The sequence below is a fragment of the Heterocephalus glaber genome, unplaced genomic scaffold, assembly GCF_053883595.1.
Source record: "Heterocephalus glaber isolate CG9 unplaced genomic scaffold, H.glaber_assembly_v1.0 deba00000546, whole genome shotgun sequence".
NCBI lineage: Eukaryota > Metazoa > Chordata > Mammalia > Rodentia > Bathyergidae > Heterocephalus > Heterocephalus glaber.
In genome coordinates this window covers 42,959,327-43,103,505 of record NW_028258147.1, presented here as the reverse complement: position 1 = coordinate 43,103,505, position 144,179 = coordinate 42,959,327, and the positions used below count along the sequence as shown (strand labels likewise).

The 144,179-nt window shown below is 40.1% G+C and overlaps 1 protein-coding gene and 2 long non-coding RNA genes across 5 annotated transcripts; 1 reads left to right on the top strand and 2 right to left on the bottom strand.

The window, feature by feature from the left end:
• Nucleotides 1-43,605: 43,605 nt before the first annotated feature.
• Nucleotides 43,606-46,507, bottom strand: Gas1 (growth arrest specific 1). Its single transcript, XM_013078734.3, has one exon. It carries the CDS (start codon nt 45,852-45,854, stop codon nt 44,850-44,852), a length of 1,005 nt encoding a protein of 334 aa, XP_012934188.2. The 5' UTR covers nt 45,855-46,507; the 3' UTR covers nt 43,606-44,849.
• A 243-nt stretch (nt 46,508-46,750) lies between these two features.
• LOC110345377 (uncharacterized) lies at nt 46,751-142,222 on the top strand. 3 transcript variants are annotated; one of them, XR_015448789.1, is made up of 9 exons: nt 46,751-47,769; nt 53,573-53,687; nt 101,983-102,236; nt 102,327-102,510; nt 105,829-105,961; nt 106,149-106,247; nt 126,268-126,429; nt 134,685-134,804; nt 142,081-142,222. It is a non-coding gene; the product is annotated as an uncharacterized LOC110345377 (long non-coding RNA). The 3 variants fall into 3 exon arrangements; XR_015448788.1 differs by having other exon boundaries at nt 105,829-106,247; XR_002388682.2 differs by lacking the exons at nt 101,983-102,236; nt 102,327-102,510; nt 105,829-105,961; ... (2 more) ...; nt 134,685-134,804; nt 142,081-142,222 and having other exon boundaries at nt 53,573-71,607.
• Nucleotides 126,425-130,127, bottom strand: LOC147829708 (uncharacterized). The gene is made up of 3 exons (XR_015448790.1): nt 130,024-130,127; nt 128,964-129,068; nt 126,425-127,166 (listed from the first exon to the last, which is right to left on the bottom strand). It is a non-coding gene; the product is annotated as an uncharacterized LOC147829708 (long non-coding RNA).
• Nucleotides 142,223-144,179: the final 1,957 nt, after the last annotated feature.

The window sequence follows — 144,179 nt, the reverse complement described above, 5'->3', positions numbered from 1 at the left end:
TAGTGAATCATTATTGTGTAGAAAATGGTTTGGGATGCACACAAGACCAGCCAACTAAAACCATGCCCAAGAAGAGCTTTTCTCAGGAATGATAAGAACTGCCATTCAAGGTCATTTCCCTGAAACTAGCGACTTTATATAGGACTCTGGAAACATGCTTGTGTGGTCTTGATCCATTCTGCATTGGTAGAACACTAAGCCTACGTGTTTTATAAAGGAAAGTACCTTATGTAGCACATAGTTTCAGAGGTACAAGCATAGCGTCTGCATGACTCTGGGGAGCGCTTCATGGCGATGGCATCATAGTGGGAGAAGCACAGGCGAGAGCAACCAGCACTGCATGTGGAAGAGGGACTCAGGGATGTTCCAGGTCACGCACAGAAACCATTCCTGCAGAAGCTAACTCGGTCTTAAGAGATCTGCTCTACACGAGCCAGCATTATCCCATTTGTGAGAAGGAGTTCCTTTCACTAGGCCAGGGGCGGTGAACCTATGGCACATACGTTGTTTGCTTTTAAGACAAAAGATGTTAATGTGGGAGTTGTTTTTTCTAAACTAAAGCCTCGATGTTCAGGTTTAATTGCAGTGTTGGCACTTTGAGATAAATAAGTGGGTTGGGGTGGCAGTCATTTCTAAAATGGGCACTCATTTCTAAAAGGTATGCCATCACTGTTCAAGGCCCTGGTTCCTAAAGTTTCCACCACTTCCAAACTATGGACCTTGGCTCCAAGCTTCCTGCACAAGAAACTTTGGGGGACACACTATATCCACAGCACAGCACATTGGAGGGATTTCTTTCTTTATTTTCAGTAGAGATGCAGGGCATTCTGTGACTTTGGAAAGGAACATGAGACATGGAATAACCACAATGATGAAGGCTTTATTATGTTGACTACCTTTTTCTTTGTGGTTTAATACTGTTAAATCTGTAAATACAGATACACTTAAGAGAATTTTGAATGAGGTAAAATAAAGTATTCTAAAAAGTAGCAAGCTTTCACTAAAAGTTTTGATGATTCTAATTTTTAAAAATGGCGCTCATGTCCCAGACATTGTGCAAAATGTGCAACTCGCTTTATTTCATTCAGTTCCCAAAACACTCTTATCAATCAGAGATTATCTCATTTTCTAGACTGGAAGCAAAGGCGCAAAGAGGTAAGAACAAAAGAAACTGTAAGAAGGTCACAGCTTTCTGTTTCTATGCTGGAGATGAAGTTAGTGCAGATGTCAATTATGCGACAATATCTGAACTCAGGCGGACACCACACATCAGCTTCCTTCCCTCTTAATGAGATGCGTTTTCACCATCCCTGAGAGCATTTCTTTGAGGCTGTAAATGTGGCTATGCTACAGGATTTCTCATCAGTAGTTTTCCTGTTCAAACAAAAATGTTTGTTTTCCGCTTTTGTTCATCATCACAAGATTTAGCTAAAAGGCTATAGATAGATGTGGCTCTCTAACATGATTCTGATGTGCTGGGATTTGGCTTACACTAGGAGCTGTACATAACCCACAAATGATCTCATCTTTTCCCTAAGGTATAACACATCTGGGTTTGGCCACATTACCCTGTGAGCACTGCCAGGTCAGTATATCCAGGCCCATAAAGGCTGAGAATGCTCTCCCATTGGCAATATAGGAGGAACTTCTTTGTCATTGATCAATGGGGTGTCTGTCACCCAATTGTTCCACTTGGTCTTTGGCCCTTAAGGTCATAAGACCTTTTGCCATCAACTATAGCAGTGATGGCGAGACCTTTAGAGACAAGTGCCCAGACTGCAACTCAAAACCCGTTTTTTATCACAAAGTGCCAACATGGCAATTAAGCCTGAATACTGAGGTTTTAGTTTAGAAAAAAGAACTCATACATTAACATCTTTTGTCTTAAAAGAAATACAATACATTTGCCATAGATTTGCCACCACTGAACTATAGTGTCAGAAGCCCAATTCAGGTTCCTGGCTAGGTCTCCTAGTAAATTTGGGCAAAGATTAAGATCAGATAGCAGCACCCAGAATTCTTAGTTAACTTCATCATTGCCTGGAAATGCATAAGTTAACAGCATCAGTTGATTCATAATTGGACAAGACAAACTGCTTTTGTTCATTACCTAGGGAGTAATGAGAGATCTAGCAGTACTGGTGGATTTTCTCCACCAATAATCCACACTGAGATATTCCTTGTCCTTTTCATTATCCCTCCAGCCATTTACTTGGGACTAGTGAGGCCTGTGAAGCCCATCCTGGTGAAGTATCTGTCCTTCAACACACTGAAAGTAGTAGGCGCTCCATGGGAAGTAACAGTGAGATTTGTATAGTAAATAGCAGATTTGGGCTATTATTTTCATGGCAGTCCACAGAGCATGTTGAACCCTTTGGCAGTAGAACCACCATCACCTCTTCTGCAAAAGACTTTCTGGATGCTGTGGCCTGATTGGATGTGCTTCACTGAAGAAGGCTGGGATTTGCCTTAGTTTTCTATTGCTGTGTAACAAATTACCACAAACCCAGCGGCTCTAAACAGCACCAATTTGGTATCCCACAACTATTAGATCAAAACTTCAGACACAGAGTGAGTGGGTTTTCCACTCAGGGTATGGCAAAAGCATGGTGAGAATCAATCCATGCTCTTAACTGGAGCTAAGAACGGGTGCCCTCTTCCAAGGTGCAATCCATGTCCTTGCAGTCAGAGAACTGAGTTCCTATTTCATTGCTATCTGTTGCTGGCAGCCATTCTCCTTCAGTCCTCGCCATGGGGCCCCTTCCATCTGCAAAGTTATAAGTAGGGAGTCTCTTATGCAGCCATCTATCACACTGTAAGTCTATCTCACCTTTCAAAGGATTGCCTGATTAGGTCAGTCTGACCAAGAGTAGTTTTCCTTTCTAATTGCCAACAATTGCGAAACCTAATCACAAGCCTGACATAGTCACAAGTCCTAGCACGGTAGGGTTGGTGTATGGTTTGAAAACATCTCTCAAGGTTCATATTCTGCCTGATGCCCAATATGGCAGTGTTGAGGTGGCAGAAACTAAGATGTGGTGCCTAGTGAAAGGTGATTTGGTGCCTAGTGAAAGGTAATTTGGTTATGAGAAGGATTACTGTCTTGGAAGAGATGAATGTAGTTCTGGAAGGAGTCCATGGGCCGGGGCTTTAGCTCAGTGGTTCTGCTACCTGCCTCAAAAGCTCAAGGACCTGAGTTCGATCCCCGGTACCAAAAGAAAAAAAAAAAAAAAAGGAGTCCAGTTAAACCTGCAAGAGTGAGTTGGTGCACAAAGAGAAGGCTGGGGCCTTGAGTCTCTTTGGCTTCTATCTCACAATGAAATCTGTGCTGAACATGTTGCAGCCTTTGTAACTTTCTGTTTGAGGCCGAACAGATGGGGCTTCCCAATTTGGGACTTTCAGCCTCTGAAATGTGAGCTAAATAGATCTTTCTTTATAAGGTTCCCAGACTCAGGTATCTTGTTACAGCAACAGAAAGTGGACCAAGACACAGGGATTCTGAAGATTCTATGCACCAAAGAGTTGGAAACTTGGGTATCTAATAATTCTGAAATGTTACGTTTTACTGAGCTACATTCATTCTACCTGCAGGCACAAGATGAAATCCCTGAGGACAAAGAACATTCCTAAGAATGAGGTCTTCTACTTGAATGAAGATTGGAATCCTCAGACAGGAAAAGGCAATTGAGAAAGTGGGATAGGAAGATGAAAGAATGCTTCTGCTTTTCTTCATTTTACTTTAGAACTTGTAGGTCTGAGAGTTCACTCCAGGATAATGTGCATTAGAAATGTGTGTGCCATTGGGCACAGTCTAGGAGCTGGACAGAAAGGGACCTGGGAATGGACCACTGGACAAAGATGAGTAACTCACTTCAAAAGCCAAACCAGAAAAAATATGTGTCCATTTTTGTTTCTCTTTTTCCCCATCCTTGCTTCAAGAGATCTTTTTGCATATTCTAGTTGCACAGCCAATTATAAGGGCCTCATATGGATCAAGGTGTTAAAGGATGAGCAGCTCTGCCAAGGGAACGTGGGTCCCAGAGAGAGAACCAGGATTTGTGCTGTGTGGACTGACCTCTTCTCACCAGCAATGTTGTCCCACATTTGACAGAGGAATTCTGGGTTCCATTTATTAAAGCAAGTGTATGGAACTTCCCAACATTGTCATACAAAAGAGTAAGAATTCACTGAAAAGACAAGGCACCTGACAGCTTGCGCTGAGAAGCTAGAACACACACATCTCATTGCCTAACCCTCTAGCCCAGTTCCCAGTCCCATTATCACGGTCCATTCCAAGGCACCAGATTTGGCATCTGTTTAGGGGCATTAAAGGGACCAATGGCATTACTCATGCCATTTTGGTTGCTGTGTTTCTAATGCTCTGACATCTTGGGCCTTGCTGACCTCGCAAGACTATTCCTCTCAGGACCAGCCTGTTCCCAGAGGCAGTAAATCACCCTGCACCAGCAAGCCAACCCATCCACAGCCCATTCTACCAGCCCAAATCCTCTGTGGAGCCACTATTCCCCACTGAGATCAACCCAGGGCCAGGTTCCAGACAACTAGAAATACCCTGAACAGCCCAGAGCCTGCTGAAACTACTCCACTTGGCCAGTCCTCAGTCTTCTTACCCTGCCTTGCCCATTGCTTTCTGTGGGAACCAGAAGATAAGCTCTTAGAGCTTGTGTTTTCCTTCACCTCAGGCTCCTGGGGCCTGGTGTGTACCATATAACCCTGCAAGGTGCAGGGGTCCCCTCCTATTGGAAATGGTGAGAAAGAATCTTTTCAGTGGAAATAATCATCCAATCTGTTCCCCTCCTCATGCCTGAATAATAACATAACCCACACTCTTAAATGCCAATTTCCAGATGGGTTGCAAGTTTCCTGGCCTAGATAATGCAGTGACTTCCTCTTGATAACAACATGGCAATTCCTTCTCATAAGAGAAACCCTAGATGGGAAGATTACTACAGCAGCATGTGCATGAACAGGGTAAATCCCAGGCACTTTCCCCACTGGCCATTTCTTTGGCCCAGAGAGTAAAGCAGCAAAAGTTGGCAATTTGGCCCAGGGATTTAGCTCAGTGGTTCTGCCACCTGCCTCACAAGTGCAAGGTCCCGAGTTCGATCCTTGGTACCCGCGCCCCCCCCCCCACCAAAACAGTTGGCAGTTCAGGGCCTACAATTGTGTACTTTGAATCCATCTGAAAGCAAGACAGTGACATTTTCCATTATAGAGCTCCCCCTAATATTAGAAGATATTGTGCAATGTACATTAAACTTGAGCTGCGAACTGTCACACCAGCCAGGAGTCAACTTCTTCTACTCTTTAAACCTTCCACTGGCTTTCTGTCAACCTCACTCAGCTTGGTCACTTGCCAGAACCATTTTTTTGATGATGTATAATCTAATGAAGGCCATCCTGCAGTGTGAATGTGCCTCTTCCAAACTTCAGATGCTGCCAATATGATTGTGTTAAGGGGAGTGGCAGCTAAGAAGAGAGAACCTCTTTCACAGTAGGAGAGGACGCCCTCACAAACAGGACTGGTGCAGGGTTTGTCCTCTTTTGCTTTCCTGCCCCATGTCAAGGTACCCTCTTGGAAGCAGAGTGGAGCCCTCACCAGATGTCAGAGTGTTGATCTTGAACTTCTCAGCTTCCAGAAATGTGAGAAACAGACCTGTGCTCTGTATGGATTACCTAGAATGGGTGCAGTATTCTGTTATAGACTCACCAATGAATGATGACAAGTCTTTAAGAATATTTTAAATGATTTGTTGATTTTTTAGTGGAATGAGATGAAAATTATCTAAAGAAAATATTTTATTTTATATATATTTTTATGAGTTATAAAATTCATAGCTAAAACAAAAATTTAATGTAAGCAGTATATAAAGAGACTTTCCCAAATAATATGATTCATGTCTTCAGGTGATTACAAATTAATTTTGTAAGGAAAACTTTATTTATTGATATATTAGTGGATGATTTATTATGTTGTTTGGTTTGCATAAAAATATATATTAAATTGAAGATTAAAATTGAATGATTTGTCATAATTTCACAATTGAAATAACATAGCTTTCTTTTATGACTTGATACTTGGACCTCATTAATTTAGCACTAAAAACTGTTCCTTTTGTTGAGGCAGGACATTTCTGTTGCATGGGCTGGTTCTGAATGCCTGGATTCAAGTGATTCTCCTGTCTCAGCCTCTCAAGTAGCTGGGACTACAGGTGCACACTATTGTGCATTTTATTTTCCAAAAATGATTTTTCTGTTTTACTTCTAAGAAATGAAAATGTTTCAGACCACTGTCTATAATCACTTTACCAATGAAGTGTTATGAGTGTAAAAAGTCTTTATTTAAATGTAAAGCTAAATTGTACAGGACCTTCTCTTCCCATGTTGTATTTTGAAGTCCCTGGTGTGCAATAGCAAATTTTTTATTAGATCAATAGTATTTACCAATCAGGCGATGATCATCTGGAGTAATTTTTCAGAATTATTTTTGCCTGTATGATCCTCACTAATCCATGGCGTTTTGGCTCCTTTGTTTCTGAAGATTCCCCCTCAAACCAACATTGTATTAGTCACTTTCTGGTTGCTGGGACAAAATACCCAACACTTTCAAGTTAAAGGAGGAGAGGTTTCAGAGTGCATGGTTGGTTGGCTCCAAGGCAGAAATGGCAAGGCAGTAGCACCTGTGGAGGAAAGCTGCTCAACCCACGGCAACCAAGAAGCAAAGAGAAAAAGGAAGACACGAAGAGAAGAATCCAACCTCCCAGTGACCACCTCTTTTGACAAGGTGCCACCCTCTAACAGCACATTCAGCTATGAACTCCTCATTGGACTAATCCACTGATGTATATAGCACTCCCATGATCCAGTCATCTTTCAAAAGCCCACCTCTGAACACAAGAGAATTTGGGGGGACATGTTAGATCTAAACTGTAACACACATGGTAAACTTCTGTATGACTAAAAACCACAGTAATTTAAAAACCAAGTAATTATTTTAAGCTTATTCATTGAGTTCCACAAATTGCCATGCATGCCCTCTTACTGATTTTTTAAAGGTAATAAAAGTAATAGGTCATTTATTGTCACAGAAGAACTTTAAATAGATTCCATTACACCTGCAATAACTTGATCTCTTCAATAACTTTGAATCCCTCTGATTTACTAGCATTTGAAAATACTGGTCAGTGAGGTAAAGTTTGAGTTACAATCATACTTTGGTGCTTGACTTCTTTCAAACTCATCGAATTTGGTTCTCAACACATTGTGACATGAAAATTTGTCCACGAACTCATCATTTGTTTGGTATTTGATGACCAAGCAATCGATGACCAAGCAAAAACTTGTCACTGTCGATCATCTGATGACTCTCTACCCTTTCCAAGCAAAACAATTTGTTTGTTACTTGTCATTATTGATACTCATCCTGCCTCCTCATACCAAGCAAAATGAATACCAAGGTACCACTGTCCTTCCAGCACCACTGAGCTTGTGCTCTAGCCCTCATCTGTTGCTGTAGCCACAAGTGCATGTGCTTCCCCAGACAAACTGCAGAGTCCCCAGCACACCCCATGGTGTGTGACACCACCTAGACCTTGCACATGTTGGAAATTACACCCTGCTCCATCAAACGTTACTGGGTTCTCCCTAGAGGTCATTTTTTCTACCTTCCCCTGCTCCACTTACATCTTAATCCAGGAAATCTGTGAAATTGAGCTCCATACCTCAAAATCTAAGGTCTTCATAAAGTATCAGAAAATTCCAAAAATTTGGATCAAAAGATTAACCATAAACACTCCTGCTTATCGTTTTCTCATAACTGGTGAGGTGCAACCAACACCTCAGGAGATGACAGAATTGATTGCAATCTATACTCAATGGCCACACAGTTCTGTATAAATGCCTTAAAGTACACTTCTAGTTTATACAAAACCTCACTTCATCCAAATGCTGCTATGACCAATTCGTCTCTCCATTGGTCCCTAAGCAAACTGAAGATTTTGTGCAGTCAAATTCCCTGGTGCAGCAAGTGAACTTTACTATTCCTTTCTTATAAGAACAAGTTTCTCAGGACATGCTTGTTGGATGCATAACTGGTGCATTGCACTGGCCAAGTGGCATATTTTCCAGTTGGTGTGGATCTGCTGTCACAAGCAGCTCTGGGGCCTTAACTTGCACTCATATATGTGGAAGATCAGCATTTTTCCCCTATAGTGAGGTTATCATCGAACTCTCAGGTAAGATTTCTTGCAGCACCAACTCTGTCCTGTTCTAGGACTTCAGTGGGTTTTACACTGTAACCCTACTTGGCAAGTATCTATCCTTGTGGTTGTGAAGGTGGTGTCCTGTGGCCTCACTGCCAGGTGGCAAAAGAGTACGAACCCTTTGGAGCTCCTTTCTGACTGGTATCAAAGTACAGGCAAACCTGAGACATGTCATCTTACAAAATTTCTCTGCTTTCTAAATTAGATCCCAGAGAAGCTGTTTTGAGGTCTTTGTAACCTGGTTTTAAGAGGAAGGGCACAAATCAACAAATGTCATGTGGATGCCAGCACGTAATCTTTCCCTCTGTATAACATACAGAGATGCCAAACGCTGCTCTGATGAAGTTTTTATTTCACCGTAAGTGTTGAAGGACCTGTGGGAGCCCATGATTAGAACATTAATGAGAAACAATGCAGGTATGCACACATGTGCCTGTGTGTGCCTGTGTGCTTGTGTATATGTGCACGTGCATGGGTAGGTTTCACCTGTTTCAGTAATGCCACCTGGAAGTCTATCCTAAATAGTAGTTTTGCCACAGCCAGAGATATAGGGAAATGGGAGAGAGGGTGCTGCTTAATAGTGGATACAATATTTTATTTTGGAGAGACAGAAATATTCTGGAGCTAGAGAGGAGTAATGGTTACATAATATTGTGAAAGTTCTACTACGGAATTATTCACTTTAAAATGGTTATTTTTACATTAGATGACATTTACAACAATATCTACTAATTTTGTTTTAGATAATGCATACCCAGGCCCCAACCCAGCAGAGCTAACCCTAACCGAGTGGGACTGAGATGGGCAGCAACTCTTATTTTATTGTTTCCCAAATAAGCATAAAGCTCAGTGAAAAGCAAATCATGAGAATGTCCCCACTCTGTCCTCCTAATTTCTGGTGCTAGTACGGAAGCTCTGGGTAAAATCACCAGTGTAGTGACAGCACTGCACACAGCTTTCGGACCATCAGCCCCCGGACTTGGTCACAGAAGTGAACTTTGGTGATGCCCCACAAGGAGCCTCATCACCTAGCAGGTGAAGTCTGTGGCAGAGCATCCAGGGAGGGTGGCAGTTAACCCATCTCAGCCTATGTTTGAGCATCATCTGGAGAACTGGCACTAGCACAGCCTATATCTTACCTTATTTCCTTTCAGTACAGGAACCCTTAGAAATCTGTGGACTGTTGCCAAGCTGTAAAACAGGGCAATGCTACTGTTCAAGATCAGGGATTGTTCTAACCACTATCTGAAGACCAGATACAATACAGGCTGAATACCCTTTACTTAGAATGTTTGGGACAAGTGTTTCAGATTTGGGAGTTTCTCTGATTTTAGAATATCTACCTAGACTTTACTGGTTAGCATCCCTGATCCCCAAATCTCAAATTTGCTGGTCCAAAACCTGAAACTTTCTGAGTGTTACATTGAATGGGGAAGATCAACCTATATTTTATCAAAGGCAGAGACAGCAGCTGACTCTCTGCTCTCCTTGGAATTTAACTAGATCCCATTTCTACCACTAGAAGAGGACCTGTGGAGTACCAGACGTTTTAGGAGATGAGGAGCCTTCAAAATTTCTGAAGCTGTTCAAAGATAACCTGTCTTACATACGTGTTGGTGAAACCACAGAAATATAAAAGGCTTCAAAACGTTAAAATGCTGCAGCTGAGTGCACAGAGAGCAGGTACACAGGGTAGCCCAAAGAAATCAGTGGGCAGCCTCATGCCTAGGCCTCTGTGTTCTCTGCAGAGTAATCCAGAGAGAGCTCGAAGTCTTTCCAAAAGTGCTTCGGACAGATCAATCCTTTCCTCCGTTATATGAGCCTTCAGAGTATTTCTGGTCCTGAGACTTCTCTAGGACGCTATGACTAATAATTTTAGGATGGTCAGTTCTCCAAAACGTCCCTTTTGTGGGAATAAAGTCTTTGCCAGAATTTAAACAGTGAGTGCATGCACATTAGGGTGTGGTTTTCCCCCTTTTGTTCTCAGGAATATGGGAATGAAGGCCGTCCAAACGGCCTGGTACCACCGCACTCCTCCTGTCAGCGGTGTAATCAGAGGGAGGTCTCGGGCTTCATCAGGGTGTGAAATGCCCTGTATCTCTCCTGGCTTCGTTTTTCTTCTCGCACAATGAATGCAAGTGCAGGAACATGAATGAGCCCTTTCCTGGGCCTGGCGCGCAGGCCTCTCCCTGCCAGTTCTCTGGAGCTGACCTCCAGGCCCCCAGGCAGAGACCCTCTCCTCTGCCGCCCAGAGCCTGGGCACAGTGTGACCTGGTCCCCTCTGTCCTAGATCCAGGGTCCCTTCCGCCCCGCCCCGGGCCGGGCCCGGTCCCCTTCACCCCAGGTCCCCTCCAGAGCAGTTAGCACAGGGCCTGCTCAGCGTGTGGCCCCAAGACGCCTACTTCTTTGCACCCTGGAAAGGGGGATTAATTTAAAGCGAGCAGACAAGAGTCTGTCTCTTTAAGACAAGCTCATAAATCGTGAAAGATCACCACTTCTTTTCAAAAGCCTCTCCACCGTCCGAGTCTCCCTTCTGGGTCAGTAAAGTCATTGAAGCTTTAAGGGCATGCCATGGCAGATTACACGATACAGCTGTCCCGGCACCGTGAAAATTAAGTTAGGCCCCGTGTCAGAGAAGGGCTTCCCTTCCTTCCCTGCCCTCCCCCAGCCTGTGCCGCCTTCCCGCCGGCCCCAAGCCCCTTCCCTCCCTTCTCCTCCCTCCCCTCCCGCCTCCTCTTCACCCCTCCCCCTTCCCTCCCGCCCCGCCCCTCCTCCCCTCCCCTCCCCTCCTCCCCTCGCCGGCGGGAAGTGCGCATCCCTGGGCAGCAGTTGGTCCACTGGCCGGCCCGGAGCGCCTGGCGCGCGGTAACCGGAGCTGATGGGCTCCCTTTCAGCAGGGCCGGACGCCTCCCTCTGTCCCTGTGCCCACGCACACGCACGCACTCGCGCGCCGGGGCCCCTCCCGAGCCCCTGCAGGGCCCGCGGACCCCTGTCCTGTCCCCAAGGGTGCGGGTGCGCGGGAGGGAACCCCAGCCCAGGCCGGCCGCGGAGCCCGGGGGGCTAGGCCCAGCTCTCCCCGGGGAGCGGGCTGCGGAAGGGGGGGCGCTCAGCGCCGCCCGGAGAGCAGAAAGCCAGCCGCACAGGACCTTTTGATGACCCTCTCGGCCCCCACACGCGAGAGTGGGGGATCGGGCTGGGCTTGGGCGTCGATTATAGGCCTCCCTGGTGAAATGGAGAAAGGCCGTCTAAATAAGGAAACCCGCACATGTGCATTTGCATATCGCTGCCTGGGGGGGGGGGGGGACCTTCCCACCTCTCGGGAGGGCGGGGCGGGAGGACCGGCCTTGCCCGGGCCTCAGGGACCCTCTGTGTCTGCCCCCTTTCTGGCTGCTTTCTCACCTTTCGTTAATAATTAAGGGTTTAAAATGAAGGTGACCTGACAGGGGACCCCTTATTTCCAGGGACTCTGTGGGTGCCCAGGGGAGCTGAGAAGCTCCCTGAAGCTCCAGTGCTACGTGGATTGCCTAATTAGATGTCCTGTCCGTCCCGCGCGCTGGCACCGGTCTCCTGGGAAATTAATTCGCGTCGGCCACGAACCGGAACCGGAGGCGCGTACAAGATCTGAGAGGGATGACGGGCGTGCTTGGAAGCGGTCCTGCTGTGCACACCTGCTTTTTCCGGAGCTACAAGGAGGGCGCATGCTACATTTTAGAAGTGCTTTGGGGCAGAGGAAGCCTTCCCCGAGGGACTAACTACCTCCTGAGTCTGAAGTGGACTTTCGGTCCAGAAAATATTCTACTTTCTTCAGATTGCAAAACCGAGTTTTCTGGCTCCCCGCTTGTATCTTGTCCTTTTTATCTGTGCTTTTTACCCAATTTCTAGTTACTGTCAGAGGACTACAGAAGCCAAATATAGTTGTCTCCTGGTACCGGTGGGGGAGTTGATGTAGAGCCTCCTACGAAGACAAGTCCCTTGGACGCTCAGGTCCCTTGTATAAAAAGCCCTACACTTGTAACCCCAACATTCTGGGAAGCCAAGTCAGAAGGAGTCAAAGTTCAAGCTCAGCGTAGGCAATTTAGCAACTTAGACCCTATTTCGAAATTTAAAAAATAAAATTTTTAAACTGGGGCTGTGACTCAGTGCTAAGGGCCTGGGCTCAATGCTTAGCACCCCAAAAAGAAAAACAAAAGGTATAGCCTCTGTCTATAACCTACACACATCCTCCTCCATATTTTAATCATCTCTAGATTGCTTATATCCCTAATACAATGTAATGTTATGTAAATAATTATCATCCCTAATAGAATGTAAATGTTATGTAAATAATTGTTGAATTATTTAGGGAATGATTAAAAAAGAAGCCTGTACAAGTTCAGCAGAGACACATTTTAGTTTCTCCAGTTGGATGAATCTGCAGATTACGGAGCCTGAGATGGGAGGGTGAATTGTGTCCTCTTTGCAATGATTCTAAAAAGGTTCCTCTCTGAGAACAAAAGCTTGAGATCTGGATTAAGGGCAGGTAGTATTTCAGCAGGGATTAGGGAGGTAAGGCAGGGAAGGGAAGGTGCCTGAGGAACAGGCGTTAGTAAGCCAGCTAACACTGAGGGCCACTGATAGGCAGTCCTGCAAGAAAGCTTGGGAATGGTGTAAAACACAGTGGCCCCAGGCAAGGGGCAGAGGAATTATGACCCATACTCTCACATTATTGGCTAGAGGGGTGGTTGGGTAAAACACCCACTGTCAGGCAGTGTGGATTCCAGCAGCTCCCCTGCAAACACCCAAGCACCCCACTGGTAGCCAAAAAGGAGAGCTTCCACAGGGAAGGGGATGAAGGGACGTGCTAGAGCCCTGGTCCAGTCAGCTTCAACCCCCTGGGCATCTTGACCCTCCAGTGACTTTTGCAGGGCTGGGGCTCATCCTGATCAGATCACTCCATGCTCTCGTCAGAGTGAAAATTTAGCGAGTCAAGGCTTGGTCTTGTGTTTGTAGAAACCCCTCTTCGTTTCAACTCTCACTTACTTGATTCATTCTTCTCTTCTCCCCATTTTGTTGCTCTCACTTAGCAAACACCAAGTTTCTATGTTCCTAAGGCACAATACTCTTCAAAATTACATGGCACATGCAAACTCTGTATATAAAACATTTAAAAATTGTAGCATAAATTAATTTAAGCTTGAGATGAATGGCATTGGATGATACCAAACGGTAAATGCCCCAAGTGATAAATAGCCTTTACTATTTGCAGTCCTCGTTCTTACAGATGATGCCTTGATCACATTTGGGGAATCATAGAGCAGGCTATGGAGCAGCCCATGTGCTGGTCACATGGGTACTGAGCCCAGGCTCCTCTGACCAGAATACACAGCCTTGTGTGTGTGGTACACAACTTCAAAAATGACTTTATGATATAACATGTCTGAGAACGTAGAGTACAATCTCTATTCTCTGGCTAATACCACTAAAAATAGATGGGAAATAACTACAGAGTAAGTGGTGCAAGAAACTTGATAATTTTTGAAGGTGACATTTATAAGGAAATAAAATCAAAAGCAGGTTCTATTACAAATGCTGTTTTAATGACAATGAAAGCAGAATAAATTTAGACAAAGATTTTTTAAAATTCAGACTTTCATTGTGTACAGTTGAAGTAACTTGTCATTTCCATTCATCCTTCATGTAAATATTTCAAACTTGTTAAACATCTATTATAATTTCAGTCTTATTTTTGTTACTGCTTACTAAAATGGCTTAGTTAGCTTCAATTTTTTTTCAATATCCAGTTTTCATTTTTATTTACTGATCTTATAGAGAAGGATAGGATTTCCTTACCAACAGTTACAGCAATACTGGCTTATAACAAACACTCTTATCCTAATTTTGTTCAAATGTAAGTACTGATACAGTTTGATGAAAGTCGTTATACAATATGCTGGGTATGTGGGAGGTAGGAGTATGGAAAGGGGTTGAGAAATTCTAATCCTATAGCTCTTAAGACTGCAAGAGTTGGACCCCATCTGGTCTAAATGGATTAAAAATCTTTTCTCGTTTCAAAGGTTTGATCTCAACAATGGCTTGATTTGATGAAATCAAAGTGGCAGCTTGGATTTGGAAACTATTTATAGTGGAACGTCCTGAAGTTCACATGTGGGGGAAGAACTGGCAGAGGTATAAATGTGGGGTGACCATGTATTTATATGTGTGTTTCACTGGAGGTCTGTTTGCAAAGAGATGAGGATGACAAAAAAAGTAAAGATGAGTATCAGATTACTTCTGTAACAGCAGGATGTTTTTTGTAATTCTTAGCTTGGAAGGTAAAAGAGGACATTGCTTTTAAGGAACAAGGTCTCCTGCAAGAGACATGTAACATGTTAGCTCCCCTTCCTTCTCCCTGCCCACTCCCAACACAAACCCCGACCCTTCCTCTAGATTGTATGCTATCATTAGGAACATGTGTTCTGAATAGATACAGGAAAGGAGACAAAAAGAAAAGTAAAAATTGGTACATTGATAGATGATAGATAAAATGGTAGAGAGTGAAGAACAATCCACACCTTCAGTCTTTTGAGGCCTAAATGCTTAAGAGTTGCAAACTATTTTCAGCAACACAGGAATTCATCCTTCCCAGCTGAGCTAGGGCCATTGCTAGTCTTGCTATAATTTCCTTCTCTGTTGTCTCCAGGGTGATCCAGAAGTTGGTGGGCAGTTGCCTCCCATCCCCACTCCTACACTTACACAGTCAACAAAAACTAGTCAATTCTGTCATTGCCATTAAGCAAAGTCCATGCAACATTTGGAGCTGAAAAAATGTTGGAAGAAACCTGCTTCAATGTTCTGCATAAATTCTGGGAGAATGACAGAGGCTAACAGTATGGTAGTGGGGTATGTGACACCTTATAAAACAAGCTGTGGCTCAAACTGGATAGGCCTCTCAGTGTTAGCAGATCAAGTGCAGATATCTCTGAGCACGATTCTTTTATGTGCATAAGGAATCCATAAGATATAATTAATCATCTGGATTTAAAAACTGTTTTAGGTTTAAGTTCACACTCAGTTCTGTACTATTGTAATTTTGAACATAAAGAGATCATCAGAAGATTTAAGTATCCTACAAAAGAACCAATTTAAACTCCACAGCACACTCTCACCTTAGCTGCACTTGTAAGCCATGTAGCTCTTCTTTCCATATTTGCTTCCTCCTGTAGCTACTTTATCATGAGATTATGGAAATGTGTCTATTACATAGCAAATAAATTTAGAATTCCCTGCATAAAGGTCAATAAAGTTACTGCCTTAGTTTTCTATTGCTAGTATCACAAATTACCTTAAATGTAGTAGCTTGAAACAATACTAAAATGTTGTCTGATGGCCCTTAAGGTCACAAATCCACAGTGATCTCATGGGGTTTAAAGCAAGCTTCCTTGTGATGAGTTCAGGGAGGATTCCTTTTCCTGCCTTCTTCAGGCATCCTTGGTTCAGTTTACCTCTATCTTCAAAGCCAGTGGTCACATTATCTAAGCCTTCTCCACAGCTCCTTTTTTGACTCTTCTGCCTCCCTTTTTCACTTAAAAAATCCTTGTGGTTACACTGGACCCATTTGACTAACCCAGGATAACCTCTTCATCTCAGTATTCTTAACCTACTCACACCTACAGAGTGCCTTTTGCCATGGAAGTCACAAGTTATGGGAAGTAGAATGTGGATGTCATTTTTTTGGAGTGAGTGGAGAGGATTATCTGTCTATTACAAGGGCATAAAATAAAATACACAATCCTCAAAAAAACACCACTGTATTGAGCAAGTTTTAGTATGATAAATTTGTACTTTACGTATTGCCTGAATTCATTCAGTCCTGCCATCTAACTTCTTTCAGATGAAGAAAAGTAGGGATGTCTAACTTTTAAGAGCACTTAATGAATATCTAAGAAGTTTCAAAATAATTCTATGGCTTTCAAGAGGGAAGGCACACTCTACAGTTACTTCCAACCTTCATGTATAAAGACAGCATGGACAATCTAGCTCCACTGGGTAATTCTGATTAAAGAGATAACTGGAATAAGGATGATGACAATCCCAGGATACCGGCTGGCTATCATAGATATTTGGCTTTGGTTCATCCAATTCCACTTCAAATGTGAAAAATCAGCTTTTGAAAGATCAACAGGTGGCAGGACTTCCAGCATGGTGGCGTGAGGAGCCCTCTAAATCCACTCCTCCATTAAAGCAATAGAAATACTGGCAAAAACATCCAATTAACGTTTTCAAAACTCTAGAAATTAACCAAAGCCTACAACAATCTAAACTCTGAAAAACTGCTGAAGGTTTTTAAGAACAGAAGGATTTGTGGCATTTTTAACTCACAGTGCTCACATTTCTCTCTCTCTAGCTCTCCAACATCCTGGAAAACCAGCACCATCACAGTCATGGGACGGCTGCCACAGAGTGAAGGCTCAGGTTGGAGTCCCACTCCTAGCAAGCCTTGGTGCTTTATCTGTCTTACAGCTCCTTGGAAAAGCTCCATTTGCCAAGCTATGTCATCGTTTGACCTGGATCTCACTCCACAGGAAAAAACCCTAGCCCCTGAGGATTTCTTATAAACAATGAGAGGTAAGTATTTAACACTGCAGCTGTCAGATTCACTGTACCACTTAGGGCAAACAAAAGACTTGCCAAAACCTAAAAGGAAGAACCTGAAAATAAGAACAGGGGCCTCTGAAACATTCTGAAATTTCTGAGGATTTACCAGACTAAATGCACAATGTGCAAACGTACAGAGTTTTGTACATGGCCAGCAAAGGCCTGAAAGGACCCCATACTGTCATCTCTGACTGACCTACAGGTCCTGAACTCACAGGAAGTGAAAGCAAAGACAGAGTTATACAATGTTGGAGCACTCAGTATGTATGCAGATGCATACTCAGATCACCTTGACTAAGTGGAAAAGACTCACTGGCCTAAGTCCTTAAGTCTCTAACCAATTGTTGAGTGATATGGAGCTCCACCTTTGACTAACTACTGTGCTAATAGACAAGCGATTCCTGTGACTGCATGTTTTAGGGAATACGGATTTCACAGGATTCATCAAAGAAAATAACTAAATCAGCAATCAGCAGCAACAACAACAGTAAAGCAAGTAAAACAGTGTATTGGGATAGGGGTTATCTTATTTCCAGAATTGTCATGTTATGTTATCTAAAATGTTCACATTTCAACAAAAAGTTATAAGATATACAAAGAAATAAGAAAGTATGGTTCCATACAAAGAGGAAGAGAACAGAAAATAGAATGTTTATTTTAAAAGATCCAGATATTTGACTTACAAAGACTTCACAGATATTATAAATATATCCAGAAGACTAAAGGAAACTGTGTCTAAAAAATTAAACAGTATATGAAAACGTCTTAATCACTTTCTTGTTGCCGGGACAAAATATCTGACAGCTGCTTTGAAAGAGGAGAGGCTTATTTTGGCTCACATTTTCAGTCCATGGTTGGCTGGCTCAAGGGCAGAAAGGCTCTAGGGGAAGAAAGCTACTCACATGATGGCATCGAGGAAGGGAGATATACACTTCCTAGTCACATTGCAGTGCCCTGCTTCTTTTGACCAGATCCCACCTCCCTACAATAAGTCAGCTATATTGCCCCCATCAATCACCTTCCAAAAGCCCCACCCATGGGTGCATAGGTTTTTGGGGGACATACTTGATTCAAACCATAACAATGCCTGACAAAATGGAGAATATCAATAAAGAAATATAAATTATTTTTGAAAGAACCAAATAAAAATTCTTATTTTGAAAAATACAGTAGCAGAAATGAAAATACACTACAGGGATTCAACAGAAACATAAACTGGAAGAAGATGGACAGAGACCTAAAAACAGATCAATTGAGATTATCCAGTCTAATGAGTCAGAAGAAAGAAGGATGAATAAACATAAACAGAGTTGTAGAAATCTCTAGCTCACCATGGAACACACTGATATATACATAGTGAGAGTACCAGAAGGAAAGGAGAGAAGAGAGAAAATAGATTATGTGAAGATATAATAGCCAAAGTATGTTAAACTCAAGGAAAAAGATTTTTGAAAAACCTCACATAACCAAGTAAGATTTATCTCCAGAATATAAGGTTTGATGCAATGTTAGAAAAACAATTATATAGATAGAATAAAGAACAGAGACTACTTTTCAAAAAGCATCTTACACAATCCATGACCCTTTTATGATAAAAACAAACTAGGAAAAGAAGAGAGCTCTCTCAACCCTACAGAGACCATCTATGAAAAATCCAGAGCTAAGTATTCTACTTTAAATTCTGAATGTTTTCCCCATAAGATCAGGAAAAAGACAAGAATGTCTGTGTTTGCCACTTCAAGTCAAGGTTATTTTAGAAGTTCTAAATGTTCTTGGCATTAGGCAAGAAAGGGAAATGAAAGTTATCTTGATTGGAAAGAAAGAAGTAAAACTATTTCTATTGACAACAGATATAGAGAAAATCTGAAGGAATTCATGCATACAGTATTAGAAGTAATGAACAAATCCAGTGACATTGGAAGATTCAAGATGAATGCAAAACATTCAGTTGTATTTCTCTTCACTGGTAATGAAAGTTTCAAAAATGAAATTAAGGAAATAATTCAAGAGCTGCAGGTATAGCTCAGTGGTAGAGCATTTGCCTAACTGGGCTTAGTCCTCTACACCAGAAAAATAAAGAAAGGAAGAAAAATAGAAAGCAAAGTGAGATCATTCAATTTAGAGTTGTAATTAAAAGTAACTAAAAGAGATTTAAATGAGTATAAGACATCTCATATTCATAGATCAGAAAAATGAAGAACTTAATTATGTTAAGATGTGTATACTCTCCAAACTGATGTACTGATTCAGTGTCATTCTTATCAAAATACCAATTGATATTTTTGTAGGAATTGATAAGCTGAATTTAAAATTCTATGGAAATACAAAGAATCCATAATAGCAAAAACAATCTTGAAAAGGAACAAAATTTCAGAATTTACTGCATAAAGTAATTAAGATTAGTGGAATGGAACTGAGAATTTATAAATAAATTTATAAATAAATAAATAAATAAATTTTTGCCTTTATGATTGGTGTTCTACAAGGTTTTCAGTACAATTAAATGGTGGAAATAATATTCTTTCAATAAAAGGTACTGAGAGAACTGGGTATCTTATGCCAAAAAGTGCGCGTCATACACCAGCACTAAACTAAAAACTACTCTATGTCATATACTGATGTACGCTAGCTAAAACTATAAAACTCTTAGGAGAAATGACCGAAATAAATTTTCATGAACTTGAATAAGATAATAGTTTCTTAGATTTAATATCAAAAGAATAAAAATAAGTAAATAAAATAAATAAAGTAGAGTTAAATTTAAAACTTTCGTGCTATAAACGATAGCATCAAGAAATTGAAAGACAACTCCAAGAATGGGAGAAAATGTTTGCAAATCTGGGTGAACGGGACTTGTGTCCAAATTATAAAAAGAACTTACATTAAAAAATGTAAAAACCTTCAAATATAATTTACGTGGGACAAAGAATTTCGATAAATATTTCTACAAAGGATAGATAGAAATGATCAATTCATACAAAAAATGATCAATTCATGCTCATTAGCCACTGGGGAAATTAACAGAATTACAATAAGATACTATTTTGTAGTCACTAGGATAGTTAAAATAAAAGACAAGTGATGTAGGGAACAGGGAAAAGGGACGTTACTAGAACCTCTGCAGTGAGTCCTAGTATCCTGCGAATCACGGCAGCACAAGGTGAATTAACTTATTATATAGGAACGGCAGAAAAAAATGAGACTTGGAGAAGAAGCTGAGCTTTGGGCCTGATCAGTGCTGCTCTGGGTGGCAAAAATGAAAACCCCCAAGCTTGCTGCACCTTTTATTTGCTATATCCGGAGAAACAAATGTAACAAATGACTTGCAGAGAGCTCATGTAATAAATGACTGGGCGGGGTGGTGGAAATCCAAGAACAATGAGGAACTGAGTAGATGAAGATTTTGTTCCTTCCAGGATGTCTTCAGCTCATGTAATCTTGTCCTGGAGAATCACAGCATCACCGAATCATTGAGGTCTCAGTTGTGACCAGAGGCCAAAATGGAATTATGCCTCGGAATTCCATAGCTGGGCTGTAGGCAGGAGAACTAGACTAACCAAAGGATTTTTCCCTAAAATTATGTAGCATTGCTCTCGACAAAGTGATAGGATGCAGAGTAAATGCAACCACCCTAGATCAGTGATAAGAATGTTATCAGTTTTTCCCACGCTGCCTTGGGAAACAATTTTGTAATTCCCCAAAATGTTAGCATAAAGTGCCAATTTGAATCAACGCTTCCACTCAACTTTTCATGCAAGAGATGAAAATATATGTTCATGGAAAACCTTGTACACAAATGTTCATACCAACATTTTCCATAATAGCTAAAATGTGGAAAAAACACAAATGTCCATCAAATGATGAATGGATAAATAAAATGGTAGGTGTCTACGTGAAATTTTTGGCAATAAACAGGAATGAAATATCAACACATGCTATGAATTGGATGAACCGTGAAAACATGCTAAGTGAAAGAAGCCAGGAACAAAAGACCAGGTATAGCATGATTCTATTCATATACCATGTGCATAACAGGCAAATCTATAGAAACTGTATTTCCTTACGACTAGATAAGAAGAGATTATTGGGAGAAATAGGGAATGACTGCTAATGGGAGCTGAGTTTCTTTTGGGGATGATAAAATATTCTAAATACGATAATGACAATGGTCGCATATGTATGTGTCTACTAAAATCACGGAATTGTGCACTTCAAATGGATTAGTTAATTGTATGTGAATTCTATTCAATAAAGCTGTTTATAATACATACCTATTGTATTAAAATTGTATTTATTAGAAAAATATGTATAATGGAGAAGATAATCAGCTCAAACAAGATTCTCAGCTTGAGTCTCAGCTCAACTACCAGTGTAACCCGAGACCTTGGGTCAATCACGAGCCCTCTCTCAGCCTTTTTTTAAATCTACATAATGAAGTACAGTGACACACACTAAGAGCTTCACGGAGCTCTGAGCATCCGCTGAGTTAATTAGTAGTCAGTGCTCAGATGGATAAAGCTGGCCATGAGGAGACATGATGTCACCTAGGCTGTCGAATGTTAAGGTTAAGAACGCGGACTTTAGGGCCTGGAAGACTCTGTCCAAGTCCAGCACAGCACTGACCAGCCGTGTGACCCCGAACAAGTGGCTTCATCTTTCTCTGTGCGGTGTCTTCTGTAAAGTGGGATCATAGTGTTGCTGCCTTCATAGGGCATTATGAGGATGAAATAGCTGAATAAAATATATAAAGAACATTTTCAGTGAACTATTAGTTTGGAGTGAATTATTTGAGAGTGCATTCCCCTAATTCTGAATAGTATAAAAAGAAAAGAAAAAAGAGAAAGTAGAGGGAGGATAAAAGGAAGAAAGAAAAAAGGAAGAGGATGGAAGAGAAGAATAAGGAGGGGAAGAAAGGGAAAAGAAAGGAAAGAAAGAGAAAGGCACGGAAAAGAAGTATTTCCCAGCTAGAATGCAGAAATGACAGATTCGGGAAGGACTGAGCCAGAATGCTATTGTGCAAAGCTGCTGGCCCTGGAAATTATTTGACAAATGACATCAGGCCGATTATGAGGATGAGGAGAGGTCTCTGCAGTGCACATCCCATGTGATAACCAGCTAGAGACAGCTTGGGGAAAGAAGGGGAGGAATATGTTTCTTTGTACATATCCTGGCTTATTCCATTTTACAACATTGTCAGGAATGATGGCAAGACGTAGAGGAAAGAACTGGTTTAGTTCTATAGTATTATCTCAAACTTCTCATGTGACTTGACAAATGTGATGTCTGGCAGAATCTTGAGCTTATGAAGGGTCCATTCAATCCTTGGAAACCACTTTTTGAGCACCCAGGTGAGTGCCTGAGGAATGAGATGGTTTGGAATTGTGAGGCACTAAGGTAATGTCCAAAATAGAGGCTTTTGGCTCTCTTCCTAGGGGAATGAACTAACCAAAATTGATTTAATATTTTTCTATGTTGTTTGAAATATGAGCATAATACAATGAGTGCATATTTTACTCTCCCCTGGGAACTTTACATTTTCACATTGAACAGGTTCTTTGAGAATTCCATTTGGTTTTTCACATTTCAAGATCTGAGCCTAAATGTTTAGAAAGTTGGACTAAACAAAACAGCTTTTATTGTGGGGGATCCAGACTGACAAATGGAGCCATAGCAGGTGCTTGGGAGTAACGTGCAGTGCAATTGACAGGGGGCAGCGGGGAAAGAATGGAGATGGAAGGGTCTCCAAGAGTGGTCTCAGTCTCACCTCCTGGAGACTCCAAGGGTAAAACCTAGCAATCTGCATCTTAATGTTTCCCTCACTGTTATTACATCATTCCTCATTCAGATGCAAGTTTGATAACTACTGTTTTGGTGAAGGAAAAACAGGCCTCCCCTGACACGTGACCATATTTTTTTGTGAAAATAGTGTTTGGAAAACACTATTCCAATTGGATGTGTGGGTTAGCTAAAAGAACCAATGCAGGAAGTCCCAAGAATCTGGATTTAAAGGGCTAGAATGAGGCACTGGCTATAGGAATCGATAGAAGTGAAAAAAGTAACACCCATTGGAAAGAACTACAGGACTTTGGAGAAAGGAGATGTGAAAGATTAAGGAGTCTGAACCTCCCCTCTTTGCCTCCTAGGGCAGTCACAATGCCAGCATCAGTTGTAATCATCCATTATCCATCATTGTGCAGCTGGGAAGTGGTGTCCTGGGGAAGGGGCTCACTCAGAGGTTTCTGCTTTGTTTCAAATTCCAGGTGAGGGGTTTGTATAAGCTGTGGTGACTGGGCAGAAAGAAAGGACTCAGTCAGAGCAGCAAGGACCAGTCCTGTAGTCCAGGGGTCAGCTTAAACAGATCTAGTAGGTGGGATATATAGGGAGACCCCAGGGCAAATTGTACTAAACCCTGACTACACATGAGCCACAGTAAAATAATCAGCTTCTCAAAATGTGGTTGGAGCATGGTGTGTGTGTGTGTGTGTGTGTGTGTGTGTGTGTGTGTGTACCCATGACTGAGACCACATGATGTACACGTGAATCTGCTGAAAGATAAATGATCTTTATTCTTCTGTTCTCAAACGCATATGTGATTTTGCTTTTACTAGAGTAAAATACTATCCATAAAAGTTCACCTTATAGTTTCAATTAATGCTTTACTTTCTGTTTCTTTATTTTATTCTATTTTTGTGATGCTGGAGACTAAACAAGCCAAAGCTCTCACACTGAGATAAATTCTCTCACTCTCTCACATTTATTTATTTACTTATTCACTTATTTATTTATTTTACTTTGAGATAAGGACTTGCTAAATTACTAAATTTCTCAGACTGGGTTTGAATGTATGATCTTCCTGCCTCAGCCTCTCAGAATGCTGGGATTACAGGCATGTGCCATCCTGCTAACTTGCACTTTATTTTTGAAGTCCTTTTAGATTTATAGAAAAATGGAAAAATTATAGCAAGAGTCCCCAGACATCCCATCTATTATAACATCGTACATCTGTCCGGACACACTGAGATTAACTGAAGTCTTTAGTTTGCTCACATCCCCTTAGTTGTTTTTATGTGTGCTCCAAGACCTTGTCCAGGGTGTATCACCCACTTATTGATCACATTCCCTTTGGCTCCTCATGGCTCTGATACTTTCCCAACGTTCCTTGTTTTTGAGGAGGGTTAGTCAAGTTTTTTGATGTTTCCCTTACTTTTTTAGTACAGGGAATTGCACCTGGGGCCTTCCCATTGGGACCTCCCTAGCCCTTTTTTATTTTGACGCAGGGCCTGGGCTCAAACTTGTGATCCTCTTACATCAGCCATCGGGAGTGTTGGGGTGACAGGCATGCACCACCAGGCCTGGCTCTTGAGGGTGTTTAATATGGCCAAAGCGGTCATAGTAGTGAACACTGAGCATTTCATACATGGTGCCCCCTGCCACTCTCAGTGCTTTCTGACTCTATGGCACCACTGAGGCCTTGACACAAGTTGAAACTGGGGCTCCTTCTTATTTCCTGGGACACATTTAACCCTAGAACACAGAAGCGGAGTTGGTTTAGGAGGTTTCACACAGAAATGCGTATTTTGAAATCCCCAGGTAATTTTCTGTATTTTTTTCGTACCACAACGCCCTTGCCTTCCACTTACGCCTATCAGTAACACTACCACCCAGAAGGGCCATTTGACTTTTTCAGAAATGGATTTGTACCTTGGAAAGTTGATAGACTATTGATTGCTGCTCTTGCTGCATTAGAAAGATGAAAACACAGTGGTGTAAGGCAGAGTTGCAAACACAACTAGAATTTTCACCTGCCTAGGGTTTCCCACATGAATTGTAAGCTCAGTGAAGGCAGGGACTCACCTCTAAACAGGTCATGGAAAACACAAGCTGTGACAGTATTGCTGGGAAACCCATCTGGGTGTCATGTCCACGGAGGCGAAGGGAGAAAGCAGCTGTCTTCAGAATGAAGCTGCGCTTCCCCTCCCTCCGTCCAGCTTCGCATGGAGCAGTCATAGTTAAGCCAAATGTCTGACCATTTTTTCATCAGTCAGCAGATAATAATTCAAAGACCCAGGCCAAAGCATCCTCTCTGAAAAGATCTTATGAAATCATTTCTCTTTGCAAATCCATAAAAATCTCCAGGGACTCCTTATCAATAGGGAGGCTTAAAGGGAGAGCAGAAGTCTTTGGATTATGATGTGCACGTTTTAATGAAATTCCTCTCCTGCTGAGATGTTCCCCGCAGATTTTCCATATTTCAGCCTGGGAAAGGTTTGATGCTTTCCTGCCAGTGCCAAGAGTTAATTGAAAACATTTCAGGATAAATTCGGCTCAGGGGCTAATGCTTCCAGCCCATCATTATTCTTAACAACAATAGAGGAGTAATACAATTATTAACAGGCACGTTGTATCCTCCTAAAGTGGCTGTGGGTTTAGGAACCGTGTCTTCATCATTCTTTCTAAAGCTCCACACAAAATCCTGAAATATGAGGCTGGGAACTTAGAAGAAAAACAAGTCTTTGCTGCTAAATTATATAGCTTGTCTCTTCCTGTTTGTAGTGGATGCGTGGTGGTAGATGATTACTGTTTGCCCTCTAAAGTTCTATTTTCAAGTCTAGCATTGGGTTTTGAGAAATACACTTATGTATATAAGAAGAAAATGTATGCAAATACTGGTAAAACAATTTATTATAATAGTGTTAGGTTTTAACAGTGCTCATTGAGGAAATTATTTCAGCATCATCTTAAATGTAAAATACAACTTATTTTGCCCTGTGATTTGAGTGTCCCCTAAACTTTATTGAATAGTATGGCAAGTTATATTTAGCAGTTGTTATGAAGAGGCATTCTAATTTTTTGCTTTGCTTTTCAATATGGATTGGAATGTTAATTCTTTTATTAGCACCTTTCCATCTTGTTTGAAAACCTGTGATCAAATCTTCCCTTGAAATTTAATCTCTCTGGGGTCCCTGAAGAAAGGTTAGGATCCCTGAGAAAATCAGAAACACATCTCTGCCCTGGGTGTGGCTTGCTAAAGGGAACAATTGACATCGTTCAGCCTTGGGGTCTTTCCTTCTCTAGCACAAACTCACAGACAGAATGGCCCTAAGGAGACAGATTAAGTCACATAGGGCAGTAGCAGTACTGTTTTTCCAGCACAATACTATAGCTCGAAATCTCAAACCTAACATTCAGGTCAATAATCTCTTTTTGTTCTCTAAAAATGCTATGGAGTTTTGTACACATACATATAAGTTTGTGGTGCATTTTCCAGTATCACTACATCCCCTTTTCTACAGAGAAAGATGAAAACACAGTGGTGTAAGGCGGAGCTGCAAACACAGCTAGAATTCTCACCTGCCTGTGGTTTCCCACATGAATTGGAAGCTCAGTGAAGGCAGGGACTCCATCAACCACTGCTTTTTTTCTCCAATACCCAGAAAAGTAGAGAACATTTATTGAATAAATAAGTAAATCTGTTGAGTCTTCTTGGCTGTAGCCTTTATTTGGGAATATAACCCATTTAGAAGTAATTTTCATCTTCATTAAACTATAATGGTGTGGGTTTTGTGGAGTTCTTCTAATAAGATCATTTTAACTTAAGATATTTAATAACAGTTTTTTAAATATTCCCTCAGATGTTAGCTAGCGAGGTACTGCTTCCATAATGGGATTCTAGCACTCTCCACAGAATTATGATTTGAGCCTGTCCTCCAAAGCTCATGTGCTAGAACCTTAATTCCCAGTGTAGTACTATTGAGCAGTGGGATCTTTAAGAGCTGATTAGATGATGAGAGCTCTGCCCTTATGAATGGATTGATGCTGTTATCTCAGAAGTAGGTTAGTTGTTGCAGGGACAGGCTGCTGTTAAAAGGGTGAGTTTGGCCCTCTCTTGCGTCCTGTCCTCTCCCCTCTCCTCCCCTCGCTTCCTCTTTCTCTCCTCCTTCTCCTCTTGTCTCCCTGGTTCTCCTCTCTTTCTTCTTCCTCCCCTCCCCTCACCCCTTCTCTTTCTCTCTCTCTTACCTTTCATCTTCCACCTTCCATCTTCCATCATGGAGTGATGCAACCCAGTGGTACTCATTGAATTAGTCTGCTTGATCTTAGACCTCTCAGCCTCCACAGTTGTAAGAAATGAATGTGTTGTCTTTATAAATTACCCAGTCTGTAATATTCTACAATAGCAGCATGAAACATACTAAGACCTACATTAAGTAGACTTTGTATGACATCTCATAATTCCTTTCGACCATGTCAGAGCTTCTCAAAGTATGATCAGTAGACATTTTAGTCCTCAAAGATTCTGGTTCAGTAGTTATTACCATGGAGCTCAGAACTTTGCATTTGGGACACGCTCTCCAGATAATTTTTATATACATTCATACATGGAAAATACTGGATTTAAGTTTTGGTTCCTGTTAAGATAAATATAGTCTTAGAAAGAGCTGTTATCACACAGTATGATAGCATTATGTGATGCGATACCTACTTTAGAGGGAATAAACTTTCTTTTTTTTATTAAATTCTTTTATTGGTACATTGTAGGTATACAACACAATTGCATTTCTCATTGGGAGTTGTACCTTTACATAATGCATCTTGGTTCTTATTTTTTCCCCAGGGAATAAACTTTCATTACAGCAAAGCCTAACAAAAGAATACACCTACAGTACTGCATTCTCAGTGAAGGAAACTAAGCATTTAACCACAACTGTTATTCCTCTAAATCCAAATTCTTTTCAACCCTTCTGCATTGGTTTGCTAAGGCTGCTCTACCAAAGGACCATGAACTTAATGGCTTAAACAACAGAACTTGTCTCATATTTCTGAAAACAGGAAGTCAAGATGGAGGTGTTGCAGGCTGGTGTTTGGGAGGCTTTGAGGTGCATTGCTGTAGGCCCTTCCCCCAGCTTGGTGTTCCTGGACTTGTGGAAGCATTAGCTGGTCTCTGCCTTCCTCTTCACAATGTGTTTCCACGGTGTTCACGTGTCTGTGTGCGAGCACCCCCTGTTTTCAAAGTAGAGACGTCAATTATAATGGCTCTCTCCAGTATAACTTCACTTTAATTTGACTGATCACATCTTTAACGACCCAAAGGAGTTTGCATTCTCAAGTACTGGGGGTTTGGGCTTCAACTCATATCCAGGGCAACAGGCACAAGCGACACTTCAGAAGCTAAAGTACAGAGTGAGAGGCATGGGGCCATGGAGCTGATGGATGAGGAATTGGGGAGGCCAGTGAGGCAAGGACTAAAGCGAAGGAACTACAGAGAGAGCCAGGGAAATTGCTGCTATCAAGGTATGCCATTGTAGAAGAAGTGTTTGGGCTTCCTTTTTGTTTCCCAGCCCAGGCCTTTTAAAACACCTGGAGCTTCCAAAGTGGCAAGCGTCTTTCTGTACACTAATGATCGGCTGGTGGCTGGAAGCTATAGGTAGCTTCAGGATGGGGGATACTCACAGAAGAGACTGAGATGAGGGCCAGGGAGTTAGCTCAGCGGCACCATGCCTGCCTTGTAAGCACAAGGTCCTAAGCTCCATCACCAGTACCAAAAAAAAAAAAAAAGACTGAGATGAGATTAGAGGGTTACAATTTCCAACCTCAGCCTCCTAGCCTTCAGGGAAGGGAAAGGGGCTGAAAGTGGAGTTAATCACCAAGGACTACAATGTAACCAAATGTCCCTACAAATGCAGCTTCCTTGCAACCCAAAAGGTCAGTGTTTGGAGAATTGCCAGACAGGCCCGGTCTCTTCTCTGTGCCTTGCTTTCTGCATCTCTTCATCTGTGGCCTATATAACATCTATCTTTTATAATCAACGGCTGGCTATGTGTGTGTCTCCTGGAGGTCAGTAAATTAAGTGAACCCAAGACTGTGCTCATGGGAAGCCCAGTGTGCTTGTACTCAGAGGCAGAGTAAGACAACCTGGGGCTGAAGTTGTCCCAAGGAAGCAGTAGTCGCGTGGGACTGAGCCCTCAGCCCAGGGCTTCCCAAGCTGCCTCTGGGCAGGCAGACAGACAGACAGTATCAGAGCTGCACTGAATTAGAGGGCATCCAGCTGCTGGTCACGACCGAGGGACAGTTTGCCTGGCACCTGAGGAGTTCCAGAAGTGTTGTGTGTTTTGAGAGTAGGGGAGAAACGGGTTGTTATCATGACATCTCAACATTTGAATGTCCAGGAGCTTACGGATGGGTGACAGCAGTGGTTGAGGGATGGGTTTTGAGATTTTGAGGCTATACCTGCTTGGCCAGCCTGCCTGCACCTTCACGTACCTCACATCCGTGTGGGGTGGCTGGGACATGGCTGACAGGACTGTGGAGGTGACTGAAGATCAGCTCCCCCTTCACACCGTGACTGCTTTCCCTGCTGATCAGCGATGGCAGTGATGAAGATGATCTCCTTAACATGACAGCGTTTAGCACAGGTACTGGCACATGTGGGATGCTCAATAAACACTGGCTGAATAAATAGCTTGAAAGGGCTAAGGTCTCGCTTAAATCCAAGCAGAATTGTTTCCTGGTGACATCACAAGCGAATTAAAGTCAGATTGCAGGCCTGCAGTGCATCTAGTTGATGAAAAAAACCTATTCCAAAAGATTTGGCTTAGCTCTGTGTTTTTTGTAATTTCCAATGGAAAATGAACGTTTAAAGTGAGATTTAGCAAGGGAGACAAAATGTCGGAGTAACACATAAAGAATTCTTACGCTTACTGCTAATGAAATCTGCTTCTGGCCACCCCTTCCCAGCAGACATTTTTAGATGAAAAGTAGAAGAGTTCTGAGGACCCAATGTTACTTTCAAAGTGACTACCTCCAAGAATGGGGCAGTATAGTTTGTGGTTCAAGATATCACCATTTCACCTTTGTATCAGTCAGTCTTGAATTGCTGTAATGAAAAATCTAAGGTCTTTAAATTATAAATAGAAAAGGGCTATTTCAGTTGACAGTTCTGGAGGTTCTGTTCCCAGACTGGGTGGCCCATGGCTTGGGGCATTTGGCAAGGGCAGCACATCATGGTAGGAGTGTGCAGCAGAGCAGACTCCTTCTACCACAAGCTAGAACAAGAGAGTGAGAGGCGAATCCCCTTCAGGGCATGACCCCAACTACCTAGGGATCTCTCGCTCAGTGCCATCTGTTAAAGATTCTGCCACCTCCCATCAGGCATCAGGGGCCATGCCTTTAGCACATGAACTGTTGTAGGGACACTCACCCAACCAGAGATGAGTCACGTGTGCACCAGGATCTGCTTCTGAGGACCAGGGGCTCATGCTGCCAGGCTAAGCAAGCGATGGGCCCTGAGCTACCCTCAGCCTACTGCACACAGGACGGACTTCACAGTACAGATTCAGGAGGTCCACATTAGTGACTGCCACTTACTGACCATTTGCCAGTGTCTATACATTTCCTCCTTGCTTCCATGGAGTCCTGTGTCCTTTCTAAGAATCCACTGAACTCTTAGGGTCTTGATTTTTTTCTGCTCTCCTCCGAACTTTTGTAACCCAGTGAGGCAAAGCTCTTTCTTTGTCTAAAGCACTGTGTTCTCCATCACATACAAGGTCAGGAGAATGTATTTAGTAAGGTAAAGTGATGGATGGCAGACTTTTGTGAGAACCTCAGAGAACAGTGAAAGATGCACATGTCAGTCCATACAGCGGATAAAGTCAAGGGGAGCATTTATTCTCCATTCTGTGTCCATCCCCATCTCTGTTGCCTCAGGCTCTGCCTCCTGTCATGTTATCCTCTCTCCTGTCACCCTGTTTCTCACTCTTTTCTCCTCACCCTCCCAATTTCTGCATCACAAATTATGGTTCCCTTACCAAAAGTACTTGAATTACCATCTAGTGTTTCCCATTCAGCGTTTCCATTTTGGAGCCTCCCTCCCCCTCCTACCCAAGAACTCACCAAATCCCTTCCTCGAAAGACTATTCTTCCCTTAGAGGAACTTTGGTTCTAGTTGGTAAAATAAGGTTTTTTACTTTCTTTTTCTCTCAAATTCTCATAACAACTCTTTAAAGTAAATAAGATTTAATACCTCTATTTTTGCCTTCCTCCACAAAGAAAACAGCAACATGCATTGTTCATTCCAAGATGAGTTACAAAGAGAAGGTATCAAGAGCAAAACATGGCAAACAATTTCTATGCTACAGTTTGAAAGTGGTGAGGATGGTAGAAAGAATGCCTAGGAAAGGTTATTGTTTTCTTTAGTAGGAACAGACAGAAACTGGCTAACTTGAGACACTGGTAGAAAATAGTAGTTAAACATATAGTCTACCTTTTACAATAGACACTAAAAGACATAGATTAGAGTTTTTCAAACAATGGGGCAGGGAGGAGGTGCGAGAAAACATAACTGAAAGAAAACACGATCAATCTAAAAAAGGTGTAGGATTCAAACAAATAAAGAAGAGAGCATGGTAAATTTAAAAGACAAAGTAAAATAGTAAGATAAATTGAAAGAAACAGGGAGCCAATAAATGTAAATAGATTTAAATTATCATGAAGAGATAAAGGCTCCGTTGGATTGAAAGAATAAACTGATGAACCAACCAAATAAAACTCAGTATAACCAGCTATGCACTCTTTACAAAAAGGTAGGAGGATGGAAAATGAAGAGATTTAATTAAGAAACTGTATCATTCTTTCAAGCAGTGTTAAAGGAGGTGTGGGTATAATGAAACAACCTGCAAAATAGCGTGTATTGTGCATCTTGATTCTATTTAAATATAGACAAGATTGAAAGGTTATATGTAAATGAAAACAGATGATCTCTAGCTGTTATTATGGTTGCTTTTATTCAGTTTGATTAACTGCATCTTCTAAATTTTTAATGTGTGTGGATTACTCTGCAATGAGAAAAAGTATACTTAAAAACAGTATAAATTAACAAACTAGAACTAACTGTAGCAACATATTATACAAAATAAAAGGCAAAAATTAAGAGAGCAAACTCAGAGTTTAAATTATTAAGTCATTTTCTTCCATAAATATAAAGTGTCACATGCTTAAATGCATTCAAACACTTCAATATACAGTGATACCTTGGTTCATGAACTCAATTTTCCCCACAATTCTGGTCACAAACGTAACTGGATGAGAATCAAATCAAGTTTCCCCATAAGGTCAACATTGAACCTGACCATTGAATTTTGTTTGGTTCCATATATACACAAAGCTGATAGAAGTGAAAGGAGAAATTGAGCTAGTTGTAGTGGCCCGTAATCCCAGCTACTCAGGAAGCTGGGGACTAAGGGTTCCAAGATCAAGGCCTGCAGAGCCAAGTTAATGAGATCCCATCTAAAACAGTATCCAAAGAGCTGGTGTTGTAGAGTGCTCACCTAGTGTGCTCTGGATCTGGGCTCGGTTTCCAGCACAGGGATGGGTGGGATTGGGGGTAGGAGTGGGTGCTCCACAGTATGATAGGGAGGTGTTATATTACAAATGAAATATCGTGAGACTGCAAACAGTGACTCAATCAAAATGCTATAAAATGAGAAAACACCAGCAAGAAATTTAAAAATATAAATCTCGATAATTCTGAGGCTAAATAGGAAATTGAGAGCTGGGAGCATGGTGCTTAGTGGCAGAATACTTCCCAACACACTCAGCCCTGAGTTCATCAGTCCCCAGTACAGCAGAAGCCAAGACCAAAGACGAAACAATAAAAAGTACGCACTGTTTGGAAATGAATTGTAGGAAGAAAATAGCACATGAAAACCGGTGGAATAGGACCCAAAAGTTACACAAAGGAAAATGAGCAGCATTGAGAAACGAACTTTTGAGGACACAGGAAAAATACAAATAAATGAGCTAATCATTTAGGAAAAGAATAAGAAATCTAAAGTAAAAGAATAAAAACAAAATTAAAACTAAAAATTAGCAAGAAAAAGAAAAACAGCAAGAATTTAGTAGTCGAAGCTCAAAACTTGTTCTTTGCAAAAAACTTCATATATGCAAAACTTCAAAAGAAAGAAGGCACAGATCAAGTTAGGAGTGGACATGGAATCTACAAAACAGAAAGAGAATATTTTATGTAATGAAATTTTATATTTAAAAAATCTATATTAAAATCTTTATAAAAATATAAATCATCACCTATAGTTCCATAAGTAGAACTCCTCAAAAGAACAATTTTAAAAAGAGAAGCTGAAAATTTCTCAACTTGACAAAGGGCATACTAGAAGCCTATGCCAATCATCATAATAAAAATATGACAAGTATTAGCCCTGAAGCCAGCATATAAGAAGAACAGCCACCAACTAGCCTGCTATTTCACTGGAAATCCTAACCAGGACAATAAGTCATGCAAGTAATTGTGAGACGTAAATTTTATAAATGTTAGAAAGAAAAAAGTACATTGCAAGCGTTTTTCAGAGAGTGATGTGCCGATTCCTGAGTGGTTTCCTGGGCTCATCCAGGGCCTGGAGGCCAAGTTGACCCTGGGACTCCTTTCTGTGCACTGACATTCATTTGCAGTGATGTAGCAAAAGCACTGGAGGTTAAAACCACCTGTGATTTAGCACAAAGAAAGTTGATTGCACCAATCAACACTGTACTAATATTTTCTGCTATGTTCTTGCACACAAAAATGGGCAGTTCACCTAAGAATGGCTTTTAATGGAGAGGTTAAAATTGCATTTAATTGCAATTATTGAGAGAACATTTAAAAAATATTCTATATGATGAAATGGAAAGTATGCATATTTCTGCTGCATAAATAGATTTAGTGACTTTTTAAAAAATATGAAATACCATTTCTACTTGCAAGAATGACTTCAAGACAACTTTTTGTTTTACAGTATTGAGGATTAAGCCTGGGGCCTTCGTTAAGCCATTAGGTTGTCCAGATTGGGCTTGAATTTGTGATCTTCCTGCCGCAGCTTCCCAGAGTGCTGTAATTGCAAGGCATGCTCCACCACATCCAGGTGACAACCTTGCTTATTAAACTTGGAAATAGGCAAACATTTATCAACAACAACAACAACAAAAACACAATTAAAGGAAAATAACAGAATTTGTTGCCAATTATGAAAATTTGCTATTCATGCAAAATTAGAACTTTGGAAAACTACATCTTGAGCCCGACACCTTTTCAATAGAGGATATTATATCAGTGATGATATTAATAAATACAGTTTATTTAATGTTATAAAAGAAAATGTGTCAATATTTGGCTTCTCTTTATAACTTAGTGACAAATATTGTCCAAAAAAACCCCAAAGCATAGGTAGGCAGAGTGGCACACACTTGTAATCCCAGCAACTCAGGAGGCTGAGGCAAGAAGATCACAAATTTAAGGTCAGTTTGGGCAACTTAGTGAGGTAATTTCTTAAAATAAAAAAGTAAAACAAGTTGGGCATGTAACTCAATGGTAGAGTCCTTGCCCAGCATGTGCAAGTCCCTGGGTTCAATCCTCAGCAACACCAAAAAAAAAAAAAAAGACTGAAGCATGACACTACTAAATTATGCATAGGTAAAAGATCCATTAAAAGTGCATGACCAATGGATTTTAATGTAGCAGATTATGAAATCCTCGTTGATACAGTTTCAGATTCCACATTACAAATAACCTTTAAAAATCTACCATTTGTTGAGTGATACTATGTATCAAAAATGTCTAACATTATCTAAAAAGCTTATTAAACACTCCTTCTTTTTGTACCTGCCTGTCTAAGGTCAGATTTTGTGTGTGTGTTTGTAGGTATAAGACATACCGGAACAGATTCAGTGCAGGAGTATGTAAAGGCTCCAGCCCCTTTAGACAAAGCATTTTGCCAAAATTTAAAACAGTAATGGTCTTGTCACAACATTTTGTTTTGGAAAATGGTATTTTTAAAAATAAAATATATTATGTTAATATGTAATAGATTTATTACTGTTTTAAATTAAGGATTTAAAACAGTATTAAAATTTATAAATATTTTTAAATTAACCTGTTTTGATTTCTCATGTGCAGAATATGAATATACATTACCTTCTTCTGTACAGTGAAGATGTTATCCTGCATGGCAGTCTAACATGCCTTTGCTCTCTGTTCCTGGGAGACAGTCTCGCCTTGGGCTGAGCAGATAGGAGCCATGTGACTTAGAATGGGCTGGCCACAGCAAAAAGACCAACTGCATGATTTTTGGATCACAGGGAATCAGTTGACTTGGAGACTGAGATCGACCAGTTTGGTAATCAGGGATGTAATAATGCCTATAGAAAGAAGCCCTGAACTGAATAAAAACATAAGGCAAGGCCCCCCGCCCCCGCTGGCAATCATCTGTGTGCATTTTCCATGTCTTCTGAGTACATGGTAGATGGCAGTGGAATGGGGTGCTCTGTGAACTTTAGCCTTGGCTGTCTTTAGTTTGCGTCCTTTGCTTGTATTACACCATATCTATGAGAGCAACAGCTTTCACTGAGTGCTGTGAGTCCTTTTAGCAAATTATTGAAACTCAGGGTGGTTCCCCTATGAGTTCAGCAAGGTGTTTAGATACAAGATCAATGTACAAAAACCAGTAGTTTCCTACTGTGCACTCAATTCAAGCAACATAATAATAATAATCCCACAGAAACTATAAAATACCTAGGAATAAATCTAAGAAGAAATACAAGGACGTGAATGAGAAAAAAATATATAAATCTTTCAATAAGACCTGTTTATGGATCAATATAGTGTTTAAGTGAAAAGATAGAAATGTACTGTTAAGGCTGCCAATTGTCTCCATATTGATCTATAAATTACTTACAATCCCATTTAAAATTACATTAAAATCTTTTCAAAAAAACTTTGCAAGCTGATTCTGAACCTCTTTTGGAAGGCAAAAAAATTTTGCAGCATTATGTTAAGATATTTTAAAGCAGAAGAAAACGAAGAAATAATCCTACTAGATAGCAAGTCTTTGGTAAGTAAAATGGTAAAATATTTCAGGTCCTTTTCTGGCTTTTTAGTGCTGAATCCTATAAACTCTGAAAATGAAGGCTATAAACTACTCTTGTATCTCTCTGTCATGCCAGCAGAAGACATGGGAACAGAACCCAGGGAAAACCATTCATTATCTTGGAAGACTGTTTACAAAGTGGCTGCTGTAACCCTTCCCATTCCCAAATACACGCCCTTGCAATGCAGCCTTGCCTCTTCTCTCCCCAACCCCTCCCTCCAGTGGGCCTCGATTATATGACCAGCATTGGCCATGGGATCCTGGCAGACGTGATGCAGGCAGAAGCTAGAAAAGTGCTTGCACACTAGGCCTTCCCTGGTCATGCTGTTTTTGGCATCTAAGTGCCGTGATGAGCTTCTAGACACCAGGAATACTGGACCCAGTTCCCCTGTCAGCTAAGCTGGTGGCCAGGCATGCAGGAGGACACCATGAGGAAATCCTCTCCTGCCTTCCCCACCAGCTGATTGTAGCCAAATGACCCAGGAGAAGCCCGAAGAACAATTACCTAGTGGGACCCAGCTCAACGTGGTGATTCACAGATTTGTGATCAAATGCATGATTAAAAACATAAGCCACCTGGGCCGGGGATTTAGCTCAGTGGTTCCGGCACCTGCCTCGTAAGCGCAAGGTCCCAAGTTCGATCCCTGGTACCAAAAAAACCAAAAAAAAACCATAAGCCACCAATTTTGAGGTAGTCTATTATGTAGCAGAGCCCTAATGATAAAATCACTAATGTCCTGCCAGTAATCTTAATATTGGCAGATTTATGTTATAAACGATACTGGTTTCAATAGAGTGGAAAATGAGAAAAATCCATAGACTGAACAAGGGCTCCATTTGGCAATTTAAATGAAATATGAGTCTGTTTATTTCTAGAGCTTACTGGTGATTATTTTAAAAACGATGCACAATATAAAATGTTATGGTTAACTTAGTCATTATAGACGAGTTGTCCTTCCAGATTATAGTAGTACATTTTATTCTAGCATATGTGAAGAATCAGGGCATATTTTAACCCATGAAAAGTGCCAGAAATTTTTTGGCTTAACTTTTTTTCCGACTGCACTAAAGGGCTGGAGGTGTGGCTCAGTAGTAGAGTACTTGCCCAGCATATGTGAGACCCTGAGTTCAATCCCCTGACACTGCCAAAAAAAAACCAAAAACCGAAACAACTTCATTAGAATAAGACAACTATAATATACAATACTTTTTAATATATTGAAAAATAATAAGATTTCATTTTACTCATAGAACACATTTAAAAACTCAGAATAAAGGTTATTGTTTTTATGAAAGCTTATATTTTCTCATGTCTCTTCATAAATAATAAACATACTTTGAGAAATGAAAAATAAAATTTTTAATGAATGGATGTAGAGAGAGAAAAAGTGAGGTTATTCTTTAATAAAAGAGGAATGTTCTCAATACAGAAGACAAGGGCGTGTGGTCCAGAGAGCAGGATTTTGGCCCTGCTCCACACCCACTGCCCTTGGAAGGGTGATTTGGCTCACAGCTGAGTCCCCAGAGCACAGTGCTTGGCCCTGAGGACTCCAGAAAATCCACTGAATGAAGGGTGAATGAAAGGAGGAATAGAGTGAAAAGATTATCAACCTCTTGAGAGTCTTACTCTAACATTTTTGTGCTATGATTTATTTTCATACACCAGACACTTTTTCAAGTAGAACAATTTCAGTATTACTTTCTGGTTCAAAAATTATCTCTTGATCATGGGAATTTGAGGTCTACTGAGCATATGAGGGAAAGGGAGGGCCCATTCCTCGGAGAGACAGGTATTGAAGGGCAGAGATCGCAGTGCTGAATCTGTACTCTCTTGTTTCTTCTTTATGATTCCAAATATATTTTTATAAAGGTTTTAATAGTGAAAGTAAGATAATATTCATTGACGAAATTTGAAAGACATGCAAATCTGTAAGGAAGAGAATAATAATGACCCTCAGTGGCATTAACTGCTAAAAATAAGGTACATTTCCTGCCAGAGATCCAAGTCACACCTGCGTGATGTTTCAGTGACCAGCTGACCACACACAGGATGTGGCTCATGAGACTGCAGTGCCTTGTTACTTCGTAGCCACTCTCTTTTCCATGTGCTTACTCTGTTTACACAGTGATGAAACTGCCTGAGTGGATGGTCCTTAGAAGATATCCCCATTGCTAGGTAACACTCAACTGTAGATGGCTAGGTAATGAATGTCATTTGAGTTTGGCTCATTATTTCAAAAGTTTTTCAACTCTAAGCTTTCTATGTTTTAATACTTACTGTGATAAAAAAAAAAATCAGGATCTCAACCTCAACACAAACAGATCTAGATTATATATTCACCAAATTCCTCACCGGAAGATCATGGCCAAGTTATTTAAGCATCAGTTCTTCATTTGCCCATTTTGCAAATGAAAAACTAGGAGTGGTAGTTAAGTTGTAGTGGATAAATGGTGTGATGCATATTATGTGCTCAGCACCGGACATGGTATATAATAATCAATAACTTTGATCATCGTTGGCTATTTTTACTGTTATTTTAATATAATGGGACGATCGCGATAATTTTTATTTTCCTAGTGTTATTAGATCATAATAGTGACTACTATTAGTACTACAATGGATATTTTGTACTTACATTTCCTTAGAAATTCAGTCAATTCATAGTACTTAAGATTTGTTCAGAGTGTTAATCTCTTAAGCACGTTACTACTCAGGTGTCTGTGCCCAGAAACTGTTTTTTCCTTTGCTCCCCTGCTGAGCTCCGTTCCTCACCTGGGGCAGTCTTCTAGTGATGACTCCTTTGCTGTCCTTCTCTTGCTCTGTGAGGATGAGCCCCTCTGTCTATAGCCAACTGCTGCTTGAGTGTCAGACTCAGAGTTGGTGTCCTGCAGTGCACCATGACCCAGGTATTGTAACTGTCCTCAAACATCGCTCACCCTCCAAGCTTTCTTCTCTTAGGACCAATTCCCTAGCTTCTGACCCAGAAACCCAGTAGCAGTCCTACTGGCTTACCCGCCACTCCTGCACCCATGTCTGACCAATCCCAGGGTCTTGAATCTGCCTTCTTCCTCACCTGACTGGTAGGTCATCTTTCTCCACTGGGCATTGTGATGGCCTCCTAACTAGTGTTGCATCTCTGGTCTTCATTCCCTGAAACCTTCATACTCTGCACAAAAAGCTGACTTTCTGGATCTCTCAGCTGGGAGCCCTCAGAAGCTCCCTGTCCTCTACACTGTGAAGGGGAAAGTCTACACCCTAGCAGGACCTTCAAGGTTTCCACCATTCTGTGCCAGACCTTCTCTCAAGCCCTGTCCTTCATCATGCTTTGGTTGTAGTGTTCATGCAAGAAACACCACCACACTTTGCTTCTTCCTGTCGCCTGCCTTCGGCTGTTGTTCATGTCCTTCTCACCTTCCTCTTAGAAAACTCCTAAGCCTGACTTTAGACTTACCTTCAATGTCACCTTCTCTAAGTAGCTTTCTCAAACTAATGTTGGGCTAAGCCATCCTCTTCTGTGCTTGCTTTTGTGGGTTAATAGTGTCTGTGTGTTTGTGTCCCCTTCCTGGCTCAGCTTGTGTAGGAATAGGGCAGTATTTTGTCCCTGTGGGCACCACTGCACACAGTACCCCACAGTGCAAGACTGAGGAACCTCTTCATGCTCCCTACCACTGGTTCATGAGTACAGACATAAACTTTAGCCAACACAAGAGCTGACGTCAATGTTTGTTTAGAAAAATGCTCCAAGTAGGTGCATTATCTGATAGGTAAAAAGTGATATAGGTTAAAATTGAAAGTTGAAGGGAGACACTTTCATAAAAGAAACTTCTTCAAAAGAGGCCTCAAATCTGACTGAAATGTTCCTTATTTTAGAGCTCAGCAGTATCTGATCAGGGATAAGGTATACAATGTGGCATAATTGTGAGACGTTACCCCCTCTGGTATCTAAGAAACTTCAAATAACCTATATAATTTATAAGAGTGAAATATGCTTCTAAGGATACATACTGATATCCAAAAAACCCCAAGGGTATCTGTAAAGCCTGGGAAGAGATACTATCACTTTATTTTTTGGTACAAATTGAAGATATGCTGGGTGACATTGTGTGTATTCACCTGTCCGGGGGCATTAGAATACCTTCTGTTTGCTTAAGGAGAACATAGCTACATATTGAACACCATCAACTTTTTAAAATTGAACTCAATCTAACCAGCAAAATATTGTTTTGACAAATGCCACACCAAAAAATGTAGACTTGATTTTATTGGGGAACCTGTGCTTTTGAAATACTGGATGGAAACCCTTTCTCCCTCCCAGCAGCCCTTTGGGCTTCTGTTGCACACATATTACAGCGTTTAGAGGTAGCCCTCCAAAATATGAGCTGAAAGCTTTCTAGGAAAGCAAATCTTTCCCACATCCTTCCCTGCAGTTCCTCTTTAAGAGGTGTCAGCATGGCTGAAAGAATGAAGTGGCTGCACATTGTTTGGCCCTGCTATTATATGCTTAACATTTCCATAACAAAAGTGCCACTCGACTTCTCCCCGATTAATGCAGCTCGAGGGCTCTTGTCGTCCTTTAATAAAACATTGTTGAAATCATTTATTTAGAGCCCTGGTTACTAGTGGGAGAATGACCATCTTTGTGCCGAAATATAGTGTATACAGTCCACTATTTTGTAGTAGATCATTCTGTTATTTAAGAAATTGATTAAATGAATGCCTTAGAAGGTATTTATGCTAATAGCGCATTACTTCTGTCATTGCAATGGTCAGGGGTGAATACTTGCCACTGTCTTCCAGGGGCAATCTCTCAGAATACAGTAAAGTCCAACTTAACTCACAGGCAGCTGATCCAGCTCTCTCCTAAGTCCTCTGGCCACAAGTCATCCATAACGTGAGGTGAGTTCCCCAGCAACTTTGCTTTGAGTAGCTGGGAGAAACTAAGTCAAATGACAACATTTCTGAGGCTCCTTGTTGCAAGAGGTCAAAAAGTAAATTCTCCTTCTCTTTTTTCTGCTCTGAAAAGATAAATGTGAAGTTATACTAGAAAGTTTCCACAGTGAACTCAATAAGCTTGGAATGCAAAGCCAAAGTTTGAAGGTGCTGTAGAGAGATTTCCAATACTGCTTAATGTCTTAGGAAGTTCTGGAGGCTTAGGAAATTCTGGAGTTCTTCAAGGCCATGTAACATTTCTGGGATGGGGATGAGGGCACTGATATGGGGAAGGAAAGGAAGCACCCTGCTGCCGTGTGGTTTTCCTGGACTCTTGGGGTAGACACATGCTATTGGATCTCCCCTTCTCAGACCCCACTGGAGACCCGTGGTACCATCCAGTTGTGTCAGGGCCTTTTGGCCCCTAAAGTTACAGCAGTCAGGGCCTGGAGCTGCTTTCTTCCTTGTGGATGTGTGCAAGGTGCTGCCCAAGTTCAACGACCTCCTGTTGTTCAGTAGAATTTACTTCTTTACAGCCATTTTCACACTTTATTGTATGTGCATGGCCATGTACACTGCTATATATTGTTAAAAATAAACAGAGACCTTATGCTATGTCCATTGTGATCATATACAAAAGCGTTGCTGTGTGCTCGGGTGGGCAGTGAAGCCTGAACCTCCTTCTATTTACTGTATGGTCACTGTCAGTTCAATGAACTGCCCCCTTGTTCTCAACCATTGTCCCACACTCCCTTAAACATTTGTCACTGAAGTGCCTCCAAAGACAAATAAACTGTCACTGAGAACTCCAACCTGCTAACTGGGGAAATGGGAAGGCTGTGGGACCCATGACTTTACAGGAAATCCACAGGGGTCCTTCCCACTCTGGAAAACTTCTGGGGAGGGCACTTTTTGAGAGTTCTCAGGAGAAGCTGGATACCTTTTCATTTGTTAATGGTGCTTCCAGGCATCTCCATGAGACATCTGAGACTGCTAAATGTCCAGGATTCCAACCGGCTCCCCGGAGAGTGTGAGATATTACAGATGTCAACATCTGTAAAAATCCTTTCTATCTAGAAGCAGATGGCAACACACAAGCCCTCAACCAACAGTCCAGGGCCCTGACATTTCAACAACCTGTTTTGGAATCCACTAGATCTGTAGGGAGGCCAGGGACTTCTGGGCTCTGGTCCATAATTGTTTAAATTACACAAAATGGACTACAGATCAATGTTCACTTTCTTTAAGAAAGAAAGCATAAAGCCTCAAGTCCTCTCTCCCCAAGGCTAGCTGGCTGATTTATTCCAGGCAGATGCTTTTGACAGGACCCTGTAAAATCAAGTTGTGAGTTTATTGTAGCAGTTAATTATCAGGCCTTTTCTAGTGCTAATGCCTTTTACTTCTTACTGGGGAAAACTGGGCCTTTTACTGGGACAAAGACTTAACTTTTCATCAAGAATGTGTTAAAATAACATGAGATGGAGATGATTTAAATATATTTAAGGACAAATCAGGAGCACTGCTAACTCCTGCTATTTTTATTTTTTATTTTTATTTTTTGGTAAAGAAAGCTGATTTCACTTACATGTCTCTTGGAATACTCTTTGTTCACTTCCCAAAGAAACAAGACACTCAGCTTTAACAATATGTTTACTCAACCATTCGGGTGACTGCTCTCCTGGTAAGACAACTATCTTATACTTCGTGAATATCTATATGTGCATATAATCTCCATTTTATGTGGACCAAGAAGTGCCTGGAATCCCTCCCTAAAAGCCAGGAAAGAGTGAGAGGAAAAAGAAACCTTGCAAGCAAGCAGGGGGTGGGAATGGGTGGGAGGAAGCTGGAAGGGGCATAGCTTTGTTAATTACTTTAGGCAGCAGAGAAATCTGGTTATGTTTTCTCAGCACATGTTAATATCAAATAAAGAGACACCAGATCTTGCTAATCTGTCGACCCCTCAGACAAAGTTTATTTGTGGTGACTTTTAAACTCCTGACTTGCCTTCCAATCATGGCGTTTAAAATGAAAAGCTTTAAATAAACACCAGGAATAGAAGATAAATAAACTTTTTTTTCCCCCTTGCAAGTGCCTAGCTTGGCGAAGTTCAGGCTCAAATCCCCAGAGGACAGAGTGCTCTCTTTTGTGTTAATGTTTAAAAGATTTTCCAATGCTGGAGTTTATTCCTACTGCAAACATTTCTATTTACAAGGTCAAGTGTATCAGCACTCGACACAGCTTAAGAGTGTAATTATTTATCTAAGGGCGTTTGAGTGTAGATCAGTAGCTCTGGCAGAAGCCCAGCCTTCAGCCCACTGCTAAACAACTCTTCACAACAATATTACAAGTTCTGGTAATTATTCCTCTCCCCAGTATGTTTACTTTTGCTGTGGGGAATGTTTTGCAACAAAATTTTGTACTTTTTCATCAAAAGTGTGAAAATGACTTTGAAGTATTAAGTCTTGTAGGTTTTCTAGGATCTATTGGTAGCAGATGTTATTGGCATGTTTGATTATAGGAGAACGTCTAGTAGCCAGAGAGGACACTCCTGGGGTAGGGGCTCATGGGCGGGGGGGTGATGCTGGGGTTGTCTTCAAATTATGCTCGGAAGACACTTTGTGAATTCTCTGCACATTGAAAAAAATCAATGAAGGTCAGTCACATATCTTTTTAGCTGCCTCATTTACAGATGTCTAATTGTTCATTAAATTAAAAGCAGAAATCGCCCACGTTTGTCTTGTACTGCATTTTAATTTCCACTGGTGATTGGAGGATTCCCAGTGCCCCTGTACACCCCTCCTCACCTATTACTGGGGTGGAAAAAGTGGAACTCTGGAAAGCAACTACACGGTATCATTGTTTATAATCTCTTTACTGATGTACACATTTTAATAAAACAAATAACCAAAAAGTACACAGAGCCATAGTTATTTAAATCATAGGACTTTAAAAAATGAGGTCTATAAAAATACAATGTTTAAGGCAGTTTGAAAATGCATTTATACATTTCTACAGTGTCCATAAATTCTCTTGAAAATAAGAATGTTACTTCAAATCTATAAAATATACTGTACATTTTAAGGCTGTTCTCAATAGACCACACTTCCAAATGGATTCTGGATTTGGATCCCTGGTGACAAGCGGATTCTATACATTTCTGGGGGAAAAAGATTTAACATGGATGTGGATTTAAAACTTTTAATTTCTTCTTAAAAATAAATTATTTCTGAAGCATACAATTTATAAAAATTATATATACAAAGTACAGCAACTGGTAACAAACCCCAGTTTTAATACACTTTATATACGATGTACCAGGGTTCAGCACCCTGATAGGGGCAGAGGCAGTATGTTCTCCGCATATGTGAACATACAGTTTCTTGATGTAAAGAACAAAAATGACAGCAACACAAACATCATAGATGGCGGTGCAGAGCTTTTTAAATAAAAAGCTGCATTGTTCAATGCCATAGTAACTCTGCAGATCAGCATGTTTGGACTCTTAACCCTAAGAAATGTGCTACGATATCAGAATAGTAGCAATGAGATTAAGGCCAACGGCTCCAAGTTATCAGAATTAATTTAGGAGTCCCTCCTAAGGCAGTCACTGCCTGCCACCAAACGTCACTGAGAACTCTGCGTGTTGATACCAAGAGTGCACGAATAAATCGCTACGTGGGAATTTTCTCTTTGCTTACAATTGGTGCGTCCTCACTGGCCACAAGCACAATTTTTTCCCCTCACAAGAAAAACGCTAATCAACAGCCCTTTTGTGTCTAATTCCTCCTTCACATCCCACCCCAGCTTTAAACTCAGTCCCTCAGAAGTGTTAGGACCCGACGGCCAGCACTTTTCAGATTTGGGTCCCCCCCCCCCCGCCCCCACGCCGTTTCCTCCAGGGCGTCCAGAGCTCTACAGCTAGATTCCCACAGCCCCAGCCTGGTGCAGTTTCGGGAGCCTGCAGTGGGGGCAGAGAGGAGCTCCAAGGAGTCGTGCTCGGGAGAAGCGACAGGGAAGAGCCCCGGCGCGGCGAGGCCCAGGCATCCCTGCCCTCCGCTCGCGGTCCCAGGCCGCAGGTGCCCGGCGAGGGCGCGACTAGAACAGAGGCCGGAGCAGCAGCAGCAAGATGGAGCTGAGCGCGGTCCAGGCAAGCTGGGGAGCCGCGCGGTGGCCACAGCTGCCGCTCCTGCGCCCGGGCCCCGAGGGCAGGTCCCCGCGGCCTCCCGGACCCGCAGCGCCGCCGCCCGGGCGCGCGCCACTGTCGTCGTCGTCCGAAGGCTGCTCGGCGCCCGCGCCGCCGGAGCGCGGCTGCTCGTCGTCGTACTCCTCGTCGTAGTAGTCGTCCAGGCCGCCGTCCGAGCCGCTGCTGCCCGGGCCGGTGCCCAGCTCGGCGCCGAAGCACAGGCGGGCCATGTTCTCCTTGACCGACTCGCAGATGGGCCGCTCCAGGCCGTCGCACACGCAGTCGTTGAGCAGCGCCGCCTTGGGCATGGCCAGCATGTCCTCGATGACCGCGCGGCACTCCTCAGTGCAGCGCAGCCCGTTGAAGACCTTACCGCAGTGGCTCAGGTAGCGGCCCAGCGCCAGGCTGCAGCGGCTGTCGCGGTCGCAGCGCCGCCGGGCCTCGGTGCAGCCCATGACTCCGCCCGCGCCCGGGCCGCCCGCGTCGCCGCTCGTCCGGGGCAGGCACGGTTCAATGGCGCGCTTGGTGGACTTGCAGTTCTCGTCCTGCGCGCAGTCACAGTCCTCCAGCGCGGGCCCGCGGCGCGTGTGGTTGAGCTGAATGAGCGCCGAGATGCAGTGGCTCGGGCAGCGCCAGCGCGACGGGAAGGCGGCGGGTGCTCCCGGCGCGTCGCCCCCGCCGAGCTGCGCCAGCACCGAAGCGCACGCCTCGCCGTACTGGCTGTAGGCGTAGCTGCACTCCGGCTCCCCCTGGCACTGCAGCAGCGCCTGCCAGCAGATGAGGCGGCGGCCGTGCGCAAGCCCGGGGCCCCGCGGCGCCGAGCCCAACAGCGGCAGCAGCGCCATCAGGCACAGCCAGGCGCCCGGCACGGTCCCCCCGCGGGCCCCGCCGCCGCCGCCCAGCAGCGCGGGGACCATCGCGGGCAGCGGCGGCCGCCGGGCGCGGAGGGGAGAGGAGCGGAGGCTAGGGGAGCGGCGGACGCGGAGCCAGCGGAAAAGTTTGCCCGAGTCCTGCACCCTTCTTGCATGAGCGTCTTCATAAATCCATGCGTGCCGCCGGCCGCTGCCCCGCTGCTGGCAGAAGTGGGCTCCTGCTCGAGCGCGGCGGCGGCTTCCTGGAAAGGCACGGGCCCGCTCGGCCCCAGGCGGTGGCGGGAGGCGCTCACTGCCGCCCCGGGGGGCTGCGGGCCGCGGGGCGGCGGCGGGGCTGCAGGAGCGCGCGGCGCTGCGGGTGCATTCTGCTCGGCGCTGCAGATCCGCGGGGCGGCCGCGGCAGCTCCTTCCTCGGGGCTCAGCGCCGCGCCGCGGTCGCCGACTCTCGCATCGCGCCGCTTCCTGGCCCTCGTCCGTCGTCGCCGCCCTCCTTGCCCGGCCGCGTCCCCTCCCCCTCGCCTCTCCGAGCTGGCGAAGCTGCGTCCGGGGGGCGCGAACAAGAGCGCGGCGCCCGCGGCCGGCAGTCCTGGCTCCTCGGCGGCGGCTTCTCGGGCACCGGAGCCCGGGGAACGGATAAGCTGAGCCCGACTGCGGACTCGCTCGCGGCGAGGCTTTAAATACAAAAGCGGGCCGGGCGCCCCCTCATTATGCATGCATGGAAAAGCAAACAAACAAAAACTGCGCGACGCTGCAGCCCCGCGCCGGCCTGCGCTCCGAGCCGCCCGCTCCTTTCTCCGCTCTGGAGCCCTCGCCAGCCCCTCTCCGCTCCCGCGCCGCGATTGGCCCCGCTTGTTGTTGTTGAAACTTTTTTCCGAGCCGCGGGAGCGGTGGGGGAGGGCGCCGGCGGGCAGCGCGCACCCGGCGGGCGGGGGGGGGGGGCGGTGCTCCGCCTTCTTAAGGGCGCGCGGCCGGGCCGAGGCGCAGCTCGCGGACAGCTGTTCGCGTAAGACTCTGCTAACGGCCTTTGTGTTCCGTTCTTTTTCCTTTTTATTTTTCATTTTAAGTGGGGCAGCTGTATTCATTCTCTCCGATCGCCCCCATCCTTGCCTTCGGCGGGATTCAGAAGTCAGTTTATTTTACAGATTTTATCATTACTGCAGGCGCGCGCGCGGGTTGTGTGTGTGTGGGGGGGGTTCCATGTAATTTAATGTGGAACTTTTGAAACCTGCACACACGTGAACCGTAAGAGAAAGCAGCACGTACTTCAGCTGCAGAGATGCTGAGACATTTACACACGCACGTGCACACACACTCCTCCGCGTCCGGGTCCCGGCCAGACCATCGAAAGGTACGGCCCTTGCACCAGGGTCGTTTGGAAATTGACAGAAATCTCATCAACAGGATCAATTTCTTAGGCAGTAAAAAAAATAATAACAGCCTTAAACCCGAGAGCCCTGGTGAACAGTTCCATCAGGCCGCAGTCACAGCACGCGGAGAGACTCCCGTCGGGCGCGGTCCGCGCTCCGCCTGGCGCTCTGTGTGCGCTAAGTGTCCGAGCAGCCCCGCCGCCCCACGCCGGACTTCGCGAGCGACCTTAACGGTGGCGCAACGCAGCCTTCGGCCACCAGAGGCAACCGGCGTCAGCGGCTAGTCAAAAACTGGCGCTTTTTTCCTGCTTTCCGTGTAGAGACTATCAACTCCATCTGTCACAAAATCAAGGCTAAATCTCCCCAGAGGCGGAGGGAGCCGGGCTCCCGCGCGCTCAGAGCTGGGCTGGTTGCTCTCCCCCAAGGCCGAGGGGGTCTGGGAGGGCGGGAGTCAGAGCCGCAGCCACGGGGGTGTGTTGCTGCAGAAAGTGCCCCGTGCGTACGGAGGTGCCCAGCCTCGGGGCGCCAGGGCAGCGGGAACCCGGGCTCTGCGAGCTGCAGCGCAAAGCCGAACCTCGCAGAGCCAGGCTGAGGTAAGGAGACAGTCATGCCCTGACTAGAGTGGCATAAATCAAACAGTATAAATCTGTACTTAAGATTTAAGAGGAAGTCTGTGACTTCGTTGTACATCCGACCAACTAGCTCTGACTTGGGGGTGGAGGGAGGGGTGCTGTTTGCAGCTGTCATCTGGGTCTTCCTGGGAAAGCTTGACCTGCTGTGTCTCTGGGGCCCTTCGCCGGTAAGGTACAGGGCCAGAGTGGTGACTTCCCTGATGAAGGCCCTCTGGGCTTTAATGTCTCGGATGGTAGGCTCATGAGGAACTGAGGAAGAAGGGCAGCATCCACTCATTGTCGACTTCGTGTTTGTTGAGTTCCTTTAGACTAGTCGATTTCAAACATAGCCAGCGTAGAATCCTATGGAGCCCTTGCTAAAATCCCCGGAGGACGCGACGGGGTAAAAACAAGACCCGGAGCATCTGCATTTCTAACAAGTGTTCAGGAAGCACCCCTGGCTGCTCCTTTAGGCACCCCCTACTGCGCTGGTGAAAAGGGCATGTCTTTATTTATTTGTGAAACTTGCCCCACCTTGGCCCTGACCTTGCTCTCAGGTGGGATTTGAGGAAGGGCCAGGAGTGCTGCCTGCTCTGGGGTCCTCTGCGTCCCTCGGTGGCCTCCTTGATCTTTTGGCTGCAGAGCCTGCCCACAGATGGAGTTGGGTTATTCCTACCCATTCACCAGAGGCTGTACTTGTTTTTCTGTTTTACACAAACAAAAGCCAGAAAACTTGTAGGACACAAGCCCCACTTGGTAACTGTCCCGTTTCTATGAAAACTCCATTTTATGCGCTCTGTTTCTGCTGTCTTCCCTTCGGTGTTTTCAGTGCACCCTGCCGTGTTCCTCCGCAAGGTGGCCAGTGACCAACATCTTGCTGTGCCCAGTCTGCACTTCTCAGTCACCATCTCATCTGACTTTTCAGCAGCATTGATGGGACTGACCATGTTTTTCAAAATATTTTTAAAAATCCAATTTGGCTTCTGGAAATCAACACTAGTGTTTTTCATTTTACTCCCTGGCAGTTCCTTTCCTAACTTTTCTCCTTAGGTGATTTCACCTTAAGTGCCTTGGTTTTAATAATAACACTTACTTGGACATTTTAAACCCCAGTCTTGCTTTGTCTTACATTTGTATGTATTCATTTAGTGGTTCAAAAAAAAAAAAAAAAAAAAGGAGAAAATCCTAAACTGCCTACTGTAAGAGCACTTCTAGATTCTTCACCCCAAACCTGTTTGTTGTCTTTCTGTGCCAGACAGACTCCAAAATTGGTATCCATCAATTTCCTCCCCTATTTATGTCAGTGCTACCCGGATAGAGTTATAGGCCAGATCCCTCCCCTGGATCTCTGGAAGGCCTTAGTGACTGGTTAGTAAGATGTGGTAAAAGTCATGGACATTCTGGAGGATTCAGGGTTAGATCCCCCGATACCATGCTAAAGTCTTCTTCTTTTCTGTCTCTTGCTTTCTTTAGAGGAATTAATTCTTGGGAACAGAGTTGAAGTGTGGCAGGCCCATGTGGAAGGAGCTCCTATTCACACATGGAAGAGTTGTCCTTCCCACAAAGAAGACCTGGAGCCTTCCCCTGAACTCTATCCTCTGTTGTTCACGAGGGCCATCTCCATATCTTTGAGTTCTACTAATTCTAAGAAATGTCTTTCACATCCACCTTTCCTGTCTTCTTACTTTCCTGGCTTTTTTGAAGTTTTTGTCATTACTGAATACTAGGTGTTCTCCAGCTGTTCCTCCAAACCAGATGTCCTAAAGGAGAAAGCATCTCAGAAGCACTTGAGAGTTTTTTTTCAAAATATATAAGCTTGTACTAATGCTGTTATACTTGAATTCTTCCCCATGGACCAAAGAATGTATCATTTGGGAAAAATATTTGTCTTAGTCACTTTCTTGTTGCTGGGACACAACACTTGACACCCACAAGTTAAAGGAGGAGAGGTTTATTGTGGCTTACAGTTTGTGGAGGTCTCAGTCCATAGTCACCTGGCTTCAAGGCAAGGTGACATGGCAGAGGGCCATCGCAGAGGAGAACAGTGGGCTTATCCACTGGTGAGTATCATGCCTCCATGATTTAATCACCTCCCCAAAGCCCACCTGTGAGCGCACGAGGCACAGGATGGGGGGATCTAGATATAAACCATAACAAAACACGAAGGCATATTTCTGTTTAAATAATCCTGCCTATGATTAACTAAACTTTCAGAGTTCATAGATCATTTCATTTTTTTAATTCATTGAGTTTATTGGTATAATTTAGGTGTATATTATGATTACATTCATCATAGGGAATTTGTATCTGTACATGATGTATCTTGGTTCTTATTTTTTCCCCTTCCCCTTCTCTCCCTTCCACTCCTCCACCCCTCCCTATTTACAGAAACTTTGTTCCATCATTTCCTTTGATCATTTTTTTCTTTCTCTCTTTCCTTTCCCCTGCCCCTCCGCTCTAGTTCCCTTCCCCTTTGAACATTTTCTTCCTATTTCCCAATATCTATTATACATTTTAGTCCTCATTTAGACTTTCTTTCTTACACCAGAGAAAAATTTTGGTATGTACACATGTGTGTCCTATTTATTTCACTTAAGAGTATGGTCTCAAGGTGCATCCACTTAGCTATAAATGACCCTAGTTTATCTTTCTTTATGGCTGGGTAGTACTCTATTTTATATTAAAAGAAACCCCACATCTTTATCCAATCACAGGTTGATGGGCGTTTGAGCTGTTTCTAAGATTTAGCTATTACAAACTGTGCCAATATAGACACGGGAGTGCATATATTGCTGAGGTATGATGCTTTTAATTCTTTTGGGAAGATAGCAAGAAGGGGAATAGCTGGGTCAAATGGAACCTCTAGTTTTAGTTTTTTGAGGAATCTCCAGACTGATTTCCACAGTGGTTGCACCAGTCTGCACTCTCACAATGGAGAAGGGTTCCTTTCTCCCCACAGTCCCTCCAGCATTTGATATTGGTTGATTTCATGGTAGCAGCCATTCTTTCTGGAGTGAGGTGGAATCTCATTGTTGTTTTCATTTGCATCTCATAAATGACCAATGATGTTGACCATTTTTTCATATATTTATTTGCTATTTCTACCCCTGCATCTGAGAAGTGTCTGTTCATTTCAGATGCCCATTTTTGGATTGGGTCTTTAAATTTAGGGGGTAGGATTTTTCTGATTTTTTTTTATATATTCTAGATAGTAGTCCTTTGAAGAACAGCTGGTAAAATATTTTTCCCACATTGTGGTTTGTGTCTTCACTCTATTGGTGGTTTCTCTGGCTGTGCAGAAGCTTTTTAATAAGATGAGATCCCAGTTGTTGATTCTCTGTGCTAGTTCCTGTGCGACTGAGGTTTTATTCATAAACTCTTTGCCTACGCCAGTGTCCTCAGGAGTTCTACCTCACCTGTCCTCCAGAAGATTCAGTGTTTCTGATTTAATATTTAGATCGTTTTTGCTTAAATTCTTTTATTGGTACATTTTAGGTATACAGTATGTTTACGTTTATCATTGGGTGTTTGTACCTGTACATGACGTATCTTGGTTCTTATTTTTCCCCATTACCTGTGCACCCTTCACCCCCTCCACCCTTCCCTATTTACGTAGACTTTGTTTCCATTTTTTTCTTTTCTCATAATTTTTCCTTTCCCTTCTTTCCTTTTCCCTTCCCCTCCCACTTCCCCTACCCATTTGGACCTTTTCTTCCTATTTCAAATTATCAATTATTCATTTAAATCGTTTTAATCCTTATTTACACTCTCAGTTTCTCACACTAGAGAAACTATTCGGTATTTACACATGTGTGTCCTATTTATTTCACTTAAGAGTATGCCCTCAGTATGCATCCATTTAGCTATAAAAGTCTCTAGTTTCTCGTTCTTTATGGCTAAGTAGTACTCCATTTTATAAAAAAAACCACATCTTCTTTATCCTGTTTCCAGTTGATGGGCACTTGGGCTGTTTCCAAGCTTTAGCTATTATGAACTGTGCCACTATAAACATGGATGCACATATATCACTGTGGTATGATTCTTTTAATTCTTTGGGGAAGATACCCCGCATAGATTTTTGATCCATTTTGATTTTAGTTTAGTGCATGGTGAAAGATATGGGTATAGTTAAATCTTCAGCACGTTGAAACCCAGTTTTTCCAGCACCATTTATTAAAGAGGTTATGTTTCCACCAGTGAAGGTGGTTGGCTCCTTTGTCAGAGATGAGGTGGCTGAGTGTGTCTGGAGTTGTTTCTTCATTTTCTAAGCTGTTCCAGATTTGTGGATGACATGATAATTAATTTGCAGATGACGTGATACTCTGCTACTACCTGCATGGCTGAAGGGTTCACTGAGTGACAAATGATGGTGGGAGATTAAGAAAAGGCAAAGAAAGAAAGTTACAAAAGCACAAAGAGAAAAAAGTGGGGCCAGGTGGGGCTCTGACTCCTGATGGGAGGAAAAAGCTCCCAGCCCATTTATTTGTAGTGGTAGAGAAAAGGGAAGCGCAGGGGAGTAAACGGGACTGGCTGTAACCCAAGCCAGGAGAGTAGCTGAGGTCTGCAGGACATCATGCTTGACAGCTTTCTGGCGAATGGGTGGGGAGAAAGGCAGTCACTCCTCTTCTCTGCCTCACTCCACCACAACCTCTTGTCCCCTGTTCTCCTCCCACCAGGGCCCTGCCTCCTCCATGGGAGGAGGAGAGTTAGGCCTGGCCATGTTGATCCATAGCGCGTGGGGCTCCTAGCAATACTCTGTATAGAAGACCCCAAAAAGTCCACCAAAAGATTTCTAGACTTAATAACCAAATTCAGAAAAGTAGCTGGGTCAACAGCCAAAAATCAGTAGCCTTCCTATACACAAATAACAGGTTCACTGAGAGAGGAATTGGGAAAACAATACCTTTCATAATAGTATCCAAAGGGAAAAAAATGAAACACTTAGGAATCAATCTAAGAAAAGAAGTGAAAGACCAGTACTTTGAAAACTACAGCACTCTGAAAAAAGATATCAGAAAATGGAAAGATATCCCTTGTTCTTGGGTAGGAAGAACCAGTATAGTGGAAGTGGCCATACTCCCAAAACTGTTATATAGATTCAATGCAATCCCAATCAAAATTCCAACAGCATATCTCACAGAATTAGAGAAAACAATCCTAAAATTCATTTGGAACCAGAAGAGACCTAGAATAGCAAAGACAATTCTGGGCAACAAAGGCAAGGAAGAGGTAGCACAATGCCTGACCTGAAATTAAATACTTCTAAAAACACCATGGTACCAGCAAAAGAACTGACCTGTAGATCAATGGAACAGATTAGAAGATCAGTTCATTTTTTAAAAGTTAGAATTATCTTTGAGAAAAGATGATAACTTTTTATTTTAGAATATTAACAAATAAGCAATAAATAAAAAATTTTAAACCTCTTACTACTACTTATTAATGCTAAGGTTCTATGAAGCTTCTAAGCAGGGAAAAAATAACTAGAGAACAAAGACTTCTAGACTCCTTACTTCTGGGTAATATGTGTAACTGCAATACCCTCCTCTCTATGTGCACATACTTTGTTCTCATCCATAAAACAAATAATGCCTGCAGTACAGCTACACAAAGGTGACAAGAAGGCTGTGAAGTGCTCTTTAGTGGTCCCTGGTCAGATGCACATAGATGTGACAAGAAACATTTGGTTGTTAAATAGCAACTTGAATCTAATAATAAAATCTGGGGTTTCACTTCTTTAGACATCATTGTATTTTTCCAGTAATTTCTTAATTTTGTTTTACAGAAATGACAGATGGAAAAGATAATGTAGTCCTTGGCCAGAGCCACCTTGAGAATCGCTGTGCTATATATACTTGCAAAAAGAAGTGTGAACACAGTTACTTCGTTTGGCTTTGGAGGTATGTTAAGTTGTTAGGGGACCAAACCGTAAGGATTCAGCATGGTGTGAAGATTAAGAAAAATGTAAAAAGGCTTTAACTCTTCAGAGAATGTTATTAATAACTCTGGGATGCCAAATGCCACACGGTCTTACCTTCATGGGCTCACAGGCGTGCAGACAAAACAGCTGCCAGTACTGTCACGCCTGCTGTCCCAGGAGCAGAGCCCCCAGCTTTGGAAGTGGGAGATTAGGGTCGCGGCTGGCTTTCAAGATCTTATAACACAGGGAAATCCCCACAAAACCAGTGAGTGGTCCAGCTGGAAAAGAGGTATCAGTGAAATGGAGATCGAAGTCCCACAGTGAGGTCACCGTAGAAGTTTCGAGGCATCACACAATTCTCCCCTCGGTGGCGTGCAGTTAGCCACCTAGATTTCTAAGAAGAGGAATTTTTCCAAGAGAAAATTATGTGGACATCAGTCCTAGGCTTTTCAATAACTAGAGCCGGTTCTATGACGAGCTTTGGAGACGGTTTCCAAGCAAGCCCCAATCTTGTTTCCAAACCTATGATCTCTCTCCTGGAATTAAGATGCAACTTTTAAATTACCATTTCATAAATCTGGGTAAACAGTTTTTTTTTTTTTTGGAAGAAAACGACTGCCTAAAAAGTCTCTTTTCTCTTGCAGAGAGCTAAGTAAAGACAACAGTCATAACAGTAACTATCAACAACAGCGAAAATACATGAACAAGCTGGGATGAAGTGTGTGTCTGGTTAATACTTCTTAAACTGGGAGAACCATTAGAATAACAGATCTTTAATGCTGAAAATTTATGTCATGAAATGTTTTGGGAAAAGAATTATGATCTTATTGATTGAAAAAGATTACAAACCATCTAATTCTTTTTAATGAAATGTGTATCCCAGGACTTTATCAAACATATAATTGGGGAGTTCACATTCTTATTTTTAATCTGCTTTTGTATTTACCTGCTCATTTTTCACTGACTTTGGTTCAATCTAATCCAAGAATTCCTTCTACATGTGCCTGAAAATGAGTTATGAATGAAACGATTCCATTTAACTAGGTTAAAACAGAAAACCAAAGAGTTAATATAATGTAGATTGTAGGCTTTAGTCTATAATAGTATATCAGTAGTGGTTATCAGTTGTAACAAATGCAGCTGGGCATGGTGGAGCATGCCTGTCATCCCAGCCTTCAGGAGGCTGAGGCAGGAGAATTGCTGACCTTGAACTCACAGCAAACCCTGTTTCAAGAAACAAAAAATTGTTACAAATGCATCTCATTAATCAAATACAAAATATACATTAAGGAAACAGGGAGGACTATGGGGTTAGGTTGGAATACTCTGTACTTTCTAATCTTTCAATTTAGAGCTTTATCATTTAAAGTTTTCAGTTTTAATATTCCTTTTTTGCCCATTAAAAAATAAGGTAAATCCAGGTGTGCTGTTTGAAACCAAAAGTTGGTCTCTCTGTGGTATACATCTCCCCAAGTGATTAACTACATATATTTACATAGTCATTTTTTGAATTCACTTACCCACCCCAGAAATAGTTGAGTGTCCACCTTGGGTCAAGCCTTCTGTCGCGCTTTGTTTTGAGCAGGAAAGTTTGCGATAGGTAACTTTTTATCATAAGCTTTTACTTCATGCGTAGACATACATTTATTTACCAAAGCCATTAACACATTCTTTTCGGCTTCTGATTTGTTTAAATAATTTAAATTTATTTATTTCCGGAGGTCTTGTGTACATATAAAAATATAAGTGTCTTTAAAAAACAGCAGTATAGTTGACAGTGTATTTTGGATACTGATCCATGTCACTTTATAAAGAGCTGACATATTACTTGTTTGCTTATCCTTTTTGGTGAGTGCACAGTATTCCATTTTAATGTTTTATAAGTGTGTTAGCTTTCCACGACAAAGTACCTGAGAAAACAGCTTAAAGGAAGGAAAGACTTATTTTGGTTTATGATTTCAGTGCATGGCTGGTTGTACCCATTGCTTTTAGTCCTGCGGCAGGGAGGAAACATCGTGGCAGAATGGTATGTCCAGGGAAAGCTCCTCGCCTCATGAAAGCAGACAGAGAGAGAGAGAGAGAGGAAGAAGAGGAAGATGAAGAAAGAGGAGGAAGGGGAGGAGGAGGGAGGGAGGGAGCACCAACCTGGACTGGTGGATTTCCTCCTTCCAGTTTTGCTTCTTTGGGGCCCACCTTATGGGAACGATGCTGCTCATATTTGGAGTGGGCTCTGCCCTCGGTTTGCCGCTCGCAGTGCCCATCATCTTTGGAAACACCCCAGGTGCTCTCAGGCTAACCCAACCCACCGTCAGTAGGAATCACCGTAAGTTGATGAACCCAGTATCTTGGCAGTGAACATCCTGGTTTCTTTTTTATTCTTCTATCGTGGCAGTGAATATGCTAGGACATTTGTCTTCTCATGTGCTTTAACGCACTAAAGGAGACATTTTTAGAAGTGGAATTACTGAGTAGAAGAAGAGGCACATTTTTGTAGGAGAGTGTTTGTTTGTTTGCCTCCTCATCAAAAGGACATGCTGTTATCCTGCATCTTTGGCAGTCTGATTGGTGAAAATTACACCTCCACCGAGCTTTAATTTTAATATCTCTTATTACATAGAAGAGGTACATTATTATTTAAATCATCAGAAAATTAATGAAGCACAGATGTAAGCTCAAGGAGGTTAAGTGTCACAGCACCATGTGCCTCATAAGGAAAGGCAGCTAGGACATGACTTCCCGAGCTTTCTCCTTTGTCACCACACCACCTTGCCAAACATAGCATCAGATGCAGGACTGAGCGACACAGTGAAAGGGTTATGTTTCCAGAAAGTTTTCCTCCAAAGATCAGTAACTGTCAAAAAACCAAAACAAAATGGAAAAAATAAACCTTTTTTGTAGTACTAGGGATTTAATCCAGGGACATCCCACTGAAATACATCCCCAACCCTTTATTTCTGTTTTCATTTTGAGACAGGATCTTCCTAAGTCCCTAAATTGCCTGGCCTGGGCTTGAACTTGCAGTCCTCCTGCCTCAGCCTCACAGAGTGCTGAGATTACAAATATGTACCACAATACCTGACTAAAAATACTTTTTGAAAAAGGCAAATAGAATTCGTTACTAAAATGACAAATCAATTGATTCTGAAAAATCCTTCCAAGTTACTTTTGAAATCTTAGAAATCTCTGCTAGAGATACTTCAGAAAAAAATTTTTTTCAAAAAATTGTGTGTTAACCATCATGTATGTTCTGTACTTCTGTTAGGAATGAAATTATCCTTTTATCGATAGACCATATCTGAAACAAAACTTTGCTTTTTCACACCAACTTCTCACTCTGAAATATGTTTCCTCTCCAAAGCCAACTTCAGATTTGGAGCCCTGGATTCTTTTACGGGACCTTGGGGCCCTGTGTCTTCCCAGCAGCCTGCAGTGCATATGCACCATCATTGATAGTGTGAGGTGTCTGGTGCAGGCTTGTCCCGGGACCCAGGTGGTCCAGCCCTGCAGCTGTCCCATCAGTTTGCTGTTAGGAGAGGGGTTAATTGCCCTGCTCATCTTCTATCTAGGATCTAGGTTTGGGGCTATGGGAGAGACAGAGCCACCTGGAAAGCAGAGTTTTCTTAGGGCCCTGGACAGAACAGTTTGTGACAGTGTGATGACCACTAAACACATCAACAACGTGATGGAATGAAGCAACGTTTTGGAATAGGAGCTACATCCTTCCTGAATTATGAATTTTTTGGCTATTATCCTTCATTTGTTCCACAAATCTTGAGCATATGTGAGTGTGTCAGGAACTGTTCCTGGATTCCACAGGTCCAGTCATGAATGCAACAAGGGAAAATACCTGCACATAGGGTCATTCTATCCAATGGGCCACATAACTGTCTTTTCTTGTTCTCCTGGTGAATCTCAGAACTGCGTGATTCCTCTTATAAAAGTTGAGCTCATTTTTGGAAAGCTGCAGATGCTCTCGGGCTCAGCCTTATCTCTTCTCCATAAGCAAAAGAAGTGAACAGAATTCTTTCCTGAGACCTTCCAGGCCTGGAGAAGAAAAGTCTCAAACCCTGGAGACACATCTGGGGGAAGTACAGGTGGTGGGTGGGGGAGTGCTCCTTTGATAGCCGTTCAGCCCCTGTTCTGCTGCAGGCTTGTTGAAATTGCTTAAGAGGAAGAGACAGCGAGAGAGAAACAAGTGCACATATACGTTTTTAAAGTAGCTTGCAACCAAGACAACACCAATTATTTAACCACAGTAAAGCAACCAGCAGCCAAACCACGCTGATTATTTAACCACATATCCAAGTGCTGAACACAGCCATACCAGCCACGTTAATTTAATGTAAATATCCTCCATAACTAGCCCGGCATGGGGCAGGAGCTGCGGCAGGAACGGCTCCTCTCCTTCCCTTGTCTCAGCTCCAGATGTCTGGGGCTGAGAAACTGGCTGCAGTCCAACCAATATTTTCCTTTTTTTGTGCCCTTTTACAGTTTTGTTTCTGTAAAAACTGAGTCATTCATCCTCGACTGATCTACAGTCTCACGTATGCACGCTTGCTCAGGGAGACATTTCCCTTAGTGAAGTCTGCTCTTTTCCGTCTATTCCCACCTTTCTGTTCATTTCAGTCTCCTTCCTCACCTCAGTGCTTTCCAGTGCATTTAATTCCTACTCTATCATTTGTCTTTAATCACTGTATGTAAGTGGTATGCTTAGGGAATGTTTATTAGGAAAGCAACTTTCTTCTTTGCTATTTGCAATGACACAATTCACAATAGGTTGAAATTTACTATAAAATAGTCCCTTTCACTGAGAAATGCCCAGCCTCAGGAATCTTATAAGTCCAGATAGTCAGGTGTGAAACACGCAGTCCCACTCTTGCTGGCCACAGGTATGGGATCCGACTTGAGGTCAGCCAATTATTGATGTCTGGCATCTGATCTTATTCCTCCCTTTTGGGATCTGAACCCAAGCAATGCAGAGACTAAAATGAAGAGTGGCATAGATTGGGGACTGGCTGACAGGGTGGGCTGGATGGCAAGACAGCAAGCTTGGCTGGAGAGAAGAATAGCTGAGGAGGACTCTGTGGTCTCCCCAAATCAAGAGTGAAGCCACTGGCAACTGGAGACTTCCCTGAAGGAAGGAAGGAAGTGCTCACCTCCTGTCTGTGGTTTTGTTTAATTTCCCGTGAAGGCCGTTTGTTTCATGGTGTAAACCCATAAAATTGTTGCTGTATCTTCATATTAATTGCAAGTCAGCAGATAACAGGGCAAGATCAGGCTTTGGTGTCAATTATCTCCTCAAGGCCTAGCTTTTCTCTAGACATGGAATCAGTTTCAGTATGATGCTTCTGAATAAAATACGCCTCTTACATTATGTGTAAAGAGGTCTTGTAGACGTAGTACAAGTTTAATGGGAACTTAAACTTTTGAAAGTGAGTCGTGGAGCTGCTATATATTAAAAAAAATTTCCATGGTGCCGTTTATGCCAAATCAGCTCCTGCTATATCTCAACAATGGCAGAACATGATATTGGTGGACAGAAACTACTGCCTTTGGGATATTCAGTGCTATATTTTTGCTTCTCCAGTTCAAACTGACCAAAGTTTTAGTGGTGGGAAATTAGATATCTCTTGGGGAGGCTAAGTTTGAGATGTTCTTTGAACACCAAGTGTGCCGTTAATCCTAATATGTCAATTTTATTGAGAAATGCCCAGCAGATTAGGAGAGTGCACTCCCGGGTGTGTCTGGGCAGGTAATAGGGGTGGGGTTGGGCCTATTGTACACTGTCTCTTACCTGTTCCTCTCTGTAATTGTTCCCTGCTCTCTCCCAGCTGCCTTGAACTAAGTAGCTTTGCTCCACCATGTCCTTCCACTGTGAGCTTCCTGCCTTAAAGCCTCTCCACCTGGTACTGGATCTGCTGAAACCATGAGCTAAATCAAACCTTTCTTCCATTAAATTGTGGGTTTGGGGTTTTGTGTGTAAAGCAATGGGAAAACTAATATGGACTCTACTTTTATAGATATGGAGATCATATCTGAGATTGCAAATATCAAAAAGCACATTAATAGAAGGATGTGACCTGTCATATCCAGTGTTGCTAAAAGATCAACTAAGATGAGGAGTGAGAAGTGACTGTTGGGCAGAACAAGATTTTGTTTATTAGTGACCAAAAAATAATGAATAAAATAATGAGATAAAACCCGATTATAGTGAATTGAGAGAACTGAATTGAGGAGAGGGTCCAAAAAGTAAAGACCAACTTTTGAAGGAGTTTTCACAGAAGTGAAAAGTCCCTCACTGAGGCTTCCCCAGGAGGTGCTGTTATCCACGTAGGGGGTGAAACAGCCACAACTTGGACCCCAGCCGCCCCTCCCATCGACTAATTCAATGGGCCTATGAGAGTTCATTAAACTTCCTGAGACTCTGGGTTCTTAGCCTGTAGAATGGAGTTACGATCAGGAATTATTAACTGAAGAATTGGCCTTCAGCCTATTATATACATATTAGCTAACTTAAACCACAGAAAAAATCATTATTCATTTACATAATACTGTACCTATGAGTGTACACTTGGTGCCACAGTGAGCCACAGCCAGCTTTTAAAACAAAATGCATATGCTTTTGTGTACTCTTTTGGTCATTGCTGATCTTCTGAGCACCGGACATAGCACTGCCTTTTACGAGCCTGAGAGCCTCCCCACCCTATGCAGAGGTCCCTTGGCTCAGCTGAGGCAGGAAAGTCCCTGCCCTCCACCAAGTACATCTCAGACTTGAACCAAGCTCTGCTGGGTTGTTTCACAAATGCAGATTCCAGGGCCTCTCTAAGATCTACAGGAGAATACCCTTTGGGATGTGAGCTGGAGAATCTTCTCTTAGCACTGTCTCCAGTTATTTTTTCTGCATGTTGGCATCAGCCAAGGAAATTTGAATGCTTGTAGATGTTTCTGACCAGATGAGCGACAAGAGATTAGCATTTTGAGATTAATCTGGTAGCAGTTATTTGGACTGTATATGGGAGAAAGGCAGAAGTGCTGATTAAGACAAGGCTGCAGCTGACCAGGATGAAGACTGTTATGACATCAGGAGAGCAGTGAATAGAGAACAAAGAGCAGGTGAAAAAGAGAGTGTTTAGTTTGAAAATGACAATATTGAGTCAGGCATAGTGGCCCTAGTGACTCAGGAGATAGATGCAGGAGCATCACAAGTTCAAGGCCAGCCTGGGTGCCTCTGTGCCAAAAAAACCCAGTGGGGGTTGAGGGTGCTGCTCAGTGGAAGAGCACTTGCCCAGTGTGTTCACTTCTTACCACTGCAAACCAAAACAACAACACAGAAACGTTAGCAGTGTTCACCGACTGAGTGGAAATAATGAATCCAGGAGGAAGAGAAGGTGCCTCTGGGGTCTGAGGCAGGTGCTGCCCCAGGCTTGTTTCTCTGCCCTCCACATTCCAGGTGGAGCTTTAGTAGTTACAGTCCAAGTCTCGCATCTCCAACATGAGCTTGCGTTTTCATGGCTCTCAGTCTTTCCCATCTCAGCAAATGACAACTCTCCTTTTGATTTCTCAGAGCAGGGCTCCAAAGTGACTCCTGACTTCTCAATTTCTCTCACAGTCCAATAAGCAGATTTTCATCTTTGCTTTCTAAATTGGTCATCAGTCTTTCTGTTTTCCACCTCCAGCACCACCATGGCCTCATCATTGGACAGGTCCCTAACTCAGCTCTTGCTCCTTGGAGTCTATCCAAATCATGACACTCTCTGTTCACCTCCCTTCAGTGGTTCTCAAGATCACTCCAAGTGACTGGGCGTGCAGAGAGTCCTAAAGGGTCTGGCCCTAACGATCTCCTGGACCCCATCTCCCCTCACAGCCTGCGAGTATCCACTGCAGGTATTCAGCCTGCCAAGCTGTCACCCTGTGCCTTGGCTCCTGCTCTTCCCTCTAGTATTGGTGGATCTGAACTTCTTCCTTTTGGCTCCTCTTCTCCATCAGGCCTTCAGGTACTCAGTTATTCTTGTCTTGAATGTCAGTCTCCCAGAAATCCACAATATGGACAGTTATTGTCATTACTATTACAAAGAAGTCCCTGTCAAATCTTCACAGACGTCTCCAAGGACTCCACACATGAAATAATACAATCACATAGGTAGTTGTGACTCTGCCTTGTCCTGCTTCATGTTTTTAATTAGTCTGAAGCTGTTGGTATATCATATGTCTATTTTTCTATTATCTGTCTCCTAGAAAAAGAAGATATCATACATTTGTCTGTTTTGTTTGGTACTGGATCCCTGAGCCTTCAGCAGAGCATGTATGTGAGCAGAGACCCTCACAAAATATTTGTTGAGTAAATTGCAGAACTGATTTTTGAGGCAGCAGAGCCACTGGTAATGAACATGGGCTTCATATTTTGCCTCTGCCTGCTGTTCTATATTTATTCTTGTACACATTACTTGCACCTCCTGGCTCCAATGTGGTGATAATAAGAGCAATCTGTGGCTGTTTAAATATGGCTGAAAGTTCTTTGCCACCCCTTCCAAGGAGAATGAGGTCTATGTCCCTTGTTCCCCTTTGACTCTGAGCAGGCGTTTTCTTTCTTTGATCAGTAAAATATAATGGAAGTAAGACTCCCAAGGATGAGCATGCAAGGTAGCCAGTTTCTGCCTTGCTTACTGGAAACTTTGGTCTTAAGTTCACAGCTGCCGTGGAAGTAGTCCAAGTACTCTGGGGCCACCATGCTGTGAGGTTCCCAAGCTGTGTGGAGAGGTTACACATGGGTACTCCAGCCCTTAGTTCTAACTGAGCTGGGCCTTGACCAGCCAGAGACAATTGGCCAGGTCGCTTCCTTCTTCCAGGTCTTCCCAAACAAGGCCTCAGATATAGAGTAGGAAGGAGCCAGCCCTGTCTGACTCCCTGTGTTGGGTACGGTTTCCTGCTTTGGACAATCTGTGGGTATAGTAAAACAGCTGAATTTTTGTGGTACTAAGTTCAAATGAGTTAGTTTGCAGCAAGATAAAACTGGTACCTCACTTCAAGAACTGTTCTGAGAACTAAAGGAGTTATTATATATAAAATGCTTACAGCCACATAGTAACTACTAAGTAAACATAGCCTACTGTCATGAAAGTAAAACTGATAAGGATAGGGAAATGTGAGGAATCATTTAATAAAAACATTCTTCTCCTTAAAAACATTCCACCCTTAAAACTTAATTTGAAACTCATTGATTGCATTGTACTTCCTAAAATCAGTTTGTTTCCTTAGGTAGAAACTGTACAATGAGTTCTCTGGTATGATGACTTGAAATCAGATGCACCAAAGCTCTAGGAGCAGCAGAGTTTGTAATGTGTGGCTGTAGTTAGGTCCTGCTCAGTTTGTGCTCCTCCAGGCACCTAGCAGCAGTGCAACACCCGAAGTCAGGGCTGCGTGAATGTCTGAGTCACTCACTTGATAAATGAACTTGTGTTCATTGTTATATAAACTCTTAAAAACATTGCTTTATTTAGTATTTTCTTCATTTTTGCCTTGAAATTTGTAGTATTTGCTGAAAAGTTGATTGGTAATCTCATAAAACTTAAATTAATGTTTATGGAATACATGGCTAGTATTATTAAGAACGTACAACATAGCATAAACATGGAACTCTTGCACAATCCTTTTCTGGACTTGTGCTTTTTTGAACTGAGTTCAAATCTAAACTAAGGAAGGCCACACAGGGTGTTAAAACAAAAAATATACAGTTGGAATGCACTGAAGCCCCTCAACCAGGGAGACAGGGATTGAAGGAGGTAATTTTTAAGAACCTGCTTTTTATTCTGGTCACCTGGCAAGCCAGTCTAAGAAAACATATTGCACAAATGTGAGTTTCAAGCCACACACATTGTCTAGATAGAAAAACAACTTCCAACATCCCATAGTGTTTTGCAAATTATTTGCTGAATATGTCAACATACCCCCTGAAAGAAAAGCTGTTGCCTAGTTTTTGAGCTCTTCTCACGTGAAGAGTTCTCAAATTTTGAAATAAGAAAATCCTTAAAATAATTACTTGATTGTAAATCACATATTTAGATGGCCCTGGAAGATTTGGTGCGAATCACTACACATGGCTAGTCCTACGGTGAGCCAGCCCTGTGCAGGATAGTCCATAGGAAAGAAGGAAACACCAGTAGAAGCCACGGAGAAGTTAAAGAAAAAGAACGTGAGGGAAGGGAAATATTTAGATGAAAGAACTGATAAATGCTTTATTAATAAATATTAGCTTCATTTGAAATTAATAGTCTTCAAATTTTTACAACAAGGAATAATAATGCTTTAATTCATTTACAGATATTAAGGCACACTCTTTTCAAAGTGAAAAATATCTAATATTTATCTAATACCTAATATAACTGTGAAATGAGGTGTAACAGCATTACTGGTGGGTCCCTATTCTTTGACCCAGTTTGGAAAGTTCCTCGGCAGTGTCTGCTGACTTTGTGGATCAAGATCATCATCTGAGAGTGTGGGAGGCATTAACTACATGTGTCACTTGCCAAATAAATAAATTGGAAATATTTTTCAAGCAAAGAAAGCACATGTTCATTAAATATACATGTACAATTCATTTTGCTATTTATGCTGTAACTTTTTTTCAGTGGTTGGCCCAAAATTCCACCTTGCAAAACAATCTCTTTCATGGACTGTTGTTATGGTCAGGATTAATCTTTGCTGAGCATCTGTACTTATAGGGGTTGTCATTGGTTGAACACTCAGTGGCTGCTAGAGTTTATTAAACTGATGTGTATGCCATGTCCTTAATACTAGCCTCATTCTTTTGTTTGTTTGTTTGTTTTGTGGTACCGGGGATTGAACTTAGGACCTTACGCTTGCAAGGCAATGGTGCCACTGAGCTAAATCCCTGCTTCTCATTCTTCTCACTGTAAAGATGGCAGTCCTGAAGTGCCTAGCACCATATAGTTGGTAAGCAAAAGAACTAGGATTTGAAGCTAGATCTGTATACCTATACATTGTCTTTAGAGAAGATTTTGGCAAGATTTGGGTTGAATGGATGCCTTTCTTTCAACTCAGCAAGCATTCAGTGGTACCTACAGCACACAAAGGAGTTATATAGGTGAATATTTGTTGTTGGTTACACAGCAAGGGTCTTAAAAGGGTGAGATTTTTTGAAAAGTATGTCTTTAGGCGAGTGGCCTGACGAGTGGTAACATCAGGTTTGCTATATAGTGGTGCTGTCTGACTGCCTCCCTATTCTCAGCACCAAAATTTCCCTCAAATAAATTCTTATTATTATCATTATTATTATTTATTTCTGGGTCACTTGGCAAGAAAAGACAGGATTATATTCAGAAAAATGGGTGGTTCACGTCTCTTCCCATCCTCAATGTCATAGACTGTATTGATCCAAATGAGCCAAGAGGGACTTTTCTGCAGTGTCAGTTGTTAACCTGTGAGATCTGAGAGTTCCACATACAGGTAACTAATTCACAAGTGGGAATAAGGAAGACACAGACTAGGGCAGCGAGAGCAGCATTTTGAACTTTTTCAGGATATAACTGCTATTTCCTTTACTCCACAAAAAGCCACCAGTTACAATAATCACAAATAGACTTGGTGACTGAATCATTAAGTAGGCGTGTTTTGATTTACTATAGGACATGTTTACAAATTCTTGTTGATATTGTAAATCATGATTTTAAGGGATAGCAAGAAGTAGCTCACTTCCATTGACTAGGTTATCTAGGGTCTCGGAGAGGTGAATGTCAGATCTCGAAATAGACAGCACTCTTGTCACTCTTACCTGATACTGCCAGCACCCTGCCTTCCGGGCAAACCTCTTGTGTTAGCCTCAGAGCAGAAGAGGTGGTTGAATTGCACTTGTTGAGTTTTGGTAGTGGGTCGTAGAGAACACAGTAGTCCCAATGCAGTATTAGAGGAGAGCTTGAAAAGAAGAAAAGGGTAGAAGAGAAAGAGAAGAGGGGGGAAGGGGAGGCTAACAAAGAGTCAGAGAAGAATGATAGATGAAGGCTGTGCCCATTCCAGTGCTGTTGCCTGAGCTACTTCCTCTTTCTCCCTGCTTCCAGCCCGTTCTAGGAGTAGGGGCCCTTCTTCTATGGCATTAATCCTGTGGGGATGGGTTTTAGACCCTTCAATTTGTTTTCATGTCTTTGGTGAGACAAGAGATAAGCTTCATTTAAAAAATTTACCTATCCTTATCCTCTTGTTCACAGAGTGTACTTTTATTTATAAATGTTAAGTATAAAAACCATTCTCACCTCTATTTTTCTTTTTGAAATCAGCTAATCTTGTATACCAGTTGGCTGCCACTTAGTTCTCCATTATTCCGGTTGGACAGGGGTCATAAACATTTCCACCTTCCTTTTAGGTTTGCCTTATGACAAATACAATTCATCCTTTGACTTTTCTTAGCAATATAAGGAGTTAAGATACTTAGTCTATTTGGTCTCTTTAAAAATGGCACCTGTGAATATTATATTCATTTGATTTAAAGGATGGGCAAAATTGAATATCGAACAGGTCTGGGAATTATGTTTCAAAGAATTTCCCTTTCTCAGTACAAATGAAACACCAAATCTTCATAACCGGTTGAGATTTAAAATGGCGGTCGTAGAAGAGGGCAGTTCTCCTTTCTCCTTCCCCTACTTTCCTCTTTGAAGCAGTTTCTGAATTTACTGATCTTAGAATAGGAACTAATAGTAAACAGCACTTTGAAAACAATGTAGTTTGGTTGGTGTTGAAGAGTTTAAAGCTATAAATGTTCCGTTTGTGAAGGAATTTGCTAATTATTCTGCAGATGTTCCTTCTTTCTATCCTGTGTGCATCCTAATTTCCTTCACATTCTCACCCTCCCTTTCTCTGGCTTTAGCTCTCTCTTGTGTCCCTGCACCCTTAAAGCAGTAAATATAGCTTCAATGAATGTGTACAGCTTCTTTTCTTCCCCTGGAAACATGACTATGCCTCAGCACCAAGGTTCTGTCTAGAAGAGAAGTCCTTTTAACTTACTTGTAACCTCTCCTAGAAGATTCTCTCCAAACTTCTGTATCTTTGATTTAATTTCATAAGTGAATTGACCATGAAATTGTGTGACTTGGTTTTACGACTCCACATAAGCATCAACTCCCACCCCAATAACCAAATATGTATTGGATAACGAAGTATTTATTTTTCAGAGGACTTAAAATGGGGAATTCCCAAACAGTTCCCCTTGGAATGATCACAGAAATAACAAAACAACTGAAAACTATGGCTCAGAATCAAGTTTCTTATCCTTAAAAAAAAAAAAGCCCAAAACCTCATTTGTGAGATTTGCTGAAGAGTGTAATATTAAAGTCACTTGATTGGTTTGCATTTATCTTAGTTAATATTTTGAGCTCCCAAGTTATTGTCATCTGAGCTCTTGCATAAAATCCAAACATCTTTAGTTTTAGTTACATAACTTATCTTTCAGAGTATAATTAAAAATTAAATTTAATTCATTGCAGGAGACCAATTTGAAACTGCACTGAGCAGGCTTTGGATATTATTGATTTGGCTTCTAATTTGGCTTCTAATTAACACTATGTGTCACTCCAAGGCCTAAGTGTGAATTGCTAATTGACCTTTTGGCTGGTGTTTGGAGATAGACTTCCCTATGCCAACGGTCACAATTAATCTTTCAATGATCAACATGGTTGTGATGTCTCTATAGCAAGGAAATCCTGCAGCTAAGGAATTATGACTCTGCGCAACCATTCTCTAAGATCAGATGTTAGCTAAGATAATGCAGGTGGCTTGTTAGCTATGACCTGGGAGATAGCACAGGTGGCTTGTTAACTGTGCCCTGTCCTTCACAAGTGTACACAGTTACTCCCTTTCCAAGCCTGGCTCATTAAGTGAATTAGTTCTTCTGTTCCCTAAATCTGCCTGCATGCCCCCTTGCTATGTTGTATGATCATAAATACTGACTAATCGAGAGCTTGTGGTCCTTTTTTTTTTTTTTCTTAAATTCTTTTATTGGTACATTTTAGGCATACAATACAGTTACATTCATCATTGGGAACTTGTACCTTTACATGATGTATCTTGGGGATTATTTCTTCCCCATTCCCCTGCCCTTCCTTCAACTCCTCCACCTCTCACTATTTACAAAGGCTTTGTTTCCATTTTTCCCTTTTCTCATATTTTTTCCTTTCCCTTCTTTCTTTCCCCCTTCCCCTCTCACTTCCCCTAGCCCTTTGGACCTTTTCTTCTTATTTCATATTATCAATTATTTATTTTAATCCTTATTTACACTTTCAGTTTCTCATACCAGAGAAACTATTCAGTATTTACAGATGTGTGTCCTATTTATTTCACTTAAGAGTATGGCCTCAATGTGCATCCACTTAGCTATAAATGTTTCCAATTTCTCATTCTTTATGGCTGAGTAGTACTCCATTTTATAAAAAAAAAATCTTCTTTATCCAGTCTTGATTTGATGGGCACTTGGGCTGTTTCCAAGATTTAGCTATTATGAACTGTGCTGCTATAAACATGGATGCACATATATTGCTGTGGTATGATTCTTTTATTTCTTTGGGAAAGATACCCAGCAGGAGAGTAGCTGGTCCAAATGGGACTTCTCAATACCATGGGAACTGGCACAAAGAATCGACAAGTGGTATCTTATCTCATTAAAAAGCTTTTGCACTGCAAGAGAAACCAGCCACAGAGCAAAGAGACAACCTACAATTTGGGAAAAAATTTTTATCAGCTGTTCCTCAGACAAAGGACTACTATCTAGAATATATAAATAACTTAAAAAGTCAGACCCCTCAAATTTAAAGAACCAATTCAAAAACGGGCATCTGAAATGAACAGACATTTCTCAGACAAAAAAGTAAAAGCAGCAAATAAACATGAAAAGATGTTCAACATCACTGGTCATTTGAGAGATGCAGATGAAAACAACACTGAAATTCCACCTCCAGAAAGAATGGCTGCTATCAACAAATCAATGAATAACAAATGTTGGTTGGGTTGTGGGGGAAAGAGGAACCCTGCTCCACTGCTGGTGGGAGTGCAGACTGGTGCAGCCACTGTGGAAATCAGTATGGAGATACCTCGAAGAACTAGGATCAGAGCTCATGGTCCTAGCCAGGACAGAGCTAGATCAGGTGGTCTCTAGCCAGGAGAGAGCTAAAGATCAATTCCTGGCCCCCAGGAAGTAATACTATCATACATTATTTTTTATTCCTTGTTCTTTGTAAATTATTCTTTCATCTCCTGCTGTCCCCTCATCAGGTGACTGGGCATTCCCCGGTGACTATCAACCCTATTATTGGTTCCTTCTTAAAGTTGATATGACCCTTCATTTCTCTCACATGGTACATTAACATAAGGCTTACACACACACGCACGCACACACACACACACGCACGCACACACCCTCCTGCTCTTCCAGGAAAGAGTGCAAGAGTCACAGAGATGAAAATAGGGCTTGCCTAAGTTACAGAATTTTCTAAATGATGAGGTAAGATCACTTCTGTCCCCCGAAATATGCATATCACAATAAAGAGTTATTGCAATTATGCAATGTGTTTCTTTGCCTCATTTGAGCTTTAGAATAGATCTTTAGTGTTCTCTTTGAGTTATGGTAGATTTTCATATTTTAACACTTTTTGCTTCCAGTCTATGTAAATCACTTGGTTAAGAAGCATAAAATATTTTAGAATATCCATATGATTAACCATCTCTCATCTGGTAATATGATTGATAGATGGCTTTGGAATTTCCATCAACAAAATCATTTCAGATGTTCTGTAACTACTTTACCCCAGAAAGGAATTTTCTATGATGACTTTTAGATACAAATTTGAGTTATTTGATAACTTCAAAATGACAGATGAATATCTGTGTAGTTAAATGAATATTGTAACCAAAGGGATTATATGGTTATTACTAATAGATGGTAGAGCAAAGGAGGAAGTTACTGGAAGTTCTCTAAATAATGTATTTAAGTATAACTCTACTGTGAGAAAGACAGTTTTAGAAATCACGAGGCAGGCAGATAACCAGTCTTCTTTCTCCAGGTTCAGATGAGGCTCTCTGAGATTTAAAGTTTGTCATTGTGATCTGTGTAGATATGTGTGTTTGACTCAGCACTGGCTCAAATGCCTAAGACCAGCAGTCACCATTCCCTGCTCCTCTCTCCTTCCTCACAGACAGAAAGCATTATAAACTTAAGGAAACATAGTGTAGTGACAGACTCTCAATGAGCCTGTGAGGAGCATAAGGTTTTTCTGAAGGATACACGGAACTTCACACTGGAGATTAGAAGAAGTGGTAGAGAGACGTCCCGGCCAGGTGGCCAAAGTTAATAACTTAAATGTGTCTTGGAGGAAAACTTTACTGAAAGCACTTTGCCCTCTAACCAGGGTTTTTATTTTTCCCTATATGTATGACTCTATACCTTCCAGAAAATCTGATCATCCTCCCAGTCTTGAATGACACTCAAATTGACACTCACATGGAGAAGAGGGGAGGTGTGGCCCATAGAAAATCAGAGTCTCAAATGCCTCCTTCATGTTCCATGCTCCAGAAGAGAAAGGACTACATCTTTCCAAGCAAATTGTGTCTGGCAGTGACCACCAGCAAAGTGGGTCAAGGTCCACATGAAGGCAGGGATCACTGGGAGAGGCCCCAGAGATGAGAGAGTCCAAGTAGATACAGTGGTACCTCGGTTGACAAATTTAATTCTTTCTATGATTTTGGCTGCAAATCGAATTGGGTAAGAACCAAATCAAATTCAACGGTAAGGTTCAATGTCGACCTTACTGAAAATTTAATTCAGTTCTTATCCAATTCAGTTTGTGGCCAGAATTGTGGAAAGAATTAAGTTTGTGAACCGAGGTACCACTGTACCCATAAACACTCCAGTGAGAAGTGACCCTTAGCTTGACAGCCCACTCAAAGTGAGGCTAAAAGAGAAGTATTTGTAAAAAAATACATCAGAGTTAGCTATTTCTCCAACCTGTTTACCTCTAGGCCACAGACTTTCTTCCAGTTGAATTTAAATGTATCTCACAATTTTGTTATTATGTTTCACTTGACAAATTAAAATTATTTGAAGAGCCTAAAAACTTCGTATGATGCCCATGATACCCCAATTATCTTACAGAAATTTTAGACTTGGATTCCAATTATTTTAAATCCACCCAAATGCCTTCTCCCTGCTGACAGATCCACACTGCCACTCATATAAAAAGACTCACCAGGAGGATAAATTATTTCTCCCCTTGTCAATGGTAATTTGTGTTCACTAAATTACCTCCAGATCTACTTTCCTGAATCAAAAATAACTTCATAGTTTTCTTTCCATCCATGTTTAGTTTGGAAAGATGTATAGATTTTGAAGTTAACCTCTCTCTGTTAGATGCTCAAGAATAATTAAGCTAGTTTTCATCTTAAATCAGCCAGATGTTTCATTTTAAGATGGAACGATACATGGTTTATTTGACCCAAGTTCTTATGGAAAGGACATTGCTTTCATTCTAATAGTCTTGTTTTGTGAGAGGTAAAAATGAAAAACATCTTTAAAAGAATTCACTCTCCCTCCCCACTGGGAACAATGCTTGGTCTCAATAGGAAACCACATTTTTTAAGAATATGAAAGTTATTACTGATTATGCTTCACAATTTGATCAAACACTTAGGCTACAGCCATCACATTGGGATTTTTACCACAGTGTTCTTCATACCTTCTAAGAAATTTTATAGTATTACTGGGTCTAGATCTGCTTCTGGCAAGGAATCTATTTATACTACTTTGTCATGTTAGCATTTTCTTCTAATCAAGGTAGACTATTATGCTTAAGGCACCTTTCATTTTTGTCTTAAAAAAGCTAATAAATGGTTAAGAGTATTTTTTACAACATGGTGAGTGTTATTTCACAATGTTTCATTAGCCACAAATCCTTAAGTCACTTTCAAGAATTCCAGATGCCCTACTGTAGGTATTTTTGCAGCTGCTTTGTGGGAAATCATGAAAGTGCAACTCCATTTGACAAAAAGAACATATCTCATTCCTACAGGGATTGGTCTCTTTTACCGTACTTTATAGCAAAAGGGGCACTGTAAAGACAGCTGTGTTCTGCATATGTTCTCCCCATGGGCCTGAAGTTCGGATAGTTAAAATATCTTCTAATTTGTAAAATGCTTTGACTTTAGTTTGAGGGAAGTCTTTCTTGTGAATTGGTTACAATACACTCCAAAGTTACATTTTTCTTCCTGCTACTGGCAGCAAGGAATTGAGCCTAAGGAAATTCTGCCTGCATCTGATGATTTTGCTTTCGCAATGCCTGTTATTTTTCTTGGTGATTAGATTTTTAAGTCTACACATATATCCTTTTACCTGGTAGACAACATGCTGAATGTACTTGTCTCTCTGAATCTTCAGGATGTTTCTCCTCCTCCAGATACTAACATCGACAGATGCTCAAGTCCCTTGTATAAAATGGAGTCATGTTTGCATATAGTCTGTGCACAGCATCCTGAATATTTTAAACAGTCTCTGGATTGCTTATAATACCCAATAATGGAAATGTTACATAAAAGGTTGTTATATTGTGTTGTTTAGGGAGAAATGGCAAAAAGAAAAGTTTGTACACACTCAGTACACATGGAAAATATCTTTTTCCAAATATTTTAAATCTAAATTTGGATGAATCTGCAAGTCAAGAGTTGACAGACATGGAGGGCAGATGGTATAAAAATTGATAATTTCTGACTCTTCTTAGGATCATGTATTTCCTTTAATTTTTTGTCAATTTTGAAAGTTATATATTTCAGGATATTGTGAATATCTGTTTGCTGATATCTTTTACCTCAGAAGCATTTTTTATGAATAGACTGCAACAATTTATAAATCTCATACATAAAAGAAGAAAGGATTTCCTTTGAATTTGCTATAGTTTCAGTGAGTGTCTCCCAAAGGTTTGTGTCCTGCAGTCCCAGCCCGTGGCACTGTCAGAAGGGGATGGACCCTGAGGAGTTGGGGCTGGTGAGAGCCCCACGCCTTTGAAGCCCCCCCCCCTTTTTTTCGGTACCAGGGATCAAACTCGGGTCCTTGTGCTTTCACAGCAGGCAATGAAACCACTGAGCTAAATCCCTGGCCCTGAACCCTCTTTCTTTTCCACTCTCTTTTGTGTCCTGGCCTTGAGCCAAATAGTTTTGCCACTTGCTCCTGCCTGAAAGCAGCAAGTCCCATTTTCAGGAACTGAAACCTCCAAATGGTGAGGCAAAATAACCCTTTTCTTTGTAGGAGCTGATTATCTCAGGTAACTGCCGTGGCGATGGAAAGTTGGTTAGCACATATTACTTCTGATACCACACAATCTGCGTCTTCGTCTGACGGTATCTTGTAGCCAAATTATATCTTTTCTGTGGTCATTCCTTTCCAATAAATTCAAGAAGGAAAGGTTGAAAATGGAGATTCTAGTAGGGCTCAAAGGCCTTACTAGAATTCATATCACTAAGATTTTGGCTACAAAGCCAAGGCTAAGATTAATTTAATGGCAAGATCCATGACGTAAGGAAAACTAGACTAAAACCCAAGGAAGGGGAACCAGACTGGACCTGTTGGTGATGTCATTTAGAGTTAATTACTTAAACTCTCACATTTTAAAGTTGAAGACACTGAGTTCCAGAGGCACAAATTCTGCCAGCACTTAAGAATTCCATAGTTCAATTAAAAATCAAGTCATTTTTTTCTTGATTTCCTCATTGCCTTTTCATCCTGTACTTCTATTGCTTAAACCTGGGTTTTTGTACCTCAGAGTGGCTTCAAATGAAAGCCATTCATTCCACAAATGTGACATGACCTGATAAAGCTGTAGGGATGGTGAACTAGAAAGACACTATGTCTAACTTTGAGAGTTTTGCCAAATCTAGATGTGGACCCTAGACCTCAATCTCCTGAGCAGCTTCCTGGGAGGCAGGTAGGGCATGAGGTTCATGAAGTCATGTTCACGTAGGCACAGGGAGCCTCCTGCAGGCAAGCTCTATGACACTTGAAGTGAGAGCAGAGGTGGCTTCCTTAGGCAGAGGGAACAACATCTCGATCATGGGAAATGTGCCAGCAGCATTTCTGTTGCTGGACATAGAGGAATGACTGGTGAGGAAGAGGCTGGAAAGCAGTCTGAATGGGATCAGATCACCCTCATCTGCCTTGGCAAGACAGGGGAATACTTTCCTGCTGGGATGTGGAACTCCCAAAAGTATCTGCAGTGGGTAAAGGACATAGTTGACATTGTATGTTCTAAAGGTGATTCTAGCAATGCTGTGGTTTTCTCATATCACTGTGGCAAATGCAGCTGGTCTTACAACCAAGCAAAGAATTACTGCCTCTCCAATTTAGGAGCTAATCAGAAAAGAATTTCCAAAACTGAAAAGAGAAACAACTTCCCATTTTAATCTCCATCTGTACCATCTCTAGACTATTTAGTGCACAAAAATTTTCAGTTCTATCATTATTTATTTGAAATTACTTATAATGAAGTACAGTACTAAGTGTAAGGTAATTCTTTTCTTAAATTCACCAATAATATTAAGTTCCTTGAAGTGGTTGACCGTGAAATTGTTTCTGCTTTTCTTTTTTTATATTATTAATTTTATTGGTACATTTTAGCTACACAAGATAATGACATTCATCATTGGGAATTTGCACATTTACGTAATCTCTCTTGGCTCTTATTTTTTTTCCCCATTCCCTTGCCCTCCATTCAACCCCTCTGTCCCTCCCTCTGCTTTTCTTTTAAAGATGTCCTAATTTATTAAATCTTTTGTTGGACTTACAGGTATAATTATTTTACATGTACAGTTAGCTTTCCATATCTGTTAGTCTTGTATCTTTGGAATCAATCAAATGCAGGTTGAAAATATTTAAAAAATTATGCCTGGACTAAACATAGGCAGACTTTCCCTCTCATTATTCCCTAAATAATAGTTTATTATTTACATAGCATTTACATTGTGGCAGGTAATTATATGGGAGGATGTGTGTAGTTACATGCACAGCACTGTGTCATTTTATGTAAGGGACTTGCGAATCTGTGAGATTTGGTATCCCTTGGCGGGGGTGGGGGGGCGTCATGAAACCAATCCCCTGACAGTACAGGGGGATGACTGTCCTCCCAGGATTTTGGGATGAAATGTTCTTCAGCATAAATTCCTGTTCCCCTAAGTAGAAGAGGAAGTTACCAGCACAACAGTAATTTTGTTATGATGAAATAAGGTATTGTACTCTAGTGCTCCACACAGTGTGGCACGCAGGAAGTGGACTAAAATGTAAGCTCTTGCCTGCATTTTTGGCAGGATCCAAAAACAGTGAAGTTTGTTTTATAAATGTACGGCTGAGCTGCAGGGCACTGAAAGATTTTGCCAGTCTGCTCTATTCCTGGACTCAACAGTCATCTCTAACAGTTATTCTATGCATCACAACTTGGTTAGCAGCCAGAGAGTCCAGGTGAATTAAGATAGGGCTGGGGCTTTGCAATCTTTGTCAAGCAAAAAGAAGTTTGCTGAATTCAAAACAGGTTCCTAGTGGAAAGAAGGAGAACAGAGAAACAACTTTTTATCTTGATTCAAGTTGGAGTCAAATCATTGAATGGGGTGAAGACTGGCTGAAAAACTTTAAAAAAATTATTCATTGTTGAAGAAAATGTAGCTTTCCTTATTTCAGGGAGACACAACAAATTATGTTAAGGGGTTTCCTAACAGGGAAGATTGGAATGACTGATTCAACAAAGCAAGATAGCAAATTTGGTATTCAAATTTAGGATGATAGTAATTCATCCAAAGTGATTGAAAATAGCTTGTTTTGTTAACTGTATTTTAAAAGCCTCTGAAATGTTATTTGTATTGTTAATTTGTTAGGCAAACCTTTGCCTCTCTAGATTATGGGTCTGTAAACTTCAGGGCCACTGTTGCTTCAATGTTCAGCAGTTTCTGAGAGAAGAGATCTCACTTATTGAAGATGTAATATGGTATTAAGGAGTAAAAGATTTTGGTCACATCATTGAAAAACTATTCACAGACATATAAGATCAAATAGATCCTTAATCAGTTAAGACTCTTGGAAAACATGCTCAAAGGATCTCTTTCTTTTCCTCCTGGAATATGGACCATTACAAAGCACATATGCTTACATAGCCTAGATACCTGGGCCAAGAAAGTTTTTTAAACTTAAGAAAAGATTACAGAAGGGAAAAACATCCTAATTAAAAATGAGTCTCCAAAAATATAAGAAGAATAATATTTCAGTATCCAAAGTTGGCTGTGAGACACAGGAAATGACATTTGCATAATTAGTGGAAAGTCTTTGTAAGTTCTGTAATGATCACACTTTCCAGAAAAGCAAAGGGAAGGCCCACATCTCATGTCCCACTCTGGCTCCATCCCGTGCACTCAGACTACTTAACTCAGTCCCTTAACTGTATGGGGTAACACAACTCACACAATGGTCACAAGCACCAATACTGTGCTGGCGCCAGCAAGCTTTAGTTTGTTAGGAAAAAATACTACTTTCCATGTATGTTTAAATAGTACAGACACATAATATTAAAAAAACAGAAACTCTGGGTATGTAATTCAATGCTAAGCCTTTGCAAAATAGGCAGAGATCCAAATATTTTTCTCTGCTAAAAGAGTTTAAAATACAATTCCAGGGGTGACTTGGCTGGAAAAGCTACCACTTGGGACTGGTGAGCTGAAAAATTTGATTTGGGGATGATCTGTATTTCCGAAGGAGAACCATGAAGGGCTCCTAGGATTGGCTGAGATTCAAAGGCAAAGTCATTTCTACAATCAAACTTTCCAGGCTGAAACCAAGTGTGCATGAGTGTGTGTAGCAGTGTGTGTGTGTGTGTGTGTGTGTGCGTGCATGCGCGCGCGTGGTGGAGCACATCTTGTTTTTGGAGCCTTAGACTTGGGTTATGGAATCAAGTGAAGTAATCCAAGACTCTTGGCACTTAGTTAGTTATAAATTTGGACTCTAGAATTCTTTGGAGGAAATAATCTCTGGAAAATTGGAGATACTACATCAATTGCGAGCTATTCCTTGATGGTAGTCCTGTGATAGGAGGATAGATATAACTGCAGGTTCCCATTGTCATATAGGAAAATGGCATTCTATGGATACCATACTCCCCTGAATGTTTTCAGTCCGGCTAACAATATCCTAGGGGGCTCAAAAGGCAAACTCCCAGCCCAGCAGTTTTATGTAATCTACTAGGTCCTTGCCATTTCTCCCAACCTACTTGCTCGCTCTTTTCACTTTCTGGCTCCAGACACCTGGGTTCATATGTTAGCTGCTGTATTTGTCTTGGCTCTCCTTTGGATCAGTAATGCCCTTTTCAGTGGACTCAGCATTTCTACCTGATTCTCAGATTGTCACTGTAAAACTCAGTTTGAAAAACAACTCCCTAGTCAAGCCTGTGCTTATCCCTTCCCAAATGGATTTTGGACATCTCCTTGGCAGAAATGAATAGCTTCTCCTAAAATAGTCAGAAAGAGGTATAGATGACACTACCTGGTCCCAACTTTCAAGGAACTTACAGTCAATTGCATCAGATAAAATACCCATAAGAACACAGGCTAGCATTGTTAGGTCCTATGCTGCCAGTGCTTGTGAATGGGTAATAGGTGTTCTGTGGGGGAGAGGAGGGAGGGAGCACTTCGTTTCTGAGATACCAGGCATGTAGCTATAGAGGAGAGATTTTTAGAGATCTACAGTAGTGTTTCTATCAGTTATCTATAGTTGCTGTAATAAATCACCATGGAAAGAATGACAATACAACAGAGATTTACTTCCCAATTCTGTAGGTCTGATAACATGATCTCATCAGACTAGAATCAAGATGGTGAGACTACATCCCTTCTGGAGGGTTCAGGGAGGGTCCACGTTATTTGGGTTGTTGGCAAAATTCATAGGCACATGGCTATGAGATTAAGTTTCCTATTTTCTTCTTGACTGGTGGATGGAACTACCCTTAGATCCCTTGCCCTCTCTCCATTCCTTATATGTGGTCTCCAGAGCACAGAACCGGAAACAGCACACACGTTTGCATCCCACACACCTTCTATGCCTCTGATTGTCCTGCTGTTGCATCTGAACGCCTTCCTCTTCCACTCTTCAGGTCCCTGTAATTATATAGGACTCACAGTGATAACCCTGGATAGTCTCACTGTTTTTTAGGGTCACTTGATTATCAGTCTCTTAACTGCATAACATAAGCACAGGCATAACCCAAAGGGGTGAAGATCATGAAAGCCAGAGCCCTGCATCATCCTGTGTTTTTGTGATATCACGAATTTGTGGGAGAGTGAAATTCAGAACAAAACAGTGTAGAATCCAAACTATGTCCTTACTAAGTACCTACCAGGCAGTAACTATGACCCAAGTTTGGAAGCACAAGGTAAATCAGAGTTCGTCTCTTCATCAACTTCTCAGCCTAGAAGGGAAGATAGACTTCTTTTACAATGATTCCAATAATAAGAACTATATGTCATATTTATATGCAATAATTAACAATTTTTGTGGTTTTACTTTGATAAAATATTTTATATTTTGAGTTTCACAAGTTAGCTCATATTTGTCAAAATACGCATTGGTCAAAAGCTGCAAGAAGTGAGACGAGCTTCTGAAAGAGATCCGTGTTCAGTTGCTCCTTATCCACACTGCAGCGCTGACTGCCTGTCTTCCTGTGTTACTACTTGCAACTTTTCCACTCCACTAGAAATGTTTCTTTGCAGTCATCTCACTGAAATGGTAATTAATTTAAATTTTGAGGCAGAAAACCAAATTGTAACATCAGTGTTCCATTTTTGCATTTTAAAGCTCCATGCAGAAGTCTCTGCTCTCCAATACATACTCTTTCCTCTCCTCTGTTGCCTTTTTTTTCCTTTTTTACTCAGTTGTGCACCTGATAAGGGAATGAGGACCAGAAGGTGTTTTATTCATTTTGGAGTCTTCTTTCAGTTTCCTCATCTTAGCCCTGACACAGAATTACAGGCTGTGAAGCCATTCCACAAAAGTATAGTACATTTTTACAAAGCAGTGAAAAGAAACAAAGCTAAGTCCTTTGTTATAGGCATTTTAAGTGGACAAACAGGAAAAAGCATTTGCTACTGGAGTGCTTCTTTTTTTCATGCAGAGGAGCTAAGTGAATGGCTAAGTGATGAGATAGAATGTTGAGTAAGACCATTGCATATCATATCGTATTAGTCAGCTTCCCTGTTGTATGGACACAGAATCTGACACCCGTAGCTTAGAAGGGAAGAGGTTTAGCTTGGCTCACAGATTCAGACCATGGTCAGCTGGCTCCAAGACAAGAACTTCATAGGGGAAGGGTGTGGTGGAGCAAAGCTGCTCACTTGCTAGCAGCCAGAAACAAAGCATGAGGGAAGAGTACCAGCAGGAAATGCACCATCCAAGGGTAAACCACAGTGACCATCTCCTCCAGATGGGTTGGCACTCCTCAGAGCACAGTCAGCTAGGAACACTGGTGGATTAGTCCACTGTGGAGAATGTTGCTACCATCCTTTTGGGTCTTTAGGCATCTCATTCCAGTCAAAGTGATGCTTAAGCTTTATGGCCATGTGTACACTCTGGAAAATTAGGCATTTAAAGTAAAGTCAGGAACATTCCATTCTGTGTTCTTTTGTGGTCTATTTTCTATATTTATGGCTGTTTGTCCTCTGGTTTGGGAACTCCAGGGCCACTAGTAGTTCCAAACTCAACAAGAACAAAAGTAAGTACAAGAAGTAAAGGCCTTTGATAACCCTCAGACTAAATAAGCAACCAGATCATAAGTCACCACTTCTATCATTCATAGAAGGAATTCAAGAGTTAATGGAAATGGATTCCTTAGGTGTGAAACCTGTCCTACACTGCTCCTAATCTAAAGCTTCAGCATCATCTTTGGCCACCCATATGTCAATAAAACTTCTTCTGTCTGGGAGGCAAAATCATGTCCTCCTTCACTAAAGAGGCACAGCCTAATCTCTGAGACCCATGAATATATTAGGCTAAAGGGTAAAGGGGTGTTAAGGTTACTTGTCAGTTCACCTTAAAATAGATCGGCCAAGTGGGCTTAATGCAATCAGAAACATCTTTAAAAGTTGAAGAGGAAGCAGAAGAGCCAGGACCAGAGGAGAGGTCAGAACCATGTCATATGAGAACTCCACATGAAACACTGGCTTTGGAGATGGAGGAAGGAGCTGCAAGTACAGGAATATGGGCATCTTCAAAAGACTAGAAAAGTTAAGGAAAAGGATTTTGCCTTAGAGTATCCAGAAAAGTGAGATTTATCCGAGAAATGTAGCTAACAACTGCCTGGTAAGAAACTGTTGTTGTCTTAAGCCACTAAAGTGGCAATTTGTTATGGCAGACACAGAAAACCAAGATCTATGTGCTTCGAGTGAATTCTCAGTGTATGCTGATGTAGTGAAGGACCATAGGATGCAGTGGAGAGTGCCTCTGCTTGAGCCACTCTGCATGCCAAAGGATGAGGGCAGACTCACCATCACACCAAGGCCACTGCACCTTCAGATTTATGAGCCCCAGTTCATGTGGGCAGGACAAACCTCCAAATTCTAGTCTGTTATAGAGATCAAAAATTGATATCACAAGCTTTTGGGGAGGAAAAATGGTGGAGCGGTAAGAGTCAGCAATGTAGCTTCTCCAGAACAAAGTGCCCAGAGTCTGGAAATCAGCAGCCTGGAGAGGAAACAAAGTGAGAGCACCAAGAAATCATGTGGGAACTGACAGGAGAGAAGAAAATGGGATCCATTGATACAGAAGAAATAGCTCACTATTGCAGACCACAGACTGATGGGAGGCAGGGAAAACAACTTTGCTGCTCACTGTGAACCAGAGACTTGACCTGCACTGGGAAAATTGTATGCAATTGGAGGCAGCAGTGAGAACGTGAGATACTTTCCCAAGCACCTTCCAGGGTCAACAGTTGGTGAGTGAGGTGGAACAGGACCTGGCGCACAGTTGCATGGATCAGCAGCGGGTGGAAGGGTTGACATTTTATTTTAAAAGGCAATTCCAACAGCAGAGCAGCTCCAGAGTCTCTTCACTGCCAGCATCCCAGAGTGGAAGGAGGGAAGGACTGTCCAGGCACAGTAGACTGCCAGAAGTTGAACAGAAGACTGGGGGAAATTTTGCCAAGAAGTGGGGACTAGGACCACCTAGACTTTGCTCTGGTGGCCTCAAGAAGACAGTCTTAGCCTTAGCTAAAAAGGATTGGATGTATTCCCCTGTTCTGTGACTAGTGGTGCAGCTAGGCAAGCAGCCTTGGCTGGCAGTGGGATAGAGGCAACTCCCTGCCCTGCAACCAACAATACAAACAGCAAACAGGCAAGTGGCCTTAGCTAGTGGTGGGGCAACCCCACTTCCCCACCAGCCTATGGTCAGTGTGTGAGAACAGTCAGCCATGTGGGACAGAGGTGGCCCTGCAAGGTCCAGGAGAAGCCAACTGTGCACCAACCTGGGAGTAGCTTGGCCTGGATCCATCTGAGGGTGCCATGGCAGCTAGGAGAGCATGATGGGAGATATGGGAGGGCCCGCCAAGGGACATCTGGAAAGTTGCTGGCTAAAGAATGACCCCAGCTCCCACATCCAGAGGCCAAAAGCAGCCCCATACCTAGCACTAATCTTACTACAGACTTGGTGAGGTTACACAGCACATTTCTGGGCTCTGCATCTAACACACGGAACTGTGGACATCAGAGGAATTTTATTGTTTTCCTTTTTCTTTGTTTGCTTGATTTATTTTCCTTTTTCTGTCTGGTTGAGTGTTTTTGTTAAGGTTATTTAGGTTTTATGCCTTTATTTTTATTCTGTTCTATTCATCTTTCTCTCTTACCTCAACTATCTCTCTTGATTTTATATTTTCATGTGGTGAACAGTGTCTCCTTTCTTACTGGTTTGTTCAATATTCTTTTGCTTTTGCCTTCATTCTTTCTCTCCTGCTGTCTTCTCCAGTTTCCCAAGGCTTGGTTATTCATCCTTTGCCCTCCAGCCTTTCTTCTACCATATTTCTCTTCATTAATTCTCTGTTTTGTCCCTATCCCTCTTAAATCCCTCCCCCCAGGGTAAAATCACTAGTAAGGGGAAACTCATTGCATAAAAGTTCTTGATGTACGTTTGATTTTGTTATAAACTGGTAGAGCTTGCTCATATTGTTAGAGGTAACTAATAGTTACCACAGTTTGTCAGTTGCTAGGCTGTGCTTAATGCTATTGCTATTGCCAATAGTACTGCTTTAGCCAGGATGTTATACCTATTGTAATCAATTGTTCTCCCTTGTATGACAACACTGTGATTGTCTGGGGTCATAACCACCACCATAGTCCATTACCAAAGGACTAGGAGCTGAGCTAAATAGATAAAAACCTCTCATCCTTAATAAATTTTGAAGGTAGGATCTTGGAATTGACACAAAGACTAAGAACCATCTATATCTAGAAGACATCTCTGAGGAATAGACACTTCCTAGAGAAGCCTCAACACTAGTGATAAAGCTATCTACCATCAGAAATAGGCAAGCAAAAACTTAGAAAACAAAATAAAATAAAAAATAGAAAATAACAAGATGCAGAAGCAAAATGCAGCCCCAAACCTCCAGCTCACCCAGAACAAGTCTAGGGGACAACAGGATAGGTGAAATCAGAAGCCATGGACCTGAACTTCCTGAAATGATAGCAGTAGAAGTAAAAAAACAGATGGATGAGTCTATTGGGAAAATAATTTCTCAGGTAAAAAAAAAGGACAATCAAAATGAAGGATATGCTCAATGAATCTAGAGTAGACACAGATTGAAACAAATAGAGGAGCTTAGGAAAATGATGGAAACCATTAATATCCAACATAGGAAAGAAATGGAATCCATAAAACAAATTGATATCCAGGAGATTAAAAACTCCATTGAAAGTATATGCAATTATATGAACCAAGATGAAGACAGAATATTAGATGGGATTGCAATTACTAATGATGAAAACAAAGATTTCTTAAAAATAGTGAGGGACCATAAAAATTCAATCCAACAATTTCAAGATGATGCAGAGAAGAACAATATAAGACTGATTGTTTGCAGTGCACAAACCATAAAAAACATGTTCACAGAAGTAATGGCAGAAAACTTCCCAAACATGGAAAAAGAATTTGTCATACAAATAAGTGAGTCATATAGAACTCCAAATAGTCATGACCAAAATAAATCTACATCAAGGCATATAATAATCAAGATTCCAGAAATGCAGCACAAGGACAGAATATTAAAACATGTTAGAGAAAAGAAAAAAATCACCCACAAAGGAAAGCCAATCAGAATCACAACAGATTTTTCAATACAAACCCTTAAGTCAAGGAGAACTTGAAGTAAAATATTTCAAGACCTAAAAGAAAACAACCTCTGACCCATATTGATGTACTCCACAAACCTATCTTTCAAAATCAATGGAGAAATAAGATATTTCCATGACAAACCACTAAAGAAATTCATGACCAACAAACCAGCTCTTCAAAGTGTTTTGAAGGACATTTTAGAAAGAGATAATGAAAAACACAATTCTGCAAACATGAATAGAAAGAAGCCACCAGGCAGGGCAAGCAATTAAACACAGGGGAAAAACGGAATCAACAGCAGGAAGATAATATGACAAAGAAAAGCCAATACATATCAGTTACAACCATCAATATAAATGGTCTCAATTCACTAATCAAATGAAACAGATTGCAGAATAAATTTAAAAAATAAGATCCAACAATATGCTCCATAAGGTAACACATTAACTCAAAAAGAAATTCATAGACTGAAAGTCAAAGGATGGAAAATAATATTCCATGTGACAGAAATCCAGAGAAAAGCGGGGATAGCTATTTTATTTGAAGACAATGTGAACTTCAAGCCAAGACTGATCAAAAAAGATAAAGAAGGTCACTACATACTTGTTAAGGGAAAGCTCCAAGAAGAAGAGATTACAGTTATACATATATATGTACCAAATATTGATGCACCCAACCATATAAGACATATATGGACATGAAAAATTTAATAGGCACTCACACAATTGTAATGGGGAACCTTAATACTCTACTGTCATAAATAGATCAATTAGACAAAAAAAATCAAAACAGAAATATCTGAAGGGAGCCAGACTTGTGAACAAATGGACTTAGGAGATGTCTTCAGAGTGTTTCATCACAAAACATCAAAATACACATTCTTCTTAGCTGCACATGGGATGTTCTCTATAACAGACCACATACTAGCCTCTAGAAAATGCTGAAGTAAATGCAAAGGAATTGAAATTATCCCATGCATATTATTTGAACACAGTGAAATGAAATTGGAAATTAATGGCAAAAGAAACCACAAAAACTCCATAAATATATGGAAATTAAATAATACCCTACTGAACAACCAATGGGTCATAGACAAAATTAAAGAAGAAATTAAACAGTATCTACAATTAAATGATAATGCCAACACAATATAGTAAAACTTAAGAAATGTAATGAAAGCAGTCCTAAGAGGAAAATATATGATGGAGAATTGTCACATCAGAAAAACAGAATGAGCTCAAATAAAAAATCTAATGTTGAACCTCAAGCTTCTAGAAAAAGAAAAAGTCAAGCCCAAAGTTCACATGAAGGAGGAAATTATAAAGATCAGAGCAGAAAATAATGTAATTCAGAGTAAAAAATTAATTCAAAAATCAATGAACCAAGAGTTGGTTCTTTGAAAGATTAAATACAATTGATAAACACTTAGCCAACCTTATAAAAAAAAAGGAAAGAAGAGACACAAATTCACACAATTAGGAATGAAAAGGGTGAAATCACAATGGACCTTGTGAAAATCCAGAAGATCATACATACCTACTTCAAGAACCTGAACTCTAATAAGATGGAAAACACAGAAGAAATGGACAGATTCCTATATACATATGAATTACCAAAGCTGAATCAAGAAGTTATTAAAATTATAAATAACCCCATATTAGGCAATGAAATTGAAAATGTAATTAAAACCTTACCAACAACAGCAAAAAAGCTCAGGTCCTCATGGTCTCACTGCTGAAACTGACAAGAAATTTAAAGAAGTCTGGCCCACACCCTACTGAGGTCCCCAGTCATGCGGAACACATGTCGAATCAGCCTGCTGCAGACAGGCAGGTCTGTGCATGCCCTACCGAGGTCCTGAGTCACGCAGAAGACACTGAATCACCCTGCTGCAGACAGGGAGACACCTGATTCCACACTACAAAGACGTAGAGGACACCAGACCACCAGACCAAGGTACTGAGTCCCACTGTTCCCAGCCCAGAGGTAGGGGCTTCTGAGCCATTGTCCCACTGCTCCTGGTCCAGAGGAAAGGGCTTCCCGGTCACCATCCCTCCTGCTGCTCCCAGCCCAGAGGAAAGGGCTTTTGGGCCACCTTCTGTCCCACTGCTCCTGTCCCAGAGGAAGGGGCTTCCGGGCCACCAACCCTCCCACCACTCCCGGCCCAGAGGGGGGGCTTCTGAGCCACCATCCCACTGCTCCTGGTCCAGAGGAAGGGGTTTCCTGGCCACCATCCCTCCGGCTGCTCCCAGCACACAGGAAAGGGCTTTTGAGTCACCAACCCTACCGCTGCTCCCGGGCCCTGTCCCACCTCACCCAGATCAGAGGAGGGAATCTGTGCAGGTGCTAACAGCCCCCCGCCCCAGTTGAAATGAGAAAACATATAAATAAGTCTCAAAACCAGACTTCCAGATCACCTACAGCAACCCCAAAGGGAAATGAGATGGAACACTCTGATACTCAACCACCTGGACCCACTGAACTGGCAACAAAAGGGGGTCTTGAAAAAATGAAATCAGAAATAATTTCTCAGATAACAGGAGAAATTGTACCCAAAGTGCAAGACATGATTAATAAATCTAGAGAGGAGCTGAGGAACATGATGGAATCCCAACATAGGAAACGAATGGAATCCATAAAAGAGATGCAAATAGATTTCCAGGACATGAAAAACTCCATTGAAAGTCTACATAGCAGAATGAGCCAATGTGAGGACAGAATTTCAGATATAGAAGATAAGACTGCAATTAGTGACCAGGAAAAGAAAAACTGCTTCAAAATTATAAGGGAACATGAGAAATCAATCCAGTAACTGCTAGATGATGCAAAGAAGAATAACAAAAGACTGATTGGAGTCAATGAAGAAACAGGAGAGAGTGCAGATGACATAAAACATCTCTTCACAGAAATAATGGAGGAAAACTTTCCAAGGAGGGGAAAAGAACTTGACATACAGATAAGTGAGGCATATAGGATTCCAAGTAGCCTTGATCAAAAAAACAATCTACACATAGGCATATAATTGTTAAGATTTCAGAAACTCAACAGAAGAACAAAGTTCTCCAAGCAGTCAGAGGAAAGAAACAAATCACATACAAAGGAAAGCCCATCAGAATCACATCAGACTTCTCAACACAAACCATCAAGGCAAGAAGAGCTTGGAGTGACATATTCTAAGCCCTAAAAGAAAACAGCCTCCAACCAAGATTGATGTACCCTGCAAAACTATCTTTCAAAATGGATGGAGAAATAAGATACTTTCATGACAAAGAGCACCTTAGGAACTTCGTGAATACCAAACCAGCACTCCAAAAAATTTTACACAATAGCCTAGGAAAAGACATTGAAGATCACAACCCCAGGAAGCAAAGCAGAATGAACCCATCTGGCATGACAAGAAATTAAATGTAAAGGGGGAGAACCCAACAAAAAGAAAAAGTCATGGCAATGACAAGTCAATACATTTCCGTTATAACCATCAACGTTAATGGTCTCAATTCACCAATCAAAAGAAATAGACTGGCAGAATGGGTCAAGAAGCAAAATCCAACAATATGCTGCATACAAGAAACACACTTAATTCAAAAGGAAACTCATAGACTGAAAGTTAAAGGGTGGAAAACAATACTCCATGTGACAGGAACCCGAAAAAAAGCAGGAGTAGCTATCCCCTTTGCAGATCAAGTAGATTTCAAACCAACACTGACTAAGAGAGACAAAGAAGGACACTACATCCTTGTAAAGGGAACAATCCAAGAGGAAGAGATGACAATCATATTTATGCACCAAACACTAGTGCACCCAACTATATAAAACAAATACTAATGGACATGAAAAGTTATATATCCACTAATACAATTGTAGTGGGGCCCTCAACACCACACTGTCACAAATAGATAGATCAACTAGACTAAAAATAAGTAATGAAATACTAGAACTCAATCGAACTCTTGAACAAATGAACTTAACAGATGTCTACAGAGTCTTCCACCCCACAAAATCAGAATACACATTCTTCTCAGCTGCACATGGGTCATTCTCAAAAATAGATCACATACTCACACATAGAACATGTTTAAGTAAGTGCAAAGGAATTGAAGTTATCCCCTGAATATTATCAGACCATAGTGCGATGAAATTGGAGATCCATAGCAAAAGAAACTGGAAAAATTTCATAAACATGTGGAAATTGAACAACACACTTCTGAATAATCAATGGGTCACAGAGGAAATTAAAGAGAAAATTAGACAGTTCCTTCACTTAAATGACAATGACAATACAACTTATCAGAATCTATGGGACACAATGAAAGCAGTCTTATGGGGGAAATTCATAGCAGTGAATATGCATATTAAGAAAACAGAATGAGCCCAATTAAACAACCTGATGCTGCACCTCAAGCTTCTAGAAAATGAAGAGCAGGACAACCCCAAAGCTCATACAAGGGAGGAAATTATAAAGATCAGAGGAAAAATCAATGCAATGGAGACTAAGAGAACAATACAAAAAAATCAATGAAACCAAGAGTTGGTTCTTTGAAAGAATCAACAAAATTGACAAACCCTTAGCCAACCTTATCAGAAAAAGGAAAGAAAAGGCCCAAATCCACGCAATTGAGAATGAAAAGGGTGAAATTACAACAGACCCAGCAGAAATCCAGAGGATCATCCATACCTACTTCCAGAACCTATACACCAATAAGATGGACAACACAGAAGAAATGGACAGATTCCTAGATACATATGAATTACCAAAGTTGAACGAAGAAGACCTAAAAATTCTGAACAACCTAATATCAACCAATGACATTGAAAATGTAATTAAAACTTATCATCTAAGAAAAGCCCATGCCCTGATGGCTTCACTGCTGACTTCTACAAGACATTTAGAGAGGAACTGCTGCCACTACTGTTTAAACTCTTCAGTGAAATTGAAAGGGAAGCAATACTCCCAAATTCATTCCTGGAAGCAAGCATCACCTTGATCCCTAAAGCGGAGAAAGACTCAACTGAAAAGGAGAACTATAGGCCAATCTCACTAATAAACAGTGATGCAAAAATCCTTAATAAGATAATGGCAAACAGAATGCAGAAGATCATCAAGAAGATCATACACCCTGATTAGGTAGGATTCATCCTAGGGATGCAGGGATGGTTCAATATACGAAAATCAATCAATGTAATACACTGTATCAATAAAGCCAAGGACAAAAACCATATGATTATCTCCATAGACACAGAAAAATCATTTGACAAAATCCAACATGCATTTATGATAAAAACCCTGCAAAAAATTGGAATAGATGGTCTCTACCTCAAACTCATAGAAGCCATCTTATGAAAAACCAACAGCCAATATCATACTAAATGGTCAAAAACTGAAATCCTTCACACTAAAATCAGAAACAAGACAAGGATGACCACTATCACCACTCTTGTTCAATATAGTTCTGGAAACATTAGCCATGGCAATTAGACAAGAGAAAGAAATAAAAGGAATAAAGATAGGTAATGAAGAAGTCAAATTGTCATTATTTGCAGATGACATGATACTCTATATAGAAGACCCCAAGAACTCCACCAAAAGTCTTCTAGACTTAATAACCAAATTCAGTCAAGTAGCTGGTTACAAGGTCAACACACAAAAATCAATAGCTTTCCTCTACACGAATGACACACTCACTGAGAGAGAAATAGGGCAAATAATTCCTTTCACAATAGCATCCAAAAAACTGAAATACCAAGGAATCAACCTAATGAAAGAAATCAAAGACCTCTTCTCTGAAAACTATGGCACTCTGAAAAGAGAGATTGAAGATGGTATCAGAAAATGGACAGACATCCCCTGTTCCTGGGTAGGAAGGATTAATATAGTGAAAATGGCCATACTTCCAAAACTGCTACATCGATTTAATGCAATTCCAATTGAGATCCCAGCAGCATACTTCATGGACCTTGAGAAAACAATCCAAGAATTCATTTGGAACAAGAAGAGACCCAGAATAGCAAAAGCAATTCTAGGCAACAGAGACATGGCTAGGGGTATCACAATCTCCAACCTGCAACTATACTACGGAGGTACTGTGATTAAAAACAGCATGGTACTGGCAAAGAAACAGACCTGAGGACCAGTGGAACAGATTAGAAGATGCAGAAACAATGCCAGACACACTCAGCCATCTCATCTTCGACAAAGGAGCCAAACACCGTCACTGGAGGAAAGATAGCCTCTTTAATAAATGGTGCTGGAAAAATTGGATTTCAACTTGCCAAAGATTAAAACTAGACCTATATCTCTCACCATGCACTAAATTAAAATCAAAATGACTTAAAGATCTAAATATTAAAATAGAAACTCTGAACCAGTTGGAACAGAGGTTAGGTAGAACCCTTGAAGACATCCATGTAGGAAAAGATTTTATGAACAAAACCTCAGTTGCCCGTGAACTAGCACAAACAATCAACAAATGGGATCTCCTCTTATTAAAAAGCTTCTGCACAGCAAGAGAAACCACCAGCAGTGTGAAGAGACAACCCACAATGTGGGAAAAAATCTTCACCTGCTCTTCCTCAGACAAAGGTCTACTATCTCAATCTATAAAGAACTTAAAAAGATCAGACCTCCCAAATTTAAAGACCCAGTCCAAAACTGGGCATCTGAAATGAGCAGACATTTCTCAGATAAAGAAGTAGAAATAGCAAATAAATACATGAAAAAATGTTCAACATCACTGGTCAGTCGAGAGATGCAAATGAAACCAATGCTGAAATTCCACTTCACTCCAGAAAGAATGGCTGCTATCATGAAATCAAGCAATAACAAATGCTGGCAGGGCTGTGGAGAAAGAGGAACCCTGCTCCACTGCTGGTAGGAGTGTGGACTGGTGCAACCACTATGGAAATCAATATGGAGATAGCTCAAATAACTAGGACTGGAAGTCCCATTTGACCCCGCTATTCCACTGCTGGGGATCTTCCCCAAAGAATTAAAAGAATCATACCACAGTGATATATGTGCACCCATGTTCATAGCAGCACAGTTTGTAATAGCTAAAACTTGGAAACAGCCCAAATGCCCATCACCTGGAGACTGGATCAAGAAAATGTGTTTTTTGAATAAAATGGAATACTACTCAGCCATCAAAAATGAGAAATTAGAGACATTTATAGCTAATTTGGTGCACATTGAGGCGATACTCTTAAGTGAAATAAATAGGACACACGTTTATAAATACCGAATAGTTTCTCTGATGTGAGAAACTGAAAGTGTAAATAAGGACTAGATGTATAATAGGTAATGTGAAATAGGAAGAAAAGGCACAAAGGGGAAGGAAGTGGGAAGGTTAGGGGAAAGGATAGAAGTGAATGGGATTAATATGAGAAAATGGAAAAATATTTACAAAATTTTTGTAAATAGGGAGGAATAGAGTGGTTGAAGGGAGGGCTGGGCAATGGTGAAAAATAAGAACCAAGAGAGACTATGTAAAGGTGCAAATTTCCAATGATGAATGTCATTATATTGTATACCTAAAATGTACCAATGATTAGAATGAATAATAAATAATGCAAAATAGGAAGAAAAGGTCCAAAGGGGTAGGGGTAGTGGGAGGGGCAGGGGAAAGGAAAGAAGGGAAAGGAAAGATGATGAGAAATGGAAAAAATGGAAATAAAGTCTTTTAAATAGGGAAGGGTGGAGGGGGTGAAGGGAGGGCTACGAATGGGAAAAAAATAAGAACCAAGATGCATTATGTAAAGGTACAATTCCCAATGAGAAATGTAATTGTGTTGTATACCTACAATATACCAATAAAAGAATTTAATAAAAACATTACAATATCAAGATCTAGGAGACATTACTACAGATTTTACAGAATTTAGAAGGATATAGAAAACATGTCACAAAAATCTTTTTTGAAATATATTTGACAACTTCTATGAAGTACCTTGGAAGACAAATTAATGAAACTAACTCTGGAGGAAATATAAAATTTGAATAGCACCTATTAAAGAAAGTATACTCCTAGATTGAAAACCTACCTATATGACAACAGCAGGCTGATATACATTTCAACTGATAAATTATATCAAACATTTAAAGCAGAAAAGTGAAGGAATACTTCTCCCCTCATTTTAGGAAATCAACATTGTGCTAATACTAAAACTGGATAGAGATAATGGAAGAAAAAATTATGAACATAGATAGAAATTTGTTTAACAAAACAAACTATTAGAAGTCAGATCTGGCAGTATGTGGAAAGTGGTTTTATTATAGGGATGGCAGTGTTGATTCAGCATTGGAAGATCCACCCCCAAAAGTCATCATTTTAACAGAGGAAAGAAACAAGCCATATGATCCTGTCACTAGTTGGGGAAAAAGTATTGGACTAAATTCTACAGCTGTTCATGGTAAAAGCTATCAGGAGACTAGAAGTAAAACAGAGCCTTCTCAACAGATTAAAGACATGTACTCCATACTTCCAGCAAAAGCACCTTATATTACTGCAGAAGATAAAATGCTTTCTCCTTAAGGTGGGGAACAAGGGCAGATATGCTTACTCTTTATCTGTCCATTAAACTTTGAAACATAGGCCTAAACCAAAGTAGTGTGGCAATAAAATGACACAATTGGGACAGGATTGGCAAGGTAGATGTAAAATCTTTATATGTAGATGAAATGACCATCTACAGAGAAAATACTAAGAAATCTCTAGGATCCCCTAGAACTTGTATTTGAATTTAGCAGGATTAGAAAACACAAGGTATATATAAAAATTCAGGTCTGTGTATACTTGCTATAAATGAAGAATTGGATATTGAAATTTAAAAGTTATGTAGGAGTACAAAGGACCTAGAAAAGTAAAAAGAAAAAAACAAAAACAAAAACAGTGTTGTAAGACGTTTAGTACCTAATTTTAAGACTTCTTCTAAAGCTACAGTAATAAAGGTAGTGTTGGTGTAAGGAAAGACATATAGATCATTGTAAAAAAAACAGAGAATCTAGACATAGAACCACACATATATGGTCCACTGAGTTTTGAAAGATTATTTAACATTAGCATTTTATAGAACATAAACTGAATTCAAGACCAGAGGAAAAGATAGTGTTTTCAGCAAATGACACTAGAAGACCTAGTATCCGTGTATGAAAAACTAACCTCAACCCTTTATTTCCATGCATGAAAATAACTTGAAGGCATCTATGAACCTAAATATGAAAGCCTAAAAGTATAAAACTTTAAGAAGAAATTATAGGGAAAATGTTTATGAATTCAGGGTAGGCAAGAACTACCTAGGATACAAAAAACATGATGTATAAAAGAAAAAAATTGATAAATGAGATTCCGTCATAATTTAGAACTTTAAATGACATCATTAAAATGAAAAGTAGCCCTTAAACAGACCATATTTACAATGCATACAACCTATGACCAGAATATATAAAGAATTCTTAGAGCTCATTAATAGACAACCCAATTAAAAAGTACACATAAGATGATAAATACCCAGTACAGCACAAGCAAAAGTGTGCAACTCTTGAGTCAGAAAAATACTAATCAGTACAATAACAAGATTGAATTATACACTCACTAGGGAGATGAAGTTAACAGTTTTAAAAGCCTCATCATGACATTTTCTTTTTCTTGGATTTTCCCCCTTTGCATTTAATTTGTCACGCCCAATGGATTCATTCTGCTGGGTTTCCTGGGGTTGTGATCCTCATTGTCTTTTCCTAGGGTATTGTCTAAAATTTTTTGGAGTGCTGGTTTGATATTCATGATGTTTCTGAGGTGCTCTTTATCATGAAAGTATCTTATTTCTCCATCAATTTTGAAAGATAGTTTTGCAGGGTACATCAACCTGGGTTGGAGGCTGTTTTCCTTTAGGGCTTGGAATACATCACTCCAAGCTCTTCTTGTCTTGAGGGTTTGCGTTGAGAAGTCTGCTGTGATTCTGATGGGCTTTCCTTTGTATGTGATTTGTTTCTTTTCTCTAACTGCTTGGAGAATTTTGTTCTTCTGTTGGGCTTCTGGAATCTTAACTATTATATGCCTATGTGTAGTTTTTTTTGATCAAGGCTAGTTGGAGTCCTATATGCTTCACTTATCTGTATGTCAAGTTCTTTTCCCCTGCTTGGGAATTTTCCTGCTATCACTTCTGTGAACAGTTTTTTTATGTCATCTGAACTCTCTCCTCTTTCTTCATTGACTCCAATCAGTCTTATGTTATTCTTCTTTGCATCATCTAGCAACTGTTGGATTGATTTCTCATGTTCATTTACAATTTTGAAGCAATTTTTCTTTTCCTGGTCACTAATTGCAGTCTTTTCTTCTATATCTGAAATGCTATCCTCACATTGGTTCATTCTGCTGTGCAGACTTTTGATGGAGTTTTTAATCTCCTGGAAATCTGTGTGCATCTGTTTTATGGATTCCATTTGTTTTCTATGTTGGAATTCCATCATGTTCCTCAGATCCTCTATTTTTTTAATCTGTATCCTCTCTAGATTTATTAATCATGTCTTGCACCATGAGCACAATCTTTGCTGTTATCTGAGTAATTATTTCTGATTTCATTTTTCCAAGATCCTCTTTTGTTGCCAGTTCAGAGAGTCCAGGTTGTTGAGTATCAGATTGTTCCTTCTCATTTCCCTTTGAGGTTGCTGTAGGTGATCTTGAAGTCTGTTTTTGAGGCTTGTTTACGTGTCTTCTCATTTCCATGGGGAGTGAGTGAGGGGTGCTTCTGGCACCCTCGAGGCTCACCTTCTCTGCCCTAGGAGCTTGGGATGGTGGCGGGGGAGCTTCCTTCTGGGTGCTGGGACTAGCTCAGCTTCTCTGCTCTAGGAGCTTGGGATGGCGACAGGGGAGCTTCCTTCCCAGTGGTGGGACCAGCTCACCTTCTCTGCCCTAGGAGCTTGGGATGGCAGTGGTGGAGCTACCTTTCTGGTGCTGGGACTGGCTCAGCTTCTCTGCCCTAGGAGCTTGGTATGGCAGTGGGGGAGCTTCCCCAGATTTTCATTTGAAATCCACTTGATCTGCAAAGAGGATAGCTACTCCTCCTTTTTTTTTTTCACATTCTGGTCACATGAAGTATTGTTTTTCACCCTTTAACTTTCAGACTATGAGATTCTTTTTGAATTAAATGTGTTTCTTGCATACTGCATATTGTTGGATCTTGCTTCTTGCATCATTCTGGAAGTCTATTTTTTTTGATTGGTGAATTGAGACCATTAACATTGATAGTTATAACTCATACATATTGACTTATCACTGTCATGACTTTTTCTTTCTGTTTGTTGGGTTCTTCCCCTTTGTATTTAATTTCTTGTTGCACCCAACAGATTCATTCTGCTGGGCTTTCAGGGGTTGTGATCCACGTTGTCATTTCCTAGAATTTTTTCTAAAATTTTTTGGAGTGCTGGTTTGGTATTCATGAAGTTCCAAAATGTTCTTTGTCATGAAAGTATCTTATTTCACCATCAATTTTGAAAGATAATTTTGCAGGGTACATCGATCTGGGTTAGAGGCTGTTTTCTTTTAGGGCTTGAAATATATCTCTGCAAGGTGTTCTTGCCTTGAGGGTTTGCATTGAGAAGTCTGCTGTGATTCTGATGGGCTTTCCTTTGTATGCGATTTGTTTCTTTTCTCTAACTGCTTGTAGAACTGTGTTCTTCTGTTGGATTTCTTCAATCTTAACAATTATATGCCTATGTGTAGATTTTTTTTGATTAAGGCTATTTGGAGTCCTATATGCCTCACTTATCTGTATGTCAAGTTCTTTCTCCGTGCTTGGGAAGTTTTTTGCCATCATGTCTGTGAACAGTTTGTTTTTTTTTTTATTTTGTCTGCACTCTCTCTTGTTTCTTCATTGATTCTGATCAGTCTTATGTTATTCTTCTTTGCATTGTCTAGCAGCTGCTGGATTAATTTCTCCTGGTCCCTTACTATTTTAAAGAAATTTTTGTTTTCCTGATCACTAATTGCAATCTTATCTTCTATATCTGAAATTCTATCCTCACATTGGCTCATTCTGCTGTGTACACTTTCAATGGAGTTTTTAATCTCCTGAAAATCTGTTTGCACCTGTTTTATGGATTCCATTTTTTTCCTATGTTGGGATTCCATCGTATTCCTCAGCCCTTCTATTTTTTTTTTAATCTGTGTCCTCTCTAGATTTATTAATCATGTCCTGTACTATGGGGACCATCTCTGCTGTTATGTGAGAAATTATTTCTGATTTCATTTTTTCTAGATCCTCTTTTGTTGCCAGTTCAGGGAGTCCAGGTGGTTGGGTATCAGATTGTTTCATCTTGTTGCCCCTTGGGGTTGACTTAGGTGATCTGGAAGTCTTGTTTTGAGACCTGTTTATGTGTCTTCTCATTTCTACGGGGTGGGGGGGTGTGCTGCTGTCGCTCGCATGGCTCACCTCCTGTGTGCTGGCAGGGGTGGCACGACAGCCTGAAAGCCTACTCTTCTGTGCTGGGAGCAGCTCACCTCCTGTGTGCTTGAGACTATACTTTTAATTGAAATAAATCTGACACATATGTCTAAGTATTGCATTTTCCCTCTGATGTGAGAAACTGGAAGTGTGAATAAGTAGCAAAATGTATAACATATAATGTGAAATAGGAAGAAATTGTTCAAAAGGAAAGAGAATTAGGGAGGGGTGAGGGGAAAAGGAAGGGAAAAGAAAAAATGGGAAAGAAGGAATTAATGGAAACAAAGCTTTTGTAAATAAGGAGGGGAAGAGAGTTTGAAAAGAGTGGAGAGAAATGGGAAAAAAAGAGGAATCAATATATATCATGTGCTGGTGTTAGTCCCATATGATGAATGTGATCATTACGTATATCTAAATTGTACCAATGAAATTAATACAAGAACTGGTGTCACATGGCCCAAATTCAGCAGTCAAACTTTGTTTTTTTTCTTTTTAAAATTGGTATGTAATATTTTTCCTCCTTATGGGCTTGACTTTGATTATTCAATACACATATAAACAGTGTATACCATATGCCCCAGGGAAATAGTGGTTCAGTTTGTGACCTCAGTCATTTGTGAATTTTCCCTTAGAACCTAACTAATAATTGTTTGCGGAAACCTCTGCAATTTCTCAGAAACCACAAATGTCCTCCGAAATTTATTTTTTGGTGGGAGGCTTGCAAGTAGCCAATCAGAGAGCAATATTTAGTTCTCCTTGCTGCTGATTGGCTGCTGCCCTGTAACTCGTCTCCCAGATTCATCAGTATTCCCTCATCATAACAGGCTGCTGTACCATGTGTAGCTGGAGTCTTCTTGGTTTTGTTCTTCTTAAAGCTCTAATATGCCCAAGATGCTGCCAAAATGCCCTGCACCTTCTAAGGCTTTATTAATACAGTATTTTATTAAATTACATAACTTTAGGAAACATAACATACTTAGGGTTTAAACTATAAAAATAGTCATTTATAGATTTTTTTTTGACCATATCTGAAATTTGCTATTTTTCACAATTCATGGGTGCTCTAGGAATCTAACAACCATGAACTTGGGGGGTCCACTGTAATGATAAACCAAGGTAATTAACATCTCTATCTCCTCAAATATTTATCATGTCTATGTGTTAGTAAACTTCAGACTCTCCTAGGTATGTGAAACTATATGGAAAATTATAAAATATATGATATATATATGATAAAATATATCAAATATAAATTATAAAATATATGATAAGCATGGGATATTATAGTTACTCTACATTACTATATTGGACAGACTCTTTTACTTGCATATAGGACTTTTCTAAAAAAAAAATTAGTGGCCAATGTTTGAAGATTTCACCTAAGCATCAGGATTTCTGACTTTTACTGAAAAAGAAAATCTTGCCATATTTGCATTTGCAGGGGATGTAGAATGGTGTCTGTCCTTTTAGACAAAGCATGTTCCCCTGGTTGTTACTACTTCCATAACTCTGGTACCTCAGATCCTCTTCATATACCCTATTCTGGGCCCTAACAGCACTTATATTTGTAATTCTTGGTACACTGCTTGCATATAAAAACATATTTCAGGTTTAATTAGCGTAAAATATTGAAGTCAATCCAGTCAGTTTCAATGTTTTATCAGGGATGACAGATTAGTGCTTTCATTATTTCAGAAAAATAAAAATCTCAGAGGTGGAATAGTTTGATCTGTTCCCCTAATCTTTCCTAATTCTTCCCCAAAGCAAGATCAAGAGAGGTGGGCATTGAGGCCTGATAGGGAATTTGTAGACCTACATATTGACCCCAGTTCTGATCAGCTAAATCCCTACCTGTTTAATAATTTATCTAAATCTGATCTCAACAGATAAAGAGAGACTTTTCAAAAGTATATAAATCAAGCTGTAACAATTTCAAAGTGGTAAATGATGAGCTCAAATAAAAAAAGCACAATGAACTGATATCATTTTTCTATGTGCTGGGACCATGTTTTGGGACCATGTTTGGTGAAATCCCTGAACATTTTTATTAGATTAACGTGTAGATTCTGACATATGGTAGCATTGCAAAATGTACTTTGAAATCCTGACACATTGATTGCTGTGACTGACATTGTTACAGACATATCTTTTTACTTATATCTGAATGTTGATGGTTATGGGCCAATATTTTTGAAAAAGTTATACCTTTCAAGCTAACACTTGAAATGACTCTCACTAGCTACAGAAGGTCATAGACAGAAATAGAAGAGGAAAGTTGGCTCACAAAAGGGTCAGTGTCCTGAGCAGTGAGGCAGGAATGCACCTTTTTCATCACAGCCTGTGTGTTCTCAGAACACAATGTACTGAACAAGCACACATAGATGGAGCTGGGGAGGCCCCAGGACTTCTGACACAGCCCTCTGTAGGAGTGATGGATGTGGGGAAACCCTACCCTTCCCAGGGGGGTCAGGTGGCACCACCCAGACAAAGAGCACAAATAGCTCAGCCCTGGAAAAGAAACTTCCCCCCATTTTTTTCTGTTTTGGTATTTGTGCCTAAAAGTTACAGTACCCAGCCATTCCTTATTAAGTTGGAAATCTAGGCAAAGAATTTAAAAATGAAGCCAAAGTAAAATGCTGTATAGAAATAGTTACTGGGTAGATCCACACATTTGAGTTGTTTAAATATTTCTGTAGAAATAAATAAGTAAATAAAGTGACATTCACTTTCAAAGCTGAGTCAAAAACATCTGCTTTCTGGATTAGGGAAGGAGACACCATCCAAGTTTGTGGAAACAACAAAGTCTCCCAAATTTTTCCTTTGGAGGCTGTGAATCAAAGCAAGTGAGGGGAGCCTCTGACAAAGGAGCCAAAAACATATGCTGGCGAAAAGACAGACTAACAAATGATGCTGGGAAAACTATGTATCTCTTGCACATGACTGAAATTAAATCCCTCTCTCACTCTGTACTAAAATCAAATCAAAATAGATCAAAGACCTAGATATACAACAAGAACTTTGAAACTGCTGAAAGATAACAAAGGGAAACACTTGAAGCCTTAAAAACAGGCAGTAATTTCCTGAACAGGACTCCAAAATACAGGAAATAATATCGAGAATCAAAAAATGTTATTATATCAAATTTGAAAGTTTCTGCACAACAAAGGAAATAACAGAGTGATGCAACAACCTACAGAATAAGAGAAAATCTTTGTTAGCTATGCTTTTGATAGAAGATTCATATCTACAGTGTATAAATAACTCAAAAAATTAATCCCCCCAAATAAAAACCCAATTAAAACATGGGCAAATGAACTGAAAAGTCAGTTCCCAAAAGAAGAAGTACAAATAGCCAATATATAAAAAAATTTAACATCTTGAGCCATTAAGGAAATGCAAATCAAAACAAGTCTGAGATTCCATCTTACCCCAGTCTCAGTGGCTATTTTTAAGAACACAAAAAGCCACAAGTGCTGGTGAGAATGTGAGAAAAAAGGAATCCCTTTACTTTGTTAATGAGAATGTAAGCTACTACAACCACTGTGGAAGTCTGCATGAAGATTTCCCAAACAACTAAAAATATAAATACCGTATTTGTATGCCATACAAATACATATACCATAAACTTCTCTTGAGTATATATTCCCAAAAGAATTAAAGACTGTAAATGACACATGCATGCTGAGGTTTATGATGCAACTCATAATAGCTAAGCATGGAAAGAGTGTACATGCCCATCAATGGATGAATGGATAAAGAAAATGTGGTATACATGCACAATAGCATAGCATTCAGGCATAATGAAGAATAAAATCATGTCAATTGTAGGAACATGTATAAAACCAGAAGCCATCACGTTAAGGAAAATAAGACACACTCAGACAGTTCAATATTATGTTTTGTTTTATATGAGAAGCCACCCGACCAATCAAATAAATAAATGAGAGCTTACGGAAAACCAGAAGATGGACTTCTGGAGATGGGGAAGGGGATTAGGGGAAGGGGGAGGAAAGGGAGAGGAGATAATGGGATTGAAAATTATCAATATTTTAAATTAATGTATGAATTTCCAAAAATAAACCTCACCATTCTCTATTAATAATATGCCCCAAAACAAAAATAAACAGAACAAATGAGTGGAAAATGGAGAAATGGAACACAGCGTATGATGGTATCTTAGTCATTTTTTTTCATCACTGGGACAAAATACTCAACATCTTTAACTTCAAGAGGTAAGCGTCTACTGCTCACAGTTTCAGAGATCTTAGTCCATAGTTGTCGGGTACCAAGGCAGAAGAGGCAGAGTCTGATGGAGAAAAGGTCTTGCTCACCTCACAGCACCCAGGAAGCAGAGCGTGAAGGAGGAGCTGCACCTTCCAGGTCACGCCCTGAGTGACTGCCTCTTCTCTCTATGCCCCACTACCTGAGAGCACATTCAGGTATGGATTCATCAGAACCCCCATGATTCAATCACCACCTAAAAGCCCCACCTCTGGACACATGAGGCTTTGGGGGGACATTTATAATCTAAACAATAACAATGGACTTTCTGCCAATACTCAGAAATCTTGAAAAATATTTTTCCTGCCTTTTCATAGTTTCCTCATCTTTTCTCTAAACAGTGGTTCTAATTTGATATGGAGTTATTTGAGCTTTTGCTGATATATGCACCACTACTCCTACCTCCATTTTCCTCCAAGAGCCCCACACATTTTAGAAATACCTATACATTTGTCTAACTGCCAGGCAGTTTTCAACTTGTATGCAACTGGATTTCCTTGGCTAAAATGGCAGGATCTGACCTGTGACATGGAGGCTCATAGCTGATGACTACCAAATGTTAGAGGGCCTTCAGTCTTCCATGCTTAGCTTCCCTGGAAGGCTGGGCATTGGATGCTTGGCCTTGGAGCAGGTCAGCTCCCAAAAGGGAGAGCATGTGCCCACTGATAGGGGAGCTTAGGGAAGAAGAAGCTAGCCTGGACCTGCTGTGTGCCAGGCAGCCGAGCTGAGCTTGACCTTGTTCCATGCTCACAAACACATGCACACAGGTCAGTTTTGCCTCTCTTGTATTTTTTGTTTTTTGTTTTAACAAATAAAGAGCATTGAGAAATAAAACAGGTTGACAATCTCAAGCTGGTAAGTGCAAAGCTGGAATTCTAAATCAAAGCTCCTTGCCTAAGAAGCTTTACTTACACACAAAGGATCATTCTTACTCCCTGTATAAACTTCTAGAAAGATACTTTGGATATTTGGTCTTTTAAACTTTTTATTATTCATGTTCTATCCATCCTAGTCACCAGAATTCCTACACAGAGAATTGCATAGACAGTAAGAGCTTTGGAGAAATAATGATTAACACACCTCATCTCAAAATAAAGTTCCATTTATGAGCCCAAACTACTTCTCTCTCTGGCAAACATGTCTGGATAGAAGATAAATGTTCCTGTAAAATGTAGGTAATTTGGATCTGTCTATCAGCCTCCACTCACAGCCACCAAGTTTCTCAGGTGGCCATAAATATGGGTCATTTTAAATAGGAATTTAGATTGACAACTTTATGGGAAAATGTCAGAAGTGGAGTTGTTCTGTGACCAGACTGCGAATATCAACTGTCTGCAAACACAGAGCAGGCAATGAGAGGAATGAAGAGGTTCCTGAGGAACCCTCTACTCCTTTTCTACTCCAAGCAATCCTTTCACTTGATTCTGGACTTTCTAGTTCCTGCTGTAAGGTTTGATCCCAGACACCCCATTTGGGGTCCATATACAGATTGACAGAGGAATAACATGGAAGGTCATGGGGTGAGAAGTAAGACTGCTTGATTTCAAATCTCTGTACCATATTAACAAACTATGTAACTTCTCTGGGTCCACCTCCCTAAAATCTGTTGCTTTAAGTTTTACCGAAACAATGTAAATAACACTACTTTGCTTATTGGAGAAGTCTGAAAATTTACTTTTTCCTTTTCTCTTCACTCATCCTTACTTAATTTGCTTTTGGAATGCCCTAATCCTACAGGATTCTCCTCTTTTTTTTTTTTTTTTGGACCAGGGATTGAACTCAGGACCTTGCACTTGTGAGGTGGGCGACAGTACCACTGAGCTAAATCCCCAGCGCTATATATATACATTTTTTTTACATCCTCAGATATTTTAAGTATTGCTTAATTTGATAGTGGCATTAGAGATGAAATCTTGTATTCTACTTCTGAGCCACATGGTGCTGAGAATAGTTTTTAATTTCTCTAAATATCTTCTCTCTTATTGATATATTGGTGATGATAGTTGTATTGTAGTTACAAATAGCTACTTAGTACCTTCTTTGCAAAAAGAACCTAGATTTAGGGTCCAAGTTACTGGCAGAGATCTCTCCACATCATGGAAGACCAGGACATCTGCTGTGGGCAAATACCAGTTGACCTAATGTAATCAATTGCAATCCTATTTTGCTTTATTAGGAGTGCCATAAGTGACATAAATAATAACTACGGAAATGAAAATGGAAGTCTTCAGATGGAGCCCTAAGAGGAAAAGGGCATTTACTTCTTGCTTACTCGGTGTGTTGTTGTTGGTAAACATAATCCTTTGAGAACTGCCAACTGTCTCAAGTCCAGAAGGTGACAAACAGGAGAATGAGAACCAATGTGCTGATGATGGTAGCAGGGGTGGCTACAAGGAGTCAGGATCCTTGGTGACATCGTGTAATTACTGAGTGAGTTCTTGGCTATCCATCTTCACATTTCTTCTCTGAAATAATGTTTAAGTTACTTAAATCAAATATTCTCTTACCTGCAACCAACAGCCTTACTGACTGACTCTATGATGCTCGTTCCCGACCTGTTTGATGAGAAATAACATCTGGAAAGAGCCAAAGAAGTACCTGCATTTAGTAAGCACTTGGCAATCACACAGCTCACATTTGTTACAGTTGTTGATCTATAGGCTCTCTGAGAAGCAATGGGGTCCTCAGCAAAGAGAAGCATCCTGTAAGTACTTGCTAAATTTGTTACAGAGGAAATTCAAATGCTGACTTGTACTTTCTCAGGGCCTTTAAACCCCATCACATCGAGATTCCACAAATTTCTGTCAATAGGTACAAATAATATGGTAAAAATTCATTAGCTTCACAATGTTGCAACTTAGATTAAAAGAAATAGTGACAAACAGACTAGTCTTATTTCTCAGAATTGGATGATCTTACTTATAGCTTTCCAAGTGATTCCTTTCTCATTCCTTGGCTGTGACCCCATTTGACTTATCTTTTTGGCCCGAGCTGAATTTTAAATCTGTCAGTGTCGCTGACAGTGTCTGGATACATAATGTGCAAGGAAAAGGTGGTTGAAACTGAGTCCAAACTGTCATTTGTTAATTATTTGAGGGTTATGAGATGTCTAGAAAGTGAATAAAAGACTGAAAATGCTAGCTGTGAGCAAAAGTAGATCAGCATAAATCCAACCAACATTTAAGGTCCTATGCTAAGGGCTAGTGAAACAAGGTAAAATAAGTAAAGGGATCTGTCTTTACGGGACTTAGAGATAACTCTGTAGAGAAAGACACAGAAGCAAGTATATACAAAGAGCTATTGTAATTGCCAAATATTAGTAATAACTACACTGATCAAACTAGAGTACTATAGGGATTACTAATAATGGCTCTCCATGAGGATTAGCATAGCCCATGTTCCAGGTCCTATCCTAAGTACCATATATATACTGTCTCTGATGGCTATTTATTTATTTACTTACTTACTTTGAAGATATAGGTCTTGCTAGTTTCCAGGCTGACCTCAATCCCCTGGGCTCAAGGGATCCTTCTGAGTAGCTGGGACCACAGGCCTGTACCACACACCAGGACTTTTCTATCCTTACAATTCCCTGTGGTCAGTCCTGTTGTTATGATTGCTTGGAGATGAGCACACTGAGACTGAGACCTCAGTTTTACACAATTAGTAGAGGAGCTGGAATTCACATCTAGTTCTTTCTAATTCCAAAGCTTATAAATAATAAGTAAACCATGGTAGAGAACAGGAGCACTGGAGCTTGAAAAGAAGGAAGTAGCTAATTCTGCTGGAGTACCTTGGTAAGGCTTGGGGAGGAGGGAGGAAGGGTAAGAAAACTCTTCAGACAGGAAAAGCTCAGCTTCATGGAGGAGTTTCCAGAAGAAAATGCACAGTGTGCAGTTCTTTAGCATTTTATCTAATATGAAAAGGGGAGATGTAGGCATGGATTGGAGGTGGCGTCTGAACTTGTTCAGTACCCCAGGGAGACAAGTTCCAATGCAATTGAGACCTCAGGGACTTGGAAAAATTATTAGAACTGTTTATTCTGTCAAAGTGCTTGACAGCTCATGAGTAAAAGGTTTTCTATGAATACAAAATATTATGACTGCCTACATTAGACCAGGAAAAATTTATATTCAAAGTGAAGGGGAGAAGCCTGAACATATCTATTCAGCATATGAAAGTGGGGTTTCACGATAAAAATAATTCAAAATGGTAAAAGCCAAAACTAGGAAGTGTCTACACTAACACATGAATATGTTACACAGAGATTTGCTGAATGTAATGTGTGTCACCTGGACCCCGTCTGGCTAGATTTGGCCTATACGTCCTTCCTTATCCAGCCCTGCCTGTTCTGTGGCCCTGGGCCCACTATATAATTTTAATACTCTACTTGCTTTGTGGAATTTTGCCCCATAGTTTCAACAATTAAGCATTTTAACCCTGCTAAGGTTCGACCAACAGTAAAATATAAGGGATAAAATAAGTTAAGGTTTTGCTGACTTTTGAATTTAGATATTAAATTTTAGTATCATCAATTTCAATCACTTGAATGAGTGAAAACTCTTTTGACATATGAAGTCTTAAATTTAATACTATTTTATTCTTTTTAAAAAGTGAATGCCTTATTTAAGGACATGATAGACTATTATAATATTAATTTACATTTCCTTAATGATTAGTAATTGAGTATATTTTCAAGTTCTTGTTGACCATTTGTAAATCATCTCTAGAGAAATTTGTTCCCTTCATTTGTCATTTTTAAAATTGGAGTTTTCTTTTGACTTTTCCTTGTTGTGTTTTAAGAGTTATTTATATATTTATTTTGAATACTAGACTCTCCTCAGCTATCTAATTCACAAATATTTTTCTCCCATTCTCCATGTTGTATATCACTTTCTTGATAATGTTATTTAATGTACAGAAGTTTTTATTTTTAAATCTAATTTACATAATTTTTCCTTTCTTGGCTATGATTTTAGTGTCATAAGAATCCATTGCTAAATCCAAGAGCTATGTTTTCTTCTAAGCATGTACACACATGTTCGCTCTATTCATAATACTCAAAGAGTAGAAACAACCCAACTGTCCCTAAATGGATAGTAATGTGATATATACATACAATGAAATAGTACTTGATTATAAAAATGATGTATTGATCCTTGCAACAACATGGACGAACCTTAAAAACATTATGCTAAGTGAAAGAAGCCAGATATGAAAGGTGTCATATGATTTCATTTATATGAAATGTCCAGAATAAGTAAATTCAGAGACAGAATTCAGAGCAGTGTCTGGGAGACACCAGGGCCTGGGAGAAGGGGGATAGAGTACAACTGCTTCCTGAGTGAGGGATGTTTTGGGGGATGACAATATTTCGGCACTGGGTAGATGGAGGTGGTGGTGACATAAATTGGGAATGTACCAAATGCCACTAAACTGTTCATTTTAACATGGTTGATTTTTGCATTATGTGAACTTCATCTTAAAAAAAGAATTACGATAACAAAAATAGAATCTCTTCATTTCTACTCTGGAAAGTAACAAATTTGATATGCTTTTATTTTTCCCTGAGATTCTTCTTCCTTGTTTTTATTGATATTATTTAGGATTTTGTATACATATTATTAATTTTTATATTATACATTGGCCACATAGGAACTTATAAATTAGTCATTTTTTCTCTACAGTGACTTTGAAGTATTATATTTTCTTCTGATATTACTTTAATATTTCTAAATGTTATATTCATAGAATTATCAAAATCTTCACTCATTTATGTAACATATTCACTTTATTCAAAAGCTAATGAAACACAAGTTTCTGGCTTTTTGATCGTGGTCAATGGCAATGATTTCTTGGATATGATAACAAAAACACAGGCAGCAAAAATAGACAAATGGGACTGTATCAAACTATAAAACTTCTGCCTAGCAAGTAAAGGAATAAATCAAATGAAAAGATTTGCTTTCCACAAGTGTTTCTTACAATTCATAGTGACTTATTGTCCTTTACCTCTTTCCAGCAGGGTACAGTCATGATGTGCAGGATGAACATTTCAGTTTCCAGTCTTGTCATAGAGGGCAGCCATGATTCCCTACCCGTGTTCCTGATGGCCACATATCTGGCAAAGTATGGAGTTGGGCTTATTGCTGTATGTAAGTGTTTATTCTATCAGGCAGACTTGTATAAAGGGAAGTTTAAATTCTTTGCAACAAGCCCCTTGGGAACTTCTGTCATTGTCCCTGAATATTTTCCCATCCTCCCTCTATACAAATAATTTCACATTTCTTTTCTGAGGCTTCTCTCTGTAACCCTCATTTATTATCTTTTTTTATTATCCAGTGTATCATCTCTCAATTCATGCACATTTTTATTCTTTCATTTATTCATTCCTTGAGAGTACTGAGCACCAGGAACGGAGTTGCTACAGGAGAGCTAAAGGTGAGCCTGTTTTCCTAGTTCCCTGGGAGCACACAGGTGTTGTCTCTGGTACTGCAGAGGCCTTGGGGACTGAGGGTCCTCTGGAAAGGAGGGGAGCAGGAGTTTGGGGGCATGCATGATTCTAGTATTTCCAGCTTTATTATTTGTATAGTCTCCTTTTACTGTGATGAATTGGGTGATGAGAACTATAATTTTTAGTTTTAAATGTTTATCATTTCCCAGGTTCTATACATATTTACATTAATACATATTTAATCTCATGATCACCTTATGAAATATCCATTGTAAAATCCCAATTTTACAAGTAAAGGAAACAAAGTACAGAAATGTAAGTACCTCATTCAGAATGACACATAGCTGTGTCTGCTGGGGCAGAGGTTCCAGCCATGAAGGCTGATTCTAGAATGTATGTTTTCAACTATCTGATTCTCTGGGCCAACGAGGCAAATAAACTCATAAACTCCTTTTCAGAGGTGCGGGAGTTGTGGCTCAGAAAGAATAAGTAACTCGCCTAAGATAAGTGGTAAAATTGGTACCTGCCTCATCAGCTGGACTTCATCTGTCTTCACAGAGCCAGCTCCAGGTCTTAGATTCAGACAAGCTTGGATATAGGAGCTGGAAACAGCTTTAGAGTTTATGCTACTGAGCAATCACTCATTTTGGAGATGATTTTTAATCACTTACCTGAAGCAGGAGAAGGTTCAATGTAGCTTGCAGTTTTACGCACCAATGGGAGTTATCGTTTGAAATATTATTTCTACTGAAGAACACAGGATGAGACACTCAACTCTGGATGGCAACAGAGCTCTGGATAGTGATTCAAATGCCTCATTGTTTCTCTGCAACAAGACAACTTGGGAAAGGATTTTAAAGACACTGTGACCATTGTAGGGAACTGCAGAACCCCAGGTTTTGTCAGAGTGAAAATGCCCACAGGAGATCAAAGAAAATTGTCCTCAGAGTGGCGTCCACCAGGCCATCCACTGAAAAGTGACCCACTGCTGTGCCACGGCTCCTTCTCAGACGTTGAGTTGGAGCCAGCTGGTGTCTGGAAGGTACCTCCTATTTCACCTTCTGGTCTCTGTTGAAGGCTGACTGCATGCGATTAGGGGAAGCAGACACAGATTTTGTGTTAAGCCCAGGATGTAGCTTGTTGAATGAATAGCAACTGACTTGAAAATTGGATGAATGGATTCTGCTCCCCCCCCCCACCATACGTATTCAAATTAGTGTTTGCTGTTTCTGTTGTTGGGAAGGATGCATTGCTGGGAAGGAAGTTCGAGAGATAGTAAGGACTTTAGGGATGCTAATCAGATTTTGAGTAGAATGAAGGTTTTACCCAGACATGTACGTCATCTAATTAGGGTAGCAAAAAAATCACTGTGAAATGAGATTCTTGGTACTTAGACAGCCCCTGCCCCCCAAGGCTGTTTGTGATGCTCAGGCTGGCTTGCATAATGGAATCCTCTGGAGAATTAAAAAAACAAAACAAAAAAGAACTGATGCCACTGATTCTACCCAACAGATCCTAATTCAGTTGGCATGGGGTGTGGCCTGTGCACTAGGATTTTTAATGCCTAAAGGGCAATGCTAATATGCAAAGTTTGAGAACCACTGCAAACCGCAGCTCAGCCCTCGTGCTCTGATGAGGCCCCAGCTGTGAGCATGCTTTACACCAATATGTTTGCTGAATATAAACATCTCAGTGCAAACTCTTGCACCCAAGAACCCAGAGCTGCCTGTGGACAATCTTTGGAAAAGTTCAAATTTGTAAACTGATAATACATATAATTCCACAGGCTCCATATGGTTCCTGTTATCTTGAGGGGAACTATACACATTTGCCTTGCCCCAAGACAGAAAGATAAATAACAGATGTGGATAATTTTTATCATACTTGTACCGAACAATAATAGAAAAATAAGAAATTCAAGGGGCACAGAGAGAAGCAAAACTTGGGAAAATAAGGCTCAAATAAATTATTCTGGGCCATAGCTTTGAATTTTTAAAATCCAGCTATAGAACAGATCCAAAGTAACTGTCATAGAGGTCTCCATTTCTAAAGAAGACTATCTCCAGAGTAGTAAGAAAACATTTAAAAATCCTGGGTGCTAATAGAATCGACTTAATGGGTTGATAATTGTGACAATGACTAAAACAGATTTTATATAACTATGTGCCAGCCCTATTCTGAGTGCTCTGTTCTAAGTGTACTATTGCCAGGCAGAGGGTGATATTTAGGTTGATTTCTATTTTCTCTACTTCCTAGCAGTGAGATTTTTCACCTTTGCATATCTAAAAGTCAATATGGTGGCCTTTGTCCAGGCCTTGTTGGGAGGTTTTTTTTTTTTTTTTTAGAATAAAATATACACAAAAACTTATTTTTAGAAGATTCTATTATGTAATATAGTATGCATGCATATGAATGTATACAATTATATATGTATGCATGTTTGTACATACTTTTAAAGCAATTATTAAAAATCCATTACTGATGCGGCATCTGGGCTTGACAAATCTGCTGGTAACAAGTAACATCCAGCCCAGGGCCTGATTTTGTAAGTAGAATTATATTGGGATGCAGTATATTTACATGTGGGCTGTGCTGCTTGTAGTTAACACTGAAGCTGAGTAGTTGCAGCAGAGACTGGAAGGCTCACAACCAAAAACGGTAACTTTCCGACCTTTCGTAGGAAACATTTGTTGCCTTTGGTCTCGGATGCCTTTTCCAGGTCCAGTTCTTGCCACCTCCTCCAGGAACTGCCACTTAACTCTGGGCCAGTCTTTCTTTTCAAGAACATTGTTTAGATTCTGTTTTTAAACTGTAAAATATGTAAATAAAATCACAAGGATGAATTATTGGCAATTTATTCCTTTTTCCTAATATTGTGTTTGCAAGATTCATTCATTGGAAGTATGTAACTGAAATGCATTAATTTTTTATCATCATATGATAGCCTATTGGATTAGACTGTCAATGTATTTATTCAATCTGTTGTGGGTAGTCATTTGTGTTATTTATAGCTTCTTTGCTGTTTGTATCAAACTTCTATGAATATTGTTACTATGACTTCTGCTGCACATGTATAAGAAATTCTCCAGCCTACACACTGGTACTTGTTCGTGAGGTGTATGTATATTCACAGGCCCCGTGTGAACACCCTACAAAGTCACGTAACACCACATAATTCTAAGCACTTTTAAAGAAAGATTTTTAAATATTGCAGTTTGTTTAAATTGTTTTTCTGTTTGTGTAAGTATAGTTTATTTCTTCTAGAAATTTTATTTATCTTTTCAAATTTGATTTAAAATTATCTTAATAGCATCTTATTTTAAAATCATCAGGATGTGAAATTATGTTCCCCTGTCTTTTTCTCCATCTAGATCTTTCTGTTTTGGTTTTGAGTTTAATTCCACTATAGTCAGAGACAACACTTTGTGTGACTTGCATTACTGAGATGTGTTCAGATTTATTTTGTGATCTGCAATGTGGTCTACCTTGCTCATTATCTCCTCTACACTTAGAGGAGTGTTTTCTCCTATTGCTGAGTGGAAGGTTTTGTAAATGTCAATTAGGTCAAGTGGGTGGATGGTGTTGTTCTAGTCCGTTCTGTGGTTACAGGTTTTCTGTCTTCTCAGTCTATCAATTAGTGAAAGAGAAGAACAGGTACTGGCCTCTCCAGTTACAGTGGTGGATTTTTCTATTTACTTGCACTTAGGGCTTATATTAGCACGGCACATCTTTCCATTATTTTGCTTTTAACCAATGTATCTTTTATCTGCCTTACTTTGCACTGTTGATTTTAATTCCACTTATCTTCTTTGTTGACTTAGTAATTCTAACCCTTTAATTTAGTGATTACCTTTTAATTAAGTGATTGTTCCAGGACATAAAATGCACATCTTTAGCTCATCACAGTCTACACTCTACTGATATTATATTACTTTATTTTTCTTCCTTAAATATTTTTATTAGTACATTTTAGATATAGAATACGTTTACATTTATCATTGGGTGCTTGTACCTGTACATGATGGATCTTGGTTCTTATTTTTTTCCCCATTACCTGTGTGCCCTTCACCCCTTCCACCCCTCCCTATCTACATAGATTTTATTTCCATTTTTTTTCTTTTCTCATAATGTTTCCTTTCCCTTCTTCCCTTTCCCCTTCCCCTCCTACCACGCTTACCCCTTTGGACCTTTTCAAATTATCAATTATTCATTTTAATCATTATAATCCTTATTTACACTTTCAGTTTCTCACACTAGAGAAACTATTTGGTATTTACACGTGTCCTATATATTTCACTTAAGAGGATGGCCTCAATATGCATCCATTTAGCTATAAAAGTCTCTAGTTTCTCGTTCTTTATGGCTGAGTAGTACTACATTTTATTTTTTAAAAAACCCACATCTTCTTTATCCAGTTTCCAGTTGATGGGCATTTGGGCTGTTTCCAAGCTTTAGTTATTACCAACTGTGCTGATATAAACATGGGTGCACACATATCGCTGTGGTATGATTCTTTGAATTCTTTTGGGAAGATACCCAGCAGGAGAATAGCTGGGTCAAATGGGACCTCTAGCTCTAGTTCTTTGAGGTATCTCCATACTGATTTCCACAGTGGTTGCATCAGTGTGCACCCCCACCAATAATGGAAAAAGGTTCCTTTCTCCCCCAAACCCCACCAACAATTGTTATTGGTTGATTTCTTGATAGCAGCCATTCTTTCTGAGATGAGGTAGAATCTCAGTGCTGTTTTCGTCTGCATCTCTCAAATAACCAGTGATGTTGAATATTTTTTAATATGGTTATTTGGTGCTTTTACTTCTTTTTCTGAGAAATGTCTGTTCATTTTAGATTCCCATTTTTGAATTGAGTTTTTGAATTTGGGGGGTCTGATATTTTTCAGTTCTTTATATATTCTAGATAGTAGTCCTTTGTCTGAGGAACAGCTGATAAAAATTTTTCCCACCTTGTAGGTTTTTTCTTAGCTCTGTTGGTGGTTTCTCTTGCAGTGCAGAAGCTTTTTAATAAGTGAGATCCCAGTTGTTGATTCTTTGTGCTAGTTCCTGTTCTACTGAGGTTTTGATGATAAAGTCTTTCCTTATGCCAATGTCTTCAAGAGTTCTACCTAACTTATCTTCCAGCAAGTTTAGTGTTTCTGTCTTAATATTTACATCTTTAATCCACTTCAATCTTAGTTTAGTTCATGGTGATAGGCATGGGTCTAGTTTTAATCTTTGGCAGGTTGAAATCCAGTTTTTCCAAAACCATTAAATAGGCTATCCTTACTCCAATGATGGTGGTTGGCTCCTTTGTCAAAGATGAGGTGGCTGAGTATGTCTGAATTTGATTCTACATCTTCTAATCTATTTCACTGATCCTCAGGTCTGTTTCTTTGCCAGTACCATGCTGTTTTTATCATGGTAGCTTTGTAGTATTATATTGCTTTATATATGACAGAAAATGATATCATTTTCCTCCCCCTTTAATCATTCTATTGTTTTCATATACTTTACTTCTACTTGTTTTATAAACCTCACATGATTTTGAAATAGTTTTCACTTAAACAATGAGAGGTAAAAATAAGTAGTGAGAAAATATTATTTACTACATAGTTATGCTTCCTAGTTCTTTTCATTCCTTTGTGAAAATACACATTTCTACCTGAGATTCTCTTGCTTGAAAATGCTGGCAATGAGAGGAGGTATCCAGGTCAGTCTATTTTAATATTTATATCTTTAATCCGTTTTGATTTTAGTTTAGTGCATGGCAAGAGATATAGGTCTAGTTCTTATTATCTATCTTAGCCTCTTTAATATATGGTGCTGGAAAAATTGGGCTTCAACTTGCCAAAGTCTAAAAGTAGACCTATATCTCTCACCATGCACTAAACTAAAATCGAAATGGATTAAAGATATAAATATTAATACAGAAATGCTGAACCGGCTGGAACAGAGGCTAGGTAGAACTCTTGAAGATGTTGGTATAGGAAGAGATTTTATGAACAAAACCTCAGTTGCCCATGAACTAGCACAAACAATCAACAAGTAGAATCTCTTCTTACTAAAAAGCTTCTGCACAGCAAGAGAAACCACCAGCAATGTGAAGAGATAATTCACAATGTGGGAAAAAATTTTAACCACCGGTCACTCAGACAAAGATCTACTATCTCGAATCTATAAAGAACTTAGAAAGATCAGACCTCCAAAATTTAAAAACCCAGTCCAAAAATGGGCATCTGAAATGAACAGACATTTCTCAGACAAAGAAGTAGAAATGGCAAATAAACATATGAAAAAATGTTCAACATCACTGGTCATTGGAGAGATGAAAATGAAAGCAATGCTGAGATTCCACCTCACTCAGAAAGAATGGCTGCTATCATGAAATCAAGCAATAACAAATGCTGGAGGGGCTGTGGGGAAAGAGGAACCCTGCTCCACTGCTCTTGGGAATGTAGACTGGTGCAGCCACTAGGCAAATCAGTATGGAGATACCTCAAAAAACTAGGACTGCCAGTTCCATTTGACCCAGCTATTCCTCTGCAGGGTATCTTTCCCAAAGAATTAAAAGAATCATACCACAGTGATATATGTGTACCCATGTTCATAGCAGCACAGTTTGTAATAACTAAAACTTGGAAAGAGCTGAAACGCCCATCAACTGGAGTCTGGATAAAGAAAATGTGGTTTTTTAAATAAAATGAAGTACTACTCAGCCATAAAAAGGAGTAATTAGAGACATTTATAGCTAAACGGATGCCCATTGAGGCGATATGCTTAACTGAAATAAATAGGACACACCTGTGTAAATACTGAATAGTTTCTCTAGTGTGAGAAACTGAAAGTGTAAATAAGGACTAAAAGGTATAACAGATAATGTGAAATAGAAAGAAAAGGGGCAAAAGGGAAGGGGAAGTGGAAAGGGTTGGGGAAAGGAAGAAAGAGAATCAAATTAATATGAGAAAATGAAAGAATGGAAAAAAAGTTTTGTAAATAGGGAGGGAGGGAGGGGATGAAGGGAGGGCAGGGGAAGGGGGAAAAATAAGAACCAAGAAAGATTATGTAAGTGTGCAAATTTCCAATGATGATTGTCATTACATTGTATACCTAAAATGTATCAATAAATGGATATACAGTTAAAAAAAAGAGAAAGTGCTGGCAATGAATTTTTTCAGTTTTTTATATCCTTCATTTTTGAAAATATTTTGGAAGGTGTGAAATTCTAAGATGATCTTTTTTCCTTTTGTACCGTAAGGTATTGCTCTACTGTGTTCTTGTTTGAATTATTTCTAGTGGATGGAAAATCTTTAAGATTTTCTGTATAGATTTTGAATAATTTTTAATCTACATCTTTGTGTCTTTGTCTTTCTTGTGCCTGGGGTTCAAATAGCTTTTTATGTATTTTGAAAAATTTTAGCCATCATTCAAAAAACTTTTGCCACCCCTGCTTCTAAAACATTAATTTAGACTAAATCAGGTTAGGGTTTGTAATCACATTTGTCACTAAAGCTCTGTTCATTGTATTTGCTTCTTTTTCCTGTTTTATTTTGAGTCATTTTTTCTTCTGTTTTACCTCAGATAGTTTCTCTTGATGTGTTTTCAAGTTCACTAAGCTTTCCTTTTGAAATATAGAATCTTTTGGTTGTTGGATTCCTCCTCCTCCCCTTGTTATGGTTCATATTTTCTACGTATTTGCATGCCTGTTAATTTTTAATTAGATGTCAGACATTGTAGATTTTGCTTTGTTGGGTGCTGAATACTTTTTATATTCTTTTAAATATATTTGCCTTTTTTTTTCTGGGATGAAGTTGTGTCACTTGGAGACAGTTGATTAACATTTGTTAAACGGGAACAGAACAGTGTTTATTCTGGTGCGAATTATCCCCACTACTGTGATAAGAACCTTGTGAGTATTTAACCCAATGCTGGATGGATTACGTGGTTTTCCAGTTTGATGGTGGGAACAGGTCCATTTCCAGCTGCATGTGAATGCCAGGCACCCTTCTCTCTGCGTCTTTTGGGAAGTTATTTCTCCGCGGATAACTATTCTTTTGAACACAGGAAAGAAATCCTCTGCAGATCTTCAGAGTTCTCTCTGTGCAATTTCCCTCTCTTATGTAACTACAGCCATTGGGCCCGTCCAGAGTTTCAGCCTTCCCCTCCAATTCAGTGGCTTTTCTGTGCAATCCAACGCTGTTCTTGTAGGAAAGAATCTTTTGTGAGGCAGAATTCTGGAACAATCTTGGTTTCGGTTGATTTTACTTCTTGTCTCCTGTGTTTTATTGCTGTTAGACAGTATATTGAAAACCATTGTTTATATTCTTTTTTCAGTTTTGGTTGGTTGTTTCAGGTGGTTGTTTCAAGTTGATCCTAAGATTCTGCTCCTGATATTCCATCTTGGCTGAGAGTGAAGTTCAATATTCTATTCTTTTAAAAAAATTTTTGTTCAATTCTAGAAGAGCATTGTCCATTTTTCTCTCCCTCTCTCCCTCCTCCCTCCCTCCCTCCTTCCCTCCCTTCTTTCCTTCCTTCCTTCCTTCCTGATTTGTTGATGCAGTCCCTTTATGCACACAGAACATAAACTGGAGAGACTTCCACAACAGTAACCTCTGCACAGAATGTTTACTCAGCAGACATGATACCCCACCTCAGGTAGCTCTTGTCTGACGCACAGAACAAGAAAGTTCTTATTCAGTTCTGAGGCAATTTCTCACACAGCAATGAAATGCACTGTGACGTTAGCCAAGCAATATCGTCCTTCCTAGAAATTATAAAAATTCCGCATAATGACCATTCTAAGTCAACAAAACAAAATAAAGTTTAAAAAATCCTCCAAGGATGAGGAATTCTCTTGACAGAGGACTATGGGGTGGCAAAGTGTTTATGTTGGGATTGGGTTATGGTCAGTCACAGGAAAACAAAGTACAGGGCTGGACCCCAACATAGAATCCGAACTGAGAGCTGCTGCATTTATACCAAAAAGATAATGAACCCCCTATTATACTATATCCTGTGCTACAGGAAGCACATAGAAGACTCATTGCCCCAGGTATTAGGACAACAGAGAACTAGACCATCAGAAGCTAAGTGGCCAAGAAAGTGTTCATGATATGGGTAGGAGTATCTTGAAACTGTAGAATCAGATGAGCTCTTTTTAAACTGAATATTTAATTTTCTTTAGGAATATTTTTATAGAAAGCTGTCCCTTTTCCCACTGTCATGAGAATTTTATGATTTTTTTTCTCAGATAGTTTGAGTCCTGTCTTGGTTACTTTTCTTATAGCTGACACAAACAACCTGATGCTAAAAGTTAAAGAAGAAAAAGTTGATTTAGCTCACAGTTTGTAGAGGTTTCAGTTCAGAGCTGGCTTGCTCTAAGGCAGAGTGGTATGGCAGAGGGGCATCATAGAGGAGAAACAGTTCATGGCAGGCAGAAGGCAGCAAGCAGGAAGCAGCAAGATACCTTCTTCCTGTCCAGGCTACATACCCTTAGAGTGGGTAGCTCTCACACCCAAGGAGGAGCAGCTTTAATCCTAGCACCACACCTTGAATCAATCCCAGCATCACATTATTGATCCCAGAAGCTCACACCCTAGATCCAGCCACGTTCAAAAAGCTCTACCTATGATGGCATGAGGCTTTGGGGGGGACATTTAGACACAAACACAACAGATCCTTCCTTACAGGTTTCTAATGGACACCATTCTTAGGACTTGATGGACAAGCACTGTTCTCTAACACAAATTTTGAATCACTAATGTTTGTAGCCTCAGAGTTTAAGCTACTGCCTTACAGAAACACTTCAAATATCATTCCTTTCTTACACAGATTAAAAAATTTGGGCTCGATTTCTTGGTCAGAGAGAGCTATTAAAAGTTTGTGAGAAGACAGTGGCTACCTAACTCTGTGCTGTGAAATCAAATTGGCCAAGTCACACATCACGTGACCTGCACCCAACAATAGAGAGCTCTGTTTGTTTCTTGCCCACTCATGGCAGAAGTCCTACATAAGCCATATATGTTGTGGGCGATGCTGTGATAAAAGTGGCCATCTTCCAAAAACTCTAGGCCTGATGGAGGAGCTTTACAAATCAAAACATCCAGGAGTGACTGTTCTCGTTTATCTCCCATGAGTGCCCTGATAATATATAAGTTATGGAGGCTTGTCCACATGGAAGCTCCCTGGTTGATGAGACCCTCAGAATAACATTCCCACTAAGCCAAATCTGTCTTGATGGGCGGCAGCAACTGGGAAAGGTTACTTGTTCCACTTCTACAAATCCCTCTGTGGGATTTTAATCATGACATGTTGGAAATAAAAGCAATAGTAGAAGTAGAAGAGAAGGTGTTGGGCTATTGCTTTCCTTATGATATTCTGGTAATTTAATTATACTCACAGATTAGCTAAATGCGGCAAAACAATTCTAAGAATCATCATGCCATTGTCTAAGATGCATGCTGTGTGCCCAAGGATTTATTATATAAGGGCTGTACTAATAGATAAGACTCACTGAATGTTTACTCTGTACCATGAATTTACTGTGTGTTTTGTATGCATTGTTTTACAAAAGACTTGTCAGAGTCCTAGGACACAGTCTGGTCATCATGCTTATTTTGAAAAGAAGGAAATAAATGCTTAATATAAATGTAGGACCAGGCACTATAGATGCGTAGAGCTGGAATTTGAATGAGGAAAGTTATGCTCCATCTCCAGAGGCTACACTCTGTAACCACCACTCATGAACTACAGATATAAACATTGTCAGTCAGAAAGACTACCCAGGTTTCCAGCCATGTTGTTGGAAAGTAAAACATTTCACCTGTATAACAATGTTGCTGACAGAAAAACATAAACAGAAAGACAAGTTTCATTATGCATATAGCCATAGGCACTGTAAAAAGTTATATCTATTCTCTCACCAAATAGACATAAACCTGACCAATATGAGCACACACACATCCATAAATTAAGTTTTAGCTGATAAACTTATCAGAATGCTTCAATAATTTAAAAGATGCAATTTAAAAATAGTATTAAATATTTTTATGTATAAATACATACATACATATATAAATGTGTATGTACATATATAGGCATATATAGTAGTTCCCTCTTAACCTCAAGGATTATGTTTCAAGATTCCCAGTGGATGCCTGAAACCAAAGATAGTATTAAAGCCTATCCACATCATGGTTTTCCTATATAAATATGCCTATGATAAAGTTTAGTTTATAACTTAGGGATAGGAGGAGATTAACAACATTATCTAATAATAAAATGGAACAAATTTTTATAGCAATATACTATAATGAAAAGTATATGAGACACTGTATTCACTCTTTCATATGCTGTAGCCAAACTATGGAAAATAAAACTATGGATAAAAGGTACTAGTATACATATATATACAGTGTATATGTGTGTGAACATTTACATATGGTATGTATGCATAAATATATGAGTGTAAATATATACAGTTCATATGTCAATATGTATGTACAATATGTATGTATGTAAATACACACACATATATACATATATATATATATAAAGAGAGAGAGAGAGAGAGAGAGGGAGAGAGATTTAGATCTGAAAAGTAAAAGTAGCTGGGCTATGGATGTTCTTGATGGGAGGGTTTTTGTTCAGAAGAGGTCTCCTCCATGAACCCTCCTTTTCCACTCCCAAAACAAAATGAGTTCCCTCTCTGAGCACATTGCTTACATCTGGGAAATAGGTCCACCTTCCTGCTCTCTTGGATGACAGTGCCCTGTGTACACAATCCTGTCTTTTTCTGGAGTTAAGTGAGGCCAAAAGCCCTTTGTCTGGAGTTCCTAAAGCCAGTCACATAGGGTGAGTGGTCAGAAGATGTGTTGACAAGAGTCTGGAAGTTTCTGTTAAAGTGAATCATCTTCTGGGAAATAAGAACCACTCTTGCTAAGTGTTGATTTCCCTTTTAGATGAGTCTTCTCTGACACATCTCAATCTATCCAGAATGCAGGGAAATGTGTAGCTGGGTGCATTCACTGACTCTATGTACTACAAATTTCAACTTCCTTTCAGGCAGGTTGATTCATCGCATGCTTTTCTGCAGGGTGGGTGCCTGGGGAGTGGCAGACTGGTCTCAGTTGGCAGAATGAAGGTGAGCTAGTCTGGTGCCCACACACTCTGCTAATGCTGGCTCCCAGCCAAAGTCCGGGTCTTGATTAAGCAGATTAGGTTTAAAAAAAAAAAAAGCACAAATGCAAAGCCAGGCAAATCACTGGAAATGGTTGCTCATCCAGCCTTCCAACCCACAGCTTCTGCACACAAACTGTCCCTAAAGTACGAAGGAAGAGGAACTGAACAGTGCAAATCCCCTGACCAGCTCCAAAGCCATCGACTTAAATTTTAGCAAGGAAGGCCCAGATCTGAGAGTCTTCCCTGGTATCAGGCAAGAAAGCCTCTGGGGCTGTGTGTGTGTGTGTGCACATGTGTGTGCGTGTGTACTTGTGGGCACAAGTATGTGTGCACACTGCAAACTCATCCTATCAATCACAGCACTTGCTCTGCTGGCTTCATTAGAATAACTATATCACACAATGGTTTCTTGCTAAATAAACAGATGAAGCAAGCTCACTGATAAGTCACTTAGAGGATCTAGTAGGCCAAATTCAGCCAATGGCCCCTGAGTGCAGACAAGCAGCCTCCTATGAGAGCTGGATGGAGAGAAGGTATCATCTATCCTGTGCACAGCGCCGTAATTGGATCTCATCCCTGACTCCTGCAAAATAATGATCTCTCCTCCCATGGTTTGCAGAACACATGGGGAGGAAATAGTAGATGTGAGCTAACTGGCTCAGAAATTCTAACCAGATGATAGAAAAATGTTTTGTCAAAGTAAGAGTTCTTTGAATTTTTTTTTTTTTTTTTGTACCAGGGGTCGAACTCGGGTCCTTGCACTTGTCAGGCAAGTGACAGAACTGAGCTAAATCCCAGCCACATTGAATTTTTAAGAGCCCTGTGTAATCTAATAAATTGCCTTTTAAAGTCAGAGTCCAAAATGAGTCCAACAAGAAAGCCCACTATTATTTTGATATCAGTTTGCCAATTCTTTCATTTTGACGTGGACAGAGAAGAATCCAAAATAAAACCCTTTCCCTCAGTCTTCCCCTACTTCTCTTTTTTAGCAAGGGAACAAAATGCTCCCTTCCCCTCTACAAAGCAGTACAAGGCATGACTGAAGAAAAAAATGCCTCGCAAAACTGCATTGTGTTTTCAACTTTAAGTAATCAAAAAGATAAAAAGAAGAAAAGTGATTTTAAGAAGTCTGCTGGTTTGTGGAGGTGTTGGCCAGTTAGCCACATCCCTGATTAACTGACCTTTTGTGCACTTTTTTATGTTATTTGTTTTCAGCTTTTGTCCATGACAGGCAGTCACTTCAAACTGAAGTCTCTCACAGCAGTAAGGCCCTCAGAAGAGATGCTCTGGGCTGAGAACAGGGAGGGTTGGAGAGCTTGAGCTTTACCGTACACACTCCACTCTGCATCAGGATCCACTCAGTGACATGTGTCCCAGCTTCCTGAAGAAGACTGTGGTCTCCAGGAGAGAAGGCACCAATTTCCACATGCCACCCAGATTACTCATCTGAGCACACCCTTCCTTCTGACCTCCTGACCATTATGCCAGCCGGACACCTGTATTTTCTGCCAGGACCAGTCTACTGGGGATGAAGCTCAGTACTTTACAACCGTCTTCTCTTCATTTCAGAAAGTGTCTTTCCCACACTGCAACTAGTGGAAAGCAGGAAAGGGATTTTATAAGACTCATGTGGATTACAGTGAGAATGAATGATAGCATAGGAGGGTAGAGCTTCAAATAATTTGTTTCTATTTTAAGGATATGTTCTTTTTTTTTTGGTATCGGGGATCGAACTCAGGTCCTTGCACTTGTGCAGCAGGGGGCGAAACCACTGAGCTAAATCCCCGGCCCGATATGTTCATTTTTTACGCATTATATTTTTGAGCATTGTACATTCTGTCCACAGTATCCCTAGATGCCAGTTTTTTGAATATATGATATTGTTGACCCAAAGGGGTGAATATTGTATCAGTCTAAGAACTTTGATAGCTAAGAAGATTAATTTAAGCCCCCAGACTGTATCATCTTGGCAGCTGATCCCTCAGAGAGCTCTCTCTCTATTCAGACTGAGGGCTGAAAGCTCTGCTGAGACATCTTTGTAAGACATTGCCTTTTTGTGCAGATGGAGTGTAGATGTTCAGTGAAGGTAGGTTTGTGCTATATGAAAAAAAAACAAGTGAATAATGAATCTGCATACACAGTTGTCTTCAGTGTCTGCAGAGATTCAAGACCCTTCACACACACCAAAGTCCTTCATATAGAATGGACAGTATTTGCATGTCCTCTCCTATACTTTAACTTATGCCTAGATAGATTATAATACCTAGTGCAATGTGACTTCTATGTAAATAGGTGTTATACTGTATTGTTTAGGGGATAATGACATGTTTAGGACAGATGCAAGTTTTTTCAAGTGTTTTTGATCCTAGCTTATTTGAACTCATGGATAGAGAGGGCTGGCTAATCCATCCTTGAGTTTGTCAGATATTTTCCACCATTCAATCCTCTCGTCTGTGAAGTTGATGTAGAAGAAGTAGAAGGAGATAGTTATCAGCATTGGACAGATCCTTCAGAGGACTCTTATAGTTCACATGGAAATGGAATTGCAGAAGACTGCAGTCAAGATCAGGCTAAAATGAGCCCTGGAATCCTACAGGCAGTGGACAAGATAGCACGGGTTAGGGCTCCAAGCCTCAAGAATTCATGCGGCTTTCTGGTGGGAAACTCATTTATTGTGACCTGAGGTAGAAAGTGAGGAGGCTGCTGCCACCAAGGCTGAAGAAAACCTAGACATCTGAAGAGGGAAAGTCTGTAGGCTGCAGGGCTTATAGGGTAAACACTTTCAAGAAATTCCAGGTATTTGATGGAGCTCATGTGCATTTGTTGCAGGAGCTGCATTTTGCCACTATCTTTCTTTGGAGGGCTGGAGAGACCCAGTGCAGGGACTGCTCTGGTTGAACTCTGGTGGACAGGGAAGGAGGAAGGATTAGAACCAGGAAGAAGGAAGAATGTTTCCAGGGATAATTTTCAAGAATATGTTTGGATAATTACATCAACATTTTCTGTGGGGACCAAAGATTGGAACAAATAGCACAGAGAAGAAAAATTTAAACTATAAGTCATATGGGAGAAAAATTGATTCGGAATTAACTTCATCCCTGATTCGTATACACTTTCATGTGGGTCTTCACTCATAAGACCAGCTCTTTGCCCAGACTCTTTCCTGCCAGGAATTACATCCCAGCTGTGCTCATCTGTCCTTTCCATTTTCTGTTACACAAGTCTTGAAGCATCGAGATATCTCTGAACAAGGAAAGTTTTCTTGTTCCTATCCTTTTCTTCCTATGCTTTTTCTTATATAGAACCTCTGTATATAAAATCAATCATTGCACATAAGCTATGTACATATTTTACTTGATTATTCATACATGGGTATTGGTTGCTGTTTGAGTGAACAGTTTAGGTGTTCTCTGGTGGAATCATTCTCTTCTCCTACTTCAGTCAACAATGTTCACTTTCAGTTTTAACCCTTTTAAAGAAAGAAAGCACATTCTCTAGCTAGTAGTCTTTAAAAATGATTATATAGGAATATTCCCCGAGATGCAGAGACAACATATAAGAGCTTATATAATTGTATTACATATATATACAAAATATACATGTATATTTATATAAACACACATGGATACATACATGTAAATAGTTATATATGTGTGTCTACACACATGTATATATATTTTAATGTCCTTTGTTTCTATTTTGTGTGTATTTTAAAATATATGCAAGATTTTGGTATAGTGATGCTTAAATATAATTGATGTTTAAAAAGTTTTTGCTAGGGACCCATGACCAGATACCATCATTAGTAAGGTATAGTTTTGTACCATTTGATAATGAAACAATAATGTTGACAATGATATTCACTCATTGCCTGTTTTTGGTGTTTTTAAAATTGCCATCTAATTGTAATCTGGTCTTCAATACTGTTTTTTAACCCACAAAAGGCGTTTGTAATAATTCCCTTTAGCAGTCTCTGCTGGGAATCATTTCAGAGAAGATGGAGAATAAAAGAGATTGTGTGATAAAACTAGGGACAGTGAAATTTACAAGAAAACAGATAAAGCACTTCCCCCTTTTTCCAGTGATACATCCCTTCAACACACGCTTAGAGTTAGGGATCACACGAGACAACATTCCCAATAGTGCCACTCCACAGCTCCACCCATGTTCTGCTTGGTGAAAACAACGTTGAATTTAGATGGGTTGATGATTGGTGTTGAGCCTCACACCAAGGTTGAGGTCGTTGTAGGAAAAGACTGACTCTCAGCCCACAGGCATGCCTTGACAGAAATCGAGCGTCTCAGGAGCAGAAGTACAAAGAGTGATATGGCATTAGGGGAGGTCAGGCTGGGGTTGTGTGGCCTGAATGGTGATGCTGGGAGCAGAGTTCTTTTTGCTTCTGAGCCCCCCACCAGAGAAGTGACCCCCTGATCAGTAGGGTCCACACTAGTGAGACTCGCTTTTCCTGTAGTGGCAAGGGTTCTAGACCACCAAGTCCTTCTGCTTGACAGGGCCCTGGCGGCTTCCTCTTTATCTCCAGTGTCTCCTGTGTAGAACTTGTCTTAGGCCAGACTTCCAGACTTCTCAGCACAAAACCACTGATCCCTGCACAGAAGCTCTTTAGCGTACAGTGAAAAGTCCTGGTAATCTCCCTGTGAAGTGATGATGAATAGAGGAGACTGACCTCATGGTCAAGAATGTTTAGAGGCCCCTGGGTAGACAAGAAAGACACCTGTTGGTAATTTGGATGAAGATTTGGACTTACCACATAAGTACTGAAGACTGAAAAAAAGTTAAAATGTGAATTACATGGAATGATTATAGATGTTCACTTTTTTTGTAGTACTCTACACACAAATTCTCTATAATAAACATAAATTTATTTTAAATCAGAAAAAATATGTAATGTTAAAATATATACCAAAAGTCTGAGTATAGTGAAATACTTTTAAGTAAATATATGCTCATGTACAGAAGCCCTAAACAAATTAAGATCACCAGAAGTCACAAAAGGTAATGTTATTCAATTTCAAAATGTGAACTGTTGCTCTCTCATTTTCAGATATTCACAGAATAGAATGACAAGTTAAAATTGTGTTTGTAATAGAGAAGATAGCTTTTGTGTTTTCTGTGTCAGATGATTTCTCTCTCCTTAATCAAGATTACATTTCCAGAATATCTACTTCTCTGTTTCTCCTTCCTTAAACTTTTCCACTGTTGCAATCTCCTGTAATTATGGAAATACTTTTTCCTGAAGTAGCAGCTCTTAGATTAGCCAGTTTGGATCTGACCCTAGTATTCCCAAATGGTGCTAATAATCTTCTCTTCGGGAACGTAAATTAGCAGAACATTTGGCTCTGCTTTGAGCCTTAAAACAGCTGGAAAACACAGGACTTGAGTTTGTGATCTGACAGCATTTGAATTCATTGTCCAACAGTACTTAATACCTGTTTGATTTTTTGTATTTTACTTTCTTATACACTTGAGATTCACAATCTTTTCCACATTTACCAATCAGATGGGCAGAAACAGAATCTCATTTTTCTTTTATTAAGTTTATTGGTACATTTTAGATATACAATACAGTTACATCCATCACTGGGAACTTGCACCTTTACATAATATGTCTTGGTTCTTATTTTTTCCCCATTCCCCTGCACTCCCTTCAAACCACCCACCCCTCCGACTTTACAAAGACTTTACTAAAAGTGTAAATTAGGATCAAAATGTATAATTGATAATGTGAGATAGGAAGGAAAGGTCTAAAGAGTCAGGGGTAGGGGGAGTAGGAGGGGTAGGGGAAAGGAAAGAAGGGAAAGTAAAAAAATATGAGAAATGGAAAAAGATGGAAACAAAGTCATTTTTTTAAATCTTTGTTTTCCTGGCTACTGAGGAGGTTGCATATCTTCAAGTTCTAACTGACCATTTGTGTCTCCCTCTGTGGATTAGCTACTCATATCCCTTAACATTTGTTTTCTGTGGTATGCTTTGCCTTTCCTTACACAGTTATGTGTTTTGTAAATATGTTCTACCATATTGTTTTGTGTGTTTTCTTGTTATCTATGATTTCATTCATTTTGTAGAAATATTTTCTTGTAAAGTCAACCAATTTGATTTTCTCTCCTCTTATAGGTTTTGCATTTTGTGTAGTTTTTAGGAAGACTGTCCCCATATTGGGCTTACAGAGAGAGTTTCCTTTATTTTCTCCTAATTCACCTATAGTTCTTGTCTTTACATTTGGCTCTTTCATCCACCCGAAAAATATTTTTCTGTGGTATAACATATGAAAGTATGACTAGCCAATATTATTTTCTAGGAAAAAATCCATCAGTTTCCATTAATTTAAAATGTGGCTTTATTCTATATTAAATTCTCGTTTCTTAATTCAACAACAATCATTTATGGAGCTTTGTCCTAAGGTTCAGAGTGAGTGAAATAACAGATGTCATTCCTGGTAATCTACCAATTGATTAAATATCATCCGTTAGATCTTCTTTTTAAAAATAACAGAATGGATCACTAGATTTCTAAGAATTTTTAGTATCTATCAATGGTTGTTCCAACTATACCCATAATTTAAGATCTTAACATGTATCATAAAAGAAGAACAAAAAAGGCCAATCTGTATGAAGCCCCCCAAGCCTTACTACGTCTTCACTATAATTCAGTTGTAGGTTTTCTCCACACTTGTGGAAAAACACTCTTCTATCTGTTAGCCACTGGGAAAAGCAGAAGTCAGGAGTCACTTTTGGTAGCATAAACCAATACAATCATATTAGTTTCCAGTCTTTCTCATTGCCTCCAATGCATATAGGAGGGATTAGGGACAGACAGAGGGAACATTGCTATATGGCTACACATGGCCAAAAACAAGAGCATTTTCCTGCTTCCCTTGATTCCCTGTGGCTTCCAAGTGAGAAGGATTGATTATTCTTTTAGTACATAGGAAGATATCAAATGAATTTAGATAAATACATCTTAAAATTTTAACTTGCCCTTGAAACCCATCTGTACGTGACCTCTTTATTTTGCAAGTACAAGGTAACTGTGGCAGATTTTGAGTTTCAGCAAAGTTTTTTTTTTTCTTTAGGGTATTTATTATAAATTATTGAAAGTTCTACGGGTCCAAAATAAGAGTCCTAAATTGAGTTGTTCATACAAACAAAACTTCATGGTTCTATGGTTTGGACATGGTGTGAGTTGTCCCCAGGGTTCATGGGTTGCAGGCTTGGTTGCCTGTGTGGAGAAGGACATTTAAGAGTCAGGTTATCAGGGAACTACCCATAGAAGGCATGAAACAGTTCTCAAGGGAACCCAGTCAGTTCTTGAGAGAGGGTTGTTGCAAGCACACACGTCCGACTCTCCTCTGCCCTTGCTTCCCATCTCACTGTGACCTCTCATTCCCACACTTACTCTTGCCATGAAGCCATGCACCATGAGCTCCTCACCAAGGGCTGATCACATGGGGCCGTCTGATCTTGGATTTTCAGTTTCCAAGACTGTGAGCTGCATAAATCTCTTTTCATTGTGCATTATCCAGCTATTTCATCACAGTAACGGGAAATGAACTAATACATATGGGAAAGAAATTTTCATTTCAAGTATAGACTTTCCCCCGTCTCCATTATCTCTCACAAAATTTGCTTTCTAACTAAGGCAAGGTAACAGAGTGGGGGCTAAAGACTAGAAAGGAGATGCACTATTAGGAATGATATCCAAATGATATTTGTGATCTCAAGGCTGTATCTTTTGCTTTTGTAAGGATTGATTAACTCTGGCTATGCTGAAGAGTACTTATTTTCTCTCTCTCTTTTCCTGTCTCTCACATCACCAGTGGAACCCAATGAAACAGTGATTGGCTGATGAAATCTATCATGACTGCCAGACACAAAGAAATGGACTTTCCTGGTGCTGGAATTCAAGAGAAAGACCTCCAGAAAAGGGAGAGGCCCTGCCGACTCCAAGATGGGAAAGGAAGGCAGGGGTCCAGGACAAGGTGAACTCCACACCTTTTCCATTCTTCCTCTACCACATGAAAAACTTTTTCCAAGGGGTGTAGTTATTTGTTGCAAACCACACCTATTGTTCTTTCCCATTAAAAGAAAATATTTCCAATTCATTTGAGGGATTTAAACTGTAGTAAAGTTTTCAGTGTTTACAAAGCCATCTAATACCCTCCACTATGCTTTAGAATTAAATATAATCCTCTAATTTATGTTTATTTTCTTCTGAGATGAATTTGACTGGTCTTTTAAAATGTGAAAATCCTTCACAATTTTCTGGAAAATTCTTGGGCACAAATACTTTTTATCTTTTTGCCTGTTTCATTGTCTTTGGTCCTTTTTGAATATTGACTTGGTTTTATAAACCAAGAAGCTTTTACTTTATCTATTTGTTGTGGTCTCAAGACATCCTAAGTACAGTTGGGTGTGGTGGTCCATAGCTGGAATCCCAGCTTCTGGGAAGCTGAGGAAGAAGGATCACAAATTCTAACCCAGCCTGGTAATTTAGTGGTTTAGATAGTGACACCCTATCTCAGATTAAAGGGAGGTGGCTGAGGATATAGCTCAATGCTGAGGCTATGGGTTTAATCCTCAGTACCACAATACGATACTCCAAGTATCAACAATATACTAATTTGCTGTTTTCTTCTGTGAATAAGCTGTATCATCTGGTGCAAATGAGCATATGCTTCATAGGCTTTTTGTCCTCACTGACATGGAGTTTTGAGTCCTGTAGAAACAAAAAGGAATCATTTCAAATCCCTGAGTCAGGCTAGAGGACAATGTGTAGGACAAGAGAAAGACGAAAAAGCAGGAAAAGCTTATCTCTAAAGCTTTAGTTTTTAAGCCCAAATTGTTTTCTTGAAAGGCTCCTTTGGTGGAAGGGATTATTAATTTTTTAAAAATGTATTTAATTTCTTCATAAGTCCTACTTCCATGGCTGCTGTTAGATCATCCACTCCCCAGCACGAAAGCAGGCACTGAAGCTCCTGAGGCCCTGGAGGAAGGAGAGTCCCCTCCCAGGAAGGCTCCTATGAGCACCCAGGAGTCTTTCTGCTTCCACCTGAGCCTTTGTCCATGGCTGATAACAGCAGCAGAAAACCAACTCTGACAGCATGTTGTGATTTTACACTATCCAGCAGCAAAGCCCAGCTAATTGTGCACACATGATTTTTCAAGTGCCAAATTTTATATTTAGGCCATGGCTCTGGCAGCCCTACTTACTCAGCAGTTGCTAATCATTGAGGCATTAACTGCCTTTCTCCCAGGATTCAAGTAAGATGAAATTTGCTTTCTAAAACACAACTTCTGCAAAGCTGGGAAGTCATCATTTCTTTGTGGATTGTCCCTGTGGAGGTATTTTTGGTTTCTTTTCTTTTCTTTTCTTTCTTTTTTTTTTTTTTGTTGAACTGCTCAGAGAAAAGAAAGAAAAAAAATCTGTTGGGATAGCAAACAAAGGCCCCTGTGCTGGTGTCTCAGAACGGCAATTCCAGGGGTGTCTAGTTTCAGGCTGGAACACAGAGTTCATAATTTCAGGCCGTGGATGGCTCTCCCAGATGTCTTTGGTCAAGTTAATCACAGTTTGCCTGAAGGTTGAGTTTTCAGGTAATCCATCATGGCATGATTGTAAATCAAGAGGTCTTTCTAGCTGGAAGTTGGGAGTTTTTAGCTCGGCCACAGACCGAGGACAGTTCATGCAAGGCCCCAGATGCTATCATTTTAGTTTTACAACTACAGCCAATTAAATGACTCTTTCACACATGCCGAAGAAAACTCAAGAAGTTGATATCAAGCAGACACATGAATTTATAGTCAGCAAGGACATGTGCAAAGTTCTGAGGATTTCGAGAAACTCAGCCTTCTTGTGGACCTTCCACTGGCTGAAGATTGTTCTAGAATTTACAGCAACACATCTAGTGTGTCCTCCACCAGGACCCAGGGAGGGGGTGCGGGCAGACAGGCTGATGCTTTTCTTGCTTGGAGAGGGAGGGAAAAACACCTTCCTGTTCTGTCTTGCTTATTGTCCCAAGTCTAACAAACCTGTAATCTATATTGCTTTTTTCCAGTCTGAAGTTAATCTTTTCCCTCGTAGGAAACCTTGTATTGAAGAAATAACCTCTGATCAACTTTGTATGGCTCTAGTATCTTATAACAAGGATATTATGAGATTTTGTAAAGTACATTTAAAAAATTTTATATGCACAACTGTATAGTCATTATATGTATGAAATATATATTATTTCATTTCATTTCATTTCATTCCCCACAAATTCTGTGACTCCAGTGCTATTATTGGCCCTTTTTCACACATGATGAAATGCAAAGGTGAAATAAAATATTGTCCAGAGTCTTCCCCATTTTAGGTACTCCCAGGCAGCATGTGAACTCCAGTCTGGCTGTCTTTAGAAAGCACATACAACCCTGGCTGGGTTACAGGGCAATCTGTAGGTATTTTACATAGCCCATTCTGACCCCGTTCCGTGGCACACCTGCCAGAAGTGCTGCTGAGGGTTCTCATGGCACCTACCTGCACTTTTGCCTGCTTCTGGAAGCTCTGTCCACCCAGACACCAGGTAGGAGATGTGGCTTTGTTTCTGTCCCAATATGAGTTTCCCAAAGACATTGAGTGCAACTAGAGAAAAAAGGAATAGTTAGGGAGGAAAATAAGGACCTGGCTTTCTTTTCCAGCTGTGCTATCCCAGTGCAACTTCTAGATACACTTGAGAGAGACTCAGAATCTATATTCTTTGAGATCAGAAAAGCATGTCACTATCTGTTCAGAAGAAAATAGCAGTAGTATTCACAACACAAAAAAATTGTCAGAATTAAGGCAGTCATCTCTGTGAGTTTCCCAGGTCATGAAAACTAAATTTATTTTTCCTGGATTTTATCCAAGAATATTTGCAACTATTGAATTCCAGCTAAACTTCAAAGTCAAACTTTCAGCCCCACTTTGTTACTTTTTTTCTTTTTGCTTTTTTCCTCTTCTCAATGTACTTCCATTTTTTCCACTGGAATTTCTCTACCCAGCACATTTTTCCTCATCTTCTCTACATTGGTTTCTCTGTGACAATCACAATCTACTTTTTGTACAAGGGTCATTGTTAATTACCATAGATCAAAGATCAGGAAGGAGGACACTGCTCCTGCTGCCTCTGATCTGGCCAGTTATTCTTTTTGTTGTTGTTTTTTCTTTTTCTTTTTTTGGTACCGGGGATCAAACTCGGGACCTTGTGCTTGCGAGGCAGGCGGCAGAACCACTGAGCTAAATTCCCAGCCCTGGCCAGTCATTCTTACCTGGTCTCTAGAAAGCAGTCTGTGCCCTGTGGTACAGCCTCACAAGGCAGTCAGGACGGTCAATCAGACTATACGTGCAAGATCAAACTGAGCTTTTGTCACTTAGATAAGATGATATAGCAATACTATGTAATCCGAGATTTATCTTTTTGTAAATGACTATTCTGGCCAATGTCTCCGTACAGTTCCTCTCGGAACGTCCGTTTCAATTCCTTTCTTGTGTAGTGAGGGTCAGGTGATTGCAAAGGCCATGATCATGAGAATCATGGGTGGCACGGAAGCCTACTCACTCACGGCTGGGAATAAGGGAGCTCCGGTCTCAGCTCCTATCCTTCTTTTGGTTCGGTACCACCTGTTGGAGAAGGTTGAGAATGTAGTTCAGTCTGACACCAGTTCTATGAATGTAGAGAGGACAAAACCAAACTCAGTTTGTCCCACACTCTCACTCAACAGTCACCAGACTTCTGTCACCTTGGATGCGTGAAGATTTTCCACCCACACCAAGCAAGCAATCCTCTAGCAGCCAGTGAGGCCATCATTGTGCCCTTTACTGGTTCAATTCTGACACCGCCTGCCTGAAGCAGCATTGCATTCCACTGGTTAAGGGTTCAGTCTTGCAAGAGTGCTGCACGCTGTACGCATGCTTCCCATTCCGGACCTCCAGAGCTCCTGACCAACCAGTCAGAGTTCCCACAGCTCCTCCTTGGGCTTGATTCATTTGCTACAGCTGTACATGGAATGCAGGGAAGCGCATTTACCCGTTTATCATATGGGACACAGAGGAAGAGCTGCTAGGACGAGACCATGTAGAGGGTGCAGCTGCCATGTGCTCCTTGGTGCAGCCATGCAGCACTCATAGAACCTGGGCCTTTGGGGTTTATGGATGTTTTATTGCACTGCATGATTGGTTAAATCATTAGCCATTGGTAATCAATTCAACCTTTCCTTTCTACATTCTGCCTGCAGGACGGATGGTAGGCCCGAAAGTCTCCAACCTCTAGCCTTACCTTGGTCTTTCCTGTGACCAGGTCTGTCCCAAAGCTACCTAAGGTGTGCAGCCACCAGATAGCTCTTCAGCACACAGAATGGCACTATGTTTAAGATCCCAAGGATTTTAGGAGCAGTATGTCAGGAAGCTAGGTGAAGAGCAAGTATATATTTTGCAGTATCACACCAATTAGAGAAATTGTTTTCTGTAAAGAAATGGGACCTTTTCCTGAATTGTAAAGGGACTTCCTTGAAATAATTATTTCTTATTCAAGGATCCTCTGTTTCTCATAAATTCGGAAATCGGGAACACTTTAACTGGATATTTTCTTTTTTGGTACTGGGTATCAAACTCAGGATCTTGCTCTTGCAAGGCAGGTGGAGGCACCACTGAGCTAAATCCCTGGGCCTTGGATATTTTCTTGAGTAAATGATTTGAATGGAGAGGTCAATGGTGAAGGTGAGGGAGTCTCCCCCCTGTTGTACAAAGTCAAGGGCAGCCTCATTGGAAAGGTTAATAGTTCAGTATTCTGACCAGTCACAAACAAAGAAGAAAATGCCTTTACCTGTCTTAGAGAGAGGGAGAAAGAGAGAGGAGAGAAAGACAGAAAGAGAGAGAGAGGCATGTGTGTGTTAGTTGCTGTCATAATTTTGCTCAGGGAGCAATGTACTACAGAGAGTGACTTGCTCCCCATATGTCCTTCCCTTTATTGTTTCCCCTAAGCACAATGGGTGATCAAAATACACAGTAAATGTTTAAATGGAAAAATATTTACAGTAAAAGACACACTGGCATTAATCTCCAGGAAGATATTTCTTGTCTTGTTTTGAATACACTTATCCCTTTGTTCTTTCTGCTTTCTGAAGGAATTTTGGAAGTCCTTTTTTGTACATGTGATCTTTATGAGGTATGATAAAAAATACAGTGAATGCTGCTGCTGAGTGCCATTCAATAGAAAGGCAGGTTTTAAAAAATATTACAGTGCATCTTCATCCATGTGATTCACTGGATCTGGCACTGTGTGTCTGCTGGCTTTTCTGTAAAGTAAAAATGATCATGAAAGATCAATGTTTTGAATTAATTGAGGACATCAAGGAAGCCACGATAGCCCAACTCAAAACTCACAAAAGAGGACTTCAAAACTTCTTCATAATGTAGCAAAAAGTATAAAATAAGTATGTTCAAAGTGAGGGGGAATATAGGAAGGGGATTAATGGCAATAAATTTTTAATAAATTTTAAAAATATTAGCGTTCAACATAGTTTTCGATCAAACCATTCTCAGGACAGTTTTAAAGCCCAGTGGTAATAGAAGAGTATGCTTCTTACTGCTGTATTTCCAGTGGGAGCAAGGCAAACAACCTCCCTTCAAATTGGCTACTGTCCACATTCAAATGTTCTGCTCGAGACTCAACTCACAATGTGGAATAAGAAAGTAGATAAATAAATGTTGTTTTAAGAGAGTTTCATTCATCTTCTCTTTTTCACTCTTCACAACAGAATATTTACTACCTTTTCTTAATAAAATACTTGACAAACTAGGAATTGAAGGAAACTTCCTCAACAAGAAAGTGACCTGCAAAAAATCTCACAGCTAACATTATACTTAGTGCTGTCTCCCTAAGAGCAAGAGCAAGGCAAGAATGCTCATTCTTGACACTTCTATTCAACACTGTACTGGAAGTCATAAAAAGTTATGAGCAATAAAAATAAATGAAGTGTTCCAGATTGGAATGGAAGAGGTCGTCTCTATTTTGAGATGACATAGTCTTATATAGAGAATATTCTAAGAAGTCCACTAAAAGCTATTAGAACTAATAAGTGAATTCATCAAGGTTGCAAGATACAAGATTGATACACAAAAATAAAATATATCTTTGTATATTAGTGATATAAATATGAAAAATTCCATTTACAGTAGAATCCAGCCAAACAAAAACAGCTACAAAAAACGGGAATAAATTTAATTGAGGAGGTTAAAGACTTGTAGAATACAAATTTAAAAACACTGAAAGAAGTAAAGGAATCTTAAGTAAATGTAAAGATATGCCCTCTTCAGAAGACAATACTTTAAAGATGACAGTGTTCTCCAAATTTACCTACAGGTTGAATGAAATGACAGCTTTGTTTTTTTCACAAGTGGACAAGTTTATGCCATATGGAAAGGACTTTCAGTTACTCAAATTCAAGGATAAGGGCACAGCCTGACATGAGACCCCACTAGCTTCAGACACTGGGGTAGGGCTGGGGTCTCCACAGCCACCGGCATTCTTGACCTGCTGGGTGCAAATCAGGCATTTCTCACAACTGCTGCTGCCAGTCAGAGAAACCCAGCTGAGCTGTAGTTTTTCTCCAGGCTCTTTAATATAGGTATAGTTGATGGAAATACTGGCCACTTGATTGAATTCAGTCTATAGCTACCCAAAGTCAGGATGGATTACACGACTGAAGGCCCCAGGATTCTAATGGGATGCTTGGCTTTACTAAGCCCCATCCTGAGATTCTGAGTCATCCTCTAACATACAATATCTCTGAGAAATGATCAAGTGTGGCTCAAGGGCTCTCCGTGAATAACAGGAACACTCCTATGGCTTGATAAACTCCAATGCTCAGACATGATTTCCCAGGAGCTGAGGACAAAGTCTATCCACAATCCTCATTGCACACAAATGTGAAGGGCATACAATGCTGAAAAAGAACAAAGTTAGAGACTCAAAATTCCTTATTTTAAAACTTGCGTCAAGGATATAACAAGCAAACTAGGATGAGACTGGCAGAAAGACAGACATAGATCAGTGGAATAATGTTGAAGGTACCCCAAAATGTTTATATTTAATGTCAAGTGACTTCCTGAAGGTGTTCATAAAGATGACTTAATGAAGAGAGAATAATTTTTTCAGCAAATAATACTGATACAACTGAATATCTGCATGTGAAAAAATGAAGATGGACCCCTATTTCATAGTATAGAAAAATAAACTCAAATGCATCAAAGAACTAAACTGAAGAACTAAAATTATAAAACATGTAGAAAAAATCCTAAGAAACAATTTATTATATATAACAACAAAATTAGAGAAAAAATTGATAAATTTAACTCATTTAAAATTAGAAATTTCTACAATTCAAACTACATCATAAAGAAAGTGAAAAGACAAACCACTGAATCCAGAACATATTTGCACATCATATATCTGATAGGGGATTTAAATGCTTAATACATAAGGAGCTCTTACAACACAACAGTAAAAAAAAGCATAATTTAAAAATAAGCAAAATATTTCAACATATATTTCTTCAGAAAATACATACAAATGGCTAATAAGCACAAGCAAAAGTGCTTTACATCCTGAAAGTGCAAATCAAAACCACAAGACACTGCTTCACAACCATGAAGATGGTAAAAATTTTTAGAGGGAAAAGGAAGAAGAAAAGAAAGAATAGGAGGAAGAGGACACATGTTAAGAAGGATCTGGAGAAATTGAGGCTCCTGTGTTACTGTTTCAGTTGTAAAGTGGTACAGCCATTTTTTAAAAACAGCTCAGAAGTTTCTCAAAATATTAAATATAGGATTCTCATGGGGCCCACAATTTCACTCGGTTTATATCTAAGTGAAATGAAAACACATGTCTGTATACAAAAACTTATAAATGAGTATTCATGGCAGCATTGTTGATTATAGTAAGACAATAGAAATAATCCAAATGTCCATCAAGTGACAATTGTGGTATATAAACAAAATGTGGTATATTCATAAACAATGGAATAGTAGTCTGCAGTCAAAATAATAAAATCCTTACACACACTATAAACATGTATAGTCCTTTACACATGATTAAACCATAGAGATATTATGCTAATGAAAGAAGCCAGACAAAATATCATAGCATATGATTATATCTATATAGAATGTCCAAAACATTCAGATTCATATGAATGAAGCATAGGTTTGTGTTCCCAAAAGGTAGAGGAAGAGGTATTGTGATGCGACTGTGAAAGATATGTGGCTTCTTTGAAGGGTGGTGAAAGAATTCTAGAGTGAGATTTTGGTGACAGCTGTGCTCTATGAAGACCACTGAATCAGGTACACTAAAATTGAAACTATTAATTGTATCTCTATAAAGCTGATATTAAAGAGTAATAATACTTCCTGAGATAATCATATCTTGATCTAGAACATAAACAGTTATTTGTTTTTTTATTAATGTTATTGCTACATTTTAGGCATATAATATAATGACATTCATCATTGGAAATTTGTACCTTTACATAATCTATCTTCGTTCTTATTTTTTTCTCCATTCCCCTGCCTTCCCTTCAACCCCTCCATCACTCCTTATTTACAAAGACTTTGTTTCCACTTTTTCATTTTCTCATATTAATTCCATTCCCTTCTTTCATTTCTCCAATCCCTCCCACTTCCCATTCCCCTTTAGACCTTGTCTTCCTATTTTACATTATCTATTATACATTTTGATCCTTATGGACACTTTCAGTTTCTCACAGCAGAGAAACTATTCAGTATTTACACATGTCTGTCCTATTTATTTCACTTAAGAGTATTGCCTCAATGTGCATCCATTTAGCTATAAATGTCTCTAATTTTTCATTCTTTATAGCTAAGTAGTAGTACTCCATTTTATTTAAAAACCACATTTTCTTTATCCAACCTCCAATTTATGGGAAATTGGGCTGTTTCCAAGTTTTAGCTAATACAAACTGTGCCACTATGAACATAGGTGCACATATATCACTGTGGGATGATTCTTTTAATTTTTTGGAAGATACCCAGCAGGGGAATAGCTCGGTGAAATGAGACCTCTAGTTCTTTGAGGAATTTCCATACTGATTTCCACAGCGGTTGCACCAGTCCACACTCCCACAAATGGAGGAGAAGTGTTCCTTTTTCCCTACAGCATTTGTTATTGGTTGATTTCAAAAGAGCAGCCATTCTTTCTGGGGTGAGGTGGAATCTCAGCATTGTTTGCATTTGCACCTCTCCAGTGACCAATGATATTGAACACTTTTTCCTGTTTGCTATTTCTACTTCTTTGAGAAATGTCTGTTCATTTCAGATGCCCATTTTTAGATTGGGTCTTTAAATTTGGGAGGTCTGATTTTTTTTACGTTCTTTATAGATTCTAGATAGTACACCTTTGTCTGAGGAAGAGCAGGTGAAGATTTTTTTCCCACATTGTGGGTTGTCTCTTCACACTGTTGGTGGTTTCTCTTGCTGTGCAGCTTTTTAATAAGAAGAGATCCCACTTGTTGATTGTTTGTGCTAGTTCACAGGCAACTGAGGTTTTGTTCATCAAAATCTTTTCCTACATCAGTGTCTTCAAAAGTTCTACCTAACCTCTGTTCCAGCCTGTTCAGAGTTTCTGTTTTAATATTTAGATCTTTAATCCATTTTGATTTTAGTTTAGTGCATGTTGAGAAATATAGGTCTAGTTTTAATGTTTAGCAAGTTGAAACCCAATCTTTCCTGCACTATTTATTAAAGAGGCTATTTTTCCTCTAGTGACGGTGTTTGGCTCCTCTGTTGAAGATGAGGTGGCCAAGTGTGTCTGGAGTTGTTTCTGTATCTTCTAATCTGTTCCACTGGTCCTCAGGTCTGTTTCTTTGCCAGTAATATACTGTTTTTATCACAGTAGCTTTTTAGAATAATTTCAAGTTGGGCATTGTGATACTCCCTAACTTGTCTTTGGTGTCTAGAATTGCTTTTGCTATTCTAGATCTCTTCGTGTTCCAAACGAATTTTTGGATTGTTTTCTAAAGAGCCTGTGAAGTATGCTGTTGGAATTTCAATTGGGATTGGATTGAATCTATATAGCAGTATTGGAAGTATGGCCATCTTCACTATATTGGCTCTTCCACCCAGGAGCAAGGGATGTCTTTCCATTTTCATCTCTTCCATCTCTTTTCGGAGTGCTATAGTTCTCAGAGAAGCGGTCTTTGATTTCTTTCATTAGATTGATTCCTAGATATTTCATTTGTTTGGATGGTATTGTGAAGGGAGTTGTTTCTCCAGTTCCTCTTTCCTCGACTCTGTTGTTCAAGTACAGGAAAGTTATGAATTTTTGTGTGTTCAGCTTGTATCCAGCTACTCTACTGAATTTGTTTATTAAGTCTAGAAGACTTTGGTGGAGTTCTTAGGGTCTTCTATATAGAGTATCATGTCATCTGCAAATAACAACAATTTAACTTCTTTGCTTCCTGTCTTTATATCTTTTATTTCTTTATTTTGTCTAATTGCTGTGGCTAATGTTTCCAAAACTATATCGAATAGGAGTGCTTATCGTGGGCATCCTTGTCTTGTTCCAGATTTTAGTGTGAAGGGTTTCAGGTTTTGACCATCTAGTATGATATTGGCTGTTGGTTTTTCATGGATGGTTTTTATCAGGTTGAGATAGATACTGTCTGTTCCAATTTTTTGCAGGGTTTTTATCATGAATGTATGTTGGATTTTGTCAAACTAATTCTCTGCATCTATTGAGATGATCACATGTTTTTTCCTTGGCTCTATTAACATAATGTATTACATTTATTGATTTGCATGTGTTGAACCATCCCTGCATCCCTGGGATGAATTCCACTTGGTCAAGGTGTATGATCTTTTTTTTTTATCATTTAAAAATAGTTCTTTTATTGCATAATTATTATAACAAATTTAAACAATACTTAAGATGCAAAGAAGAAAGCAAAACTCACCCAAATCTCCTCTCCCAGAAATAATCACCACTAACACTTTGGTGAATATTCTTCCAAACATCTTCCTAGTCTATGCATACATGCACAAGCAGACGGCTATGTGTATAGAGATTTACATAAATTATGTCATGTAATACTCATTTTTTCAGTAACTTGCATTGCTTTTCCTGAACAATAGGTATAAATGTCAATGAGCATAAGCCTGTGTTGTATGATCTTTTTGATGATCTTCTGCATTCTGCTTGCCAGTATCTTATTAAGGATTTTTGCATCTATGTTCATTAGTGAGATTGGCCTAATGTTCTCTTTTTCATTTGGGTCTTTTTCTTCTTTGGGGATCAGTCAAGGTGATGCTTGCTTCCAGGAATGAATTTGGGAGTATTTCTTCCCTTTCAATTTGATTGATGAGTTTCAGCAGTAGTGGCAATAGTTCTTCTCTAAATGTCTTGTAGAATTCAGCAGTGAAGACATCAGGACCGGGGATTTTCTTAGTTACTAACTTTTTAATTATGTTCTCAATTTCGTTGATCTTGGGTTTTTTAGAATTTTTAGGTCTTCTTCATTCAACTTTGGTAATTCATACTTATCTAGGAATCAGTCCATTTCTATGTTTTCCATCTTATTGGGATATCAGTTCACAAAGTAGGTATTGATGATCCTCTGGATTTCTTCTGGATCTGTTTTCATTTCAACGTTTTCATTTCTAGTTGCATGGATTGGGGTCTTTTCTTTCCTTTTTTGATAAGGTTGGCTAAGGGTTTGTCAATTTTGTGTATTCTTTAAAGAACCAACTTTTTGCTTCATTGATTTTTTGTATTGTTCTCTTAGTCTCCATTGCATTGATTTCTGCTCTGATCTTTATAATTTCCTCCCTTCTGTGAGCTTTGGGTTTGTCCTGCTCTTCTTTTTCTAGAAGCTTGAGGTTCAGCATCAGGTTGTTTATTTGAGCTCGCTCTGTTTTCCTAATATGAGTATTCACTGCTATGAATTTCTCTTGTAAGACTGCTTTTATTGTTTCCCATAGATTCTGATGTGTTTCACTGGCATTGTCATTTAGTTGTAGAAATCATCTGATTTCTTCTTTAATTTGCTCTGTGACCCATTGGTTGTTCTGAAGTCTGTTGTTCAATTTCCATGTGTTTATGAGATTCTTTTGCTATTGATCTCCAATTTCATCACACTATGGTCTGATAATATACAGAGCATGACTTCAATTCCTTTGCACTTACTTAAACATGTTCTATGAGCAAGTATGTGGTCCATTTTGGAGAACAACCCATGTGCAGCTGAAAACAACATGTATTCTGATTTTGTTGTGATGGAACACTCTGTAAACATGTTAAGTCCATTTGTTCAAGAGTTTGATTGAATTCTAGTATATCATTCTTTATTTGTTTTTTCCATTTAGTTTATTGGTACAGTTTAGGTATATAATACAGTTACATTCATCATTAGGTTCTTGTACCTTTACATGATGTATCTCAGTTCTTATTTTTTTCAACATTCCCATGCCCTTCCTTCACCCCCTCCATCCTTCCCTATTAACAAAGACTTTGTTTCCATGTTTTTCCTTTTCTCATATTTTTTCTTTTCCCTTCTTTCTTTTCCTCTACCCCTCCCACTTCCCCTAGTTCTTTAGACATTTTCTTCCTATTTCACAATATCAATTATATATTTTGATTCTTATTTACACTTTTAGTTTTTCACAACAGAGAAACTATTTGGTATTTATACATGTGTGTTCTATTTATTTCACTTAAGAGTATAGCCTCAATGTGCATCCACTTAGCTACAAATGTCCCATTTCTTTATTGCTGAGTAGTACCCCATTTTATTAAAAAAAAAAACACACATCTTCTTTATCCAGTCTCCTGTTGATGGGCAATTGAGCTGTTTCCAAATTTGAGCTGTTACAAACTGTGCTGCTATAAACATGCATCTGCATATATCACCATGGTATGATTCTTTTAATTCTGTGGGGAAGGTACCCAGTAGAGGAATAGCTGGATCAAATGGGACTTCCAGTCCTAGTTCTTTGATGCATCTCTGTATTGATTTCCACAGTGGTTGCACTAGTCTGCACTCCCAACAACAATGAAGAAGGTTTCCTTTCTCCCCACATCCCCGCCGACATTTGTTATTGGTTGATTTCTTGACAGCAGCCATTCTTTCTTGGCTGAGGTGGAATCACAGCATTGTTTTCATCTGCATCTCTCGAATAACCAGTGATATTGAACATTTTTTCATATGTTCATTCGCTGGTTTTGCTTCTTTGCCTGAGAAATGTTTGTTCATTTCAGATGCCCATTTTTGGATTGGGTCTTTATATTGGGGGGCAGTCTGATTTTTTAAAGTTCTTTATAGATTCCAGATAGTACACCTTTGTCTGAGGAACAGCTGTTAAAAATATTTTCCCAGCTTGTAGGTTGTCTCTTAGCTCTGTTGGTGGTTTCTCTTGCAATGCAGAAGCTTTTTTAATAAGATGAGATCCCAGTTTTTGATTCTTTGTGTTAGTTCCCATGCTATTGAGGATTTGTTCGTAAAGTCCTTTCCTATGCCAATGTCTTTGAGAGTTGTACCTAACTTATCTTCCAGCAAGTTTAGTGTTTCTGTTTTAATATTTAGATCTTTAATACACTTCAATTTTAGTTTAGTGCATGGTGAAAGATAGGGGTCTAGTTTTAATCTTCATTGTTTTTGTCTAGTTGATCTATTTGTGACAGTGGGGTATTGAGGTCCTCCACTACTATTGTATTAGTGCTTATATGATTTTTCATGTCCATTAGCATTTGTTTTATAAAGTTGGGTCACTAGTATTTGGCGCATCTTTATTTATGATTGTCATCTCTTCTTCGGATTGTTCACTTTACAAGGATGTAGTGTCCTTCTTTTTCTCTCTTAATTAGTGTTGGTTTGAAATCCTTTTTGATCTGCAAAGAGAATAGCTACCCCTGCTTTAGTTTGGGTTCCTGTCACGTTGAATATTGTTTTCCAGACTTCAACTTTCAGTCTATGAGTTTCTTTTTGAATTGAGTGTGTTTCTTGTATGCAGCGTATTGTTGGATCTTGCTTCTTTGCCCATTCTGCCAGTCTATTTCTTTTGATTGGTGAATTGAGGCCATTAACATTGATGTTTATAACTGATATGTATTGACCTATCCTTGTCATGACATTTTCTTTTAGTTGGATTCTCGCCTTTGCTTTTAATTTCTTGTCGTGCCTGATGCATTCATTCTGCTGGGGTTCCTGGGGTTATGATCCTCATGGCCTTTTCCTAGGATACTATTTAAAATTTTTTGCATTGCTGGTTTGGTATTCATGAAGTTCCTAAGGTGCTTTTTGTCATGAAAGTATCTTATTTCTCTATCAATTTTGAAAGATAGTTTTGCAGGGTACATCTATCCGGGTTGGAGGTTGTTTTCCTTTAGGGCTTGAAATACTTCACTTCAGGCTCTTCCTGCCTTGAGGGTTTGTGTTGAGAAGTCTGCTGTGATTCTGATGGGATTTCATTTGTATGTGATTTGTTTCTTTTCTCTAACTGCTTGTTCTTCTGTTGGGTTTTTGGAATCTTACCTATTATATGCCTATGTGTAGATTTTTTTTTTTTTATCATGGCTAGTTGGAGTCCTATATGCCTCACTTATCTATATGTCAAGTTCTTTTCCCCTGCTTGGGAAGTTTTCTTCCATTACTTCTCCAAACAGTTATTTTTTATGTCATTTGCACTCTCTCCTGTTTCTTCGCTGACTCTGATCTGTCTTATTTTATTCTTGTTTTCATCATCTAGCAGCTGCTGGATTGATTTCTTGTGGTCCCTTACGATTTCAAATAAATTTTTCTGTTTCTGGTCACTAATTGCAATCCTATCTTCTATACCTGAAATTCTGTCCTCACATTGGCTCATTCTGCTGCATACACTTTCATGGAGTTTTTAATTCTCCTGGAAATCTGTTTGCATCTCTTTTATGGATTCCATTTGTTTCCTATGTTGGGATTCCATCACAGTCCTTAGCTCTTCTAACTTTTTATTTCTGTCTGCTCTAGATTTCTTAATCATGTCCTGCACTATGGGCACAATCTCTGGTGTTATCTGAGAAATTATTTCTGATTTTATTTTTTCCAGATCCTCGTTTGTTGCCATTTCAGGGAGTCCAGGTGGTTGAGTATCAGATTGTTCCATCTTGTTGCCCTTTGGGGTTGCCTTAGGTGATCTGGAAGTCTGGCTTTGAAATCTGTTTACGTGTCTTCTCATTTCAACAGATGCAGCCTACTGCCCCTTTGTTGAGGCAACTTTTTGTTCACCCAGTGGTCTTCAATTCTCAGCAAGCCATCAAGAGGCCTTTTTTCTCCTCTTCACCACCATGCCAATTCCTGGTTTCAAAATGGTGGCCTTCTGGATCCCTGTGCTGTCCTCTTGTCTGGGTGGCATCCTGCCTGTTGCCTGTGCACATTTGGGATGGGATTTGGGTGTGCTTCTGGCTGGGGACTGGCTTCACATAGCATTTGTCTGGGAAGGCCTTTGGCTGGGGGCTATGTACCCATGTTGCTGGTGTCTGAGTGAGTTTCTGGCTGGGGTCTCTATGCACTTACTAATGGTATTTTGGTGTGTTTCTGACTGTTGCTTGTGTGCTTGTGCTCCTCTTTTCCAGGAAGGCGTTTGGCTGGGGCCTGTGGGCCCAAGCTGCTGCAGTCTGGGTGGACCTCAGCTAGGACCTGCCCATGCCCGCACAGCCCTTGTCCATGCAGGCTTCTCGCTCGGATCTGCACCCAATGGTATCTGGGTGAGCACATAAGCACTGGCTTAATTTTCTTCTTTTTAAAAGATTAGAAACGTTACTGGAACTTCTATCATATCTTTGCACATATAAGTTTAGTTTCTTATAGCTATTGGCTTCTATTTGGGGGGCTTCTTTGACTTAGAAATAAAAATCTCTTTTCATGGAAAAGCCTGTTATGTTTTGTACCACTTAATTCTCAATAACAATATTTATATATAGGAAAAATTTATCCAAATATCTTTTTCAAAAAAGACAGTTTCACATTTATTTATTAAGAATTTATAATTTTGACACTATCCATGTGGCAGTTTTACTCAATGCAGACATTCAGCATTGCATGCATTATTTTGATTTAATACTTGGGCTTTGTTTGGACATTTGCTTACTCTCATTCTAGAATTTCTTTTACAGTTCTCTTTTCTGCAATTTCTTTTATCAGTTCTCTTCTGCAACAAATAATATCTGCACTTGGGTGCTTATCATTTATGTATTTTGTTAGTGTATACTGATTTTATAAAAGATTGAGTTTCATTGTGGCATTTCACACATGCATACCCAACTATCTTTTTTACCTTTAACTATATACCAGACTTCCAAAATTTGCATAATAATGAAAATTTTCTAGTTCTCAGGGAATTTGTAATCTAACAAAGAAACAAATGGATTACACAGGTGGTTACAATATAAGGTGATGTGTACAATAAGGAAGATGGATGAAGGTCTGTACATGATGTGAAAGGAAAGGAGCAAGGTCATCTCAGGTAGGAGTCCTTACAAGAGGCAAAGCTCAATTGAGATTTTTATATCAGGTGCAGAAGTTAAGTAAAGGAATGAATCTATTCACTTAACCTTTATGGAATCATAAAATTATTTTATAATTGATGGAGGGCCATTGAATTGTGTTCATCAAAACAGTGACATGTTCAGCTTCAATGTGAAAATTATATCACAAAGATGAAGTGTAGGAGCAAGCAGAGGAGGGAGGAGTTAGTCCTACAGTCCAAGTCAGACCTGGTGAAGGTACCCTAGACACGGGACAGAGACAGAGAGCAGGACTTGATGGAGTCAGTATCAGAGTTACCTTAAGATGTTCAAGGTTCAAGTGCAGTGAACTCTGACAGGGTGAGCCATATGGTGAGGCGATGTAGGAGGAGATGCTGGCCAGGGCAGAAGATGATTTCAGTCATGGGATGAGGATATGATTAAATTACTGAATTCCATTTAAAATACATGAAAACAAATACATCACACACAAGTTTCTTTATAGGGCAAAACAAGTATCCCTGTGTCATTTCATATGTCTATCCTGGAATCATTCCTGCCTCTCTACTGCTTGATATCTGTGCTCTGCCCCTGTTAACTCAGGGCTATTAGGAATGAGTCCTTGTGACAACACAAAGCAGAAGCATGTGATGCTTGGCTTTCAAGTCTGGCTTAGCATGACGATCTCCTGTCCCATCCATTTCCCTGCATATATGTTTTCTCTCATATATGGAATCTTTAAAAAAAATATATCTGAAAGTTGAACGGAGGCTATCAGAGAAGAGGAAGGAAAGATGGGAGGAGAAGGGAATAATAGGGTGTGGAAATGATTAAAATATGTTATATGCATGGACAAATATGCCAAAATAAAGTGCATTATTCTGTATAATGAATGTGCATTCAGAAGAAACCCCAAAGCAGAACTAATCCTAATTTTAGTACTCAATGCCTGTCGCCTCATTATTCTCCACAGAGGTGGCTCATGTTTAAATTTGTCTTATTTGCTGCCCCCTCTCTTTCTTCATTCTCCTTCTCCTTCAAGGGTCGATTTGCTCTTTCTGCTCTCCCTTCATTTCCACAGTTGATCAGTAGGAGGCACATGCCTCTACCTGACTTCTGCCTGTGGGATCCTCCTGGTCAGGACTGTGGTGCATGTCAGCATTGTTACTTCCCTTCCACCCTCCAATAGGAAGTGAAGAGACAATTCA

Bases quoted from the DNA above. Each gene is read 5' to 3' on its own strand.
- Gas1 (XM_013078734.3), bottom strand. From the start codon at position 45,854: ATGGTCCCCGCGCTGCTGGGCGGCGGCGGCGGGGCCCGCGGGGGGACC.